The sequence below is a fragment of the Camelus dromedarius genome, chromosome 14, assembly GCF_036321535.1.
Source record: "Camelus dromedarius isolate mCamDro1 chromosome 14, mCamDro1.pat, whole genome shotgun sequence".
NCBI lineage: Eukaryota > Metazoa > Chordata > Mammalia > Artiodactyla > Camelidae > Camelus > Camelus dromedarius.
The window spans coordinates 37,460,672-37,568,700 of NC_087449.1; the positions used below are offsets into that span (position 1 = coordinate 37,460,672).

The window sequence follows — 108,029 nt, forward strand, 5'->3', positions numbered from 1 at the left end:
AAAACCAAACTGATCATCCATCTTCCAAAACCTATTCCAGCCTTTTCCTCCTCTCTGTACATGGCAACTCTCTCCTGCCACCTGTTCAGGCCAAAAAGCTGACAGTCATCCTTGACGCCCTTCATTCTCTCACTCCCACATTTACTCCATCAGCACAACCTTTAGGCTTTGCTTTCAAAACATTCCCAGAATCTGACCACTTTTCCATCATTGCCATTTTAGTCCAAGTACCACCGTCTCTCACTTGGTCTCCCTGTAGAGTGACCAAGCATGCCCGTTTGCCTGGGACTGAGGGGGTTTCCAGGACACAGGACTTTCGATGCTAAAACCAGGAAAGTCCCACATGAACCAGGACAAATTAATCACCCTTGGGAGAATTTCCATCCTTGTTCCCCATGTCCTATCTTCCACCAGCAGTCAGAATGAGTCTTTTTTAAAGTGGCACTTCTCTAAATTGACTATACTTCAACTATATATATACACACACACAGAGTACGCACATACATACATACATACATACATACATACATACATACATAGTGGCACTTCTCTACTCAAAACCTACAGGGACTCCCCATCTCACTCAGATTTAAAACCGAAGTCCTTCATTGTGCTATATACCAGAGATTGACACATTGTAGTTAACTGTACTTCAATTTAAAGTTTTTAAAAATAAAAAGTAAAACCAAAGTCCTTAACCAAAGCTTCCAAAGACGTGAGCCATCTAACTCCCCTCCCCATGCCTTCTTGGCACAATAACTTCCTTCCTGTTCCACAAGCAGGGCAAGCAATATCCCTCTGTCTGGAAGGCTCTTCCCCCAGATATCCATACACACCATTTCCTTCAGGTCTCTACTCAAGTGTCCCCTTCTCTCTGTGTTTCTTAGCTCACTTTATTTTCTGCACAACATGTTATCAAACCTAACATTTTATATGTGTATATATATATATATATATATTTATATATAAATATATATATATTATATAAATATATATATTTCTTTATTTGTGTTTCACCCCACTAGTGTAAGTGCCATGAATTAATGTAAACAAGGAAATAAATATCTAAGAAGTTCAGATAGTCACAGCTGCTATGAAGAAAATAAAATAAGGTAGTTAGATAAAGAATATAGAGGGAGGGGGGCATGCATCAAGAAAAGTACCTTTGGGGAGGGTATAGCTCAGTGGTAGAGTGCATGTTTAGCATGAATGAGGTCCTGGATTTAGTCCCCAACACCTCCATAAGAAAGGAAGAAAAGGGAGGGAGGGAGAGAGAAAGAAAGGAAGAAAGGAGGGAAAGAAGAAAGGGAAGGAAGGAAGGAAGGAAGGAGGGAGGGAGGGAAGGAAGGAAGGAAAGAAGAAAGGAAAAGTCCCTTTGAGGTGCTGACTTGTGAACTGAGCCCTAAATGATGAGCAGACAGTGTGCAAAGGAATCAGCCAGTACAATGATGCTAAGGCAGATACAGGCTGGCATACTTAAAAGACTTACTAGTCTTAGAGCTCACCACACTACTCCCAGCACAGGGCCTAAGGCCATCTCCCTAACTGTAGGTTGGACTGAGCAGAGTTGAAGGCTCTGTCCTTGCCTCTGAGAGGTCCATCATTCAAGAGGAGTTTCTATCAGGTAAGACCCAGATAGGAAGACTTTCATGAAGGCAGACTGATCAGTGCCATCACAGAGAGCCTGCTCCAGGGTGGCCCTGTGCTGGGAGCAGATGAGGTACAGATGTTGACGTCACTGTCCTTGACCCCAGGAGCTCACTCACACCTGGCTCGGAGGGTGAAGAAGATGGTAGCATCGGGTGGAGAGGGAGAGAGAGCATTCCAGGTGCTTTATCCCAAACAAAGACTTGTCAAGGACTAATCCAGGTGTCTCTTTGGAGAGAAGAGTAGTTCAGTTTGGCTGGAATTCAAGGTGGATGTCAGGAAGCAGAGGAAAACAAAGCTTCGAAGACAGCTGGCATCTTGAAAAGAATTCAGCCCTTGGACAAGTCTCTTAATGACTCTCAGCCTCAGTTTCCTCTTCTCTAACATGAGGATAAAAACCGGCCTCACATGGAATGAAGCAGATGCTGTCCTGTACGTAAAAAAGGGTCAGGAAAGAGAAGCTGCTGCTGTAGAGTACAGCTGATGAAGCCTGCTGAAGGACTATTACTTGAGCGAGTGCTTAGAGAATTTAAAAGGAAGCAAACTCGGTGAGGACCAGCAGGACCAGGCAACTTTCAGGAGGAGACCAGGCGCACAGAGGTCGCTGGTCCAGGGCTGGGGAGCGTGAATGCGGGCAGGCTCCGGGAGCAGGCGGGCGGGGGCGCTAGAGCCGCAGAGCACGCGGGGCGGGAGCCGGGGGCGGGGCGGGAGCGGCGAGCCCCTGCTCGGCACCTCGCCCTTCCCCGGAGCCCGGAACCTTGGGCGCACGGAACCTCGCTGCTACAGCGCGGGCGCGGCGGACCCGGAGGGCGATGGAGCGTGCGCGCGAGCCACCGGCCGAGGCCGACTCGCCCGGGGAGGGGGAGGGGGAGGCGGGGGCGGCCATGGCTGCGGTGGTGGCTGCAGCGGGTGGCGCGGGCCCGGCCGTCCTACAGGTGGCCGGCCTCTACCGGGGCCTGTGCGCGGTGCGCAGCCGCGCCCTGGGCCTGGGGCTCGTGTCACCTGCGCAGCTGCGCGTGTTCCCGGTGCGCCGCGGCTCTGGCCGGCCCACGGGGGGCGCCGACGACATTGGGGTTGGGGCCGAGCTCGAGGCCAACCCCTTCTACGACCGCTACCGCGACAAGATTCAGCAGCTGCGCAGGTGCGGGCCCAGCCGGTGGCGGCGGGCGGGGAGGAGGGGCGGTGCGCGGCCCGCGCTTCTGGTGTATCTGCATCTGGCGCTTTCACTCCTTCCAGCAGCCCTCTCAGAGGACCACTGTTTCTGTCCCCATTCTACAGATGGGTATCTAGGCTCAGAGAGGCATGGTCACCTGCCTAAGATCACACAGCTAGTGTGAGAGCCAGGAGTCTCTGCGAAGCTTCAGTTTTTCTTTCTGCTTTAGTTTTCAAAACGCTGAGGTCGACTCTTACGGCAGCCCTTAAGAGGCAGGCAGCTCAGAGAGACCTGTTCTCATTATGGAAATAGGAAAATGAAGCCTTCCAGAGAAAGGACTTGACTTGCTTAAGGTCACATATTGAGTCAGCTGAGGCCTGTCCTGGAACTCGGGTTCCCAGGCTCCTAGGAAAGGAGATTGGGGTGGGAGCAGGGTATCAAAGGTTAATAGTGTCACGGTTGGCTCGCAATTGAACCCTATTATTAAGATGAGGAAACTGAGGATCAGAGAGCATAAGAGACCTGCCAAAGATCACATCGCTGGTTGGGATTTGTCTGACTTGGAATCCAGGATTCCTGACACTACCCTTCACCTTCCAGAGGGAGGGACTTGGAGATTAGAGGGGGTTGAGGTGGGTATTGGGGGCCTTATTTGATCTGAAGAGTTTAAGTGGGAAGAGCTGAAGGAGTTAAAACGGGAAAATTAAAGGGAGAGAATCAGGCAGGGTGGGCAGGCAGTTGTCTTATGAAAGGAAACCTAAGACTGAGGGCTGTAACTTCTTGGGGTTCTATCCCATCTCTACTGCCACAGCCTTAATTTACTCCATCATCTTCACCTAGACTATTGCAATCATTCTCTAACTAGTCTTCCTCACTTCCAGTCTTGGACCTCTCCATCCCCAATCCATCTCACTACTAGTATAGTGATCTTTCTTCGAAAGAATGATAAGCTAAATGAATATTTTTGCTCTCCTTATGACAGCATTCAGTTATACTCAAGTATTTGTCATCTTAAAAACCTTTTCTTGACCTACCTTCTCCAGCCTTTTCTCATTGACCCCTTTCATAGACAAGCATCTCAGAAGAGTGGTCCACTCATACTCTGAATACTTCCCAGCTCCTGTTCATTCTTACTCACGAGCAAATGAAAGACTGGTTTCATTTTCCTCCCCAACTAGATCATTTCTGTCAACGTTTACACATACTCCTTCTCCTGAAAAGTGGCTTTCCAAGGCACCCCAGACCTCTGGGTGATGTCCACATCCTTAGTGTTCCATACAAGGCCCTCATGCTCTAGTCCCTGCCAGTCTCCCTTGCTTTATCTAATATCAAAACTTTCTTTGAGTTCTGTGGTCTAGCATGAAGGAATAAAGGACTGATATTGGAGGATGATGTTCCGGGTAAGAGGAGCAACAGCATAAACAGAGGTACAGAGGCATGAAATCATCTCAGCCATTTGGGAATATTTGAGCAGATTTTCACCATAATACCTGTAGCACTCTAATGTACTTGTTTGCATGTCTTTCTGTCCCACCAGATGATAAGCTCCTTGAAGTAGGGACATTTTTCTGATTTATTTCTGTATCCCCTGAGCCCAGCAAGTTAACCAACAGCTAAGAGATAACAAGTAAATTTTGTTGAATGAGTGAAAAGGACAGAGGAAGGGATAAGTCCTAGAGGAAGCTGAATGAGATGGGAGGGAAAACTGTGTGGCTACAAAAAAGAAAACAGGAGGCAGAAGAAAAGGGAGAGATGAAATGAAAGCAGGACCAAAAAAAAAGGGTCAGTAGAACCTAGGCCAAGTTAAGGGAAGAGGCAAGACAGAGCCTGGCCATGGGGCCCAGGACCAAACAGGACAGGATATCATGAGATGTTTTAAAAGGAATTACAGTCCTGTCTGGTGAGTGATGGGGCACACTCACTGAAACCTGGGCTCTTGGAGCACTAGCCACAAGCTCAGTGTGAGCCAACAGCAGGACAAGGCTGTGTGCCCTGCTGCCCCATTACAGTCCAGTATCTGAGTTTTTGCCTCACACACTGCACTGGTGAGTTGGGAGGATTTGATCTAGCTTTAGGCCCACTGTATCCAGACTGTGCACAAACAAGGTAGTCCACAGTAAGGAAAGATTTACAAATCACATATGTGAAGAAGGACCAAAAAAACTGAGGAAATTTAACCTAGAGAAGAGAAACTCAGGAGGTGACGTAAGTGCAGTTTTCAGATACTCTAATAAAAAGAATTAGACATTTTCTCTTGTTCCTTGAGGGGTGAAAGATACAGATAGAGAGACTTAGACTTGAAACATTTTAATAATAAAAGATGTCCAAGGTGGGAGTACACGGGATTCTGCTGCCTAGGCCACCCTTGCTGTCTGCGTCTGCTCATGTGGCAGGCCCAGGAGCCGTCGTTGCTGCTGGCAGCACTAACCTTGGTCCTGGACTTGGTCCTGGTACTTAGAGCCCTGGCCAAGGAGGCGCTACACCCTGCCAAGTGGGATGCAATTCTTCATCAAGGAGCTGCCCCACAATGGAGGGGAGGAAGATCTGCCCAAGTACGTGGCAGTGAAGTAAGTAGTGTTTGATGTCACCTCTAGAAAGGAGTTGTATGGCAAAGGAGTGCCCTACCCTGCCTTGACCAGGAAGGACTCCATGAGAGGGTTGACCAAGATGGTCTTGGATCCTGCAGAGCTCACCCATGACACTATAGGTCTCATGGCCCAGGAGCTGGAGTCCCTGGATGATGTCTTCACCAAAGTGTAGCAGCCAAATACTGTCAGCTACACAGCCTGGAGCAATCTTAACAGGTGGCAGCCCCAACCTGGACTTCAGGCCTGAAGACCCACCCCCATTTTGACATAAAGGGTAAATTCTGGTGTTGCATCTGCAGGAGCAAGTTCTTTGGAAGGAGGGCCAGGAAGAACTCAGGTGCTAAATCTTCTGCAAAATAGGCTGCCTGAAGCCTCTGAATCGCCCCGATCTGAATGAACAGATTTACCCTGGTCAGGGAGGGAGGGGAGATGTCTTCGAACTAGATGTGTTCCAGTACAAGCTTGACACCCAGGATTCCTGCCTAAGGAGGTGACCCAGCAAGATGACTAGAGTGCCCTTCCCATTTTAAGGATTCAATTTCCAAGTACCCAGAATCGAAGTACCTGAGGAACCAAGCCCTGTGTCATCCTAGGGAATATCCTGCAGGAGAAGAATGTTACACAGGCCCCTTGAAGATTAACAATATTTGAATAAGTGGATTTCTTGTTCTGCTTTCTTGGTTTGTATGCCTGTCCTCAGGCCTAAATGAAGACAAATCCTTCAGCCTCTGAATGCCTGTGTCCTCTCTCTGTGGAAGTAAAACATGGTACTTTGTTATTTCAACATCCAAAATGGCCCTGGTGGCTTAACCTTTGGTTTACGTTTGCTCAGGTCTGATCCAGCTGCTTTTGAGTCCCGACTAGAAAAGCGCAGTGAGTTTCGGAAGCAGCCTGTGGGGCACTCCAAGCAAGGTGATTTTATCAAATGTGTGGAACAGAAGGTAAGACCCCCTTTTTGTGCTGTTGGCTCACCAGTGATGTGCATCTCCACCCCTGACCCTTATCCAGGGAGTAGGCTCATTGAGGGGTCAGCTGGATAAACTGAACATGGACTGTCTCTACTCAGCTCAGTCTCTACCCATAAATGGTATTCTGCTCTTCCTGGCAAGGTACTGTGGTCATGGTGGGGATATAAGGGGATGAAAAGGGTAGTCTCTGCTCCCAGGGGTACAGTCGAGTGGTCAAGGCAAGGCACACATGACAGTGGGCGGTAGAAGCCAGGGAGCAAAAAGTGCTTAATACATATTAGCACTTACTCTCCTTAAGCAAGAATCAGCTGGGGAAAGGCACGTTGCAAACTGTACAGTCAGCCCTCCCTATCTGCAGAATCCGCATCCACAGATTCTGCATCTGGATTCAGCCAACCTCGGATAGAAAATTTTCAGGGAATAAAAACTCTAGAAATTTCCAAAAAGCAAAATTTGAGTTTGCCACTGGCAGGCACCTATTTACATAGCATTTATTGTACTTACAACTATTTACATAGCATTTACATCATATTAGGTATCATAAATAATCTAGAAATGATTTAAAGTGTCTGGAAAGATGTACATAGGTTATATGCAAACACCACACCATTTTATATAAGGGACTTAAGCATCCAGATTCTGGTATAGTCAGGGGTCCTAGAACCAATCCCTCACTGATACCAAGGGACAACTGTATAGGAAAATTAATCTAATGCAGTGCCTCTCAAACTGTTTGACCATGACCCACATTAAGAAATATCTTTTATATTATAATTCATTACACACATTCGTATATGATTATAACTGAAACAAAATTTTTACAGAACAATGCTTACTTTTACTACATGCAGTGCAGTCTTATTATTTTCATTTTTTAAAAGACTTTGGTCACAATCCACTAAATTGATTTCACAACCTGTGAGTTCACCTATATGTGAAATCACGATAATTACATAAGCAGCAAATGCTAACTGGTACAGGGATGTTGTGTTGGTAATTATAAAAACTCCCAAACTGTAAGCGGTGTTGTTGTCCTGGACCCTCATGAGATTACACAATGTACAGCCTCCTCTCAAGTTATATAGTAGTTGTATTTCTGAAAAATTTAGTATTTATTAAAACTGTTTTTAAAAGGAGGAAGAAAGAAAGCAAGGCAAAACAGAGTTGGATTCTAGGCCCAATTATAATGAGCTTTTTCCCCTACAAGGATGTCTAGCTAGACATTAAAAAGTTGTACAGGATGAGGGAAAATTCTTCACTGTGTAGAATTCATCTACAAAATTTCAGCTCATTTGGTACCACTGGCCCTCCCATAACTTCTAGTGTAACCATCCAGTCAATTGTTGTGATAACAAAAAACAAACAAGTCCCCACAGATTTCCACAGCATCTGTACTAGAGCAGTAAAGTATCCATTTAAATATTTTATTAATTACTCTTGAGACTTTTGGCACATAGTTTCAACTATAATTTTAAATATTTTTCAGTTGTTCTAAAAGCCCACTTTTTTTTTTACATTTCAACATCTCTGAAGTTGTTTTCAAATTGATGTGATATCAAAGTATTGTGTTATCATTTAATTGGCATCACCTTCCAATACATAAAATAATGGTGCTTCTTAAGATCGTGATATCTTAGGTAAAATGCAATAAAGCTTATACTTGAAGCTTAAATTTTTTTATTTCTGTAAGTAAAAACGGAAATGAAGAATGGATAGGAGAGACATTGTGGAAAAAGAATACACTGGGCTTAGTGACTGACATGTTGAAGGCAGTGCAAATGGAGGGCTTTGCTTGTTTTGTTCTTTTTTCACATATCACCTGAAGGTGAATGTATAAAAATGAAGTCAGTTCTTTTGAGGGGCCGTTTTCTTATGAAACGAAGACTGCATTAGGATTTTGCCAATGTATAGGAATGTAACCAAAAAGACCAGGGTATATCCAGTAGGTTTTTCTATACCAGGCTTTTGTCTAATTTGTGGGTACTGGTTCTATGGACATCATTTATGAAAGGTTTGGATTCATTAAAGCATAGAGTAATGAAAAACAGAGCTTTATGCAGAAAGTGTTTTTCAGCTTCAGAATCCCAGCTATAGATTGTTGTCTCTGCAAGGCATAGTTGTGAGCTGAGAAACTGAAAATGGAAGACTCAGAACAGCCCATCCCTACTGTCAGAAATAACTTAAAATAAGACTTCCTGGCCATGGCCTTTATCTGAGAGTGGGCTAGGAGAGAAAATATTCACTTTTAGTTGTTCTTGGCCTGTTCTGAGAGGGAGTCTAATTTGAGGGAGGGAATATCAAGACTGAGTACTAGAAAAGACCCAATAGTCTGTTGAGGATGCCTGCCTTCAGAAGTGCTGCCACAGATAAGAAGCAGCTTGGGAAATACATCCTTCCATTTCTTACCTCCTCTGTGGCTCACTGGGGAGCAAAGCACAGAAATCTAAGCAGGCTCATTCTGGGAAGGAACCCATCCACAGTGACAGGGATGGAAAGGACTCTCGGTACTAGTAGATGGTGGTTACTCATAAGGAACTCCTTTCTCATCTCTGTATTTCAGAACCAGTCAAAGAAAAGTTGTCTCACAAACAATAACTTGTAAAACAGTGTGTACATTTGCTGTATTGAGTGGAGAGAATTGAGTTTTTAGGTGCAGCATCACTAAATGAGATATTGAGCATTTCACCTAGCTGGGTGGTCTTTTGCTTAAGAATTCAAGTAGAGATTAATATCCTGTGCCATCATGTATTTCAGACAGACACATTGGGGAAACAGCCTATGAGCAGAGGATTCACTAAGGACAAGGTAGGTTTCTAATTAAATATCCAAGTCTGAAGTCATATGGAACAAGAGGCTGCAAATTTGAACATATTTACTGTGACTCAGTGATTTTGTGACTGTGGAAATGGGAAATAGTTCTATGAATTTTTGTTATGACTTTGTTTTGTTTTTGTTATGACTTTGATATGACTCCTAGCATGTGTGAGTCCTGGGGGTGCTAGAGAAGATGTGCAGGAAAGGTAGTGATACCCTTCCTTTCTGTAGGACATAATTTTAAAAAATCAAATAAAAACATGTTTACTCTGTCATTTAATTTGCAAATGAGCCACTCACTCCTGGTAGAATAGCAGTTAAAGGTAACAACCAGACTGTCTCCTCTTACCAGCTACAAAGTGTTGCAGTGCTCATTTCTGAGCCTGAAGCATTTGGAATGTACCTGTAGGTACTCCCTGGAAAAAGAACTGTGAAAACCTGCCTGGGCTTGAGGGCTGCCTTCTCTGCGCATGCGGGTTTTCTTGTACTCATTCTCCATTTATTGAAGATCTGCTTTACTGTCCTGCAGGTTGCCTCCAGCAACACTTACAGATAGAGTTAAGCTGTTTTATTTTTTTTAATTACGGTTGTTAATTGCCTTTTATTTTCTCTTTCAGACTCTCAGTTCAATCTTTAACATTGAGATGGTAAAAGACAAAACTGCAGAAGAAATAAAACAGGTAGTGAATGAAAATGAGTTGGTATACTTTATGAAAATAATGTATGCTCCGTGAACCAAATCTGAGAGTAGAAAGAAGCATACATTTCCTGACATCTCTTTCTAGCCAAAATGAAAGGCAGTCATTGAAAGCAAAAGTGGTGTATTACATGAAAGATAGTGCATAAGAAAACTTGTTCTTCGGGGACTCACTCCTGTATATCTGATCAACTTAATTTCCCCTTTCTTTGTCATTCCTCTTGTCCACATCTTTATTTAAAATTATCACTACTCTATACCTGGATGACTGTACTACCTTTCTAAATAGGTTTCCTTGCTCTCATTTCCCCCCTCCCAATCTCCCTATCATATTCTACCCAGTTGAATCTTCCTAAAGTTCTGCTTCGCATAGTGTGTTTGTTAGGAACACAGAGTCTAGTACCAAACTGCCAGTTTTAAGTCCTAGCTCTGTCTCCTTAGCTGAATGACTTTGATAAGTTAGTTGACCTCTCTGGGCCTCAGTTTCCCTATCTGTAAAGTGGATATAACAGTAGTACTTACCTCATGGAGTTATTTGGGGGAATTGAACAAGTTCATATTTGTTAAGTACTTGTAACAGTGCCTGGCACAGAGTAAGTGCTATATTTATGTTTTTAAATAAATGAATAAAAATAAATACTTCGTTAGTAGCATGCTGTTAAATGTTTTGTGACTTCCATATTCCTTTGCCTGACATTCAGAGTCTTCCATTATTATAGGACATTCTGTAGGAAGCTTCCTGGACACCTTCCTTCCAAGCACTTATGATCTTGTTTGGTTATTCTGTATATCTTGATTTACATTGCCATTTACATTTTCACATCTGATCCTTTTCTCTCTAATTAGACTATAATAAGCTATTTATTGATATTCCTTATAGTTCCATGAATTGTATTTTTGTTATATTGAGAGAATCAAAATAACAATAAAGATAGTGTACTGTGTGTCAGGTACTGTGCTTAATGCTTTATGTGCATTATTTCATTATATTCTCATAACCCCCTTGTAAAGTTGGTGCTATTATTCCCAATTTACACTGAGGAAACTGTAACCTAGAGGTTAAGTAACTCAGTGGTCGAGCTAGGACTCAAAACCATGTTTGTTTGACTCTGCATCACATTCCCTTACATGAAGTTGTGCCAATTGCTGTGGGTTTCCTTTGGGTACTGTGTCATTCATTTCACATTTATTGAATTTATTTATTACATTTGTTGAACACCTATTAAATGTCAGCCTCTGTGCCAGACATAGAAATAAATGAGAGAATCTCTTACTCTCAGGGAGTTTTAGCCTAGTGGAAAGACAGACACAAATCAAAAAGAGAATAGCGCAGAGGTCTAACTTCTGTTAATAGAGGCTTAATGCAAAGTCTCAAGGAGACCTCAAACTACATTTGGGAAGAAATGCCAATAGACAGTGGACACCAAGTATGTGCTTTAGGGGAAAGAGAAGTTAGGCCTAGGAGACTTGATCATCATATGACAAATGTCATTTAGACCTATATTTTTATACACAAATTTGTGTTCATTAAATAGTTTTGAAACAAATATATGTATGTTTATGTGTGACTGAAGCATTATGCTGTACACCAGAAATTAACACAGCATTGTAAACTGACTATACTTCAATAAAAAATATATATATATAAAATAGTTTTGTGTAACCAAGGTCAGCTATGTTAGAAAAAAAATCTATCAGTCTCATAAATTTCAGTATTGATATACTAATATAAATTGAATAAAAACAAGCAGGGTGTGCTCTCCTTAAAATGAGGAGAGTATTTGACATGTTAAAAAAAAAAGGGCAGAGCAACCTTAGGCTGCATTGATAAAGTGATTTGCCCAGGTCCTAGGAAGTAATAGTCATTTTGTGCTTTGTGTTGGTGAGATCCCACTTTGATTAGTATCTTCCCATTTTAACGGGAATGTTGACAGTAGAGCAGCTCTAAAGGAGGGTGACCCATTCTTCAACACCAGCTCACTCAGGTGTCACCTTGGCAATGATGCCTTCCCCACCTTCTGTGCCTCTGCTAATGCTGTCATTCTCTGCTTAGAGTGTGTCTCTTCTCTTCTGTCCTACCTGTTTATCTTCCCAGACTCCCCGTTCACCTGGCTAACTCCTCATCATTCTTTAGGATACAGCTTAAAGCTTCCCTTCCTATGGTGCTTGTTCCCTAACATGAGTTTAGTGCCTCTTTGTTGCCCTCAGAGCACCTTGGCTCTGGTTTGCATTGTAATTCTGTTGTGCTAAGCACAAACATTATTGTAACTAGTTTCCACAATAATCCTATGAGGTTGATATTATTGTTATTTTATTGATGATTATATTGATGTTACTGCACTCTAATTTGCCGAAAGTAGCATAGCCAGCAAAAGATAGGAGCTGGGATTTGCATCCAGATCTGCCTGACTTCAGACCCTGGGTTCTGAGTGACTGATGTCCTGACTGAGAAAGCCCACAGCTGGCTGGGCAGTATGGGTTTTGGGAGAGAAGAGAGAAAATATGAAAAAAAGAGCTTGTCTGTTATACACAAGGCACATCTTAGGAGAAATGATTAACAATTTCCTAAAATCCATTTCTCTGACAGGAATTTGTTATTAAGAGTTACAGTTTAATCATCTAGAAGAGTAGATGATATTAAATCTCTTTTGTAATCATGTACTAGTAATAAAAACATTATGTTGGGTTTTTCTCCTTTTTGTCAAATGGTATATTACTCTGAGCAATGAAAGCTGTCACCACTTCTTGGTGCAGGTTGAAAAGATTACCCACATGTCACGACACCCTCTCTTTTTTGTACAGATCTGGCAGCAGTATTTTGCAGCAAAAGATACAGTCTACGCAGTTATTCCTGTAAGTAGTTTGGAGGGGAAAATCAAAGTGTTATAGCATGAAGGTCAGGGCTCTAACCTTAGCAGGCAGTTGCCTTTACTTTCCCTATGTTTATTGCCTCTCGAGAACTTACATTTATAGCTCTGAGGTTTTTTATTATGCCCTGAGCACCAAAGATTGGAAGCTCCATATGGTATATTTATGGTTCTTGTTTTTCCTCTTTCTGGTTTAGAAATGTCTCTTTGAGTCAAGTCTCTGACAAGGGAGCATGGTACAGGTTTATGTTGCTGAGCAATCCCAAATGTCTTTTATTTCTTTTTGGTGTTTTCCAGCCAGGCTGTTGGAATTGAGGACAGGGCCTCTGGCCTAGCTTTCTTCCCTTTTTGTCTATAAGTGACCTATACCTGAGCTGACTTGGAGCCTTCTCCTAGTCTTTTTCTGGCATTTCCCCTTAGCAAGAGGCATTGTCTTGTTTTTTTCTCTTCTCAAAAGTGCTGTCTTGGAGATAGTCACAGGCCACTGCTTGACCATTAAGATTTGTGACTGGGAAGGAATGCTGCTGACTTCTTCTGGTTTAATGTCCTGCTGACTTCTACCAGAAGAACACATTTGGTGTAATGGGTTATCAGCTGGTTATTTTAATTGTTCTTCTCTGAAGAGGAAATAGCTTAGGTTAAGTTCATATCAAGTACACAAATATATACTGAACTTACATGTGTAAGTTTAAGGAGGAAAACTTATAGATGGAAAAATAAAGCCAGGCCTTTTGGTTGTTGTGAGAGCATTGCTATCTTTTCTTTCCCCCTCCCTCTTATAAATATATACCTTTGCCTTTCATGAGTTCAACAGCCAAACGTATCATGATATTTTAGATCTCTAATGCTGACTCATTGTTTGAACAGGCCTTCTTAGCTCTCCCTTGGACAGACTTAATGACCTGATGTCTCTGACACTTGGCAGAGTCCCCTAAAATGTTTGGAACATTTGGAGTATCCATTCTTCACACGTAATTCTGATATTGAATAGGAAATCCTCTCTGTCATAAGAGAGATTTATAAATGATGGAACTTGAGATTGTTTTAGTTGTATTTTAGTTCAGTCTTTGTGAATTTAAATGTGATTGTGGCCTCTTATGTTTTCTTGTTTTTGAATTTTTTTCTTTTCTAACCTACAGAAAGAGAAGTTTGACTTGATCTGGAACCGGGCTCAGTCTTGTCCAACAGTAAGTTTCTGGTGACCATATGAGGATTGCTTATTAGTAGTGCCAAACAAGGATGTTTTGCAACCACCTTTTCATACTCCATAGTATCTTACCATGTTATAATGCTCTGTTATTTAACAAAGATGCTCACATGTTGATTGTACTAATAAATGAGATTTTCAGCCTTATGAAATTATGTGGGTTTGGCCCATTAAGTCTCTGGCTTTTTTGTTCTCTGAAACATCTCAGCCCTTTCTGATGTTGATCCTAATCTATCAGTATAAGTGAATATTAGAGAGAATACCTGAGACCTTAATCTTTTCAACCTCCTTTAAGTTTCTGTTTAATTGGCAGTTTCTTTTCAGTTTGGGCCCTGCTTTCTGGATTATATATGCCTAAAAGGAGTTACGAAGTTTTTGCTGAAGTAATGGGCTGCCAGAGACCTAAGAGAAAGGGAATAGGTGAGGTGGATCAGCTAACTTGGTGTCTGTAATAATTTCTGGGATTCTCAGAAGTTTTTTTGAAACATTGCTGAGAGAATATTAAAAACATCTAAGTAAATGGAGAGATATACCATGTTCATGGATTAGATGACTCAATATTACTGTCATTTCTCTCTGAATTGATCTCTAGATAAAATGTAATCCCAATCAGGCTTTTGTTTGTTTTGTTTTGTTTTGAGAAATTGACAAACTGAAAAATTTATTTAGATAAAATTTATTTGGACCTAGAATAACAAAACACTTTTTAAAAAGAAAAACAAAGTTAGAGGACTTACATTATATGATGACTATGATTTCATAAAGCTACATTAATGAAGACAGTATGGTAATAGCATAAAGCTAGACAAATAGATCAATGGAACAGAATATAGAATTCAGAAATAAACCAACATATGCCTGGTCAATTGTTTTTCAACAAAGGTGCCAAAGTAATTAAATGGGGAAAGGATAATCTTTTCAACAAATGTTCAACAAATCATGGAAACAGTTTGGATATCCATATACAAAAAAAGAATCTCTACTCTTACCTCACACTGTATCCAAAAATTAACTCATGACAGATCAAAGATGTAAATGTAACTTCTAGAAAAAATGATCTTAGATTGAATCTTAGTGATCTTGGTTTGGCAAAGATTTCTTAAGTATGTCACCAAAAGCACAAACTATAAAAGAAAAAAAAATTAGATTTCATCAAAATTAAAATTTTCTATTTGTATGCCCGTGTTCATAGCAGCAGTAGTCACAGTAGCCAAAAGGTAGAAGCAACCCAAGTGTCTGCTGATAGGTAAGTAGATAAACAAAATGTGCTACTTACATGCAATAGAATATTATTCAGCCATATAAAGGAACGAAGTTCTGACATTCAGCATTCATGAACCTTAAAGACATTATGCTAAGTGAAATAAACCAGTCACAAAAGGACAAATACTGTATAATTCCACTTATATGAGGTATCTAGAGTAGTCAAATTCATAGACAAACTCATAGACAGAAAGTAGAACAGTGGTTGCCAGGGAATGCGGGGAAGGTGGGGTGGGGAGTTACTGTTTAATGATTGTGGAGTTTCAGTTTGGAAAGATGAAAAAAGTTCCAGAGATGAATGGTGTTAATGGTTTCACAACAGTATGAATGTACTTAATGCCACTGAACTGTGCATTAAAAAATGGTTAATTTACTGTAATGTTTTATATATTTTACCACAATAAAAAATTCTTAATTTCTACTTTTCAAAAGACATTGCTATGAAAATGGAAAGATAAGCCACACACTAGGAGAAAATATTTGCAAGACATATATTAACAAGTGACTTGTATCTAGAATATTCTAAAAACTGTTACAACTTATTACGAGGACAAGCAACTAAATTAAAAAATGAAGCAAAAGATTCAAACAGCTCATCAATGAAGTGGAATGGAAGATAAGCACCTGAAAAGATGTTCAACATCTTAGTCATAAATGGGAATACAAATTAAAACTACAGTAAGATACCACTTAAATGACTAAAGTTAAAAAGACTGACCATACCAAGTGTTAGTAAGGGTACAGAGCAACTGGAACTCTCATATACTGCTGGTAATAATGTAAAAGGTACAGCCACTTTAGAAAAGAGTCTAGCAGTTTCTTTAAAAGTTAATCTTAAAAAAAAGAAAAGGTTAATCTACTTCCCATACTGCCCAGCCATTCTACTCCTGGTTATTTTCCCAAGAGAACAGAAAGCATATATTCGTACAGTAACTGGTACACAAATGTTCATAGTAGCTTTTTTTGTAATAACCAAATACTGAAAAAATCCAAATCTGTCACAGGTGGATAAATAAATAAATTGTGTGTGTGTGTGTGTGTGTGTGTACATATATATATATAACGGAATAAGATTCAACAATAAGGAGGAATGAACTATTGATATATGCACCAACATAGAAAGATCACAAAACAATTATGCTGAGTGAAAGAAGCCAAACCAAAAAGTATAGATTCTGTGGTTCCCTTTATACAAAACTCTAGAAAATGCAGACTGATCGGTAGTGACAGAAACCAAATCAGTGGTTGCTTAGGAACAACTGGGGAGAGAAAGGTAAGAATTACAAAAGGATTTTTGGAGAAACTTTTGGAGATAATAGATCTGTTCATTATGCTGATTTTGGCAGTGGTTCACAGTATACATAATTAAAACCATTCTAATTATACACTTTAAATAAATGTAGCTTGTTGTTTTTCAAATATACTTCAATAAAGCTTTTTTACATTTTTCCCCATTAGGTTGACACCAAGGTTATCTCATCTAATAATAATAAAACAGAACCTGAGTGGTTGGCAGTAAGGAGACAATTCCATGACTAATGCATATTGGGCTGATTATACTTTGTTTTGTTCTGGCACCATTCTATTCTCCAGCACTGCTCCCCACCTCATCTTGAGCATGAAACTAATTATAAACTAAGAGCCTTGCTTCAGAATCAACCTCAGATGATAAAACATGAATTGATTATAATAATTGTAACAAAAATTAATGTAGCAGCATTAGAAAGTTTAGAAATTGAAAAAGACCCAAAAGTTTATCTATAGAAGAATCAATAAAATTGTGGTAAATTTCTAGAGTCGAATTCCATAGGACAGTGAAAACAATGAATTAAGAGTTATATTTATCAACATGAATAAATCTCAGAAATATGATGTGAAGTTAAAAAAGTGAGTTGCAAAAGTATACATACAGTTTGATAAGATTTAAGTTTTTAAACATGGAAACAGTACTGTTACTTGTTTATGGATATATACCTATACATTATAAAACTCTGAAAGGGAATGACAGACACCAAATGCAGGTTAGCTGTTACTCTGAAATGAATTAGAATGGGTTTACAGAGAGAGTTTCGACTGAATGTCTGATGCTTTATTTCTTAGGTGGTTTGGGAAGTGTATGAGTATTTGTTATCACATATGAATTTCATAATTTAAAAAAGTTTTAAAAACCAAACACTGAAGAAATGGTGTGAATGACACAGGTGATTGGACATAGAGCAAATGATTTTATTTGTTCATCTGTCTCCTTTTGTATTTGTTTCCCACAGTTTCTGTGTGCACTACCAAGAAGGGAAGGTTATGAGTTTTTTGTCGGACAGTGGACAGGTACTGAACTCCACTTCACTGCACTTATAAATATTCAGGTAGGTGGCTTGTGCCCATCCCCTAGATGAAAGAGGCCTACTCCTTTGTGGGACTATGAGCCCTTGCTGAGGCTTGAGGACACAGAATAAGTACTAACTCCCAGCAATATTTGCTGTAGCATTGATTGATTGTCATACTTTGTACATTGGGCTAGCTTTTTAGGCCCTACTCAATACCTAGAAATTAGAAAGACCCCAAAACATGTTCTCTAACTATTTCTGGCTCTCTCCTCACTCTTCTCTAGACATCTATAGCAAAGCATTTGAAGCTTTTAAAATAAAAATATTTTAAATAATGGGGGGTAGGATATAACTTAAGTGGTAGAATGCATGCTGGTCCTGGGTTCAATCCCCAGTACCTCCATTTAAAAAAAAAACCTAATAATAAATAAATAGACCTAATGACCTCCCCCCTCCAAAAAAAATAATTCATTTTAAATGAGGTCATCATTAAGATTGACATACTATATTTGGAGGCCAAATCTGACAAAAGCAGGAATGTATTATAACGGCTTTGAAGTTGGGGTAAAGGGAGCACAAAATAGAATGAGGATTTGCTCATGACTATCCCTTATGATTGCATCCAAAAATTATATGATTCGTTTAAGAAAAAAAAAAGAACAAGAATAAGGGGGTAGCTTTCACTTTACTACTATAATTCAATAACCATTTATTGGGCATATACTATAATAACCAACATTTGATGTACTTACTATGTGCCAAATGTTTTATATACATTATGTCATTTAATCCTCACACATATCTCGAGATAGTTACTAATATTATTTCTGTTTACACACAAGAAGTGGGGTTAGAGAAGTTAGTTCACACTGCTGATAAGTGGTAGAGCTGGGTTTCATTGATTCCAGGTTATTGACTCCGAAGTCTCTGAACTTAACCATTATGCTCTTGTGTTGGAAACTGTGTTAGGGCTTGGGGATCTATGAGACAAGGTCCCTGCCCTCGTGAAGCTCATATACAAGTATAGTAAAAAGATCCAGAAACATAATTATGATCAAAATGATGGTATATTTGAAGTATATTCGGCAGAACTGAGAGGCTGAACTACTAAGAGTACCCTAGCAATAGTTAGGTATTGATAATTAAAAGGACTTCTGCTGAAATTTTAAAGATGAAACCCAGAACTCTGTTGAATGTATAGTTGTTTCCTCGTACACTATGTGAGGGCTTTAGCTTTGAACCCAGTCTCTCTTCCTAGTCTGGACTGAGGTCTAGTAACCACTGCCCTGTCCATTCTTCATGAAATTATGATGTTCCCATTCTTCTTTCCCCACTACCTCCCACTCAGATTATATTTTAAAACTGAACATTACAAATCTGGCCCATGTGCAAACTCTCCAGCTGTTTGCTACAGCTTAAAAGAGCTCAGTCTTCAGAGCCAGCCAAGGGGAGTAGATTTCAACTGTGAAATGCACTAGTCCATAAAAGTGGCAATTACACAGGCATATTGCTTTCTTTAGAACTTGATTTGGTAGCTACTTGTGCCGTTTTGTTTTTAAATATATGGCCGTGATGAAGGATTCACTGCCTACTGTAAACATTTTCTGGGAAAAAAGCCAAACCTTTTTCAATTGAAGACACAAATAACACTGTGCAAACTGTCAGTTTCGCTGTGCCTTGGCAGACCTGACCACCCCCACATACAAGTCCTCCAACTCACTAGCCACCCAAGGGGCTGTTAAGAGGCAGAATTTCTTCCAGACTCTCTATTGCTCTGAAATTGCAGTTTTGTTGTGGTGGTACCTTATTGAGCCTTGATAAGTGTTCCTCCTTTCAGACCCGAGGGGAAGCTGCAGCCAGCCAGCTGGTTTTATATCATTACCCTGAACTTAAGGAAGAAAAGGGCATAGTGCTGATGACAGCAGAAATGGATTCCACATTTCTGGTAAGAATCAACTTTTACCTTTTTGGAATTACCTGATGGCCCTGAAAGTATTATTCTTCTGCCAAAACTCACGAGAGGTGTAATTCCAGAGACCTACATTATTTACCTGTTTCTTATTTAAGCTGATAATAATCTTGCCTTGCTCAAGCTCTTCCAAATTGAAATTAGTACAAGTTCTCATTTATTTATTCACAGTTTGAAAGTCCAAAACTCTGACAGCAAAGTTTTTTCGTAATTCCTTTGGTCACAAAACCTTATCTGATTTGAACTTATTTGATAGCTAAATCTTCACTTAAACTGATGTGAGGCTGTTTATAGTCCTTACTAATCCTCCTTGGTGTGAAATATTGATGTATTTTACTAGAGAAGTATTAATGTATTTGATTATGGGGAGTTATATAATAAGCTTGTATGGTATCTGCACTTACTACCTTTCTAAAATCCAACAAATGACTCCAAGACACATCTGACCCTAGGGGTTTCAGTGAAGAGACCATGGACAAGTAAATGGTTTCTTAGGGAAGAGTTCAAAGTCTAGAATAGTTCTTAATCTTTTATCTTCCACCACACTATTCACATGTACAGCATTCATCATACATAGTGATTTTCATTCTTCCTTTTCCCATTTCCTGGAATAGAGCTTTGACCATATGCCCCCTGGTAATGATGTCCATTGTGTTTGTTCTCTGCTTATGCAGGGCCAGGAGCAGTTTTATGATTACCATTCAGCCCGTTTGTCTAGTTTTCGCTCATTCAGTGTCATTTATCTGGCAGGGTTTAAGTTCAGGATGTCCTCAAGATAGTGGGCACTTTAGTGCCTCTCCCTCCTGAGGTTTTTTTATCACAACACCTACTTATTTTTCCTCTCTCTCTCTTACCAGCTACATACAAAGAAGGGAAAAGTGATGGTACTCAGCTAGTATCTCATACTAGCAGTAAGCCCCCAAACCTAGGACTTGATTGAGACTCTACTTCCCTGTCTATTATTCCTATAAATGTTCAGTCCCATTTCTCGCATTCTTCCTTTTACCCATCACATTCAACTGGAAGTCACCCAAAGTTCTCTCCAGAAGAACGGAGTTGCCATTAACTGAGACAGACAAGACTGCAGGAGGAATAGGTTTGGAAGGAAGATCAGGAGCTCAATTTTGTGCACATTAAATCTGAGATGCCTATTAAATATCCAAGGAAAGTTAGGTTTATGAGCCTGGAGTTCAGGGGAGAGGTCCCAGCTGAAGAGATAAATATGGGAATTGTCAGCATACAGATTGTTATTTAAAGCCATGAGACCGAATGAAATGACCAAGGGAGTTAATAAAGATAGAAAAGAGAAGAGGTCTAAGAACTGAGCCCTGGAGAGATGAGGAATCATTAGCAAAGAAGATTAAAAAGGAAGAGTCAGTGAGGTAGGAGGAAAACTAAGATGTTAGGATGCCCTGGAAGCTAAGATAAAATGTTTCAAGGAATAGGAGTGTTCAACTAACCAAATCTCGCTTGCTGATCGGGTAAATGATATGAGGACTGAGAATTTACTAGAGTTCACAACATGGAAGTCATTTGGGGACCTTTAGGGGAGTTTCAAAGGAGTGGTAGGATAAATGTATGATTGGTGCACATTTAAGAGAGGATGGGAAGAGAAATTAGAAAGAGTAAGCATAAACACATCTTTCAAGGGATGTTTCTGTGAAGGGAAAGAGAATCGGTATAAGAAGTGGGGTTAAGAATGTTTTGTTTTAAATGAGAGAAACAACATGATACTATATCTATGCCAGTGGAAAGATCCAGGAGCAGGAGTTTAGCAGGGTAAAGCAGGGAGGGGAATGTTCCAGACAATGGGAATAGAATGCGTAATTGCCAGGGGGCATAAAATGAATTGGGGTATTACAGTTTGCTGTCACTTGTATATTAAAAAAGAATGTTTGGTGTGTTGTATTTAGAGGATTGGCTTTATCCTGAAAGCACAAAAGGATCATTAGAGGGTTTTGAATGGGGATTGACCCATAAAGAATTGGATTTTGAGACCATTAATCTTAATTATTTGCTTCCTAAATATTTTTTCAGTGCGACCATTTAGAACAGTTTCAACAGTCTGGGCAAGAGGTAGTAAAGACCTAAACTAGAGCAGTGGTAGGAGGGATGGAGGAGAATGACCTCAGAAATACATATGGAATAAAATGGCCAAGACTTGGTAATTTGATTTTAGCTATGAAGATTGAAAAGAGGGAGGAATCAGGTTTGTTAATATACCTCCTTGCTGAGCAACATAGGGAATTATTAATGTTTTTCTTCTTGGGTCTTGAAAGGGAAAGAGATGATGTGTCATGTTGAGAGTTAAGAGAATAAAAGTCAGGAGGCGAATAAGTGGGCGGAAGTGGGGGGTGCAGGGGAGCTTTCCATAACCCTCCATGAGAGACACTGGCACATATCTCCATGTCTTAACTCTCCACCCACCATTCTAGTGCTCTTCAAACCAGTGGTCAGAGCCCTTTATCCAAATAAAATCTTGTTACATAAATCCCTAGGACATAACAGCTGAGAGAAAGGTGAGGGGACCTGCGGCACCTCCACAGAGCCCCTGGGACTCTGCAGTTTGTTCTAGAATGAACACAAGTGAAATTACCCTTACCTCCACCATCCTAAGCCACAAATAAAAGTTGACTGTCAGAGGCTGTATGGTTTAGGGCCTCAGAGAGTGGGGATACCTGCCTCAGATGACACCCTTGCGTTAGAAACAGTTTGTTCTTGAGGAATGTCTGAATATAAGGAAGGTAAAATTGATGAAGTAGAGTTATCAACCTTGATCGATCTTAATTATTTTGCCCCACCAGAAATAGTATAAGGGTGAAGTGGAGGAAGTACCAGCCTGGGAGTCCAGAGTTCGGGTCCTGTCTCCGCCACTTGTTAGTCACGTGACCTTGGGCCCATCCCTGACCCCTCTGCTCTAGTTTTCCTGGTCCAGCAAATGAGGACTGGGTGATCTCTGAGGCCCCTTCCAGCTCTAAAATTCTATTAATTCAAAATATCCAGCATTTTGGAAAATGGCTTTTGATTGATGATCCAGTCTCAGAGGTTAGTCCCTGCTTGTGAGAAATGACCTGAAAGGCCCATGGGAGAGAATGGAGGTGAAGCAGCCTGTGGTATTTATAAACCTGTATTCATCACTCTGTAGCTAGACATAGCACACTTTTTTGACAGTTTTAGTAGGAATTTTCCATTACTTTTTGGGGTTGGGTTTTGGCTGTGTGAACGTCGTAATTGTGAATAAAGTGCCTCTGATCAGCTAGACCTAGAGAAATGTACAGGAAACAAAAGTAAGAGTTTTTGAGGTAATTCTTTTGTAAGGTTTCAAGAGTGTAGCCTGTGTTCTGACCCCACTTCTGTTACGTAGAGTGGTCTGGTCTGCTACTAGGCTTTGGAGACGGTGGCCCCTGGGTCTTTGCTGGTGGATTAGTTAGAAATGACTGTATAGCAGATTACTACTCCAAAACTTAGTGGCTTAAAACAACAAGTATTTATTACTTCACAGTTTCTATGTGTCAGGAGTTCAGGAGCAGCACAGCTGGGTGCTTCTGCCTCAGAGTCTGTCATGAAGTTGCTGTCAAGATGTTAGCTAGGGCTCCCGTTGTTTGAAGATTGATTGGGCTTGACCGTCCACCTCTGGCCCCACTCGCATGGCTGTTGGCAGGAGGCCTCATTCCCTTGCCACACAGGCTTCTCTGTAGGCTGCTTGAATGTCCTCATGACATGGCAGCTGACTTTCCCCACAGCAAGTGAGTCAAGAGAGATAGCAGGACAGAAGCTGCAATGTCTTCTGTGATGAACCAGCAGAAGTCATTTTCATCATTCCACCATAGTCCGTTTGTTAGAAGCAAGTCACTAAGTGTAGCCAACACTTAAGAAAAGAGAGACAAGGCTCCATCCCAGGGAAGAAAGAGTGTCACAGAATTTGTGAACAAATTGTAAAACTACTCGGCTGGCTTTGGCACTAGTTTTCTTACTGAGGTGGTATCAGGAACAGGTGTTTTTGGGGAGTATGTCTGGTTAGTCAAAAACTTAGTCACAAACTGGTTCTTGGAGCTGGGTAACTATTGCTCTTTTTTTCCCCTTGAGATGTACTTAACAGTTACTAAGGAACAGGATGAAGAGGGAAATTTTTAACCTATGCATTAATTTGTTAGCAAACATTCACCAGATTTCACTATGTGCAGGGATGTAAAACAAGCACATACTTTGAGGAATTCATACAAGGGAAGATAGACAGAAAAGAAAAAGAGGGAAAAAAGGATAGATACAATACAGTATGATACATACTATGTTATAGGAAGCATAGGGCAACTTGGGTACGCAGAGAAGGGGCACCTCACCTAGACTTGGGATGTCAGGGAGTCAGAGAATCTCTGGAAGCAGTGACTCCTGGGTGAGGGCTCCCACCCGCCACAGGACTCAGACACAGAGCTTTGTGGCCCTGGGCCGGAAAGGACCTCACTGTTCTTTTTACCTTTCAGAATGTTGTTGAGGCACGGTGCATTGCCAACCAAGTCCAGCTCTTCTATGCCACTGATCGGAAAGAGACCTACGGGTTAGTGGAGACCTTTAACTTCAGACCAAATGAGTTCAAATATATGTCTGTCATCGCGGAATTGGAGCAAAGCGGACTTGGAGCAGAACTGAAATGTGCTCAAAACCAGGATAAGACTTAAGCTGCACAGTTGGCTTACAGAGTCTTCTCAGCCCTGGACAGTCCTGAGCCCACCCACCCCTTGAACTCTCAGGAGCTCAGCATCTATAGTGAGCAGTCTCTAGTGAGCTTCCCTGTGTGCTTATTGCAAGAAGTAACATGGAGTTGAGCCCTATTACTTGATATTCAGGAACGAAGGTACCCAAACATTCTGATAATTATCTCCCAGCATCCTTTTTAGGTGTTTGAGGTCATAAGCAGAGACCACCAAGGATCCGCAAGGTGGTTGACTTGATTTTACACAGTGTGATAGTACATTTGTATTCTGGCCATTTTGACTGCATAGCTCCCAAGTGATTGGTTCCTCATCTTTATAAACTGTGATGGGATAAGAAGCTTAAAGGCCTGCTGTAGTTAGATGTGGGCGTTACATACTCGTTCCATTTGGCTGGCCAAAGTTATAACCCAGATAGCCTGTTTAAACTCTGGAACAACCAGGTATTGCGATCAGGATTAAGGCTTCATCCAGATGCGCCCAGACTTGCCTTCAGTGTAGTTTGGAGCATTAGTAGATTTCGGGTATAGTTAAACACATGTGTACAGTGCCTGCATGTTTTTAAACCATAGTTTGTGGCACCTGCTTCTCTAACTCTGCCTGTTGCAAGCTGTATATCTAGAGGTGCTGAATCAGTGCAGTGTAAATAAATCAACACTTTTGTAAAGAGAGGATCAATCCAGATTTGCATTTTTTTTTAAACTCTAAACCATGCCAGTATTATAGAAAAAGTGGGTGCAAGCAAATGTTCCCATATTGGGTGTGGGGAAAATGTAGCAATAAAATAGTGTCTGGCTTACACTCTTTGTTATACTAAATAGTGAAGTCTAAGCTCTGTGCTGTCCATAGTGTCAGTGCTGTGGGCTGATGTCATCAAAATTCATCTGCAGTTTCTTGAAATGCCAAAAATAAGAACGAAGCTCTCCAGTGCTGGAAACTCAGATTTGGTTTGTCACGTCACTGCGACTCCAGGCTGAGTGATAGAAGAGGGCGGTGGTTACACACCAGCCTTCTGAACTTGAGGCCCAGAGCCCCCCAGTGTTGTTGTAGACCACCTTTACTGTAACGCCTTCCCTTTTCTCCATCTGCTTGCTCCCCTTTGCACTCCTGCCTATGACCTGGCGAATGACACTAAGTACGGTGAGTGGAATCTAACCAGGATTTGTGGTTTGTGTGTGTGTTTTCATTATTACAGGAAACCTTTTATAGATTGGGCTTGGCAGATTCTTTCAACGGCATTGAACTTCCCATTATTTTCTGAGCTGTGTCTGTTTTGTTGTACTTCTGAGTCTGTGTAGAGAGAGACAGATAGTGTTTGTTTAAACTGGAAAAGTTGCTGGTCTTCCACAATTTCTCTAAAGATTGAGCTGTTTCCTAAGGCAGACTCATGCCCCTGGTCCTGATGGCTCATTTTTTTAAGAAACTTGAGTCTGGGTGTTTTGAGGCCCAGGAATCTTTGACATCTGGTAGAGTTACTTTCGTGGATATGTTTGCTTTCCCCTCCAGATGGACCCAGTCTTTAGCCATAGTACATTTCATAACACCTACACCAGCAGATGAGAATATGATGGGTAAGGAAATCAGAACTGGCTCCTCATTTTATTGTTCCTCTCAGGTTTGCTCTAAATCCCCACCAGCCAGAGAAGGATGTGTCCATGAACAGTCACACTGGACGTGATCAGAGTACTATCTGGCTGTTCTTTATATTTACTTAGCAAGATCTGGCAAAGAAAAAAAGAAAATTTAACATCAGTCCCCTGGCGCAACAACGTGTCATAGAAAGTGGACAGGCTGTAGAGATCAGTGAATCTGGGTTCAGTGTTGGAATTCATTAGCTCTATAATGTTAAACAGATTATTTAAACTCTCTAATTCTGTTTCTTCATCTATAAAATGAGGAATGTATCTACCTCATAGGATTGTTGTGAGAATTAAATCAGCTTATATATAGACTATGTTAGAGCTTAGTAAATGTCAGCTCCCTTCCTCTTCTCTACTTCCCCTGCTGCTAACTTAAAGGCCAGCACAGATAAGCATTTCAGATGTGCAGATCATTTTTCCTTCCAGTTTAAGAGCAAACCTTATCTCACAGGTTCTCTAACTTTCAGTTGCAGTAGAATTACCAAGAGCACTTGAAAATGCAGACTCCCAGGTCTCAAACCACAGCCTACTGAATCATAATCTTTGCAGAAGATGCTGGGAACCTACATTTTAATATGTGCTCCAGATGATTCTGATGTAGGTAATTAGCCCGCCACACTTTAAGAACCAATGCCTTATCTATTCTTCACCAAACTTAGCTGCTAGCCAGGTCTCTTCCCTGTGGACATTAACCATAAAGCACCTTCCTGTGCTCTTTGCCTCCCATAGTGGTCCCCTCTACATACTCTACATTCTACTTATTTATTTCTGTATCTTTTGTCCCCACTAAACTGTGAGCTCCTTGAGGGCCAGGGTTTATCTCCATTCCCAGCACCAAGGAACACAGCTAGAATATAGAAGATACTCAGTTTTTTTTGTTGAATAAATAAATGACATGGATTTTAGCCAAAACATTATCTTGTTGTATGTGTGTCTATCTTTAAATAGTTTAAATTTAAGAGACTCTCTTAACACGCACATAGATTGAAAACTTACTGAGTAGGAATATTTGCAAACCAAGATAGCAAGTTAAACACAAATTATCTGTATCTCAGCCAATCTACACTTTCTGGTGGGCTGTCTGCTCAGTGCAATTCAACAGCCACTCACAGAGCACCTGCTCTACAGCTGCCAAGTTAGGTGCTGACATAGGAAGATGAGTAGGATGATCCCTGCACTCAAGCTCTGTTCCAGCCACCACCTGTGTCTCTGGCCACTGGTTCTGTGCCTCACATCTAGCGCCTGCTCATAGTTTGCCTTGCCTTTGCAGTTGGGAAGCAGGAGCCACATGCTGTGTTTTTTGCAGTCTCTGCAGTACTGACCTGTTGTTCAGTCTTGGAGGAGATGTACAAATGCCCACTCCCCCAGTCATCTGACTTAGAATTGATTGAGCATTCATAATATTTATCTAGGTCCTATTATATGCCAAGCACACTTACGGGGAACTGAGGAATACAGCAATGAAGAGGACAAATAAGGCCCCTGTTCTCATGGTACTTTTAGTCTGGTGGAGAAGACAAATAATAAATCAGTAAGATTCTTTCAAATAATGGTAGTTTTATGAAAGTTTTAAAATGTTATTGTGGGGGAGGGGATAGTTCAGTGGTAGAGCACATGCTTAGCATACATGAGGTCCCTGGTTCAATCCCCAGTACCTCCATTAAAATAAATAAATAAACCTAATTATCTCCTCCCCCCACCAAGAAAAAAGCAAAACAACAAAAAAAATTTAATTAAAAAAAATGTGATAGAACATGAAGAGGAGGCAGTGACTTAATGGTCAGGAGCACCACCTCTGCAGAGGTGACAGCTGATGCTTGAGCTGGGGGAAAGTATCAGGTAGAACAGCGAGTGCTGAGGCCTTGAGGCAGAGCCAGGCTTAAGCATGCTCATTTCTGGGCACAGATTTAAAGGCTCAGTCATGTCCTTGAGGAGCTCACAGTTCAGCGAGGCGAGACACTGACTTGACTGCTAATTATAATCCAAGGCCTCTCAGAAGAGGGACAAGGAGGGTTAGAGAACACTACGAGCTGCTGTGGGGAATGCAGATCTTGCCAGAAGCACCTATGGTTTAATAGGGAGTAAAAGGAAGACAACTTGAAAGTCTCAAAGAATATGTGTTCCATGCAAGAGTCAGGCAGCCCTGTGAGTTCATAGTTGGTCTCAAAATATACACACATTAACAACAGCACTAACATTTATTACTGGGGACTTTCCGTGTGCCAGGCACTGTGCTAAGCCCTTGGATTGTCTCAGTCCTTCCAGCAACCCAGTGAGGTAAGCAGGAAGCTGCTGGTTGGAGAGATGTGCGCTGCTCTTGCGCCCCTCCCCTCCCCTCCCCCATCCCCAGCGCAGAATAGAGGGAAACTTGGCAACCACCCCTAACCTCAGCCAACCCAGGCCTTAAGAAGTCATGGGTAGCTCTAGAACCAGCCCTTGCGCTGAGAAACACGTGTGCTAACTTTCCTGCCAACAACTGAAGGACAAAATGCACTCACTATACGTTTCTGATCCCTCCAAACTTTCTTTCAAAAGACATCACGTTCTACCTGAAGGAGGACTTTCTTGTGCTCTGTTGTATACCACATGGAGCGCTTTGGTCTTGGCAGTTCTCTTAATGTGGCAGGTGGGTGGCAGCACTTTTTTCCCTGTCCTGCTAAAGGAGAAACTCGGTGCATGAAAAGGCGGGAGATAACTTGAAGGTCACTGCATCAGGAACTGAGCCAGGAATAGGAGGTGACGGTCCATGCTCCAGACTTAATGGTACTTGTAACATCCACTGAGCAAGCTCATTCCTCACATTCACAGGGCTCCTGCGCTCTCTGGGCCTCAGGAACTGGAAGAGCGAGAAGAAAAATTGGTTCATACCGCTTATGATTCCTCCCAAGCTGCCCAGAGCTTTCAGAACAAAGTCCCTCTGGATCATCTCACAAGAGCTTTAGGAACTGGTTGCTGGTGACTTCTCCAGGCTCATCTCTTGCTAGGGCCCTCCCACTCCCTTAGCACCAATCAACCTGGATGACTGGCAGTTCCCCAAATACACTGAGCTTGCTCTTCTTGCCTCTGTTCTGATCTTTGCCTGCCTCAAATGTGCATTCCCCCTTCATCAAGTTAATTCTTATTTGTCTTTCAAAGTCCCACTGAAGCATCTCTACCAGAACCTTCCCTGACATCCCCATCTATGCCGTCCCCGCCCATCATGTGCCCTGTCTTGTGCCTCCCCAGCATTTTGTGCTCTGCCTCCAAAAGGCTGTCTCTCCCATAGATGGGACACTCCTCAGAGACACAGTTCATATCTCACTGGACGTTGTATCCCCAGCGTCCAGCATGAAGCCCAGCACAAAGATAAGATACCGCTGAATGTTGAATAAATTCCTCCTGGATGACTGCTCAACTCAAACCACCTGTGTCCACAAACATCCCTTGGACAGTGAGACCCAGCCCTGACAAACATGCTGTGATTATGGTCCAGCCCCAGGCAGCAGCCATCTTGCTTGCTTTTATTGCAGAGGCTGCATGTGAAAATAAAGCCAAGGGGCCATCCCCTTGCAAGAGGAGACAGCTGGTCCAGGGTTTGTCAGAAAGAAGTGAGACAGTGAACAGACTTGTGGAGCAAGGCAATTATTTTAAAGTACCAGCCTGGCATATTCAAGCTCCTGTCTTGGCTTACCAAGTTTTAGGGTTAAAAAGAATGGGGGTGGGAGTCAGGGGGAGGTTATAGCTCAGTGGTAGACCACATGCTTAGAATGCATGAGGTCCTGGGTTCAATCCCCAGTACCTCCTCTAAAAAAAGACCAAAAAACAAACAAACAAACAAAAAACCCTAGACACTGTCTAGTCACTAGTTTTCAACTGTGCTTCAAGACATCCCAACAGTTCCTTAGAGGTGGGGAGCCTGGGAGCCTAGTCTTTGTCCCCAGTTCAACCAGAGAAGCAGTGTTTTATTTACTGGGCTTCCCATAATCTGTCATTTGAAGAAGCAGTTTCCAAGAAAGATTGAGAAAACTCTGGTTTAATTTAACCTCCCACCCACCTCAGCAGCCCTGGCCACAGCATCTCCAAGACATTAGGCCACTGTTTGAAAACTTCTGGGAGCCCTCTACCCTGCTGGCTGACCTGTGCCCTGCAGAGACAGCCCTGTGTGATTGCGTGATCCCCACCCTGCACTGAAATCCAACCACCTCTCCCTCCACTTCCTGGGCTTTGCTTGGCCCGTCATAGCTGGAGCCTCCGAAAATAGTTTTGTTCATTTTTCTGCCTCATAGCTTCTCCTGCTGATGTGTGAAGTTAGCTCTCAATTTGCCTTAGAGTCTTTTCAGCAGATAAAACAATCTTCTGTCTTTCTTTATATGAACCAGCACCCCCACCTGCTTCTGGACAAACTCAGCAGTGTCCACCTCATGGTTGGGGTCTGGATTTGAGCCCCAGATGGCCTTGTGGGATGACCAGAGTGGATTTAGGACAGCAGTCCTTTGGGAGTTGGCCTGGCCCACCCAGCAGTCTCCTCTCCACATTGCCACTTATCACTTATCATATTGACTTATCACTCGGTGATAAGGTCACCTTACCGACGCCACCTTGTCCTTTCTTCACCCTTGTTCCCTACTCCCATCCTCAGCTCTCTTCACAATCTGCTGTTAAACATGGCTTTTCCTACTGGAAAAAGTAAGCAACTCTTGACTTTTGGGTCTCTACACATATTTCATTTCATCTGGCTGATCTGAGCCCAGTATTGCCATCACATCTTGACTTGAATCTTGACTCTGTTGCCCAGAACCCATGTCCCTCCCAAAAGATGTGATACTCAGTTTTCCTCAGTCTTTTTCTACATCTGCCATGGCAGTGGTATCCCCTCAAGCATTTCACTTACTCGCTCTGACCTCCACTCCCTCCTCCCACCCAAAATCCTTGCCTTGGTTTGAAACATCACTACAGTGTCGTTTGACTTTTGGTCCACTATGATCCCCAGATCCTTTTTGTTGTGATTGTTATTATTCCTACATTCGTGATTTGGCATGAATCCCCACCCTGCATTTTTATTTCTTCAGCCCACATTTATTTTCCCGTTTTGGCCTTGCCTCCAGTCAGCTGAGATCTTGTATTTTGGCACGGATTTTGCAGGGGAAGGGAGGAAGCAGAGAGGTGTTTTCCTGAGCTCACTTGGTGCTTGACTCCCACCCGACTCAGAGATGTTTGCTTCCACTACCTAAGTCTCTTCTATTTGATCTTTTTCAACGATACTGAGGAACATTACTCCCATTTTACAAATGAGGACACTGGAAGTCAGCATCGTAGATGTTAAGAGTAAGGGCTAAATTAGAATCTTATCTCTGGGGAGAGGGAATAGCTCAGTGGTAGAACACATGTTTAGAATGTATGAGGTCCTGGGTTCAACCCCCAGCACCTGCATTAAAAAAATAAATAAATAAGTAAACCTAATTACCCCCCCCCAAAAGAGTAAATAATGATAGTAATTTTTTAAAAAATAGAATCTCACCTCTGCCTTTGGACAAGTTACTCAATTTCTCTGAGCCTTTGTGTTCTCACCTGTAAATTAAAAAAAAAATAGTCCTAGCTCAAAAGTCTAGAAAAAGATTAAATGATATATATAGAGTACTTAGCACTGGACTTCACATAACAAAAGTGAAGAATAGTAGTGTAAAAGTGTAGATGAAGTGCTTCACCTTTTCAAGGCACACGTCTCCTATATAGAGGAGGTGGGACCTTCTGCTTCTGGAATGTAAATCCTCTAGAACACAAGTTTCTGTGGTGCTATTTTTCCTGCACGATGTTGCCATTGTCAGAAATTCTCTTCCCAAAATTTAAAGAGGCTTGAGCTCTAGTAATCATGCCAGAGAGCATGATGCCAGGAGTTCAAGATTCTCAAGGCTGGATTCACAAGCTGCGGGAGTAGGAGCAAGGAGGGGAAGGCTGGGTTAAGCCCAAACCAGAGTGTACAGGTTGGAGTGACCACCATTTCTCTCTCTTTAGTCACCAGCTGGGTAGACCCAGTGCCCACACCTGGGCAAAGGAAGGGAGGAATGAAGGCAGGACCCAGAGCCTGGGAATTGACGTCCAGGTCAGGAGCCAATAGCGCTTGAAGTTCTAGGCCAAGGTGCAGGGCCTGCCAGATTATCTATGGATGGCTTAGCAGACCAAGTTACTCCTTATTACAAACCTCTACTTTTTAATTCCTTGTCAACTCACTAGACATAACAGTTTAGAGCTTAAATAGATGAAAGCCTGTAATTTACCCACCTGGCTGGGCATCGGAAGCACCTGAAGAACTTGCCAAAGATGTTAATTCTCAGGCCCCACCACTGACATATGGATATTTTTGGTCTGGGTGGAGTCGGGGAAACTTTTTTTTAAATCTCTAAGTAATTCTGAGGCTCAGCCTGGTCTGGGAACCCCTGCAATAAATTAGTGATTTTATAGCCGAGGGAAAAAGGCACCAGACCAGGTGAAGTGACTTCCCCTGCATCATACAGAGTATTGGTAGCTGCATTCCTTCCATCTCTTTGTTCCAAATTTTCTCTGCACTTTGGTCCCAGGCAACACAACTAGAAAATATCTGAAAAATAAGGATTTGATTATTGTCTGCTTCTAGCGAAGATTTCTGGGAAGAGGCTAGCTGTTCCTAGCATGCTTTGGGTGTGGATCTTGAGAGAAAACAGAGGAAAGCAGAGGCCTTCTGAGACTCTTGAAGTCCAGATGGTTTCCTCATTTGATTGTGAGAGCTGAGAATTCCCCAGGAACACGACCCCTGGAGCCAAATGCTGGATTATCTGTTGCACTGGATGATTGTGCCTGGCCCCTGCAGCTGCACTGAGAACTGTGGGCTGCCTGTGGTAGGCTGAAGCTCTCCATCTATCGTGTGTACATTGGCTCTTGCCTGTGATAAGGGAGCAGAGAGGGCTGATGTATGGAGAGCTGGGCAGGCAGCAATGATGGAGAATGGATGGGAACTTGGCTGCAAAGCTCGGCTGGGAGACTCACACCCCATTGGAGCTGGGATTGATTGTCTAGAACTGTCTTGCCCTTCTCAGTTTGTCTCAGAGCCAACAGCCTGCACTGTGTCCTCTGAGTGCCCCCATGGAGATGAAATCGCTATGAAGGTCAGGAGAGCTCTGGGGACCTCAGTGGTGGCCTTCCTCCCAGAGGCAGGCGACCCTCCAATCTAGAAATCAAGTGATCCTCAGGTAGCCTTCTGTTTTCTGAATCCCTTCTCTTTGTTCTTGGTCTCCTTCCATCTCCTTCCCCTTTTCTACTTGCGGCTCACACTAAATCTTTTTTGGGTGCTATCTGTGTAGCCTATGACCTGTCCCAGCAGATTCTGTGAGGGTATCAAAAGAGTACACAAGAAATCTAAGGTGGTATCAAGGTTACCGAGGATGGTGGATAATCTTAATGCTGTTAATTGCTTTAACATGGATCCAGGTACAAATGTCTATGTTCACCTACTTTCCCAGGAGAACATTTTTAGGAAAGTGTCCAGCCCCCTTTCACATTTGTTCTCCTTTCCCTAATTATTGGGTGGGTCATATGAGTGATGACCCAGGTGGGTCATCTGTTAAGCACTCAGGCAGTGTAGGGCAAGCAGGGGACCGTGAGTGGAGCTGGGAGGCCTGGGTTTGAGCCCCAACTCTGCCACTTTCAGGCTGTGCCTCTTGGCCAAGCCGTTTTGCCTTTTGCTGCCAGTACTCACCTCCCAGGGGTGCTGCAGGACTCAAAAATGTCCAGAGTGGTGAATGCACTTTATAAACCAGAAAATTCCTTACAAATGTCCATTGTTGCTATAGTGTTCCATGGGAGAAGGCAAAATATAAGAACCCACTTTCCAGGGTTTACAATCCAAAGCGGAGACAGAATCTCACGGGCTTAACCAAGGAGTCCATCTGCAAAGCACTAAGAACTGTCTGTGCCAAGGGCTCCCCCCGGAGAGTTGGTTCCAGGCAGGCAGCCGGTGTTATGGGGGAAGAATTCCTGGCAGGGAAGAGCACACACCCTTAGTTCCCTTAGCCTTGGGCGATGCTATGCTCCTAGAGCTGCTTCTTGGAAAAGGCCCCAGTGCACCCATGACCAACTGGATAACAACTGAGGGAAGTCACGGGTTGTACGTGCCATGGAATTCAGACTCCACGGTTGCAATATGGGTCTCCACCAAGAAGTAGTTCCCACCCACTGGCTGAATTGCTGCTTCCTGGCTGTGGGGGACACAATTTTCCTACCTCCAGGAAAAGAAGCCAAGATGGCACCTAGGGGTTCTCCCAGACAGAACTGCAGGGAAGAGTTTGGGTGTCATGCTAACAAGTCCAGTGCTTTCTTCCCCCTTAGGGGAATTGTCTTTCTCTCTTTCCTGCCCCTCTATCCCTCCCTCTTGAGGGGAAAGACAACTTAATAGCCACAGAGAGACAAACGTCCCTCCCTTCCAGGGTTGAGGAGGGGAAGAAGTGAGAAAATGCATCTCCGTGCTTCTCAAGGTACAGAGAACCTTCACTGAATGGCTTTTATCATCATTTTTTTATCTTCAGGCTGATACCTTTTGCTCCTTGTGCTTCAGTTCTCCCATGTGCTCTGTGGAAATTAGACTAAGTGATAGCCAAGCACCTCTCCCCTTTAAGAGCCCCTGTCTCTGACCTTCTGCTTGCTAATGATCTTCTGCAGCCTCAGTCTTATGAGCTATGAAGTGGGACACATGGGCCTGGATCTCAGAGGACTGAGGCTTTGTCATCACCCACAAAGAAAGGACAAGGTCTATACCTGGTCCCAATACAGTGCCTGCCACCTAATAAGCCCTCAGTAAGTACTTATTGAATAAATGAAAGAATGAACAAATGAATGAGACAGACGTACTGTTTCTACCCCACCATGCTGTCTCTGTAAGATGTTAAAACTATACTAATTTACCACTATTATTACCAGAATATATCACCCTAGCTCCTCTTGGAGGTCCCCCCTTTTTACCCCACCCCGTAAGTAATACAGGGGACAGGAAGAGCTTATCTTAGTTCACCCAGGCTGCTCTAACAGAATCCCATAGACTGGGTGGCTTATAAACAAGAGACATTTATTCTTCACAGTGCTGTTGGCTGGGACGTCCAAGATGAAAACATCCAGAGATTCAGTGTCTGGTGAGGATCTGCTTCCTGGGTCATAAACAGCTGTCATCTCACTGTGTCCTCACATGGGGGAAGGGGCAAGGGAGGTCTCTGGGGTTTCTTTTACATGGGCACTAATCCCATTCATGAGGGCTCCATCCTCATGACCTTATTACCTTCCAAAGGCCCCATCTCCAAATACCATCACATTGGGGTTAGGTTTCAACATATGAATTTGGGGGGTTGCAAGCATTCAGTCCACAGCAGAGGTTCTCAGACTTTAGTCTTCTGTATAAACATCATTGGGGAGCTTGCTAAGTGGCAGATTCGTGAGACCGCCCCAGAGACACTGAAACAAAATCTCTATGAGAAGAGGCCCAGAAATCTGCCCTTAGTGTGATTCCTTTTTTAAACACTTTATTGTTGAAATGTTCAAACATAGAGCCAAGAGTATAATGAACCCAAGTGCCTATGACTCCACATTAAAAAATTTCAACACATGACAATCTGGTTTCATTTATACCCCCACCCACTTTCCCTCCAAATCCTGGACATCATATTGTTTCATCCATACATACTTCTGTTTATATTTCTAAAAGACAAGTACTTTTTAAAAAATTCCTAAAATAAATAACAGTAATTCCTTAATATTATCAAAAGTGTAGTCATATTCACATTTTCCCAAATGCCTCATAACTTTTCTTTTTACAGTTGGCTTGTTCAAATTAGTATCCAAATAAGATCCATACCTTGCAATTGGGTATGTCTTTTGTACCATTTTTACAACAAAATCCCTGTGTCCCCTTCACTCAGCTTCCTCCAGTGATAACATCTTACACAATCATAGTAGAATTGTCAAAACCAGGAAACTGGCATTAGTACAAGTGTGTTAAAATCACAGACTATTTCAATTTCACCAGTTTTTATATGTACTCATTTTTCATTTTTTTTCCTTTTGTATATAAATCTATGAAATTTTTCACATGTATAGATAGGTGTGTGGAACCCCAGTCAGGATACAGAACTGTCACCCAGAGAAAGTCCTTCATGCTAGATTGTTATGGTCACCCCGACTCTAACTCCTGGAAACTGCTGATCTGTTCTCCATCAATATGTCATTTTGAGAATTTGTATAAATTAAATCATGTAGCATGTTACCTTCTAAGATTGAATGTTTTCACTCAGCATAATGCCCTTGAAATCCTTCCAAGCTGTTACAAGTATCACTAGTTGGTTTGTTTTTATTGCTGAGCAGTATGCCATATTAAGTCACTTTTAATTAATAGGTTTCCCCTCATCTCTTATTTTCTTGCTATTTATTTGAGAATCTGTCCCATAGAATTTTCCTTATTCTAGACTTTGATGATTTCATCCCCATAGTGTCATTTCACCTGTTGCTCTATTCCCAGTCCTTCCTGTAACTGACAGTTAGAATTCTAGGCCTAGTCAGAATCAGATGGTTCTCTGTAAGGAACCCTCATCCCCACTGGCACCTCTGAGGTAGGTGTAACTGAACACATTTGGAGAAAGGATGCTGTGGAGGAAGGAGGAGAGCGCCATGGGGACTAGGGTAGTCTGAGGAAGCTCTCCTGTAGGAGAGGGGCTTTGAGCGGGGATGGTGCTCAAGGCAGGCGGCCAGAGGCTGAATGTGAGGCAGGCACCACAGTGGCAGAGGAAGGGGTAGGGTTGGACAGAACTTCTCTTGCAGGCCTCATGGTGGGTTCCGCAGAAGGCTGAGCCTGGGACATTGATGAGCTGGGAACTAACCCAAGTGGTTGCAGGATGTGCTTGTGGGGGAGCAGACCATGTCGAGGTCAGGCCAGCGGGGCTGTGGAATTGTCCCAGGGCCCTTATGCATCCCAGACCTCCACCACAGCCTCTAGGGGTCTCCTTCCCAAGATGGAGGACCTGAAATCCGGAGAGGTGAGGCCAATGCCTCCAACTCAAGGGGTGGATAAGGAACGGGAGGGAGGAGGACTTCGGAGTTGAGGTTCTTGGGGTCAAGAGGGCCCTCCTGCTCTTCAAAGGGATTAAAACTCCCCTGAAGCCCGCAGCACAGGGGGCTGCGCCACTTTGCTTGCACACTTCCCTCCAGAGAAGTGAGTGTACCACCCAGGCTACAGGGTCAGAGGGTTCTGATGTGCCAAGTGTCTCCCCATGTTGTCCTGGGTCCCTGTCCCTTGCCCTCCAGGGCCACAGAAACAAATATAATCCCTCGTCTACACAAAAGCCTGCAGGGTACTTGAAAGCAGCACCCTAGAAGCCTACTGTTTACGGGGACTGTCACCTCTGATCCCCACAACTCTTTCAGGAGGTGGATATTATTATTGTTGTTGTTGTTGTTCCTATATTCCAGAAGGGGAAATAGATTCAGAGAGGTCACCCAGAATTTTAATGTACATGCTTCTCAACCTTGTCTTCCCGATCACATTCCCTTCAACCCTGTCTTCTTCAAGCTAAATGAAGTCCAACCTCAATTCCTCTTACTGCCATGAGGGTGCTCGTTGCTTCTTCCTCAATGTGCCAGGATGGAATGCCCAAGATGGGCCCTGCCTCTGGGTAGGGAAGGGAAGAAGCTGAAATAGAAACCATTTCTTAGCAGAATGAGAAGGTGGGCCACACAGGGCTACAGGAGCAAGCAGATGCTTGGTGGGGTGAGCTGGGGGTACTGCAGCTCATTCTGGGAGGATTGTGGGAATGGGAGGCCTTTCCTGGCATGGGAGGGGCTGGGGAGTCCCCAGGGAGAGGTCACTCTGTATCAGTGGAGTCACTGAGTACAGACAGACCCACAGAGGCAGGAGCAGGAAGCTGGTCCTGATAAGGCACTTGGAATAACATGGCTGGAAGATGCTTTTGTGGTCCAGATGGAGAAACTTGAGGCAGAGAGGGGCAGAGGCTTTCCCAGAGACACACAGCAGGGCGGGAGCCCAGGTCTAGACAGCACTGTATTGCCATTTGGCTTTCCCATCAAGGAGCCTGGCCTGTGCAGTGAAGCAGGGTACACATCCCCAACTAGGTCCTCAATAACTCCTGCCAAGCTTCAGAGACAGGGCCTTATGTGAGCACTGAACATATTCAGGAAATAGTTTCAGGGAACGGTGCCTGACCCATGTAGATATACAGGGCTGTGGTGTCACAGCATGCCATCAGAGAGGGCAGGACTAACCCAAGGTCACATAGCAAATACATGGTAAAGCCAGGACCTTGTTCTCCAAGTTCTGGGTCTTCTCAGCCTCAGCAGAGCCTCCTGGAAGAACACCGTCTCTCTAGCCCAGACTGAAAGCCACAGGAAGGGGGTACAGGTGTCTGAGGGATCTGGGCTATCTCTGGCTTCTCCCACCCCTTCCACCTGCCTCCCATCCCACATGCCAGCCTGTCGGCTTGTATTGAGGCAGACACCTGGGGGCCCTGTGGATGAGCTAGGAATTTCTTAAGTTCCTTCAAAATGGACCATCTATAGTTCCCACAGTGTAAGATTCTGTGCTTTTCACTCTTCACTCTTCACCAAGCAAATTCCTGCCTGTCTTATAAAACCCAGCTCAGAGGGACAGCAAATGACCATGTACAAAGCCACAGAGGGAGACACATCACATTCCAAAGAATCTTACAGACCATGATCTGTGACCACAATGAAATATAATTAGAAGTCAACAAGAAAAATATAAACCTCCCATACGTTGAGAAACTAAAGAGCACACTTCTAAATCATCCACGAGTTAAAGAGGAAATGACAGTGAACTTATGAAATATTTAGAACTGAATGATAAGGAAAGCACAAGCAGTTTCTATTTCCTTTGTGAAGTCAAAGTCCCTGGGCCCTCGTGCCGAGTATCTTCCATTGCCCTTCAGATACACCCTCTTGCCTCCTCCTCCAGCTCTAGGCCCCAGAGCTGCATCAAGCTCCCTTGTCCTTAGCTTCCATCCAGTAGGATTTGGCCAATGGGAAAACCTGGCCAGAAATCAGAGGGAGGGATTGAGGCCTCTTTTTACCCCTGCCCCATTGCGGTATGATTGCTGTGGGCTGGGTATGCCCCTCCAGGAGCTTAGGCTACAGCTCTGGTCAGGAGTGCCATTTTCAAAGCTCCCACTTTGACCCTTGCCTCCTAGCACCCCTCCAGCCTAGGCCAGACGGCAAAGGGCTGCTATTCCTTTGGTGATGCACTATCCCTGTGGTTTCCCTACACCCCAACTGCTCCTCTAAATACTGCCTTCTTTAAACTCTTCTCAAAGTGCCCACTTTGGGTATTCCATGTGTCTCCTGCAGATAACCCCACTCTTACAAAGTGCTCACTGTCAGCCCATAACCGTGTTCTTACATCCGGATGACTGAGCTCTGACCTTGTGTCATCTCTGTGTGTTGTCCCTCCCCCACTGACCTGTCAGCACCTGAGGTCAGCGACTGGGTCAGCTCCATCACCTGACCCCTGCTCTCAGTGCACAGTCATGCTCAATAAAGGATATTGATCAGGATATCAAACAAATATCTAGAAGGACAAGATTTGAATTCCTTCTGCATACACTAGAGCATGCAAATATTTGCTTATAGAGGATTTAGGGCAGAGTTAAGACTCAGACATCAAAAAAGAGAGAGCTTTAGACTAGGGCAAAAACAGGTGTTCAACAAAAGAATGAATCCTCAGTTTTGTGGACTGGGAGTTTTAAGGACCCAGTGTAGTCTCACATCATCCAGTAAGAGAAGATCCAGACAGGGGAGCCCAGCGGGGCATCTGAGCCACATAAACTCCTGTCTCCTGCCTCCAGCTCTCCCCTACCCTGCCTGCTCACCTCCCATACCCTCCCGGGTGACTTCTGCAGCCCATCTGTCTGCTTCAGTCCTCCTACCCGAGAAGGCCTCCCTCCAGTCTTTCCTCTCATCCCAGGACAGAGCAGCCAACTGATCCCTGGGCTTGGGCCCACCGTGTGCATTGCTGCGAGAATCTGCCTGCCCTCAGAGAGGGACCCAAGTAGAAAAGTAGGGAAAGCAGATCAGGTCTTGAAGTGTTTGGATTTGGTTGGAAGAAAAGAAGTTTTTCCAAACTGGGAACAGCTGGAAAAAAGGTCTGGTGGGGGGAAATGGGGTGGCTTCGGACAGAGTGAGGAGAATCTGCCTGGCCTAAGCCAAGCCCCCAGCCCTGGTCAGGGAGGTGAAAGTCTGCTATTTGAGCAGAACAGTCCTTTGGGGCCAATCTTTTCAGTGCTGGGGTGAAGGGCTCAGCTCAAGATTCCTGATGCATACATGCATTCATTCACTCACTCAGCAATGGGTATTGCCATGCCTGCTATATGCCAGGCATTATGCCAGGAGCTGAGGGTATGGGAGTGGACAGGCCAGATCTGATCCTTACTGCGCTCAGGGACAAGTGAGACACAGATGATTCTAGGAGGGCAAGGAAACTACCATTATCTAGCACCTCCTTTGTTTCGGCTCCAGACAGAAGCAGGGCTTGTCCCCATTTTACAGTCGAGGAAACTGAGGCTGCCTCCTGAGAAGGCCAGCTGCTCAGTTAGTTCCTTTGCCGGCGGAAGCTGGGAGCACTGTATGGACTTTCCGGAAAGGCGGGGGTATTGGGAGGGGGGTCCCCTTTCCACGCCCCTTTCCCCCGCCCCTTTCCCCGCCCCGTGGCTGCAGCGTGGCTGGGCCGGGAGGGCCGGGGCGGAGTTGGCGTCGCCTTAGGGGCGGGAGGGCGACCGAGGGCCCAGCAGGGCAGGCAGGCTGACGGGCGAGAGGGCCGGTAGAAGGAGGCGACCACGCGATGGGGATGTGACCTGCGGCCAGACGAGGACTCGCGCTGACCCACCCGGCGGACCCCGTGAGTGAGCGCCGCGGCCCCCGCGGCCCCTGCGCTCACGGCCCAGGCTCGCTTCCACTTTCATTTCGTCAGCTGTCCTGGCGTGGCACCGTCCGGGGGCGACCTGCGCCCGGAGGCAGGCTGGCCACACTCCTTGGTCTGGGGTCCGGGACTAGGAGCTAGAAAGTCGGGGATGGGTTGGGGGCGCTTTGGTTGAGGAGGGCGTGTCTTCGGAGGCGGAAATTTCAGGCCGCTCCTCTGGGTCCTACGACCGGTCTATCCTGTAAGTTGGGCTGGGAAGAGAGGGGCATCGGGGACCCAGGGGGAGGCCGAGGGGTCGGCGTGGGTGGCTGAGCACCGCTGGGAAAAGCTGAGAGTCCTCGCCTCTACTTTTCTCTTGGTTCTCTGCCCTCAGCCGTCCCGCCCACCCCACCCATCCCACCACGCACACACATCGCACAACTCTAGGCTGGATTCTCCGTTCAAACTGGGGCCAGTCCCTGGCTGAGGTCCTGGGCCAGGCTTAGGGGAGTGGCAGGTGTGACCCTGGCAGGGGGCTGAGGGTCAGAGGCAGGCAGGGCCACTCTGGTCTTCATTTGGGAAATCCAGATGCCCACCCTGGGGGCCAGCCATCAATGGCCACTTCAGGAATAAAAGGACACCCAGATGGAAACAGGAGCTAAGAGAGGGAATGGCCATGGTTCAGGGAGGGGACTGAAATACTGTGAGAGATAGAAACTCAGAGCATGGGAGTGGGAAGTGAAGACACGAGTGGCATGGATAGAAGAGCACCTATCTGTCCCCCACCCCAAGCTTTCATTTTCCTGGGGAAGGACCCAAGCCTTGAAATTCTACAGCAAGAAGGTGGGACTCTGGCTCACTGGTCAGGACAGGCAAGTTGCTGTGGGGTGAGGGGGAGGGTCAGTGTGCAGAGGGAACAGGATTTAGGTCCATCTAGTTGGTGGGAAGATGCTTCCTCTTTCCCTCCATTTCCCTTTTTCCCCTTATCTCCACCAGACCAGCAATCAGCCAGGGCAGGAAAATGGTCCTTTACTCGTTGTCACGCCCCTCCTTATCCCAGTGTCCAGTTCTGCCACTGGAGATCCCCTGCCTATGACTTGCTACGTGAACACAGGCTCCTGAAGTCTCCTTACTGAGCCTCAGTTTCCCCATCTGTACAAGAAATGGGTTGGGCCAGTTGATTTCTCAGAGTTGTTTCAATCCTACGATTCTTGATTCAGAGCTTTCCTTAAAGCCTGAGCATTGACTATGTGCCAGACCCTGACCTAGGCTGGGGGGTGGGGCAGGTGGGGGACAGCAGTGGCCAAAGAGCAGCCTCCACCCAAGGACAAAGAGGTCTGGGTTCAGTAGAGAGGGCTGTGGGAGGAGGTAGCATTCAACCTGATCATGTGTAGTCAGGCCAAGGGCCGGTGTAAGAAAATACACAGGGGCAAGAGAATGAGGGGCGTGTTTAGGGGGTCAGGAAGAAGGCCAGGGTGGTAGGTTTAGGGAAGTGGAGCAGGAAAGCTAGGGTGAGGTGTTGAATACCAGGGTGAGGGTCTGCTGGTAGCTGTTGGTAAGGGGGTCTGTGCAAAGGTAGAGATCCCAGGGACCCTACAGAATTGCAGTGTCAGTGATTCCGGAAGCACCTGCCCCAAGCAGAGTTTAGCATGCAGGAGGTAAGTGAAGTGTGGAACTCTTCTCTTGGATCAGGAAGCTCAGGTCTCACACTGGGGACTTGTTTGGACAAGAAGTCGAGGGGCTGGGGATGTATGAGGTGACCCGCCATATCTTTGAGGCTTTTTTCTCAGGAGGACAAGGTCCTGCTGGGAGGCCTGCCTCTACTCTCCAAACTTCTCTCATTTTGCTTAACTTCACCCTCCTGGCCTGCATGTTATATGTACAAGGAAGAACCCTTGTTCCAGACTTCTCCTCCACTAGCTTGACTTGTTGTCTGACATGACTATCCACATGTGCTGTGCCTTTGGTTACAACACCCAGTTGTCACCTTGTTCCCACCCTCCATTCCCCAAACCTGTCCCAGTGTTACTAGAGATGTGAGAAAGGAAAATACCCCAGTGTCAGCTCTGAGGTCAAGGCCAGGCTTTGTGTCTGTATTTAAGTCTCAGTAAGGGTTAGAGTCCAGGGCTCAAATGGACCAGGGTCATGACCGTGTCAGAGTTCACCCTAGAGCCAAAGCTCAGTGCTCAGTCTGGGGTCAGGGGCAGTACTTGGCTAAATTCCAGTGGGTACCTGGGTCTGTATTTCCCAAGAGCTCACATACTCACAGGGGGAATTAGATGACTACCCTGGAAGTCCCAAAAACTTGGCCTATAAGTGACCCAGGAAGTTGCATGGGCCAAATCCATGCCTGCTCCAGGGGTCACCCAGCGGCCATGGATGAGACTAGAACCCAGGTCTCCTGCCTCTAAGCCTGGGGCTCTTATCACTGTCCCCAAAGTCTGTTCTGAATCTGAGATCCTTCAGTTATGAGAGGCAAAGCAAATTCTTCTGAATTCTGGATGGGCCCAGCTGGGTGATGTGACTGCATTTTCCCATCTCCCAGTGCCAGGCACATAGATGTGTTCTAAGAATATCTACTGAATATCAGGTGCATTGGGAGGGGCCAGTAGCTTGTTCAGGTTTGGTGTTTGGGTTTGGGTTTTAGGCTGGAGGAGGCTGGCTTGGAAGGCAGGATCTCTAGTCATTGCTGGAGGAAGTGGTGCCGTTCTAGACCTGCCATCCTCTCCCTCTCCTCCAGCGCCTGTAGCCACACTCAGAGGTCACCCAGCTGACCATATGAGGGCTCTTTCCCTTTTCAGAGTAATACAAGGAAAGGACATTTTTGGTAGAAAAGTCCCTCCTGCTCCCTGGGAATCCCCTGTGGCCGGATGGACTACGGGATATCCCAGAGGAAGCCACAGGCAGGGGGGCCCTTCCCTTCCCCCAGCACAATGCAGCCAGGCTCTCCCACGCTGCACCAGCTGGCCCATGGGACTCCCCCCAGAGGTCACCTCGTCCAGACCCTAGCCTCCTGGCAGGCCTACAGGAAGTCTCTGCCCCCTCCCTTAATGGTCCACAGCATGTCTGAGGAGCACTTGCTTGGAGCCCAGGCCCAGCCCTCTCTGAGACACAATGAAAGTGGAAAGGAAACAAAACAAGATGGAAGGGCTCTGGAGCTCGGCAGGGGTAGCTATGGCAGCCTGGAAATGGGGCCAGGCACTGGGCAGAGGGGTGAGGAGGGTTTAGCTTCCAGGCGGAGGCTGCAGAGGTTGGCCAAAAGCTGACAGGTGAGAGGGAAAAGATGTGCTGGGAAGTGAGGCTACTTGGTAAGGAGCTGATCACTGTGCTCCCCCATGCCCTTGGCCCTGGCAGGGCATCTGCAGGTCCTGCCCCCAGACATCTGGCGCTGAACCCTGGCTGGCCATGGCGCTATGCCTGAAGCAGGTGTTCGCCAAGGACAAGACGTTCAGGCCGCGGAAGCGCTTCGAGCCGGGCACACAGCGCTTTGAGCTGTACAAGAAGGCGCAGGCTTCGCTCAAGTCGGGCCTGGACCTGCGCAGTGTGGTCAGGCTGCCGCCGGGCGAGAACATTGATGACTGGATCGCCGTGCATGTGGTGGACTTCTTCAACCGCATCAACCTCATCTACGGCACCATGGCCGAGCGCTGCAGCGAGAGCAGCTGCCCGGTCATGGCCGGAGGGCCCCGCTACGAGTACCGCTGGCAGGACGAGCGCCAGTACCGGCGGCCGGCCAAGCTCTCGGCGCCACGCTACATGGCATTGCTCATGGACTGGATTGAGGGCCTCATCAACGACGAGGAGGTCTTTCCCACCCGCGTGGGTGAGTGCCGCCTGGCGGGCAGGGCGGGCCTGGCCGCTGAGGGAGGGGGCCAGCCGAGCCCATTGCACCGGTGAGGCGTTTGGTATGATACAGGAGTGTTGTAGAAGAGGAAACGGAGGCTCAGAGGGATTAAGTGCTCAAAATCAGGCATCTTGAGCAAGCACTGCCTGAATCCCAGTTTGGGACCTCTTTTTGTCTGAAGTTTGAATGTCCCTCTAGAGACCACTCTGGCAAGAGCAGGGTTCTGATTCTCAGAACCTTATAGAACGAGTGCATCAAGGTGCTGCTAGCAGATCACCCTCCTTGGGCTGATCTGACTTGCAGTCTCCTGGGAGTCCCCTCTGACTCCTGGCCCCAGGAAAGGGAAGGGGGTAAGGATTGGGGGGCTGGATGGTATTTCTACCTCAAGCGGCCCAGAAGGCAGAATTTTCCCTTGTCAGGCACAAGCCATGGGCCTTTTCTTACCTCAGCTGGGCAGCCTGGGCAGGTGTGGAAGGGAGGTGAGTGATGTCACCCTGGCCCTGCTTCCCCACCCAAGGGCAGTGAGAAGGGATGTCAGCTCAGGTGCTGAGCTGAGCAGGCTGTTCATCACAGCAGCCTCACCCACCTGGCCTTCTGTTCCTCTGTATTAAGACTATGGGAATCAGAGATGGGTGGGGCAGGGTGGTCAGGCCCAAAGAAGAGAAGTCTGAATGCTGAGGGCTTTGAGTCACAATTCTTTGCCCACACCCCTCCCCAGCTGGTACATTTCCTGCACTCTCATGCCCAACATGGGTATCTTCATTTCACATGGGAGGAAACTGAGGCCAAGAGAGGGACGGTACATTGAATCAGGAGGGACTCAGAACCGCAGCTCAGGTCTCTTGGGGCCCGTAGCCCCAAGTCTAAATGGGCAGGACAAGTCTCAGGGACCCCAGCTGGGCCTGGAAGGGCTCACCAGGAGACAGGTCTCAGCCCCACCCAAGAGCAGTGAGGAAGGAGAAGTGTGCAAGCGTGCAAGCCAATGTGGGCCTGATCTGGGTTCTTGTTCCCTTCTAGACTTAACCCCCAAGCCGGTGAGGTCCCAGGTGTCTGTGTCTTAATCCTGGTTGGCTCTGCCACAGCAGAGAAGAGGGTGTAGCCACCAAGATCTCCACCGTGAGCGTGGAGGACTATGCAGAAATTGTGCCTTTTTCACAGGTCCTGGACCTTCTCTCTGGCAGGATATGTGGTATTTATCTCTGAGGGGTGCTGCAGTGTGATGCAAAGAGGGTTTGAATCCTGCCTCCAGTCTGCACTAATTAATAGTTATGTGGCCTTGGACAAGTGGTTCTGCCTTTATGCACCTCCATTTTATCATATCTAGACTGGCTGTCCTACCCGTTACCACACCAGGCCAAAGGTGCAAGGGACCCAGCACAGGGCCTGGCTCACAGATGGAACGTTCTTGTAAGTGTTACTGACTCTTTGAAGGACAGAGATACCTGAACTAGTTTTTTTTTTTTTTTTTTTTTTTTATTGAAGTATCATCAGTTACAATGTGTCAGTTTTTGGTGTACAGCACAATGTCCCTGTCATGCATATACATACATATATACGTTTTCATATGAACTAGTTCTTGAAGAGTTAGTAATTCTCAAGATTAGGGTCTGGAGCCTACTGTGTGAATGTTGCGAAGGGGAAGGAGTCAGGCGGGGCTGGAGAGGGAGGTCAGAATTAGGTCCTGAAAGGCCTTGAACAGGTGCCATGATGGGAAGTTAGGATTCAGTCTTGAAGGCCCATATTTTTAAAATGGACCCCAGAGGTTGACAAACTCCCCTTGGAATTGCATCCAAGGGTGTGGTATGAGAGCACCTGCAGATGCACATATTCCTGGGGAGAGTTTTGGTATAACTTCCATTATAGTCTATGAAACAACAAGTTTGCAGAGTCCTGTCCAGGGTGGTGGGAAAATCTGGAAGAGGATTTGTATTTCAGTAGAGGAGAGACACAGTGAGATTTGTGCTTTATTAAAAAGGGAAGTATGGGAGAAAGCGAACTACGATCTCGGGGAAAGTACTAGGGAAGAGGCCATCCTGGGTACAGGCTGCCTGTGTGTGGGAGGCCAGGGTTGGGCAGAATTTCACCACCAGGATGCTGATGCCCCACTTCTGCCCATCCCACCCCCTAGGAGTTCCCTTCCCCAAGAACTTCCAGCAGGTCTGCACCAAGATCCTGACCCGCCTCTTCCGCGTCTTTGTACACGTCTACATCCACCACTTCGACAGCATCCTCAGCATGGGGGCCGAGGCACATGTCAACACCTGCTACAAGCACTTCTACTACTTCATCCGCGAGTTCAGCCTGGTGGACCAGCGGGAGCTGGAACCACTGGTGAGGCCAAGCCCCTACTGCCCTTCCCGAGCAGGGCTAGCCTCTGTGACTTTTCAGATCCAAAGGCTACGTGCTTTAAGAAAATCCAGTACCCAAGAAGATATATTAGGGAGCTGCAATCCATTTAACAATGGATTCTATACTTGAATAGCATATTCATCCAAGTGTCAGTTTACAAACCCAGATCTGCAACCTGGAGTTCAGGTAGGGGACAGGAAAGGACCAAACTCAGGCAGAAGAATAGCCATGTCCTGTGGTTTGGGAAGGGGCTGCCTGGAAGGTTGAGCTCTGACTGACCCCTCCCAACCTTGTGTTTCTGCAGAGGGAGATGACAGAGCGGATCTGTCACTGAGCCCAGGCCTGGACTTGTTGCCCATGAGATGGACCATCTGAACAGAGTGGCCAGGGGAGGAGACCCTCAGGAGTCTGGTAGCAGAGGAACCTGAAGGCGTGGGACCCTTCCACAGACCCAAAGCCCCTGGACTTCTGGTTCTCAGGAGTCTGCCCACACGTCCCCCTGACTGCTTGTGAGTGGGGAAGGGGAGAGTGTAAAGGTGGGCAGACAGGAGGAAAGAAGGAGCTAAACCCCTGGCGTGAAGTCTAGAGGGTTACTGCTCTGATACTTGACCCTTCCACGGTGGTTCCCAAGCCTGTTTGGGGAATGTGGATGTGGCTGAGGTGGTGGCCAGAAAGGTACAAGAGTGTGAGCCACCTGTGTGTGAGTGGACACAGATGACGTGTGTGTATCTGTGGCTATGCGTGTGATTTTGACCATGGGGTGTGTCTGTGAGAGCTAGCTGCCTTAGACCCTTCCTGGCACATACTAGGCCCTCCATAAATCTTAGGTAAGTTGATAGATGGAAGGAAGTAGGGATTAGGGCCATCAGATCATGACCACTGTAGGAGTGATGACAAGTCAGTGTCCCCATTTGGTGTGTCTGACCATGAGTGTAAGTGCACAGAATGTGGTTGTAGATGTAGCTCCATGTTTGAACCTTCCAGGCTACCGTCTTCCATCAGCATGAGTTCTGGGGAGTAGGGGGAGGTAGGAAGGGGGACTCTGCCCTGAGTACCTTAAGCCCTGGCCCATCTCAGGCACAGGTTCTGATTTGCTCAGCCAGAGATGCCCATGAACTGTCATTTCACTCATCCGTCTGCCTCCAGGAAGGCCTGGTTAAAGACAGTCTCCTGGGTATTGGGGGTGATCTCTCATGTCCACAAAGGTCCCCAGTCCTTAAATCAGTAATCATATACTCCAGTCTAGCTCCCTTAATCTCCAGATGTAATTGCGAGAATCTGAAGCCCAGCACAAGATAATCCTCCAACCCATGGAGCTAGTGAACTTGCATTGGGAAACTCTGGAGCCTTGTCTCCCATCTGGGGCATTGAGGACCACATAGCTACTGAATGGACTCTTCCAGGCTTAGAGAGCCCCTGTCCTGCAACTACCTGCCTCCCTCCCAACCATCCCTAAGACATTCCAGCTGGTTGGATCTCAGAGAAGATCTATCCGCAGAGAAACTGGGATGTTGATTCAGGGCTCCATTACTCAGCGCCTCCATGCCCAGCCCTGTGCCCAGACCCATAGGTGGGGAAACTGAGGCAGGGACAGGGCTCTCCCCTCCCAGAGGCTCCATGCTGGGAGATCAGGATGGAGAGCCAGAAGGGACCTGAGGATCATCCAGTCTCACTCACAGAATCATTCATGTGCCTAGAAGGAAAGTGAAGCTAGGAGGAGAGGGAAGAGAGACTGTTCAGCACCTCCCAGCAAGGCTTTTGTGGAGGTGGAGTAGAAACCAAGGGGTTCTGACTCCCACCCACAGCCTGTGGATTACTGCACAGGGAGATGAGATGCACGTGGACAGAGGGGTTGACTGCCCTTCTCCCGGATACAGCTGTTCCTGCTTTCAACAAGGATTTCTAGCTTCATGCCAGAGTGCCCACCACCCCCTCAGGTCTGCTGGGGTTGTCTGCTGAGCCAAGCTTCCAAAATCATGCCCCTCTCCATGGCCCAGCAGCTGCCCGCTCTCTGGGGAAGCAGATGGGGCTCCTGGGGCCAGCCAGCTGGACCTGGGACAGCTGCCTCCAGAGAAGCTCCCAGAAGAAACACTGGCCTGACAGCTTTGCCAGAAGCTCTGACATGAAGGGGGGTCATAGCTTCCCCCAAGGAGGACTGCGGATTGGAAAATGGATTCTAGACTATGGCCAGTGCCGACCATTGAGGTGGGTGGGATGGGGGGTGGGGGTGGGGGGAATCTATTTTTGTGAAACAGAGGGAAATTTTATTGTTGTTATTTTTGGTAAAATAAAGGAGGCAAACTAAAAGCCCTGGTGGGAATCTGTGGTCTGGGTGCCACATGTGTCTTAGGCAGGCTGTGGAAGGAACTGGGCCAAAGTGGGGCAGGGAGGCTTTTGTCTTGAGATCCTGGGCCATGTGGAGGGGCTGGCTGGTGTGGTCATGTCTGGCCCAGCTCTACAGGGTGGAGACACCAAGGTTTTCCCAGGGCTCTAAGAACTCAAGACCCAGAATTCCTGGGCTAGGCTAGGACCCTCGGAGTGGGGAGGGCTGGTGCTGAGTGGGGAAATCAGTCTCTTGGGAGAGTCTTTCCTTGTTCTAGCTCAGGTCACCTGGCACTAGCTATTCTCACCCCACCCCCTTAATCTGGGTGCTTTATTGAGGCTAATGGGTTAAAGTCCAGGGCAGAAATAAGAGTCCTAACCCTAATCATAGCAGAGGAAGCCCTTCTCAAAAGTAGGCCATTTGTTGGGTGCTGGCTAGAGCTCCAAGTTGGGGTGGCAGGACATGGGGCTGTCTCCTGAGCTCATTCCCCAGGAGAAGCTGGTGGCTCCGAGCTCAGGTCTTGCTGTCATTCCACTGCCCCTTACCCTCTAGCTGCCCAGACAAGAGCTGAAAAATAGCTTGATTCTTAAGAGTTAGGAAAGGCCCACCAAGAGCTCTTCCTTCTACCTGGCTTTGTGTAGCTGCTCTTCTGGGAGATAGAGACCAGGGTTCCAGTCCCAGCCCAGCTGCCATGGTACCCTGGCAGGCCCCTTTCCCCTCTAGACCCCCATCTACTTCATGACCAGGTGTGGGAGTGAGGGACTCATTGATCTCTAAGCTCCTTCATTATTCACAGTCTGTGGATCATTCACAATAATAATAATTAATACTCTCTGTTAGGTACAGCTCTAAATGCTTGACATTTAATAGCTTGTTGAATCACATTTGTCTTTGGTGAGCTGCCTGGCTTCCTTCCTGGCACCCAGTCTCCCTCCTTTCACTGCTTTAGGATCTGTAGGACCCTCCACTCTGCTGCCTCTTCTTCTGGCTTATCAGAGGAGGCCCCAGTCCAGAATCCTAAAAGGTGGTTCTACTTGCACATTTCCTATGACAGGTCAGTCACTACCTCCTCAATTACTGGACATCTCAGAAACTGAAGGCTCTGGGTTCATACAGAATATGCCATGTGAGGGTAGATTTATCTCAGAACTGTGTGGCCAAGGCCTGCATCTCACATGGGAATGTGTGAATACATCAGGAAGCCCTCACAAAACTGCTTTGAGAAATTCAGAGAGGGATGCTTGGAGAAGACTAAACAGAGAAAGGAGGAGATAGAAGAGAGAGCCGAGGCCTCAGTGACACAGAGAAAAGAGACCTCCACAGGGCAAAACTTGGCAGGAGAGGATTCTGGGAGAGGCAATGTATTGAGGGTAGAGGGATAATTTCGTTGAGCAGCCAGGATGCAAAAGGCTTTGTTTTCCTGCTGGTTCAAGATCCATAAAAATATTTGGAGCAGGGAACAGGGAAGCAAGCCATTCTCCCCACCTTGGGACAGAGCATTCACCTGAGTAAAGGATGCCCCACTACCCTCGGCCCCCATGAACACTGCAGCCTCTTTGAGGTTTCCCGCTGCCACTCCCTAGGAGCTGTGGGAAGTGTGTGCTGAAGGGAGTCACAGGGATGGTTAAAGCTCCATCTGATCTGGGGAGACTTTCCTTAAGCCCTTCCTCCTCTGAGATCCCCCAGAGCTTTCATCTCTGGTTGCCATGTGGGGGAAATAGCCATGTTGAGAACCTAGGTTGGAACATAGGCCTGAGTGACTCAGAATCATCTGGCTATTGGACATTCAGGGAACAGAGATGAGAACAGGCCAGCATGGCCTCTGAGCTGAAGCTTGGATGGACCTGAAAGGTGATGGTGGGAGAGGTCAACATGTACAGGGGCCTTCAAGTTAGAATGAAGAGATTCTGGAATGACTGAATACAGACGCTTGGGAGAAGCTTCCCCCTTCCCCCCCCCCCCCACGCTCTTCAGCTTTCATCCAGATTGGGAAATCTAGCAAATCCCTGAAATGTCCCCCAATGTTCCAAACCTCCTTCCATCATACAGATGAGAAAACTGAGCCCAGAAGGGAAAGGGAACAAACGTTTGTCAGGTGCCTGATGCGAAGGGAGTTCAAGAGGCTCTTTAATTAGCATTGCTCACCAGACCCTCACAGCAACCCTGACACAGGCAGGGAAGGGATGTTTACTTCCATTTCACAACGGAGGAAGCACACTCAGAGTCAGGACCTGTCTTAACCCCAAGTCAGCACTCTCATTCCCTCATCATACTTGCAGCCTGGGGGAGGGACTGGCGGCTGGTTGAAACGTTAATTTATTTGCAGTTGATTTTCTCCAAGAAATGAACTTTTACGTTTTTTATTTTGAACTACTGGGGGTAATGCTTTACTCAGGAAGAAATTCTCATGGTGAAAGTACAGCTAAATCTTTTAAGAAGTTTTACAGAATTAGTTCTCGTTTTAAAAGAGACTGGCGGCATTTCCCCATACAGAAAGGGGATTTTTAAAAAATTCCTTCCTGGGATGGACTCTCGGTAAATAAAATTACACCTGCCCTGCTCGGCCTCCCCTACCCGGCGCTTCCCGACCGGCATTCCTAAAATACAGCGTCGGAAGGCGCTGAGCCCCGCCCCCTACTCCGGCAACCGCCCCTCCCCCTCTCCTACCACGCCTGCGCAAAATTTAGCTCGTCTCCACCCTCTCCCTGGGTTATCCATAGGACGCAGGCGCAGCCCCGCCCCCTCACGCCCCTCTTAGGTCGGGCCCGCCCCTCGAGCCTAGTACCGCCTCTTCCGCGTTCTCGGTGGAGCGATCTGCAGGTAGGGGTGCGCGCGACCAGCCCCGCGGGGAGTCAACTGAGGAAAAGACCGGACAGCGAGGTACCCCTGCCAGTGAAATGGGGCGGGGGGACCTGTGAATGAATCGCGTGCCCGGGACAAAGCAGTTAGGGCCTTCAGAACGGCCCGAGGTCACGACCCGTTTCTGCTGCGGGGGGTGGACAGCCAAAGCGGACGCTTCTTTAGGGCTCTTCTTAGGGCTCGGTCTGAGACCTAGCAGGGCGCCGTCTGTGATGAGCTGTGGGCGCAGCATGCGTGTCCGGTCCGGGCTTAGCCAGTGCCTGGGGTCGGGGCTTGGTTTGTGACAGGTGTCGGAGGTCGGAACTCAGCCTGGGGCCAATTTTCGAGACTCAGTCTCTATCAGGCTGTATGGCTGGACTCAGGCAGTCCAACATCATGAATAGTTTTTCATGTGAGGAATATATCATTTCTGTATACTACCCTGTTTTAAAGTTAACTATTTTCACTGAAAAGTTCCTGACATATGCGGGTTGCTGTACAGTGGGGAGAGAAAATTGTATCAGGTGTGGTCTCTCTCCTTAGGGAGTTTCCAGGCTGCCTGTCAGATGGGCAGTAGCAGATCAGAGGCCAGCAAGGGGAACAGGATAGAAGTGTTGGAAGTGCTTGACTTTGGGTCAGGCAGTCTTGGGTTCAGATCTCACCTCTGCCACGTCCTAGCTGTGTGTCCTTGGGCAAGTCATTTCTCCTCTCATAGCTTCAATTTCTCCTATATAAAAAGGGCATAGGATGGTCATTGTGAAGGTTGAATAGGATTACATGAGTCACCTAGTATGGCACCTGTCATGAAATGGGTGCTGAATACTTGATGTGTGAAACAGGTGTGATTTCTAAGAATTAAGTCATTTTGGATTGCGGTACTTTAGAGAGGCCCTGGGAGAAGAGCTAAGGTGACCTAGGTCTTGAAGCTTCAGTGGGATTTATAGGTGGAACTGACCTTGCAGGCTGGGTCAGTGCTTATTGACCATTGCCCATGTGCCCAGCATGGTTCGTGCATATCGGTTCACGGGATCCTCAGCCATTGACCAAGTGCTTTCAGCCCCTCTAAATAGGGCTTGGCTGGAAGTGATGTAAAGAGGAGGATCTAGGGTTGGTTTTTTATGTGGAGCTGGGCCAGCTGGTGCCCCTCCCCAACTTCTCCCACATCAGCTCTTCCCTTTCTGTGATCCGTAGGGTTAATTGTGTTCTCGACTTTGGGAAGCCTGTTATGCTAGCTGATTTTGATGGTTAGAGGGCCTGGCAAAGGAACACCTCTTAAACTCAGATTGCATGAAAGTGAACCATGGCAGAGAGAAGCACTGTGAACAGGAGCTGTTGGATTCCAGCACATGCTTATAAAACACGTGTAGTCTCCTGTTACATGATCCCATAGTAATCTAGTAATTTGATTTCTCTTGCATCCTTTTCATGGGTGCCCATGTGATCTTCCTGAGATGTATTGTATTATCTCTGCTCAGAAGCCTTGGTGGGCCTCATTGTCTATTACATAGAGTTTGAACTCCTCAACCTCATGGGCCGGTCCCTCTATAATCTAGTCTTCTGCCCTGTTTCCCTTTGTTCTCCCAAACCTGCACCCTGTGCCCCAGGCAAAATAACCTAGCTTTTTTTCCCTTCAGACACTCCCTTTGTTCCCCATGTTCCTTTGCCTATATTCCCTCTTCCTAGAGTTCCGCCTCCTCATCTTTCAAGGCCTATGTCTCATGTGACCTGTTAGTGAAACTTCTCTGATTGCCCTGCTGGATTAATTGCCCCCCTTCCATCTTCTGTAACAGAGGCTGCACCTCGAATGTAGCTCTGATCACAGTCTGCCTTGGGATATGTCACCCCATGTGTACTCTTGAGTACATTGGTGGAAAGGGACCGTGTTGTTTCATCCCTCCTCTGCCTGGCACATAGTAGGCCTCTGCAGTGTTTGTGGTTGAATGAGTCAGTCTCATTTTTTATTTACTCGCTTTAGTCTTTGTTTTATGAGCTTTCAGGTTCAGAGTGGGCCTGTGTGTTCTTCCTTTTCTTTGTGCCTAAGGAGAACCCTAGTTTAGATCTGCGATGCTCTAATTACAGACATCAAAGGCAAGAAAGTGCAGGAATTCTGCACAAGGCAGGATTCTTTGTTGCTGCTATTGTTTTCAGACTCTTGTCTTGCCTTTGCTGTGAGTTTTGTTGGAAGGAGGTAGTGCTCTGTTCAGGAACCTGCACTGAATGTGATATAGTTCACAGGGGAAAGTGCACAGGTGGTTTACTAATCAGTTGTCCTGCCCTTGGCCTTGGCCTTGGCCTCTCTCCTCTGGGAACCAGCAGCTACAATTTTTCCTTGCCAATAGCTTCAGCATCTGGAACAGAAGACTCTGTTGATCATAGAAAAATATACCCAGTTGAAGGTAAAAGGGGCTTGGGAACCATCTGGTTCTACTTCTTCAATTTTACAGATGGGGGAAGGCCTGCAGAGGGGAAAGGACTTGATCAAGATTGGACAAGACATCAGTCAGTGGTGGAGATAGTACTAGAAGTGAAAAGTCTTGATTCTTTTTCCAGGCTAGTACATTGTTAATATAATATCTAACATGTATTGAGCACTTACTTTGTGGCAGATACTGTTTTAAGTGCTTTGTATGTAACATCTCAAAACTCTATTTTGTAGACTTGGGAACTGAGGCAGCTAGAAATCATTCAGATCTACTTTTGGATTCCACAACTCTGCTTTTTTATATGATTTTAATGGCTGTCATCTCCTAGCCAGTGGAGTGGAACAATTCTCCAAAGAGCTTACTTCCAGATAACCCTACCTCTATGAATGAGAGATGTCCTGCCGGCCATGTCTGCCTGCATCCTGAAGAGATACCTCGAGAGGAATCAGAGTGTGTTGAAAGAATGGATGAAGGAATGAAGCAAACCAATCTATTAGTGGCCCTTAGTTTAGGAATACTAGTATACTTTAAAAATTGCATATTTATCAAGTCAGGCAATAAAAGCAGAGTTTTAGAATAAACTCAGTCCAGGATCTTTCTGTAAAGATCCCCAGTCAATGGTGGCAAAGATTCAATTCAATACACACATATTGAGCTCTTGCTATGTACAAGACCCTGGTATTGAGAAATACACACAGAGGAGAACAGCACATTTCCTGCCCACCTATAAGTAATTGTCTTCTCAGAGCCTTCTCCCTCCAGTGTAGTTGGGAAGATAGATAAGTACATAAATAACTGAAATCAGACTGACTATAGTAAATGTAGTAAAGAATGTAAACAAAGTGGGAGTTTGGGAAGAGGAGAAATCAATCCCAACATGACCAAAGAGGGTCTAGGAAGGATTCCTGAAGGTGGAAGATTTATGCTGGGCCTTGGAGGAAGTGAGAAGGAGCCATTTGAGCGAGGGTCTGGAGAGAGATAAAGAGAGAGAGAGAGAGAGGGAGGGAGAGAGAGAGAGAGAGAGGGAGTGTGTGTGTGTGTTGCAGGAGAGGAATGGAGATGGTGAGGAAGGGAAATAAGCTGAAATGGTGGATTGTGGCCAAAATGGAGAGAGGGGTATGGGAAGAAAAACACTGACATTTATCCAGTCTCTACTCTGCTTTGTGGCTAACAGTATGTTAGATGCATTACACACTAATTTATTTAATCCTCACAATCCTGTAATATGGAGATATTTAGACCCAATTTAAAGATGAAGAAACCAGACCTCAGAATGATTAAAGTGATTTACCCAAGATCAGGTAACTAGTGAGTGACAGAGCTTGGTCCAGACCTGTGAGTGTTAGATTCAGAGACCCATGTTCTTTTCCTTATGCTGCAAGGCTCCAAAGGCCAGCATTAGGGATATATTTACTCTGGCTACAGAATGGAGGCTAGTCTGGAGCAAAGAGTGTCTGAGAATGGGGTCATCAACGAGGAAGCTGTTGGAATAGTACAGTCCAGGCTTAAACTGTGGACTACTGATCTTGTATGGAAGCTACCTGGTCTAAGACTGCTTGATTGGTTTAATATATGAGCATTTTGGCAGCTCCTGTAGTACCATTAAACAGTGCGTTGCCATCTTAAGTAACAGAATCTTAGAATCAGTCTACAGAGGCTGCTGGCACCCTGATAGTTCAGGCACAGACTCTGATGTGAGATTAGCAATTCATTATAACAGTATCTGGGGAGGGAGCCTATTTGGCACATACTGTTCCTTCATTTTCTCACCCTCACATTCAACAAGAATCTATAATGGAGGAAAGAGGACTACACTTGCAGTCAAGAGGCTGGCATTCAAGTCCTTGTTCTGTTCGTCATCATCCATGAGTCTTTGACCTTAGCTTCATTCTTTGGAATATGGGAGTGTTTTTGGTTCACGTCTGAGGTCTCTTCTCTTGCTAATGTCTTGTGTTGCTTTACTCTTCCTGGCTGGGGGCAGTATAAGGAAGTAGCTGAGAATATGAACCTGGACTCAGAAAGTATAGGGTTTAAATTGCAGCCTCTCATCCTTCTTAAAAGGAGACAGTAGTTAGGTGTAGACTCTAGAGTTGAACTGCGTGGTTTTGAGTCCTGGCTCTGTCACTTGCTAGCTGTGTGACTTGGGCAAATTATTTTACCTTCCTGGGTCTTAATTTCTTCACCTGTGAAACAGGGATACAGATATTACCTACCTTTTGAGATTGTTATAAGGATTAAGATAGCTTATGTTAAACACTTAGCACAGTGCTTAGCACATAGTAAGTGCTCAATGAATGGTAGCTTTAATAGTAATAATATGAACAATTATTATCAATATCCAGTTAGGTATTGTTTTTGTGGAATGTATATTTCTTAGGGCCATTTTCCCTACTGTCTTATTCTAACATTGTTGCCTTCTTTTTCTTTCCACTGTCCCATCAGGAAAATTTGAAATACAGCCATACCTCGTTTTATTGCACTTTCCAGATGTTGTGTTTCTTACACATTAAAAATTTGTGGCAACCCAGTGTTGTCAGACGATGGCTAGCATTTTTTAGCAATAAAAAATTTTTAAATAAAGTATGTACTTTTTTTTAGACATAATGCTATTGCATACGTGCCAGACTACTGTATAGTGTAGGCATAACTTTTATATGCACTGAGAAACCAAAAAATTTGTGTGACTTGCTTTATTACGATATTCACTTTATTGCCATAATCTGGAACTGAACCCGCAATATCGCCAAAGTATGCCTGTACTAGATTGTTCCATCACTGGATTGCTAAGTGTGATATGACAGAGTGTGCCCGCAGGAAGAGGGGGCAATGAAAAGTCAGTGGCTCATTAGAAAATCTTACCCAACTTGTATTTTCACCCACCTGTTCTCCACAACAAACAGGAACAGGGCAGCATATTCATTTCCTTTTGCACAGCCTTCGACAAAAGTGCTCAGCAAAACCCTTCCAATTCACTTGCCAAAAAGTACAGTAACAGTATCTCTGGAAAAGTGGTGCCTAACTTGGTTCTTCTTTCTCTCCAGCTTAAGCCGCTCTGGCCTTAACGTAAGCCACTTTTTCTTGTTCCATTTTCCATGAATATGGAAAAGTTCCTTCTGATTATAAAGGGAGGGTGAGATCAAGACTTTCTCATGAAACCTTTTGTATACCTAAAGCCAGAATTGAGTTAGGTCTCCTCTTCTCTTCTCCAGGCTAAACAGCCTTGGTTTCTTTTACTTCGCTCTTAAAACCTATTTTCCGTTGCTTGGATCACATTGGTCGTGCTTCTTTTCTTTCTCTTAGGTCTTTCTACTTCTTGGCAGTGACCCAGACTGTGCTTAGTCAGCTAATAAAGAGTCCAACTAAAACAGTTTAAGGGCAGAATAACTTCAGCTATTTCCATTCACTCATGAATATTTATTAAGTGTTTGGCCCATGTCAGACACTGTGCTAGGTGTAGGGGACCCAGAGGTAGATCAGACAGAGTCTCTGCCCTGTCCCTAGCTCACAGTCTAGGGGGAGATATATAATAAAATGTTTCAGGTGCTGGGATTGAATTATGCACACATGTGGGAAGCTGGAGATTGTTCAGGGCAGTTATGTAGAAACTATCCATTTCACCTTGGTTGTAGGTCAGGACTTCTGTAGAGGAGGGTAAGATATAATGCAGGAGGGGTGCCCTGGGCAGGAGTGCAGAAGCCCTGAGTGACAGCATATGAGCTTGGTTATTCCAGAGACAGTGGATATCCAGCAGAGGTGTTGGAGCAAGGAAGTGCCAGGCTCAAATCTGGCCTTTTGGACCAAAGAGAGAGGTGTCACAAGCTTCTCTCTCCCCCACTGATGGCTTCTGTCTTAAAAGTGGTATGATGGACCCCTTCTTTTTATACTTGGTTTTTTGCTCTAAAACTTCTGTAGAGAGACTAATTCTTGAGCTCTGGAAAAATTCCATTTCCTATACAGCAGGAAATTCATGAATAATTGTGAGGGAGTTGGGTGCCTGGGTGATATAAGACCTAAGTGACAGGCTAGTCTGTGTAGACTTGGTCTGGCCACATTCACCCTTTCCCATTCCTCTACCAGGAGGTGGTATACGAATGAGGAGAACATTCCAGGGCTCATCTGGGTATTAGGTAAGGAATGCTGAGAAGATACAGGCAGTGTGAGAGTCAGAAGTTCTTTCTGAGGAGGAGGAGGAGGAGAGGCCCAGCGGAATTTGGAATGGCGTTGGAAGGAATCAGGGCCAACCAGGCACTTAGAATTCTGGGGCCTGTCTGAAAACCTCCAAATTCTATCTCTCTGCCTTTGTTCTTTGCTCTCAGTCTTTTCCCTCCTGTTGCTCAGTTGTGGTTTACAGAGTAGCTGGATTGCTTTCCAGGGCCACAGCTGATCTGGGGAAGCCATATCCCAAGCTAGAATAATAATTACAATTTATTGAGTGCCTACTTATCTAAGCCAGACATTGTATTATGAACTTGGTTTGCATTAGCTCATCTAGTTCTCACAAAATCCCTGTGATGTAGGTGTTATTGCTCCCATTTTATAGATCATGACAGTGAAGCACAGAGAGGTTAAGTATTATGTCCAGTGCTACCCCATTGGTACATGGTAAGGCCAGACTCTGAATCTAGGCCCTAATGGCTCAAAAGCTCATGTACTTTCTACCTCTCCAGCCCTGGAGTGGCCCCAAGCAGCAGAATAACACAGAGTCCATAGAGGAATTCTGAAGGTTGTTTTTTGCTGTAGGCCTCCTAGAGGTAGAAATGAACAGAGAGGGTGTGTATGTGTTTGTGCACACGTGCACATGTAGAGGAATGGAGCTGGTGAGGAGAGGAAATAAGCGGGGTTGGCTCTAGGGCCTGCAGGCCATATCTGGCTCACCACCTGTTTTTGTATGGACTGCAAGCCAAGAATACTTTTTACATTTTTAAATGGCTGGGGGAAAAGTTCAATAGAAAATTAATATTTTGTGACATGAAAATTATATGAAATTAAAATTTCAGCCTCCAGGAATTAAGGTTTTTTTTTAAATATAGTCACAATCACTCATTTATGTATCATCTCTGGCTGCTTTCACTCTGCAAAGGCAATATATTGAGTAGTTGTGACAGAGACCATATGACACACAAAAGTCTAAAATATTGACTGTCTGGCCCTTTACAGGAAAAAATTAGCCACCCCCTACTATAGGCAGCAAGAAGGGACCAAGGAGTTTCAACCTGCAGCAAGACTGAAGACAAGGAGTTAAAAGTCAGGGTGTTCAGGGTTGTCCCTGGAAGCACCATGGCCATAGGAGAAGGAGTGTAACCGGAGCTTCTTTGGGCCCTGGAGATGGTTCCACTGGGCCATAAAGGTTTGTTTGAGAATGAAAAGCACAATAGGAAGGATTATTCTATGTGTTAACATTCTCTGTTGAACAATAAAGAAATATTTTGTGGGTGAGTAATTCATTCACATATTTACTGGAGCCCCCTCTTTTTGGTGCTGGAAGTGCAAAGTTGAATAAGATTTGTCCTTGCCCTTGAGGAGTGTATGGCCTCATAGGAGAGCCACATGTGCATGTGTACTGCCAGCTCTGAGTATTATAATGGTAGATGTGGTTTCAATTAAAATGCTGGACAAAGGAGAAAAAAGAGTCAGGGACTATTCCTGTAATTTGTGGGACTGCTTTCAGTAATTTATGATGGGCCTGGAAGGATGAATAGGTGTTATTTTTCAAGGAGCTACATACCAGGCTGAGGGAAAAGCCTGACAGTGGGAATATTTGGAGCTTATGGGGTTGGAGGAAAAAGAGACATTAGAAATGATTTAAAGATTCTGTGGCTGGGTGACTGGCAGGATGATATAATCTGATGGAGAAGAAGAGAAAGGAGAAAGAAGGGGGTAGATAGGGATTGGGGCAAGTCCAGTTTGGGACATGTGATTTGAGGAAATGGTGAAACACATCCGGCTTCCAGTCAGAAAGCCATTTTAGAAATTTTGGCACGAGAGCCCAGAATTCAGATTTAAACTGCATTTTCAGAGCTTTTCCATTGGGATAAAGGGAAGTACATATTCATTTCGTAGAGACATTGGCGAATCAACTTTGACATGTGATAACTAGAACCATGAGATTAAAAATAGCAGTAAACATACAGAAAATGAAGCCATCAAGCGAAAAACTAGCAGTAGTTAAGCATTTGGCATAAAACCTTGTTCCTGTTCATGCCACCTGCTGCTCTCAGCATCTGCTTTACCTTTCTGACTCTGCTGCCTCCTGCCTGTGAGACTTGGAACGCACCACTAAGAGATGGAGCCAGAGCTCATTAATCTCTAAAAAACACGGACAACAGAGAAGTGGCAGCTTTTACCTTCCACGTGAGGCTCTTCAGTGAACAGAGGTGTCCATATCTGTCATCCAGGTCCAGTTATGCCTTTTTGGGTCTGGAATCCCACAACAGAAGCATAGTCTGAAACCTTTTACTCAGACCCTTGTTAAATCTTCAAATGGTTTGTGTCAGCATTTGAAATGCTCCAATGTCTGAATTTAAAGACTGGGGAAACCTGTGATTGCCTCTACTTACTGGTGTGACATGTAGATTTGAGAAACATAGGTTGATCTTTATCTTCTCTGGTCATTTTTTTTTTTTTTGAGTCAGCATTTTTACATCCTTTCTCTTTCTGCTTTCCCAAGGTTTTCATGCCAGGTATGATGAAGCAGAGGCCATTGGAGAGCTGAAAAATGTCTGCTATGTACAGAGGCCGCTGAAGCACTTCCTGTAGCTGAAGACCGCAGCCCCCTGGCAGGAGCATTATTGCATTTGGAATTTCAGGTTTACAGAGGATTCACTTTGCAAAGTTGGGCAGACCTATAGGTACGACTGGCTGCACATTTCACTGAACCTTTTAGATTGCGTCAGGTTGAAATTGCAGGTTCCCACGCTATCCGAAAATAGAAAGCCTTCTTAAGCTGAAGTGGTGTAAAGCAATTACCTTAGGACCCATCTTACTAATGGATGCACAAAGTAAGTGGAGATCAAGCACAGATGCTCACAGTCACAGTTCAAAGCCCTGGCAGCTTGACGCTGAGTGTAGTTCCTCTCACTGCTCGGGCGTGGCTGCCTCTAGAATGTTTGCTGCAAAGCAAATGCTGCACCCTATTTCACTGCCGCCCTTTTTCATAAAAATGAAAATCTTCATATTTCTTGAAAACAGGTTCATACTAACATAGGTCTTTTGTAAAAGCAAAGTCGTATAAAATGAACTTTCCAAAAATGAGGGAGACCTGTATCTGATATTTCCAGAGGAAGGGGCAGGTGGGAGAATCTAATATTCAGTTGGGCAGCTAGGATTAGCTGGGCTGCCTGGCAGTTACTGGGTAGGAAGGAGCACATTTCTACCAGAATAAATGGCAGAGAGGGTCGTAAGGAACACCATGCAGTAAGTAAAACATACTTACTCCCTTTTATTTAAAATATAAAGGTAAAACTATATCATAACAAAACAAAATCAAATACAGGGAAAGTATAAGAAGTGAAATTCTGTACCCACCCCAATTTCGTTCTCCCAAAGTAACTGTTGTTAATAGTGGCTTGAGATGTATCTTTTCAAGTTTTTCGTTTGTTTTTTTGTTTTTGTTTAGTATATGTGACATATATGAGGACATCTTGGAGTGTTCTGTATGACACACTAACCTGAGGTTTCATCACGCCTGGCAGGGTATAAACAATGCCTCGTTTGTAGATTGCTTCGGATGAGGACTGGGTGGGAATGATCTGTGATTTTTCATACCTTGCTGCTTTATCACCTTCCTTCATCTGACGCTTCCCAGTGGCACAGACTTTCCCTGCTCTCCAACCCAACCAGCTTCCCTTCCTGAATTCTCCCCCTTCTTTGATGGTACTGCTGCTCTTCTGGTTACCTGACTTTGGTTAATAAACATACAGTGAGATCCCTCTCTGTGCCTGGCTCCATACGAGGCAGTTGGGATAGAGAGAAACTAGACCTCGTGCCTTCCTTCCACGAGGATAGTGGTCTTTGGCTCCTCCATCATCTCCAGTCATTTCGCAAGACCAGGACCAGCTTTACCTCTGTGGCTTCATTCCTTCTCTCCGTAACACCCCTCGCCTCTTTCTGTTCCTTTCTATCCCTGCCTCAGTGACACGCCTTCCTTTCTTCCTCCCCATTGTTGCCACAGCCTCACTTCCCTCCAGTCCCTCTCCTGCCTCCAGTTTGTTCTGTCATCACAGCTAGTTTGATGGCCCTAAAGCACAGCTCCAGTCCTGCCCAGTCCCTCCCCATTGCCTGGCACAGTGGTTCTCTGCAGACCCTGGGAGCCCTTGAAACCCTTTCAGGGTATCTTCAAGGTCAAAACTATTTTCATAATAGTGCCAAGATGCTGTTTGTCATTGCAAAGCAACAGTGGGCAAAACTGCTGGTGCCTTCACGTGAATCCAGGGAGTGGCACTAAACTGGGCTAGTCGTTGTGTTCTTCATCATGTGATTGCAGTTTTTTTTTTTTTTAAATGCCATTTTCACTTAAAAGTATCCTGGATGAAGCAATAAAAATTACTAATTTAATCTCAACCCTTGAGTACGTATTGTTTTAATATTCTGCATGGCACTGTGGAAATGTTTGTAAAGCCCTTCTGCTGCACACAAAGGACCACGCTTGTCGCGAGGAAAAGCACCTGTGAGATTGTTTAACATGAATGCTGAACTAGCCACTATTTTCATTTTTCCCTGAAAAAGTGACTGACTGACGGTGAGCTGGAAAGTAGACAGGCACCAAATGTTGGAGGGCCTTGTAGGCCATAATAATAAGCTTGGGTGAACTAACTTCAGCCTGCCTTTTTCAGCTGTTTATACTATCCTGCTCACACAAATCCTGTCCTTTACTCCTGCCTGCTATTTCTTTCTTTTTCTTTTTCTTTTTAATTGAGGTACAGTTGACATACAATATTATATTAGTTTCAGATGTACAACATAATGATTTGATGTTTGTGAGATGATCATCACAGTAAGTCTCCTTAACATCCATCACCATACATAGTTACAGAATTTGTGTGCGTGATGAGAACTTTTAAGATCTACCCTCTTAGCAACTTTCAAATATACAACACAGTAGTATTAACTCCAGTTGCCATGCCGTACACTACATCCCATGACTTATTTTATAACTTTTGACCCCTTTCACCCCCTATTTCTCCCACCCCAGCACCTGCCACCACTGGCAATCACCAGTCTGTTCTCTATCTATGAGCTTTTTTTTCCCTTAAGATTCTACATGTAAGTGAAATCCTGTGGATCATACAATATTTGTCTTTCTCTGACTTATTTCACTGATCCTAATACCCTCAGGGACCATTCATGTTGTTGCAAATGGCAAGATGTAATTCTTTTTTATGTCTGATTAATATTCCATTTGTGTGTGTGTGTGTGTGTGTGTGTGTGTGTGTATCTCACATTCTTTATCTGCTCATCCATCAGTGGATACTTGGATTATTTCTGTATCTTTGCTATTATAAATAATGTTGCAGTGGACATGGGAGAGCAGATATCTTTTGGGGTTAATGTTTTCATTTTCTTCAGAAAAATACCCAGATGTAGAATTACTGGATCAGATGGTAATTCTGTTTTCATGCTTGCTGTTTCTTAAGCACACACTTCCTTTACCCGCTCCACCTTTCCTCTTCTCATTCCTTCCACCAGGAGATGCAGCGGCAACTCTGAAGGCTGCTTATGGTCCCAGGATCATAAAAGGGGAAAAAGATGGGCCTGAATCTAGAACTTTTGCCTCTGGAAATATTACCATCCCAGCCCTGTTTGAGGCCTGTTGTGAATCACCACCCCGCTGGCACCTTAGCAGGCCTCATACTGCTTTCACTGTGGCTGAGTGAGACACTGCAATCTATAGAATGCCGCCCAGCCCCACTACACACTAGACTCTGGGGCAGACCTGTGAAATACGTTAGCCCCTTGGAGTCACACTCACAGACTGTCCGTTGATCAGGACGAGCTGATTTCACAGGTGGCTCCTTTCATCCATCATGCATTAAATTTGACTAGCTTCTGTCCTTTCCTTGACCTTGTCACCTCCATAGTAATGATGCCATCAGAAACAAAATCAGCCATCTCATAGGTCAGGCTACTAATGTAGCCTTGTACCTGATACGAAAACTGCCATGAAATAACGTGGTTGGCCTGGCAGGTAGCTCATCCTACGTAACAGTCCAGAACACAAAATACAGAGCCATCTCAGAGCCAGGAGGAGAAACTTCTGATAAATTAGATTTTGGATTAGTATAATAATGGTAATGTGGTAGTAATTCCCTTGTATTTACATACGCTGGAGCAGTGCTGCTCAGTCCTTCTGACATCATAGCACACAGAGAAAATGACATTGTTCAGCCTGATGAGAGGATTGGTATCTCACAGAACATCAGTGGGGAAGCTCTGTGCTAGGGTTTCCAAATTAAAAAGCATTCTTACAGGTGCCTGGCTAACTCTGACTGGCTGTCCCCTTCTGCCTATCAGCATGAATGTTTAAATATACTGTGATGGTTAAAAGCTTGAATTCTGAGCCAGACTGTCTAGATTTAAATCCCAGCTCTGCCACTAAACTAGCTATGTGATCATGGGCAAATTACTTAATCTCCTTGTACCCAATTTCTTCATCTGTAAAATGTGGACAGTAATTATACTTACCTCATACAGTTGTGAAGATTAAATAAGTTAGGCTATGTAAAATGTGGCATTTGCAAAATGCTTAGAACATTGCCTGGCATGCGGTCAGCACCGTGTAAGTGAGTATGTACCAGAACCCCTAGGACTACTGCTTCAGGGAAGTGAATGTCCTGGGCCAGTCTCCCCAGGTCCCTCCTCACTTTCTCCTCCTCTGCCTCAGATTTCTTAGTCTTGGTCTCTTCCTTAGGAGTGTCCATCCCCCTCTCTTTCATTTCCTCAGTCTCCTTTCATTTTCTCGGTTCTCCATTTGTTGGGTTGCTCAGTCAGCTGCTGACTGAGAAGGCAGCTGAACTGGTAACTATCCTCATCAGCTTACCATCACTACTCTTCCTTCTCTAGAAAGCACTAGTGACCGAGGGAACAAACTCTCACGGGCTGGAAAGTGAATCACCAACCTTGAAAAGAACTCGAGGATGGTTGGGAGAGGAGCATGAACTAAGTTTGCCAAGCTGAGTTAGCCAGCAAAGTCATGTTCCTGGGGAAGAATGATCATCATTGATATCACATACCAGACGTAGGAGCTGGTACATTCTCTATAGGCTTTACTGAAAGAAGGAGAACAGACCTGGTGCCTCTGAGGGTAATGTGGCTCATGCGACTTCATGGGGAAATGGCCTAGTTCTTTGAGAAGGCAGGCTTTGGGGTCACCTTGTGGGATAAACAGTGGATCAGTACTTGCATGTCAGGAATACCTGTGGCTGTTGTAGTCCCACCAGGAGAGGCCCCTCGGCCCCGCCTCATCTTCTCTGCAAGTCCTCCGGGCCCTCTCCCCGGGCAGCAGCCAGGTCGTGGCTGGATCTGTGTCTTTAACTCCTACTGCACTTCCAGCACAATCAATACCTGTTGACTAACAGGTTTTACAAAGAAAGGAGAACATGCTTCCCTACCCTTATTTGAATGGAGGAAACAGGATAAACTTATGCCTAGGAATGGAAACACATGTATTGATGATGATGATGACACTGTGGTGAGGAGACTGCACAGATCTGCCCCTGCTCACTCCTTCACTGAGTGAGACACTGTGATCTGTGTAATGCCGCCCAGCCCCACTACACACTGGACTCTGGGGCAGACCTGTGAAATGCATTCACTTATGCCAAGCCTACAAACCTTCCCCGTCAGCCGTGAGCTTCCTCTCCGGGTCCACCTCTGCTGATACACAAGTGGCAGGCCCCCAAGCCTTGCCCAAGAGGCAGGCAAGAGCTGGAGGCAGTGGAAGTGCTGGGAGTCTCCATGCCAGCTGGGGTCTATCTGAAAACATGAAAGAAGTGCCCTCCTCCCTCCTCAATAGCAGACACATGGCCCAGTCCTGTGTCAAAGACCTGGCTTCTTGCTAAAAAGTTAAGAACCTTTTGGGTCCTAGGGCTTTTTTGAGAGGGAGTTTATCAGGAAATTTATAGGCTGAATAGTTTTACTGTACGTTGCCTGCAGGGCAAAAGTGTCCACATTTCTTTCAGTGTGTGCACTTGGTATTTAGAGGGCCTGGGTGACAGGCCTGCAGCTAACACCGAGCATGCGCGTCCTTTCATAGCATTTTGTTTCAGTGCATGTTTTCTGATGCCTGATACATGCCTGACACGCGCCATAACTTACAGGAGATGCAGAGGTGGCTGGACAACAGTCCTGGCCTTTAGGACACTGGGGAGAGCTCAAGGCCAAATGAAACCAGTGCTCTAGTACAGCTGCTGGCAGGGCGCTTGGAGCACCAGCTTCTAGTTCTGTACAGCAACACCACATAGATTTGCATAGATTCCCGAAGTGTTTGCACAAACCTTAACTCATTCTAAGGCGAGAGGTCTGGGGTACTTTTGAGCTGGACCCTGATGCCTGAAAGCAGTTCTTAGGCTGAGGGAAGGAGGTGAGCCAAGGACAAGCTTGACTGTGGAGCCTTGCTCCCTGAGGAAGCCTTTATCAAATGATTGCACGTCTAATAAGCAAAGGTCTCACAGACCCTGCTAGTGGACAGTCGGTGATGAAATAGAGTGTAAGGACAGGCTACAGACAGAGAGCTCTCAACCCGCTGGTAAGATTATTACACATCTCCATCCCCCTACCCCATGTAAACAAGGATGTTAAGCATGTTTTTTTCACGTCACTGTCTTCCTACATTTTTTCTTCCTAGTTTCAAAAACAACTCTCCTACAACAAGTTTGATTTCCAAGGAAAGTGCTAACCATTTGTCCCTTCTGGCGCGCCCTCTTCCCTTGAAATCCATGCAGAATAGACCAGGTACTCCATCTTTTTGTGTGCGAAGCCATAAAATCTAATGCTGTGTGTGTAGCAGTGCTCAGAGGTCTGCCGCTTCCACAAGAGGCTCCCTCGGCCTTGTTGCGGTGAAGACCGAGTATAAATTGCAGCTAACAGGGCTTTTGAGCTCAAGTCGTAAGTGTGTCTGAGCATCCCCCGTGAACGGTACGCTGCCGGCTCTCCTGCTGCTCCTCTCCGTTGCTGCCTTTGGGCTGTTTTGCTTGTCCTTTGGCCCTCCTTCAGAGTGTGGGCAGGGGAAGGGAAAAGAGAAGTGAATCCCAAATCCATCCACTCTGCACTTGGCCCGCAGTGCCCACGAGAAGACAGATGTGGCAGGGTTGCCACTGAACTGCACACAAGGGCAGAGCTAGAGGGAAAGTGGTCCCTCCTTCTCAGCCTGCTGTCCCAATGGCCAGTACCCTCTTCCTGGGCTCCTGAAGATGAGTGGCCCTGTGTTTTATCTCTGTAGAATTTCTTACTGTGTGGGGCGGCTTTTTTCCTTTTAATTTCCCTTGGTGAAGTTGGACCCTTGGGTGTTGATGTTGAAGTTCAATCTTTGAATTCATAGTGTGTTGCAGTCCCCAGATATGTCTTGTGCTTGAAGCTGTTGGCTACAGTAATATCTTGAGATCCTCTGTGTTTTCCTTTTATCCACGTGTTTATCTGTTTTCTGAAGTGTAAATGAAAGTCTGCTGTCATCAGATCCTAAAAATGGAAGGAAGCAGGCACCTCAATTGAGCTGTCAGACACTTGGCTGTTTAGCCAGGCTTTCTGGACTGTGGTGTCGAAACGTGCCATTGTTCTGTGTGCTTTCTCCTAATGGCTGTGTGTACTTGCTTCTGAGAACAGCGTACAGTAGACACACCAGCTCTAATCAATCTTCCTGAGCAGACTTGCCATTTCTCTGATCGTGTTCAGCCAAGGTCCTTGGAGAAGAGAGAGGGCCTTTCCCCTCAGCGGGCAAAGAGCCAGCTTCCATTTCCAAATCTCTCAGAAAAAAAAAATCCAGCAACCTGGAGCCAGTGTTTATTGAAGGTTGGTCTAAAAGTATCTCACATCGTATGCCCCATCAGCGCTCGAGCGCCTCTATTTTAGAAGGATGTAAAGGTTTAATCACCCTGGTGGGGATTTAGACCCAGAGACTTCAGAGAAATCTTATTATTTCTAACTGCAGGCAAAGAGTATTAAGGCTCCTCTCTGGATCAAGGGCATGACATGTTCTGTGAGTAATTTATCTTTAACAGGGGAAGGCCCTTACCAGAGTGTCTTAGAAACAGGACTATGATTGGGTGCTGGTTCATTATTCCTCCTTTTCTCTTTCCCCCTCTCAGTCTCCTGCTTATTATTTCTGTCCCTACCCTTCCTGCCCAATCTGCTCAATGTCTGAATGTCTGCCTCACAAATCCTCCCTTTAACATGGGGAGCCAGGTGCTTGCCAGCGAGAGATAATAATGTTTTTGCAGTAAATGACCACAGCCGGCAGCCTGGGGTAGGCCCGTTAACTACAGGCTTCCGAATAGACCCTACCTGCATCCTCTCAAACAAGGAGCTGCAGAAGGAAAGTATGCTCTGGGACTCACAGGCACTTAAGTCTGTGCCCTTGGACATGAAGTAATTTAGGACCATCCTCTTTAGGACCAAACCCACTTCCTGCCCTGTTGTACCTTCACAGAGGCAATCTCCACTAAAGGCCTTTTGAATCACTATGAACGCCCACAGGGACGTTACTGAGCATGTGATCTCATTTGCATGGACATCCCCACCACCACCATGTCCCAGATCCCCCACCACCACTGCTGTACCAGACCCACCTCCCATCTTGCTTAGCTCCCTGGGTCCAGCCTTTCTGGTGCTGAGGCTGGAGGATGTCACAGGTGGGATTCTGTGAATGGATTCATTCTTCTGTTTGGGGACTACAGTTTGATGGCAGATCTAAATCCATGTGCTAATGAGCTTGGTTACAGCAGGCTTCTGCTATCCTCTTTTAATCTAGCCCGTCTGTCTGAGTTCCTTTCCACAGTTAATGACCTCCTATAATGGTTTTGCCTTTAGTTTTGCCTCCTGGGTCAGAACAGATCAATAGTCCTCACAGATATTTAAAAACCATCAGTATAAAACTCCTGGGTATCCCCCCACCTTTTTTCCTTCTGGGTGAGCTTATAGCTTGATCCGTACAGTGATATTTCCCTCACGTCTCCTCTTTTCTCCCAGAGATGGGCAGCAGTGAACCCGTTACCATTGCAGAAAGTGACAAGCGGAAGAAGAAGAAGCGGAGGGCCCGGGCCACTGACTCCCTACCAGGGAAGTTTGAAGGTTGGTACCCTCTTAGGTCTCTTAGCTCCAGTCTGTGGCTCCCCAGGCATGGGAGGAGCATCCTGGTGGCCCATGGGTGTAGGTCATATGATGCATCATCTTAGAACCACCTTCCTAGTTATCTGTGTGACAGACATGAGAAATAGGGGTGAGAGAATTTATAGAAGAGAGAGAGCATGCAGAGATGGGAAAACCCTCAGATGTTGCACAGGCCTCCTCTGAATGGTCTGAGCACTTCATCAGGGGACAGAAAGACCAACCTTCAGAGTCGCACACGAAGCAAGATCACCTGGTGTGTTTCAGCCCCTTTTCAGTTGTGATCTTTCCCTCAGCTGTTCCTGGAGGGGCTACTGAGGGATAGAACAACCATGTAAGAGGAAGAGAGAATACCAAGGGCCATGGCTGCAAATGAAACTTAAATCTTCTGTAGGCAGAGAACTGACTCCTGGAGACTGCAGCGACTTACGCTGTATGAGTTTGGCTCCACCTTAAGACTGCATGTTGTGTTCAGGGGTTATGATGTTGGGTTATCAAACATTTTGAACCCTCTGTGTGAGGCACCAGCTCAGTGCTGGTCCTGTTATCACTGGGCACGTGATGGGATGAAGTGACTCCCTGGACACTTCTGTGAAGGACTGCAAGGATCAGTAGCTACTCCTAGGAGTGACTGAGCCTCCATCTTTTTGTTTCTTTCACTGTGAGACCTGAAATAGCTTCCGCTTACTGCCCCCCTTTCCAACATTGCAGGCACACTAGTGAATTGACTATTTTGTAGAGTGGTCCTAATAAAAAGCCCTTTGTGAGTCAGGGATATTGAACCTCCAGCCACCAACCTGTCCTGACATGTGCAAAGGCCAATACCTAAGTGTTCATTGTGAAAGAAGCATGTCATTTAAAATACTTAAAAACAACAGCATGCTTTCTAAAAAGCAACTGTGAGACCAAACTATGATGGAACCAAGAAGTTGCTTAGTGTAGGGTTTTGTCTGTTTGTCTGTCTTTAACTCAAATAGTAGATGTGTGTGTATGGCAGCAGGGGTCGGGAGAAGGGGAAGGGACAAAAGTCCCAAGGTTTTTAGAATAGTTTCCAAGTCAGCAAGTCTTTCTCTTTCAATGAACATGAGAGTATTTCCTGTTATTGAAGGATGGCTTGTGAAATTATAGGACATCTCATTACTAAAAGTGATAAAGTCTAATTTCATGGTTAAAAAGTGTTCTGTTCAGTCTGTGGGTTTAAACACTAGGCTGCCTTGAGAGGGAAAAACCGAAGGCCAAGGGAGGCAGCAGCCATGGTGGAGCAGTGGCTTCCTCTGGAAGCGAGTTACAGAGTTTGTGCTGTTTGTGAGCTTGGGGATGTCACATAAATGATCTTTCAACCCAGGCCCTGTTGCTATGTTAGAACCCCTCTGACTCAGCACCCCAAAAACCTCAAGGCATCCATTTGCATCCTACTTCTGTGTCCTGTTTCCTGTGGGTGACTTCTAGAAACCTCTCAGAATCCTCCAGTGACTTCTACTGTGTGACTTCCACTGTGTGTGGTATAAAATAAAACAATGCGTATTCCCCTTTGTATCATCAGTGCCTGGCACACAGCTGGGCACATAGTAGGGGCTCGACAAATGAGTAAACGAATGAATGGTGTTCATTCATATCACACCCCTTCTGTGAGGATTCCCCAGATTCCCTGAATAGATTTAACCTTTCTCTCCCCCCGGCTCCTTTTCACTTGTCCCTCTCTGATAGTACTTACCATTCCCTGGTTTATTCTGGGGTCACTTGTGTACAAGTTTGTCTTCCCCACTGGATTGTGACTCTCAAAGTGTGGGGACTATGCTTTATTCCTTACTGTGTCCCTACTATGAGTCTAATATGCCACCTGGCACATAGTAGGTGCTTGGGAAGAATGCGTCAAATTGAACCCTTTCACCAACCTCATCTCTAAAAAGGAACAGGATCCTTCAGCGTGGCTTGGTTGTTGTGAAGCTGGGTCCCAGGCAGCTGGAAGCACTAACAGCTTCCCTCTCGTCACTGAGTGCCTTGGAGTGGTCATGCACCCATACCGCCAGGCCGGGGAAGCCAAGTGACAGGGCTCTTTTTTCCATCTTAGCTTACAAAGGGGTGACATCTCATTTTTCCTCTAACCTATTTCACCTCCAGATATGTACAAGCTGACCTCTGAACTGCTTGGAGAGGGAGCCTATGCCAAAGTTCAAGGTGCTGTGAGCCTGCAGAGCGGCAAGGAGTATGCTGTCAAAGTGAGTGTCTCCCCTGGATGCCAGGCTTTACTTTGCAGATAGTCAGTCCTCGCTTGTCCTAAACCAGGTAAATTGTATATTCCGCAGTATGGTGGCTCAATAAGAATGGAAGCTGTAGTCACTGGATTTTAGTTTATGTTTCTCTACTTACGTGCTGTGTAACATTGGACAAATTACTTAACCTCTCTCTCCTTCAGTTTCCTCATCTATATAATGAGTGTAATAATAGAACCTATATAATATTGTTGTGAGGATTAAGTAAGTTAATATATGTAAAGTGCTTAAAACAATGTCTCTAATGAGTGAAGTTAACTTCGGGGAACAGTCAGATCTGGAATTAGAAGGCCTATCTGAGTCTCCGTTTTGACAAACTACTACTGTTTGACTTGGGACAAGTGACTGAACCTCTTTGAACCTCAGTTCCCACATCTCTAGAATGAAGATAATAACCCCTGCCCTTCCTGTCTCATGGAATCGTTATGAAGATGAAGATAAAAGTGAACTGGTAGAAGCAGAAGCACTTTACAGATGACAAAGTGCTACGCAAGTGATGTACAGTAGCTGGAAATGAGGATGGGCACTCAGCTTTGGGGCAGGAGAGGTGGCTTCCAGCTGCATGACCTTGGAGTGGTTCACTTCGCCCCTCTGTGCTTCCATTTGCTGACTCTTCATGGAAGAAGAGATGGATCTAGAGCAGTGCTTCTCAAAGTATGGTCCCTGCCCCAGCAGTGCTGATGCAGGCCTAGGACCTTGTTAGAGGTACAGATCACCCGGCCCTATCTCAGAGCTGCTGAATCAGAAACTAGAGGTCAGCACTTGCAACATAAAGAAGACTTGCCCGCAGGCTCTACTCTGTAAATTTTAACAAGCTGTCCAGGTGATTCTGGTACCCACCAAAGTTTTCAAATCATCTACCTGAGCCACCAGGTCTAAGCACTGCCTCATCTGAGCAAACCCAGCCAAACTGGCTCCTGAAAGAATTGTTTCTTCTTTTAACTACCTGGTCATAGTCCCAGCTGGATTTATAAAGGAGAACACTTCTGCTAAGCCACGTTCCTTTTTGCTGGGGTGCTGCTTCATATGGTAGCAAGAGCACCAGCTTGATTCCTTTTTGGAAACAGGTCAATAAAAATTATAAGTAATTTTTTAAAATAATGCCTCAGTGTGGTAAAAACCACAAATGTAAATCAACATTCAAAGGTTTGAATGCATTTATGGATGACAGACATATTTCTTCAAAGTTGCCTCTCCTCCAGGCTCTGTTATCTTTGGTCAAACTCTGGACCCTGGCTTGGCAATTCTTTGGTTTCAGCAGCTCTGCCCATGTCTCTTGTCGCTCTTGTCTCTCCTGTTCTTTGAAAACTCCCTAGAGATGGGCTACTTCCCTAGACTGGCCCCACAATACTTGGTTTTATTAGGACTTTCTCTACAAGCAACCGATTGATGAATCCTAGAGTCTCAGGGTGGGTTTGGAGTTTCAGGGTGATCTGGTCCTGAACCTCCTCTGTAACTCCTTACTTAGTTTTCCATGTTCTGCCCCACCCCCAATCTCTGGTAGCAGGAGCTCATTTCCTCCTCTGAGAAAAATTTGCCATTGCTGGATAGTTGCCAGCTAGAAAGTTCTGCCTGACTTTGATCTGACCTACTTGGTGAATGAACAAGTTGAATAACTTCTGTGCCCCAGCATCGCACTTCTCTGCTCAGAAAATAGGTCCAGTGGTTACTAATAGATGTGGACTTATTTGGAAAGTTACACTTGGTTGTGGATGTTTGTGCTGCTGGATATTGGAGAAGTCTGAAATGTTCTTCGCAGCAGTCCTGGAATGGAGGAACCAGATGTCTTCCCACTCTGCACATGGGACTGTAAGGCAGAGACAGCTCTGCAGGAGACGTGCTCACAGGCTCTGCTTGCAACAGTCTGGGCTCTGGATGGGTCTATAGAGATGTTCAGAGTCAGCCAGTCCCTGCACAAACCACCTGCTCATCAGTTGGCTCACCATTCCTTCAGTCAGTACTCACCAGCATCTCCAGCGATAGGAAGCAGCCCACAGCATCATAAGAGAGACAAAGCCTCTAGGTTCTCCAAGAAAAGCTGCGTAGGCTATAAGCAGGTAGAGGATAGTGAGGGCTTTGGAGGCAGCTCTGGGCTTGAATTTCAGCCCTGCCACTTATCAGAGCTGTGGGCAAAATGTTTTACTTCTGCCTGTCTTTCAGAATTGTGTTGTAAGGATTGACTGAGATTATGTAACTCAGTGACTTAATACAGTGCCCGCCAGAGGGTAAGTTCTCAGGAGAATTGCAGAAGTGGCATCTGAGCTGGGCCTGGGAGCTTTGGCTCCTCTTCACTGTACCCTTTATTGCCCTTGCTCTTCTGCCAACACTAGAAGATCCATCAGTAGAGCTGGTAAATTCTTACCCTTAAGGCAAAGAGAGATGCCTTCAGGTAGGAGCTGGGTAGAGCTAGCTCTTTGTCTTGCTGGCTGCCTCAGTTTCCTCAGGGCAGCCGGGCAGCAGCCTCATGGGCTCTGGTGGTAATGTACTTGGCCAGAGCCCATCTGGCTGGAAAGCCCTTGGGCCAGTCTGTTGCTTTGCTGACTGACGGAGCCACAGTCCCTGTGTCCCCAAGGCCTGCTCCACCCTGTGCTTGAAACTGGATTTGGTCTGATTTTGGCCTTGTGCTCTCCCAGAGGGCACCTGCTGAGGAGTGTTTTGACCAGGTAGGTGTATATGACAGATTTTATTTTTCAAACAGATCATCGAAAAACAAGCAGGGCACAGTCGAAGTAGGGTATTTCGAGAGGTGGAGACGCTCTATCAGTGTCAAGGAAACAAGTGAGTATGGTGTTGGGTTACTCACTGCTTCTCTGGGGGGATGCTTGGCCACAGAAAAGGTTATTTCGTACCATCTCCTGACCCCAGCAGTCAGATCGCACTCGGCTACCCCAACGGCATACAATTCCTTATATCTTTCAATGTTGAAGAGAGAGAGAGAGAGACGAGAAGCAGCTGCAGAAGCAAGGAAGCTAGCTTCGGTTTAGGCTGAAATACTGAAATATCAGGAATTCAGGCAAGTGAGCAATCTGAATCAGGGGCTGCTTGGGAAAAAGTGGGGGTTTAGTTCTTTCAAGTGCCTGTGGAAAGCAGGCTGACTGAGTGTTGCCTAGTAGAAATCTGTAGGACCTGCTCTAGTTAATAGAGGAGGATGATGAGAACTATTAAGACTGCACCCTTTTCTGTCCCTGGCATCATTATGTACGTGCAGCTACTGCTAAGGGTCCTGAAACCTTGTTTAACACTCTTTGCTTGATAACTGGGCCAAGGTGGTCTCTAGCCTGGTCTTAGTCTGCTCACCACCAGCTCCAAATGAGTGGCTCTCCCAATGTGGCTTTAAATCAGGGTCACCTCTAAGACTTCGCTTCCCCCACCCTCCCTCCACAGCAGGGTCAGCAGGGAGCCAGTGGCTGATATTGATGGCTTTGTCATTAAGCTTGGAGGATGGGGGCTGCTGTTGATTTAACTCCAGGCACTGCCTCTACAATCTTCTCTCAAATTAGGCCATTTTGACCATCTTATTTGGACGCCTTCTCGATAGTAAAAGCCTAGTGTCTCCCAAAGTGGTCAGCATTTTTTTATGAGGGACAGATTTTTATTTTCAGCCCTGCAGGTTCTGAGTTCAGCATTACAGACTCTACTTGGTTTATTTCGTTCTTTAAAAGAAAAAAAGCCCCCAACTCCTCCAATATCCAGGCTGGTGGCTTCCCTACTGAGTTACAAGACGACCTTGTTGGCAGAGCACAGTAATGCTCAGGCAGACAGAGAGTGCTCACCGGGGAAGGCCACAAGTGCTATGGTGGCCGGGAACGCGGCCGTTTCATTAAGCAGCGCTTAGCAGTTAGGGTCTAGTGGTGCCCACGTTAGGCCCCAAGTCTATTTGACAGATGTTTCCATTTTCTCCAGGCAATGTAAATACTGCCCCGTGATTTATGGGCAAGAGGGAGGGCAAGTAATTATTTGCTGCTTGCCTCCAGGACACACACCTACTATTCAGTGTTATTAGCCGCAATTGCTTCCAGTCGGCTGCAGATTTTATTCAGTTTAATGTGACCGGGACCTTTTTTTATAACTCTACCTAGCGGGTTTTAGGGATGGGGTTTGACAGCACAGACTTGGTGAAAACACCAGAGACTAAACATTATGGAAAGATAAGGTGACCTGAATCTTGCTAACACCTTTGGCTGCTTCTCAAACATGGGTCTTTAATAAGCATTCCGATTTCAAGTTGATTTCTGCCCTTTTACAGGGCATTGGGTTTTTGTTTTTTTTTCTCATTGTATATTTGTAAGTAGGCTTCAATATATAATATCATTTTCCCTTTCTTCCTATTTTTCCCTATTTAAGGAACATTTTGGAGCTGATTGAGTTCTTTGAAGATGACACAAGATTTTACCTGGTCTTTGAGAAACTACAAGGAGGTACTTACTGTTGAGTATGTGTTTGGACTTCCGATTATGACCCAGGGTGGTGATCATCCATCATGAATCCCAGAGACTTCTAAAATGAGTCAAGCTAATAAAAAGGATGAAGGACTTAAAACTGCCCTTGATTTGGGAGAAGGAAGGCCGCAGGGAAGGATGATAATTAGCATTTTGCAGAGCTTAGAATGTCACCTGTGTGGGCATTCTATAAATGCCTTCTCATTATAATAGGACTCATATACAGATACATTTAGTCATCAATTTATCAATCCATTGTTTTGACACATTCGCTGTTTAATGAAATTAATTATGAGATGGAAGTTCTTGCATACATTGTGAAGTCCAGAAAGGCTCAGCAGAGGAGAGGAGGGTCCCATTGCTTAGGACACAGACCAGGATAGAGAGGAGGGATACAAGGGGCCATCCTTCAGATGGAAGATGCCGTTCTTGACCATCTCCACTACTGCCATTACCCACACACAACCACCGGTATAAGTATTTAAGTTGCTTTTCTGACACGCAGAAGCCTTTTCCCTCCCCATCACTCACCCAATCCTAGGACACATTTGCAAGGTGAAGGTTAGGGATGATGTCTGGAGCTGAGTGGAGGGCTACACGGAGGGGCTTGGGATTTAAAGGAGCTCCATCACTTACCAGCTGTGAGACCTTGAGCAAGCCACATAACCTTTCCAAACAGTATTCTCATCTGTAAATAGGGATAATGACAGCACCCACCTCATTGGAACGCTGTGCAAGATTAAATGAGATAATTCATATTGAAATGCTCAGCTCAGTGCCCAGTAGGCACTAGGGGTTCAATAGATGTCAGCTGTTAATGTTATTAAAACAAGTGGGTGTGCTGGGGGCTGTCTTAGAAGTGTCTCAGAAGTGCTTAGAATGTTATTCTCCACCTTCCCTTTTAACAAGTTTGGAAACAAGAGACTCGCTATAGTAGAGCAAGCCTGAGACCAAGCCAGGAGCCAGTTTTCTCAGAATGTTCCACAGCACGTTGGGATCCTTTGATTGTTTAATCTGGCAAGTGAAGTATTTTTCATCCCCTCCCCATGCCAAAAACCAGAGATAATAAGCAAACGTGCCATTTTTAGGACACAGAGATGACACCTTTGGCTCAGAAATACTGGCTTCCAATGGTGAGCACAGACCACATGGAGCCAAGCCATATGTTCATGCCTGTGTCTGCCCTGCCCCACCCAATGACACCAGCGCTGTGAGTTATATGTCTAAGATGCTTGATGCAGCTGAAATTATCTGTAACCACATCGCTCAGAGTGCAGGCCAGATTCAGCAGGTGAAGGGAGTGTTTAGTTGGCTCAAGGCAACCCATCCCGCCAGCAGTCGGACCACAAGTCCTGCTGAGGGGACGCCTGCACAGGCTCTGAGGCCAGGCTTACGGGGTTGAACTCCTGATGATACCACCACATACTACTGGTATGTGATCTTGACTTAACCATTCTTGGCTTCAGGTTCCCCATCTATAACTACACAATGGGGATAACTATATTTGGTACATTTTGTACAGCTGCAGTGAGGATAAAATAGTCTGTTTAAAGAGTATCACATAATGCTTGGTATGTAGTAACTGCTCAATAAATGTTAACCATTGCCAACAAAATGTTGATAATAATAACAACAGTAACAATAATAAACGGGAAAGTTCAGGGGGGAAAGCAGTTTTTTCCCTTTTTCTAGACCTTTCCATATCCAGTGAAGGTGTGGCATTTCCATTTGAAAGCATGTGCTCTTGTTTGGATCTGAGATCAGAGGCAGAGGAAGAAAAGTTTCTACAGAGAGGCCCCCATTCCATGTGGACTCACTTTTAGTTCTTTTTGATTTCAGAAGCTAAATCTGCCTCAGTGGCATTTATATTTTTCGGTCACTTAAATAGTTGTTCTCTCTCCATTCTGTGCTCATCACAGACAGGGATAGAAGATAGCCATCCAATGTTGTTTAGTCCAGTTTTGTGCTGGTACCTGCTCTGTGCCAGGTACCACACTTGGTGCTGGACATTTAGTGAGGAATAAGCCTATGTTCCCATCCCAAACTTGTGAAAACTTGGCCTGTGAAAAGTTATACTTACTAGAGCCTGAAAAGGCATCCCTCTGTATCCCCTCCCACCAGGCTCCATCCTGGCTCACATCCAGAAGCAGAAGCACTTCAACGAGCGAGAAGCCAGCCGAGTGGTGCGGGATGTTGCCGCCGCCCTTGATTTTCTGCACACCAAAGGTGAGCTGGGCCCTTGCCTTGGTGGGTGGGTTGGGCTGGTCGCCTCTGAGGACAAGGGAGATGGGCAGGCCAGGTAGAAGGCTGGTCCAGGAGCTGGTGCAGCTGGCAGGCCACCTAGGAGGGTGAGGCGGCAGGCCAGGATGGCTCCTAAGCTTCTCAGATGGACGGTGGGTAGATGTGGGGTTATTAAGCAGGATAGGGAGACGAGAAAGAACAAGGTGGAAAAATAAATAAATTTCATGTTGAACAAGGTATGTGTGAGTGGTGTGTATGTGGATGTTCTTTTCCTTTCCTGATGATTCCAAAATTCATGCATAGTATGACCTAGATTTTAGAGTAAATATTTGGGTGTTATTCAGACTAATTTTTAAAAATATATTACCTGTATCTCTCTTTTTCAAATCTGGCATATATGTACTTTGGGGGGAGAGTATAGCTCAGTGGTAGATTACGTGCTTAGCATGCACGAGGTCCTGAGTTCAATCCCCAACACCTCCATTAAATAAACAAACAAACCTAATTACCTCCCCCCCAAAATAGTATATATGTAGGTTTATAACTTGTTCACAATAAATGGAAAATGCATTTTTCTATTACCATGGTAAGTTTGAGGTATCTGTTGAACATCATGATGGTAAATAGCTATTGTTTGAATTACACCTCAGTTTACAATCCCTTACCTAGAACTTTTGTAGTAAATTAAATCTTTTTGCAAATTAAATGTTTTTGCATTTCTATAATTATGTTTGACTATTACACACATTTTAAAAATTTGCCTAACAGCATTGCCATGGCAAAAATAAATTCTGGCTTCAACTTTTTACCAACTATGTGCTCCCTCAGTAGTAACACCTGCCTCCTAGAGCTACGGTGAGAATGAAGAGAGACGAATAACATCATGCAGGGGCTAACACTTATATAGCACCTGTTATGTGCCAGGCACTGTTCCAGGCCTTTTGCATGTATTAATTCGCTTACATAATTGCATGTCTCTTATGTATGTGTTGTATACATATAACACAGTGGGGCATAGTGCCTGGCACAGTTCTCCAGTAATGTTATTTTCTCCACGCTCCTCCCCGACCAGGCAGAAGGCATTTTTACTCCTCATATTAATCCCCTTTAAGTAAAGCATCCTGCCTGGTGGGGTGGAGGCGGAGCTCATGCTTTGAGGCTTACCTCTGCTCCCTTCAGTTTTGTGGACGTTGGCCGGCCAGGCATGCTGCTCACGCATCCCACTCTGTGCCAGGGATCCCATGCAGACTGGTGAGGTGTGCACGGGAGGGGACGTTCACCGAACTGCTGGCTTCCTCCTGTGGCTGAGGAGAGCGCTCCATGCTGACGGCGCCCACGCTGGGGACATGACTTGCACATGGGATGAAAATTCCTAGAAGGAGGTGTCTGTACCTTGCACAGCATGATGAATAGCAGTAGTTCTGTTTCTGAAAGCTGGGATGCATGTAGGTAACACCTGCCTGACAGAGATTTACAACTGTTCCCCAAGCTGCCTCTGTAGAGTGCAAAACTGGGTCATGTTTTTTACAAGATGCATACCTTGGAGTGGGGTAAAGGTGGTTTTATTTTTTATTTATTTAATTTTTTTTTTACAAGAACGCACTACAGGGAACAGAGGCTGGAGGTGTCTTAGGAGTTCTGAAGTGCTGGTTAACATCTCGCTGGCCAGCTGCCCATGTGACTAGAAGTTGGAGGGGATGAAAAACGATTTGCAGCTGAACTTGGCTGTTTTCTAAATAACTTCACACTGGAAAGATGAATTGAGCAAGAATGGGTCAGCCTGAAACAAGTTCCATACTTTTAAATACTGGACACACTGCCGCTCAGCCTCTGGGAAATGACCTGGAGCAGCTCACAATGGCTGGTTGTGCTCACCGAGGCAGGCCCATTATTATGGCCCAGCTCTCAGCTCTCAGACCGGGGCACAACGGGGCCATCGGCACCTATTTGGAGAGTGAGGCTCCACGTGTGGCTCGTGATCCTTCAGTGGGAGCACTTGCTGTAATGGAAAATATCTTTCACTTTTAGTGCAGCAAGCTGCAGCCTGGCTCAATTTGTGCAGCCCGGACCAAGCCGCTCTGGGTTCTCATTCAATTAGGTGACTGATGAAGTTGCTCAGCCTGCTGGCTCTCAGGTTCTTCCTCCCTCATGAATAGCCTCCAGCGGGCCGGCCTCTGCCTCCTGCCAGGGAGTTGGAGGACTGTCCAAGAAGCTGAAGCCAATCAGCCAGCAAGCGATAGTGAAGCAGATTCTGCTTTTCCCTGTTAGCCCGCGAATCCCCTGCTGCTTTCCGGTCCTTCCAAACAGTGGCTGTTTAGCTTTTGCTCAGCCTTCCAGCCCTTCTGTCTCTGCGCCGCCGTACACTCTGCAGGAGGATAGAGGAAAGGGACGTTCCTGTGTCCGCTGCTTGAGCACCGTGGTCGAGTTGGTTCTTCGTCCCTGTTTGAAGGTGGTTTGCCCCCAGGTGCCTTCTTGGCCAGGTCAGCAGCTTTTAATGCCCCACAGAGTAAGGTGCTGTCTGCAGTCTCCTTCAAGGAGGTCTGGCCAAAATCCAGGAGAGGTTTCTTTTGAGAACAGCACCCTAGGGCCACGGCAGTCCTTGCTGTGCTTCTGGCAGGACTGTCTTGGACACAGAGCACAGGTGAGAAGGGAGTTGGACAAGCTTTGGGAGATTTGTTAACTAACACTTGACCCTCTGAACATTCAGGGAGTCCCACTGAAGGAGTCCTTTTTTTCTTTTCTTTTTTTTAATTGACCACACAAGAAGAAATGAGGTAGAGCAGTCTTAGCCCCCTGAGATGCTCTTAAACAAGGCACTGATTATTTCTGCATTGCTGTTCCAAGCACAGCCATTTGCAGAGCTCTTTGCTCTGCTTCATATCAGGCTTATTCCTAGTTGTCAGTGCAGTGCTGAAAGGGAGGCTGGCTGGGATGCATTTGGCCCTGCTTATCCCAACCAGACTTCTACAGCTCCTGCTTCAAAAGGACTTGCAGAATCAACTGTGCTTTTGGTTTGTGTCTCTGGTTACTTCTGCCTCCTGCAGCTCGTTGATTTTTTAATGTACCATAATTGGGAATTAATCTGTGAACAACAGCATTTGGAAAAAATTAATTGTGTATGGAATGTTTGGTAATTATGTGCATATGTTAACCATTACTTTGCTCTTTGTCATTTCAGGCATCGCTCACCGTGATCTGAAGCCAGAAAATATATTGTGTGAATCTCCAGAAAAGGTATGTGGGGCCTGATTTGGGATGTCACAGTTGAAGCCACCCTTAGACTTTCTCTGTAGATCATTAGCAGCTCTCTCAGCCTCAGGTACCAAGTTGAACTGATTATTATAGACACGTGGGTATGTTATACCTAATGTGTAGTGTTTTTACATCCCAAGTAGGGCTTAATCCTGGGCCCTTTCTTGTTCTTTATCAGCAGTGTGATTGGCTTAAGCCTGAGAGTTTGTAAAATATATGAAACCTACACAAAAGCAGTGTTTTTTAGTCCGGTGCACCTACCTTTAGAGCAGTAGATGTGCGTCAGAAACAATAACTCAGTCTTATGTGAAGCAGATCTCTGCCTATAAAAGATGTTTGTGTTGTGGTATATATGCCAGTTGGCACCCACCACTAGAAGTACCAATTAGGAAGCAAGTTCTTGGAAAGGGTTTCTGCTTCCATTTTTATTTCCAAAGGCGCCCATTAAAAAGAAAACGTTTATACTTGGTGTTGAACATATACAACCTATTTTAAACTTTATTCTAACTCAGTCTACTAGTAAGTGGAAGTGTTTGCATTTCCATAAGCATGTGTGAATTTGACAGACTCTTTGTTAGGCGAGGTTTAGGCCCTGGTGGTTTTGATGGCCCACAGTCATAGCTGCATGTGTGTACATGTGCATATGCATGACACACGTGTCTTGGTCTGGATTAGGGGATACGGAGTGGCTGGGAGCGAACATTTGAGTCAGCCTGCTACTTACAGCCCTTTTGTGGGGAATACTAATGTAGTTGCTCAAATAAGACCTTGTGACTTCCTGTCAGTGGCTCTGGCATAGAAGCTTTTAATTTATCATCATCATCATTCTGGTTATTAGTAATCATTATGGTTAACATTTCTTGAGCACTTATTTACTATTTATAAAAGTCTCATGAGGTAGATACTACTATTATCTTCATTTGATGGATGAGGATACTGAAGCTTAGATAAAGAAACTGGCCCAAAGTCACTCAGCTGATAAGTAAGTAGAGATTAAAACCAAGGTAGTCTGACCTCAGAGTCCACTGGTGCAATGAACCACTCTGTCGTAGTGCGTCTGGTTTACAGTGTACTTTCATGTCTTTTGTTTCATTTGATCTTCATGGCACAGGTTTGTTGCCACTTTTTATGGTTGAAAAACTAAAATTAAGAGAGACTGAGCATCAAAGGACATTATCAAGAAAGTGAAGGAAAAAATAAACCCACAGAAATGAGAGAAAATATTTGCAAATCATATCTTATAAGGGTTAATACCCCAAATATATAAAGAACTTCTAAAACTTAAAATCAGAAAGACAACTTAATTAAAAAATGGGAAAAGAACTTGAATAGACATTTCTTCCAAAGAAGTATACAGATGGCCAGTAAGAACATGAAAAGATACTCAACATCCTTCATCATCAGGGGATCAAAACCACAATGAGATACCACGTCACACCAACTAGGATGGTTATAATTTAAAAAATAGAAAATAAAAAGTGTTGATGAGGATGTGGAAAAATTATAACTCTTGCACATCGCTGGTGGGAATATAGAATGGTACAGCCACTATGAAAAATAGTTTGGCAGCGCCTCAAAAAGCTAAACACAGCATCACCATAGCATTCAGCAGTTCCACACCTGTGAATATATGCAAAAGAGTTGAAAATAGAGACTTAATACCAATGTTCATAGCAGCGCTAGTACCAGTAGCCAAAGCTGGAAACAACCCAAGTGTCCATCAACAGATGAATGGGTGAACAAAATGTGATATATCCATACAGTGGAATACTGTTCAGCCATAAAACAGAATGAAGTTCTGACTCGTGCTACGACATGGATGAACCTTGAAACCAGTGTGCTGAATGAAATAAGCCAGACACAAAAGGACAAAGTTTGTGTGATTCCACTTATATAAAATACCTGGAATAGGTAAATCCATAGAGCCAGAAAGTAGATTAGATGTTACTGAGGCTGGGGAGGTGGGAATGGGAAGTTACTGCTTAATGGGTGCTGAGTTTCTGAGATGATGTAACGGTTTTGGAAACAGAAACTAGTAATTGTTGCACAAAAGTGTGTATGTAATCGATGCTACTGAATTGTACACTTAAAAACGGTTAAAACGGCATACTTACATATATTTTACCACCAAAAAATGGGGAGCTAAGTGAAAAAAGAAGGAAGAGTGTAAGGGAGAGAAAAGGGAGGGAGGAAAGAGCTCCCCCAGCAGGTAAGGGCTGAGCGGGGACTCGCCAAACCAGCACTTCGAGTCGCGCTCTGTGCTGCTTCGACCACGTGCGGGTCGTCCCCACGCATGCGCACAGCGGCCCCCTGGCTGGCTCCAGAGGTGGCGCGTGCTGTCTGCGGTCTCAGGTGCAGCATCCAGCTCTTGTGGGCGGGGCAGCTATGTTGATGCCGCCTAGAGTGGCCAGCCATCCCGGTCTGCTCCGGCCTGAGGGGTTTCTGGAAAACAAGACTTTCGGCGCTTAACCCACAAAGGCCCAAACAGGCAAAAACAAGCCAGTCACCCTGAGCCGCCTGAGGTGGCCAAGGGCTTTGCGCAAAACTCCTTTGCGCTCCCCTGAATGGGCTCCAAGGAGTCTTTCGGGAATACATACTAACTTCTCTAACTTCTGAGTTGCAACATCCACCATTGGCAAGAGTTCCATAGGTTTGCTCCTTGTTTTATACCAAGTTCACAACAGTCTGACACCATGTAGCGCACACATTTTCTCCTAGTTGGGAAATAAGGAAAGAGCATGGACAAGAGGACACCTTGGGATGAATCTTCAGGTGACTTCTAGTTGACTCAAAGAGAGGAAACATGACCTCCAGATAAAGCTGGGCTTCGGTGTGGCCACCACTTGACTAGGCATATAGTCACCCTGTCCCCTCATGTGCTTTGGTTGCTCCTGTTTGTAACCTTTGCTTCCTGCTTTCCTTTTCAGGTGTCTCCGGTGAAAATCTGTGACTTTGACTTGGGCAGTGGGGTGAAATTGAACAACTCCTGCTCACCCATAACCACACCAGAGCTGACCACTCCAGTAAGTATGGCTGGGCACCTGTGCCCCCTCCAGACCTCCTGTCTCCAAAGCTCTGGAGACCAGAACAGAGGGCTAAGGAAGGAAAACCGAGTGTATCTACCCCACTTCCTGCTGCCTAAGTTGCTGTATGTCCTCACTTCTTGTCTTGATAACCACACCCCTGCTTAACTGCTAATGAAAACAAATTGTATCTATAAGAACAGGCCAAGCCCTGACTCCTGGCCCAGGTGGAGACAGACACTACTCCCAGGCCCACACTTTCACATATGAGCGTGTGGACAGCGCCCATTACCACTGGGGAGTCAGGGCGCATCCACCTTGTGGTGGAGGATGGACTGTGTGGTCTCTGTGGCAAGAACTAAGAGGTCCAGGCTCTCTACGTGGGAGCGCCTGGCTAAGTTACCCTGTGCTTCTCTCACTTCCCATTTCTTGCCCAGATGGTGCTGCTGGGAGCTATTTCTTCCTAAGACATCTCTTATACATACTGGATATACTATAATTATTATAATTCTTTTGAGATTTACATGCTTCATAAGTGAGTTTTCCTAATAACCTTTTTTTAAGACATGCATTTAAATATGCCCATATCTCATTCTAAGCAATATTATTAGAAATGTTTCTGTATTTCTGTATTAGCTTCTCCTATACTGAGCTACCTTGTTCTCAAAGTCATTAACTCTCATTGCCAAATAACAAAGAAAATGTCCTTTCTCCACTCACCATCTTTCTATGAAGTTAGTTATGTGTGTTGGGGGAGGTTTGTCTCTTGGTGAGCCTGAAATAATGAAGAGGGTAGCAAAAAGAATTTGTTTTGTTTTTATCAGCAGTTTTCTATCCAAGGATGGGAGGAAGGAATCCTGGATTCTTGCCCTGGGTTTGCCCCCGATGTACTTGGACAGATCGCTGTCCCGTTCTCATCCTTGGTTTTCCCAACCATAAAGGGGAGAAGTGGGGAGACTGGCTTTGTTCTAAGAGCTCTCCTAGCTTTGATAGTCTCTTAATTCTAAATTGTTATACTTCCATGCTCTAAGCTAGCAGGGAAGCTTGGCAGGACCTCACTTTGAGAAATCCTTGCTTTATGGAATTAGATCTCCCTCCCAGAGCTGCGTTTCTGGTGCACTGAGTGGCCATTTACAGAGAGCCAAGGCAGGGAGAGATTCCTGGAGTTCTTGACCAAGGGTCTCCACCTACTGGAGAGGGACCTGAGAAGATAAGAAGAGAACCTGGAACTGGTCACGTGGATCACGGGGAATGATAAGACTTGGTTTACAGATGTCCAGTGGCCCAGGTTTTCTAAGTGCGTTGGGGGCATCAGGCGAGCTCCCTGGCTGGCGTTCCTGACAGCTTCTTGCTCTGCAGCTCCATCCTCTTGCTTGTGTCTCATCTGCTCTTTGCCATCCCCATTTCCTGTAACTAAGCCTCTCTCTTCTTTGCTGTTTCCCCCTCCCAACCCTGGCCCCCACAGTGTGGCTCTGCAGAATACATGGCCCCTGAGGTTGTGGAGGTCTTCACGGATGAGGCCACTTTTTATGACAAGCGCTGTGACCTGTGGAGCCTGGGCGTGGTCCTCTACATCATGCTGAGTGGCTACCCACCCTTCGTGGGTCACTGCGGGGCCGACTGTGGCTGGGACCGGGGAGAGGTCTGCACGGTGTGCCAGGTGAGCAGAGGGCCTGCTGAGAGGGGGTCAGAAAGTTGTGGGAGACCACGCAGGACTGGGCTTGGTGATTGAGCCTGATCTGGAAGGTAGTGTAGCATGCCCCTTCCTGCTCTGTCCAAGGGCAGCCACGGGGTGAGATAGTGATGATCAGGCGCTCAGCCCAGCGAGGAGTTCAGGGGAGGATTGTTAGAGAAGATCATCTCTGAGCTGAGTGATCATCCAGGGGAGGAGTCTTGCCCCAGGGGAGGAGAGGCAAGAAATACAAGTAGAAGGAACAGCACAAGCAAAGACAGGGAGGTTAGAAACAGCTGCATCTGATGAGGGAGGAAGAGGACAGATGAGGATGATGGTGGTGGGAGATGAGCCCGGTCATGTTGGGCCCTGGATCCTACTCGTCGCCCACCTGGCCCTCCAAGTAGCAGTGCCGTCCCAACCCGCCCAGGGCCTTCTGTGCGGTTGGATGATTTAGGGGAGAGTAGTGGTTGGGGAAGGGGCACTGGTCTGGGAAATACCTAGGCCACCAGCTGCAGCTGAGGTCGATTGGGCCCAGGTGATTTGAGCATGACAGGCACCCCTGCCCATCCCCTGGCTGGTGTGGCCTCAGGAGGAATCATCTTTACCTAGAACAAGCTCTTTGAGAGCATCCAGGAAGGCAAGTATGAGTTTCCTGACAAGGACTGGGCACACATCTCCAATGAGGCCAAAGACCTCATCTCCAAGCTCCTGGTTCGAGACGCGAAGCAGAGACTGAGTGCCGCCCAAGTTCTGCAGCACCCATGGGTGCAGGGGGTAAGTGCCCGGGGGTGGGGGTGCCCTCTTCAGGCCTGCAGCATGGCCATGAGGAAGCTCTCACACCCTGGTGGCTGACCTCAGCTGGAGGGAGCCATGTAGCAGCTTCAGTCCCCATGCACGTAGAGTGAACTGACTCCTGACCTAACCCCTCACTGAGCCCCTTACCGATACCACTGACGTGGCTCTAACCTTAGCCACAAACCAAGCCCCTAGGTGACGCACACCTCTCTGGAATGGACAGAGGCCTCTGGGAGATTCACACCATGCATCCCACTATTGGCAGAGGCACACAGCCCAGGGAGCAGCCCAGATAGAGGCACCATCCCCTCATATAGAAATGTCATTACTGAGAGCACACAGAAGAAAGGCCTTGCCACCTGCTTGCCGTGTGGCTGCACTGCAGGCACATAGGTCCTGCTCGTAGTGCTGAGGTCTGGGTGCAGCCTGCCTGAAAGGCAAATAGTGATGTTTTCCCCAAAAGAAGGATCCAAGTCTTCACTTGAAAACATTTTTAACTGTCCTCCTCGATTAGTCACAATACCCGACCTCTGTCCCTTCAAGGAGTCTGCCAGACCTCCTGTGATTTACTGTGTCTCCTTAGTCTACTAGGCCCTAGCTAGCCTCAGTGGCCCTGAGTGGAAGGAAGCAAGCATTGCTGGCCCCAGTTATAGGTGGGGACCCAGTCCGAGGGTCTCTGAATGGCTCATTCCCAGCTACCTGAGAGTTGTCTTTACTGAGCACCTACCACATGCCAGACACCAGCAGTAGTGGAAGGAGTGAGACCCAGTCCATCTTTGTGTTCTGATGGGGGAAGGAGACAAAGAAGTAAATGACAGGGTAGTGTAACAAATGCTTCTCAAAAGTGCTCAGGGCACCAAAGGACAAGGACCCACCTCTGCCTGGGACAGGGGCTGGGGGTTGGCAGGGAAGGGGGAATGTCTCACAGAGGACATGACCCTAGAGCTGGGTCTTGGAGGGTGATTAGGACTCCACCAGGAAGGGAGGGCTCTCCATGCAGAGGCAGCTGGGGGGGTGCTGTACCTTGCTTGCTCTCTCCTTGGAAGGTCTGGCCCCACAGGCAGGCGTGGCCTGTCCCTGTGCTGGGCCAGAGCCTGCAGTAACCTGCCCACTCTGTGGCTTGGGTCGGGGCAGCTCTTGGAAGAGGGAGCAGCGCTTACCCACACATCTGTCCTTCCCATTCTAGCAAGCTCCAGAAAGGGGACTCCCCACGCCGCAAGTCCTCCAGAGGTAAATGCTCCTGTCACACCCGATGCCCATCCTTACTTGGCCTTGACTTTCCCCCATTCTCTCAGACACAGCGGGGCTGAGGTGAGGGACAGGGAGCTCACCTCTAGGCTCAGGTGTCCAGTTCCTGAAGGGGCTCCTGGCCTCCTCCCCCTCCCCACTCCTCTTCCTCTCCTCTCTCTATAGTAGGTCTAGCTCCCTCTCCTCTCTTTTTCCACATGGATGGCTTCCCCTGCCCTCCAGCATCTTTAAGATCCCACCTCATACCGTTTGCAGGAGAAAAACCTGTTTTGCGGACCCACATGAATCCTAACTGGAAATCACTACTTACAACCCAAACCAAGGTTTCCTTCTACTACTGGCAGTTGGTGAAAATAGCGGGAATCTGGGGCCCTGTAAGGCAGCAGGACCAAGGGTCATGTACAGTACTAGACAGACAGTAATAATGGCCACTGTATAGGAAGCACGTACCACCCACCAGGTCTGGTGCTAAGGGCTTTACATATGTTATATCCATAAGCTTTATAATAAACTTATAGATGAGAAAACTGAGGAATAGAAAGATCAAGTTAACTTACTCAAGGCTACACAGTAGCCTTGGGAGTTGGACTTGGAACCCAGGTTTGCCTGACTCTTGTGCCTTTTAACACTGAATCATGTTCCTAGTGAGCACTGCCCTATTCCCAAAGGGCCAGGGCTAAAGCCTTGTGGAAAACCCTCTGGAACCCTACCTCCTGGCAAGTTTCTAGGAGTTACACAGTTGAGCCCAGTTTGGGTTCCTCTCTTATTCTCTGGAGCTGCATCCAGATGCCTTGAGGCTCCAAACCTCAGGTCCACCTTCAAAGACTGATTCAGCAAACCCATGGTGCCCGTTGCATGCTGGCCTTGAGCTGGGTCCTGGGGACACAGACATAAAGGCACAGCCCCTGGATCCCCTGCCCTGACCAGGGAGAGGGATGGACATGGGTGAGTTTCAATGTGCCGTGGCCCTTCCTCTGGTAGAGCTGTGTGCGGAGCCCTGGGAGCTCAGAGGAGGGGGCTCTGAATAGAAAGGAGCATTTGTCTCAACTACTAAGTCCAGAGGCTATCCTTGAAGCTCAAAGCCTTTCCAGCCCCAGTAAAGTCATATTCCAAATCCATGCAAGAACTTCTTCAGAGCATCCTGGGCTGGCGCAGAAAAATCCAGTAGGAGCATAGAACCACAGCAACGGGGTAGGGGGGTTGTTGAGCTGGCTGGTAGACCCCACTGAGCCCTGTCTCCCTCTCTTCTGTGCTCCCCACCACCAATCCCTGCAGAAACAGCAGCACAATGGACCTGACACTCTTCGCAGCCGAGGCAATCGCCCTGAACCGCCAGCTGTCTCAGCATGAGGAGAATGAACTGGTCAAGGAGTCGGAGGCGCTGGCTGAGGGCCTCTGCTCTGTGAAGCTTTCCCCTCCCTCCAAGTCACGCCTGGCCCGCCGGAGGGCGCTGACCCAGGCAGACCGCAGTGGAGCCGTGGAATCCTGCCCGACACCCACAGCACTCTGACCGGCTCCAGGCCCCAGGCCTACCCAGGCCTCACCCTGCTAGAAACCTGTGAGGGGCCTGCTCTGCTGCTCCATCCAGGCCTTTTCATCCACAAAGGCTCTAAGGTCCCATCTAGCCCTCCTCCCCATTTCCCCAGAGTCCTCAAGGAAAAAGCTTTTTCCAAAGGGGGTGTCTTTGAAAAGGAAAGCAATCACTTGTCACTTTGCATAATCGCCTGCGGCAGGGACATCTCTTTGCTGGGCTCCTGCCCACCTGCTCACCCGCCTGCCTGCGGATCCAGGATCCAGCCCACTCTCACAGGCAGGCAGCGGTGGCGGCTAGGGCTGTGGCCTTCAGGGAACCAGTCTTGAGAAGCGTCAGATGACAGAGGCTCTTCCCTCTCTGTGCGCTGTCACCCCCGCTGGCAGTGCTTCCACCTTCCTCTGTCCTCCGGATGTCCTCCCCCTTGGCTGAGTGAAGCCATCCCCCTCAATTCAGGGAAGGGCAGGGAGCCTTCTGCATTCAGGAAGCCAGATCAGTCTTCCAGTTGGTAGCACGGAAAAGCACGTAATCTTTCTTTGCCGTGACCAAAATGTGTCCCTCATTTATCATCCTCTTCTTTGTTTGGGATTGCTGCAGAAGTCAGTATTATTTTGTTTTTTAAAATGTTTATTTTTTCAACCATGCTCTTCCAGCAAAGGTGGGACTTTATAAACTCCCACTGGGAGCCGATGGACTTTCCAGAGCTCTTATGGCTCACTCTTCTGAGTATCTATGCATTTTAAAGGTGTTAATCAGCTATTTCCTATTACTCTAACTGGTTTTAAGCTGTTCAGATGATGACTGACTTAGAGACTGGGTGTCTGCCGCTTCCTCTGTCGGGCCTGGTGTGGAGGACGGCACAGATCTGGGGCAGTGAGAAGGAGCTCTGTGCCTGATGTGGAGCTGGACTAGGGGCTGGCCGGCCTCCCTGGTCTGAGCCGTGTGGTGCTTACTGCCGGGGAGCATGAAGGCACATCCAGCATCAGACAAGCTGAGCTGCTTAGTTACCTAAGAAAATCAATTTGCATATGTCAGACGTTTATACAATGTAAGGATGGTATTATACATTGCGCTTATTTTAATAAAACTATTTTAAATTCTAGCGGCCTTCCTGGTGCTCCTTTCTTCACCTGCAGGCCTGAGGAGGAGATGGGCCTTCTGGAGAAGGGCTGAGTCCAGCTTGGAAGGGAAGGGGTGTTGCCTCTTGTCAAGACCTCTAACTATTAGTACCTCATTGGATCTATAACACCAAGTGAAGGAGAGATCATTGCTCCTCTTTTTTAGGTGAGGAAATGAAGTTCATCAAACATTTGTCAATCTCCTCTTCTGTGCCAGGACCTGGAGATAAGTAAGAAAGCCTCTGCCTTCTAGGATCTCCCCATCAAGGGGAAGAGGCCGTGTCCACAACTATCACACGAGGCGGCTTCAAAAGCACTTTAACACGTGTGCCCTGGACCCAGCCCAGTCCTCCCACCCAAGCAGAACAGAGTCCCCTCTGTCTGAAGCAGCACTAAGCCTTTCTTGAGGCTCCGTTGTGTGCCCGGGACTATGCTTTTCCAGCCAGAGTTGGCAACAAAGAAACATAGTGTCTCGCATCCACAGCCCTCGTGTTTCACCAAGCAGAGGGCTTTTGAGAGCTTTGCCCCAGTAATCCTCAGAACCAGATTCAGAGGGCTGCGTGGGGAGGGCCTTTATCAATTCCCAAGGAGGTGGAAGAGGGAGGTCTGAGTGTCAGGGCAGTAGACTGGGTGCTACTGGTTTCTCCTTGGGATATCAGAGAGCCGAGATGGGATCAGGGGCTTTTGGCTGTGGGGGCGGGTCATGGGCCTGGGCCAGCCATCCTGCCCCACGAATCCTCCCTGTTGATGAGGACGTACTTCCTGTTGACAGTCTTCCCTTTGCAGTAACCCTTACCATCCTCACACCCCTTCTTCACCTCCCCAGAGTAGGAGGGGCAGGAAAAACAGGGCTGCAGAATCTGAGCCCTTTGGCCCAAAGTCTCTCTGTCCCTGGGGACTTGGAACCAAGGTGGGAGTTTTGTCTCTGGACTCCAGCCCCACCCTAGTCAGTCCTGCAGGTTGTCCCAGCAGGGATGTGACTTACAGGGGCCTCCTGGACCAAGCACTCCCTCTGCCTACCCCGTCAGGTCCACCTGGCAAGACCTCTCTCATTCTCCACGGCTCTGCTTAAACAATGCTGTGCCTACTTTGGTTTTGCTGGCATTACTGTGCACTTACTAAACTTTCTGAGAAGTTTACAGGCATTATCTCATTTAATTCTCACAGCAGTCAGTTAAGGTAAGGTACTGTTTTACCCCACTTAACATAAAAAAACCAAGCAGAGAAAGTCGGGGGGAAAATAGCTTGCCCACAGCTCTACAGCTAGGAGGACAGAACCGGAGCTCTTCCCAGAGACAGCTGACATCCAGAGCTATGTTGCCTGCGTTCAAATCCCAGCTCTGCCACTTACTGGCCTTGGGCCTTGGGTAAGTTATTTAACCTCTGAGGGTCTCAGTTTCTTATACCAGAAACTAGAGAGACTAGTGCTTACCTCAGGGTGCTGTTGTGAAAGTTACAAATCAATAAATGCGAAGTGTTTAGAGCACTATGTAGTAAGTGCTGACTAAATATTAGCTGTGACGGCTGGGGTTATTTTTATTGTTGTCTCCTGGGGCAGAATTGCTCAACTGGGCCCCCGTGGTGGAGGTGAGGAAACTCCTCCCTTGGCTTGTGTGGGTGGAGATGGGTCTGGGCTTTCTACACGGGCCTGGCCTCTGGCCCTTTGTGGGATCCTCCTGCTGACAGGCGGCTCTGCCCCTCTGGGCTGGGGTCCCTGTCCCCAAGGGAAGGGCCAGGTTGGGGGCCAGGGGCCCCAAGTTCTAGTCCTTCCTCTGCCACTGTTCAGTAGGTGAGCTTGGGAAGTCCCTTGCCCTTTCTGAGGACCAGGCCACGTGCCTGGCTCTACTGGGCAGAGGTGGATATAGCAGACACGCTGGAGGCGGCTCCGGGACCTGGGGCTGTGGCAGTTAGTACCTCAGCTCTAGGGCTCATGCTTGAGCCCTTAGGAGAGGGCTGATCCCAGCCAGCGGGAATGTCCCTGTCAAGGGGACACTGAGGACTGTCTGAGCTCTGTCTGGGGGCCTGGGCACAGGGATTGAGTCTTTCTTCCTCTGGGTGTCCACCTGCCTGAGCTCTGAGGGCTCCTCCTCCCTCCTGGCCAACTGCCCCTCACCGGATCCAGCTCCGCCAACAGCAGTGCCCTGGTCCCATGCCAACTGCTCCAGCTGCTGAGGTCTGGAGGGGAGCAGCGAGAAGCATGGTCCCCCACGGCTGGCACTCTTGTTGCCATGGTAGCAGTTGCCTTGGAAGCCACTTCCCCGACTTCAGCTTCCGAACAGTCTGGGAAAGCTGCCCATCCCTCAGGGGATCAGTGAATTAATCACGCTCTTTTCCAGGGTCCTCACCCCTCAAGGAAAATAAACAGAACTAAACCAAGCTGAGGCCTTTCACCCACTCTTCCTCCCGCACCATGCCACCCTTGGACTTGGTGCTTCCAGGAAGGAAAGAACATAGGCAGGCACCCTCCAGCCCTGGCCCCCACAATGAGACAGAGATTTTGTGACAGAATTCAGTGGTGACCCATGGCCCAGCCACACTGGGTCTAGGGACCTGGAGGACCCAGGCTTCAGCGAGGAAGGCTCTGATGCTTGTGGGGTAGGGAAAGGTGGGGTGGTCGAGCTCTAGAGCCCTGGGTTCCCATCTCATTTACCTGTTAGAGCTGGTGCATCATCCAAGGACAAGCCTGCACTTTATTTTTCAGAGATGACATGACTGATATTGAGGAAAGAATTGGCAAGTCTCCGTAATCAACAGAGGAGCAGGCGTCACAAGTTTCCAGTAGCCTTTAGTGACACTCCTGTCATGAAGGAAAGACACAGGCCTTAATTGATTCTTCAGAACACAGTGTCTCCCCCTGATGGTGGGGTTGCCAGTTCCTCCCACTTCAAGTAAGACTGCTAGAGTACTTCCCAGCTGAGCAGGGACTCTGGACGCTGGGTTCCATTCAGGGCTCTGGGGCAGTCATCCCACTTCCCATGCTCGGTTTCCCCATCTGTTCTGGAAAGGAGCTGGGAAGTTCTGTGGTTCTATGAATTTGTAACTGATCATAGCTTAATGTGTCTCTCCTCCACATTTTCTGCTGTGCCTTTGTGCCCTGAGGGATTTACAATGTCAAAGAAAAACTCTAATTTAGAATTTGTCTCCAATTTTTAGAGGGCAGAGTGTTCTGGAATCTGAAACTCATGATGCACAGGCACCCCTGACTCCAGCCCCAGCCATCCCCATCCCCATTCACCAGGTGAGCGAAGTGAGGCCCACAGTGCGAGGTTCTCACCTCAGAGACGTGGCCGAGAGCCTCCATCTTGCTGATGGGGTGGGAGTGCCCTCAGCCTTACAGCAGGAGAGGAGCAGGCACAGGACCTGCCCAGCCAGAGGATGCAGACACTTACTGGGGGCCAGGGGCACTGAGGAGGGTGTTCCAATTCCCAAAGCTTGCCATCTCAGGAACACGTTTTCATGGACAATTATTTTGATGGCTCCTTCTAAAACTAGTCAGTGGGGGATCAATTATGTGTGACAGTGAGACGGACGGTCATTTGATGCCTAATTAGAGGAATAATCAGACCTCATCCTTCGGAAAGGCACAGAGGATGCTGGCAGTGGTGGCCGTGGCTGGGGATGCCCACCTCAGGGCCTTCCTCTTAGGGGGCCCATCGGTGCTCTGCAGTCATCCCTCCTCTCTCCACACCTTTGAGTTCACACCTGTCCCCACCCAGGCCTCACTCCAGCTTCCTGGCAGTGCCTTCGTCCAGCTGAAGTTCAGTCAGGTGACCCTGGCCTTCCCAGGCCCCCAGCCCCACCCAAGGAAAGCCCCTCATGAGAGACAGAGGTCCCGTGGTACCTACAGCCCTCCTCTTTGCCAACCTGAGGTGGTCATGCAGGCCCTCCCTGAGCTCTGTCTTGTGTGGAACTCACTCCCTGAACCTGACTGAGCAGCTCATCTCCAGGGGAGACAGAACAGGGACAGGCAGCAGCACTCTGGTGTGGGGACATGGCCGCTCAGGTGCCATTAGGAACTGCAGAGTTAGAGCTGCCTGACCAGGGTCCTGCAAGATGAGGGCTCAACAGATGGCCGGGGCCAGGCACACACACCGCAGAAGGGCCGCGGACTAGAAGAGGGGGGCAGGCACAGGGGGCAGCCATGGGGGCAGGTAGAGTCAGAAGGCCTCGGGCCTGGCTGTGTCAGACAGCAGACGTAGAGGGAGAGGCAGGAGATCCGCGGAGAGGCCAGTGGAGCTGGTGATGGGGTGCTGGGAACTGTGCTGACCCATACAAGGCAGAGAAGGCAACGAGTGACAGGGGCTGGGACTGTGGTGCGGGATGGGGCTGTGCTGGGCTGGGCTGGGTTACCACTGCCCAGCCTTGAGTTGGTGGAGCCTGTAAGTAGGTCACATGGGCTGGGCAGAGCTCAGACCGGAGGTCAGGAGGTGCCAGCCATGTCCCAGCCTCCTGGGCCCAGCTGCTGACACCCAGGCCCTGCCAATTCCTCTTCCCAACTCTAGCCCCCTACCTGTAAGTGTTTTCTCCTACCCCTGCCCACCCCCACCACTGCTATTCCCTTTTAGCCTCCCACCAGGGGTCCCAGGGTTGTGAGAAGGGCTCACCTCTCAGTGCACTGGCAGCTAAAAGGGGGGTGGGTACCAAGCCTACCTGAGAAGAAGAGGATCACCTGAGATCATCCTCAAACTAGGACCCCTCGGTCCTGCCTGGGAACCCAGAGGTTGATGGGACAGGGAGAGGGGGAGAGAGAGGCAGGTTAGAGAGGGGACTTGGAAGGACACCTCCCCCCTCCTCCTCCTGTCCCAGTCGCTCTTCCTGTCTCTTGAGCCTCGTCCAAGTCTCCGTCCATGCCTCTGCCTCCGTGTCCTCAAGCAGAGGTCCCAGGTGCACCTCCGACTGAAGGAACAGCAGAGTGGGTCCTGAGCACATGGCCAGGGAGGCTCCTCACACCTCTGGCTGCCAAACCCCATGTGAAGCCACCAGTTCATCCTGCCCACCCCACTGCAGGACCAACAGTGGAACCTGGGCTGACGGCCCTAGTGGGCCTCTGGGACCCAGGCAGCAGCTCACATTGCAACCTCATGAATAACTCAGCACCTCCCGCTGCCTACATCTCTAAGGAAGCTGTGTCCTCTGGACCAACCTCCCCCATTGCTTTAAACTTTAATAGGCTAAGGCTCAGTGGCAGCAGAGCAGGCTCCAAGGAGCTGGGGCAAGATGTCCCGGGCAGGGGAGCTCGGGCTGAGAGGAGGCTGGCAGGGTTGGACCCCAGGAGGGCAGGCCCAGCGCTCCAGAACTCTGGCAGCCAAGGCAGGATGTGGCCAGGCAGGAGTCCCAAGAGTGGCTCCCAGCTTCGGGGGCCTTTAGGGGAGGAAGAGTAAGCTGCGGTGACTTGGCAGGGATCCTAGGTCAAGGTAGGGCAGGGGGCCCCTAAGACAGCTCTGGGATAGGGTTGCAGATAAATCCCAGGGTTACCAGCCTGGGATCTTACTGCCCAGAAACTCCCTCACCGCAGGTGGAGCTCCAACAAGGAGACATCCAAGAGGACAGAGACCTTCAGGGCTTTTCTGGAGACAGGCTCCGCTGGCTGGAGTCAGTGCCTGGGGAGACCTGCATGGACATACCCATCAACAGCAGAGACTTCCGCTGCCTGCAGCTGGCCTGTGTGGCCCTCAGCCTGGTGGCCGGCAGCATCATCATTGGTGTCTCCGTGTCCAAAGCTGCAGCTGCCATGGGTGGTATCTTTATTGGCGCCGCCAGTCTGGGTGAGCAGCTGCTGGGCTTGGAGAGGGAGTCAGGGCCGTGGTCTGGTGAATAAGAAAAAGAGGGAAGAGCTGGGTCAACAGGAATTGATTGAGGGGATGGAAGCTGGAGATGTGAGCAAGGCAGCCATCGGGGTACAGCAAGCAAGAGACAGCTTGTAGTGAGAGTCCTGCACTGACTGCAGGGGTGAGGGGTTGTGGAGGAGGGAGATGGCAACCACTCCTCTTGGGCTACTCCAGCTCTGCCTCTCAGAGGCAGTCCCAAGCCCTGGGCTCTTGGGTTAGTGATGAGACTCATAAGCCTGTTGGGGCCAAATTGATGGGGAGGCAGGTAGAGGAGGACAGAGTTCCCTGTGGGGCCCTCCTTGAACCAAGACAGGATCCAGCTCAGACAAGGGGTTTCCTTTTCTTTCCCTGCATGTCTCAGCAGCAGATCTGTCTAGGCATCTGTCCATCTGTCTTTCAGGGCCAGTCCCACTGATATCCCCACAGTGGTGCTGAGTACCATCCCTCACCCCACTCCACCACCCCGGGCCACAAGCAGAACCAGAAGCACAAGGCTGGTGGGCTCTGGGCATCTACCTGTGAACTGAGGCCAAGGGCCACAGACCCCTGGGAGTGAGCAGGGCAGGACCTGCTCTTCTAGGTGAAAAGGAACATGCTAAGGAGCTCCCTAGACCTGACCTGGGGGCCCTAGGGGATGGTGGGGCAATGGAGAGTTGATTGGGGGTGTCAGTGGGCCTGTTTCCAGCCAGCTGAGAAGGAAGAAAGTCAACCTGCTCATCACCCGGGCAGGGTGGAGCCAGGAGCCTGGGCCTTCACAGCCTATGGCCCCTTCCCCAAAGGCACTGCTCCCGCCCCCTCCTGGGGCTGGGTGTGAGGTAACTGCCCCATGCACACACCCACAGCCCCAACCCTGCCCACTCATGCTCCTCCTGTGCACACCCAGGCTCACGCAGCTGAAACTAAACAGGCCCCCTCCCCATCACAGAACCCCTCTGGGTCTCTCTTCTCAGGGCTCCTCATCTTGGCCTACCCCTTCCTGAAGGCTTGGTTCAACCTGGACCACATCCTACCTACAACAGGTGAGTCCTCTCTCCAGACCCCAGCACATCCCTCTGCCAAGGACTGTGTGAGACACTGTGTTTAAGTCTGAGGCCCACTGTGCAGTGCTGCCCAGCCCACGTCTGTGACTGGTCCTGGCTGTGTGCTAGAGTTGCTGGGTGTTGGGGTGGGGGGGTGCAGGCATTGCCATGACTGCAGTACAGCAGATTCCAGCCTGCCACAAAAGTGCCTGAACCAACTCAGAGCACCTGAACTCCCATCTCCCCTGACAGATTCCCCATCTCCCTCAAAGGTTCCGAGATCTCCAGATAACCCAACTTCATCCCTGAACCCCCATAAAGACCCTCTACTTCCCCTAAGACCTTAGAACCCTTGTATAACTCCCACCTCATCTCAGCTCCCCACATCGATGCTCCGATTTCCATCAATCCTGTGGGGCTACATATCCCTAGTTCTCCCCAAGACCCCCACTTCCTTGAAAAATCTGCCATCTTCTCCTTCATCCCTCCCTCCTCAAATCAGCCCAGATCATACGGGAGACTTAAAGGAACGCACTGGAGCAAAGACAGCATCAGGGATGGAGATTAGACAACAGGAAGGACTTCCTTTCCCAAAGCTGGACTTGATTTGAGAATGACTTGGTAACCAGGGACCTTGGGGTGGTCTCATCCTACAGGGAGCCTGAGAATCCATCCCCAGCCAGGGCCAGACCATGCGGAGGGAATATCCAGCACCAACAGCAATAAAGAGGGTAAGTTCCAGACATTCCCAGGTCCATCTTCCATCTTCCTTCTGGGTGAGCAGCTCTGTGGGACCCAGAAACAGCCTTGGGGGATATGCAGAAGGGACTCCCCCAGTCACAGGGAGGCAGCAGAGCTGGGTAGTTCTTCCATGAGCTTAGTCAAAGCCCTTTGTGCTCCCAGATGAGCTGTTCCTCCTGTCCGCAGGATCCCTCTGCTGGGCCTGGCACAGACACTGGGAGCGCACAGCACTGCCCCTGCCCTCGGTCCTACACTGAGTTCTTTCCTCACTCTCCTCTCCCACTGTGGAATCCACCTCTCAGAGCTGGTGCCTGAAATTGGGCATCTCCCTCCTCCTCCATCCCACACGCTAGAAAATTCCAGAGCAAGAGTTTCTCAAAGATGGTCCCAAGTCCCCGGTGTCTGTGCCAGAGGTAGGATGCCTGATACTCAGCAAAAGATCCCATTATTCCAGACACTGTTCCAAGCACTTTATATGTTAGTTTGTTCCATTCTCAGAACAACCCTGTGAGGCAGGGACTATAATTAGCCCCACTTTATATATGGGACAACTGAGGCACAAGAAGATTAAGTAACACAGCTAGGAAACAGTGGGGCCAGAATCCAGGCCTTCAGCCCGAGCCCTGCCTCTAACCCCACACCACGCTGCTGTCCTCTTGAAGGGCCATTTTGACCAGCCATGCCTCTTTCAACTGGGCTGGAACTGCCCCCCGAGACGCTCTCTCCCATTCTATCCCGCTCTGCCCCCGGGTCCCTCTGAGTGGCTCTTACCCAGGATCTGTCTACTCAGGCAGCCCTGTCCTGGTCTCTCCCCCAGGAGCCCGCAGCAGCCTGTCCACTGTGAGCCGAACCCTGGAGAAGCTGAAACCAGGGAGCCGGGGGGCTGGCGAGGGCTGAGATGGGGCTGAGGGGCTGCCCCCTGCCCTGGCCTCTCTTCCCACCCGCCACTCCAATCTCAGAGCCCTCCTGGGTCCAAACCGGAGATGAACCAGGCCTGGAGATGCCAGACCTGCATTCACCAAGGCCATTGGTAACATATTCCATATGGCGGGGTAGGGCCTGGAACGAGATGTTTCTGGTTTCAGGCCCTTGACCTGGATTTCCTCTCTGGACTGCAGCTCAATTTCCTTCCCTTTTTGATCAACTGACTGGACTCTGGAATTTGGGGCCCAGTGATACTTCAGTACCTTGCTCCAGCTTCACCAGGGAAGTGAACCCCAGGCCCACAGGAACCACACACAGGGTCTGAGCCCCTCAGCCCTCAAGGTCTGGCCCTGGACCTCAAGAGCTCACTGGCTGGACAGAGGGGCTGGGCCAGATCCTTTTCTGAACATCGAAAGCCCCAGGCAACTTCTCACGGACAGGCCATGAACAAGAGCAAATCAGACAGAGGCAGAACCGAGACAAACAAAATGGTCACTGCCACGACAGGAGCCCAGATGAGACTCAGGTCTGAAGGCTTCCAGGAGGAGGTGGCTCTGAGCTGAGCCCTGCACTGAGGCTCGGGGCTTGACTCCACTCTTCAAGGCTTTTCAGGATCTGACTCCAGACAAAAATCTCCAGGCTTCTTCTCCCCACCCCCTCACTGCTCCTGAACAAACTAAACACGTTCCAACCTCCAAGCCTTGGCTTGTGCTCTCCTGGATGCCCCCTCCCCGCTCCTCTCTATCAAAACCCCCACCTTTAAAGGCCCTTTTACCTACAACACCCTCCTCGTCTTCTTCCACCAGCCTCTCTCAACACTCTCCAAGCATGTTGAAGTCTTCTTTTTCCCAAAACAATTATTGATCCTGTTTAAACCTACTGTATATCACCCTTTTCCAGTTACCATCAGGGCACACAATAAGTGCTCAATAAATGTTAATGGCTTAAATTTAATGAAAAAACAATTCCCTAGGCTTTCCCTGGAAAGCCCCTTCAAGGTCCCACATACGTACAGGGTTTGGAGCAAGGCAGCAAGCAGCTGTGGAGGCAGGTGGAGTGTGTGTGGCTGCGCAGGAAACACTGCTCCCCCCTCTACCCTGCTCCTCATACACCTGAGCCCACAGTGAAGCAGAGCTGCTTGACCTCTACGGCAACATCTACTCTATGTGCCCTCTGGCCTGGTTCGGTGAGCAGAAGACAAACTAAGAAGAGTCTCATTCTTCAAAGGTCAGTGCGGAAGACACCTCTTCTTGGAAGCCTCCCCTGACTTCACTGTGTTCCCATAGCCCCAGGGCTTCCCTCCATCACAAATGACATCACTCTTGAGTGGCTTCTGTCTGTTTCCTCCTCGCAAGAAGAGGGCCAGAGGGCTAGGCACACAGAAGGTACTCACTGGATATTGGAAAACCAAACCAAAAGTGGGAGAGTCAATCCCATGGTACAGATAGGAAAGCTGAGGCTCTGCCTCAGCTCAAAGGACTCATTGAGTCTTGCAGTGAGAGGTTGTGGAGCCAGACCTTGCATCCAGGCCTCCTCTCTCTCCCTATCCAAGGCTCTACCCTCTGCCACCCTCCGCACAGGCCACAGGGACCAACTCCCTGACCACAGTGGGACAGACCTCCATGAAGGGACTCAGCTTGACAAATGCCGATGGGTTGGGGAGTCTTTGTTTCCTCCAGCCCTGGGAAAGACAGCTTCCCCCTCCTTGCATTTCCCTCCTCTCCACCTCCCTCCTGCCTGCTCCCTGCCCCTTCTCCTTTCCCTCAACATCACCATCAACAATAACGTGGGACAAGACAGGTCATTGGACCAGCTCCTTCAGCAGTCTGTTCAGTTCTGTACAATAGCCCTGTTCTGACCTCAGCTGCAGTGTGCCTGGCCAGCCTCAGGCTGGGTGGGGAGTGCTTGGTTCAGGCAGCCCCCTGAAAGTCATATCCCCACTGGGCCAACCTGGCAGGCTGACCAGGCTGGAACTGGAGCCTGGGGATAAGACACATCCTGGTTCTTCCCTCCGGGGGCTGGGCAAGAGACTGTGGAGCCTTGAGCCTCAGTTTCTTCATCTGTAGATGGAAGATGAGTGGTCTCTCCCAGGGCCACTGTCAGGATGAAGGTTGCCTGGCACGTGGTTCACATCTGGGCAGGTTTATGAATGGTCAAGTGAATGAATGAAGAAGGAGGTTGGAGGAGATGCTCCTCCAGCTGAACTCCTTCAGGTCCTGGAAAGTCAGCACCTCAGACTCCCACCTGCTCCTCTCCACCACAGTCCAGCCTGGAGGTGAGCCACATGTCCAGCGCTCCCTCCCCACATTCCACCCACAAATAAACCCTTGCAAGTCCCACCAAATCCCACCAGGAGCTGTATAAGGGGCTCATGGCCACACCTCTTTCGAAGGTACAGGATTGGTGAAGGGTGATTGGAGAAAGGGTGCTGGAAACAAGCCCAGTCCCTGGAAAATTTTTCCTGCCCCCACAGCTCTGCCCATCCCTCCAGGGTGGGGAATCCGCTAGAGACTTAAGGCAGAGCCAGTGCGACCTACACCCCGCACACCCCGCCCCAACTCAAGAGCGAGTGGCAATGTATCCATCCCGGACTCACGAAGTCCAGCCTGGAGAGCGTGTGGGCGGCTGGGAGTTCATTGCCAGGTGCTTGAAAAGCGCGAAATCTAGAGGCGCGGAGGGGAGAAGGGCGGTGCGGAGCCAGAACCAGAGAGAAGAGATTTGGAAACGCCTCTCCTCCTGGGGTCAAAGAAGAGCCGAGGGGCCGCAACGACGCTGGGAGTGGCACCCCGAACCGGCGCAGCTAGCCGCAGTCCCCTCCTGGGGGCTGCTCCCTTGCACCCCCGCGCCCCCGCCCACCCGCCAAGCCTGGGATCTCCAAGCCACCACCTGGGTGAGTGAGGGGGACCAGCGGCCGCCCCGCCTCCCCACCCAGCCCCGCCGGCTGCCCTGCCAGGGTCTCGAGGGATCCTGCTCCCACTGGGGGCAGGACAGGCAGAGAAGTGTCCGCTGGACCAGCTCAGGCAAGCGCAAGCTCAGGCAAGCGCAAGCTACAGGAGAGGAGGAGGCTGGAGGAGGGCAAGGGGATGAAACCAGAGGGGAGAGAATGGGGAGGGTAGCTTTAAGATGGGAGGAGATACTCCATCCAGCCCTAAACCCCAGAGGAACGGAGTAGTGCCCAGACAACAGGTCCAGAACCTGTAGCCTTAAGCATAGTTCTCTGAAAAGAGATGAGAACCACAGAGAGGGGACACACAGCATGGAGCACGGAGAGGCTGCCTTGGGCCCCTCTGCTCTACTCTGATCCCTCCCCTTTCTTTAAGTCAGTAAGAATGTGCCCTAGACTCCACCTCCAGTCCCCACCAGCTGCCCATCACACCATCCCAAGGCCCAAGGTGAGGAGGGAATCAGAGAGAAGTGGGCACAGAGCGACTTCAAAACCAAGAGGCAGATGCAGGCAGGAAGGCCAGAGACCCGTCGGCGGCCCCTCTGACCTGAACCATTGGTTTAGCCAATATTCCCTGGGCACCTGGGGAGACTCAGGCAACAAGCAGGGTGGTCCTGGTCCTCAGGGTAGACCAGTGGGGGAATGCAGACCTGGACACAGGAGTTACCAATCACCGAGGGAAAAGGAAGGCTTCCTGAAGGAAGTGACATGCCAGCTGCGCTCTGACGGTTGAGCCAGAAGTAGTTGGGTGAAGGTAACAGGAGCAGCATGGTCACCCGACCACACCTGGTGAGTTCAGCTCCACTCTAGCAAACTGGAGAGCTCAGGAGAGGTTTCAGTAGGGAGAGCTGGAGGAGGGGAGTGGACTGGGGTAGCAGTGAGACTAGAGAAGAGGGGGTGGGTTCTAGAGACAGCAGGAGGGAAGAATCTGCAGGGCCTGGTGACTGGAAATGTGGGGAGGAAAGCCTGAGGGAGGAGGAGGAGCAAGGATGGAGCCCCGGTGTCTGGCTGGAAGTCTGGGCTCTGTGGGAGAAGATGAAGTTTAAGGAGCCTGTTTCTAAGAGGAAGAGAATGTTTCCCGGTGGAGGGTTCAGTGGGGCCAAAGTTGTGGAGAGGTCAGGTTCACTAAGGACTGGACGGTCTTCATGGAATTTAGCAAGAGGAGGCAGCTGGTGGCCTTGGAGCGAGCAGAGGAGCAGAGTCGGAGTGTGGTGCAGAATCCGGATGGGAGTGGATTGACCTTTGAAGAGGAGGTAAAGTAGGGAGTGTAGATAGCGCTCTCAAGAAGTGGGGAGGTTAAATGGACGCAGGTGTGAGGGAGATGAGGGTTTGTTTTGTTGTAAGGAGAGGCTTGAGTGCCTCCAGGAAGAGGTGCAGGCACAGTGATGGGGGTGATGAGCACTGACTAGGAAGGGGGAGGTGGTCCGGGAGCACTGAGCAACCGAGTCACACCAGAGACAGGGATGCACAGATGGCCCGTGCTGCCCAGCTGGTGATTTTCTTTTCACCTACGAGGCTTAGCGGTTTGGGCGCAAACATGGAGGAGGCAGAAAGCTGGACTAATGCAAGGTTGAGGAATTGCTGGGAGCTTTGGCAGAAGAACAAAGGGACAAGTTGCAAGAGGGTAAGTGAAGTAAGGCAGTGCGGGTTCCCAGGTGGAGGCGGTAAGAAGCAAAGGCAAGAGGTTCATGGAGAAAACGTAAAGTTCCAGGATTGCGTTAGGTCAGAGAACAGTTACAGAGAGAGGCACTGTGGAGCTGTGGTGATGGCACAGATTGAGAAGACACACAGCCCAGGTTTGAATCCTAGCTCTACCACCTGTTATCACCATGTCCGTGACCTTGGGCAAGTGATTCAACCTCTCTGAGCCCCCGTGTCCCCATCCAAAAATTAGAGATGGCAATAGTATCTACCTATAGGGTTATAGGGCTTAAGTTTGGGGGGGGGTTGCTTGTTTTTTTTTTGGAGGGGGTAATTAGGTTTATTTTTTTTTTAAATGGAGGTACTAGAGATTGAACTCAGGACCCCGTGCATGCTAAGTATGCACGCTACCACTGAGCTATACCCTCCCCCCTTAAATGAGGTTATAACATAAAGAGCTTAGGACAGTGTTTGGCACATAGCAGGTGCTGTACAAGTGTTTCTCTAGTGGTAGCAATGGGATTTAGTCAAGAGTAGAATGTCTGGGTTTCTCAAAGGTGGAATAGTTCAGGGTGATGACAAGGGTGATGAGGTACTTGGGGTGACGAGGAAGAGAGTATCTGGTGTGGAATGGAGGAATTGGGCACTGGAGGTGAGGAGCCGAGGAGCTAGGAGCGCACAGGGTGGGGCAGTTGTGCAGAGGATGCTGAAGTCTCTCAGGGGACTTGGACTGGAGGAGAAACAGCCCATCCCAAATCCTTGGAAGGAGGCGGGCAGGAAGGGCAGTTCTGCTGCAGCCAGTCTGCAGTCCACCTCCACACTCCCAGGCAAAGAGAGTGTACCTCCAGAGGTACCTCCGCGGAGCAGCAGCTTCTTTCCAACAGATAGGCAGGCAACTGAGAGTGTGTCCGGCTGCCTAGCTGCATGTTAGCCTGTGTCTACAACTCTCAGCATGTAATGCATCTGTGTTTGTGTTTCCGGGTATGTCTGGTCACTGAGTGCACATGGGTGATGTGTTGTGCACATGCACTCAGGGATGAGGGTCATGGGGCCCAGGTGTCAGATGCAGGAGCTGGGAAGCCACAGCTCCAGACTGCATTCTCTTCATTCTCTTGTTACCAGCCTGGGGAATCCATGTGAGCGCGTGTGGGGGTGGGGAGGATTTGTGGGATTGGCTAGGTTTGGGGTATTAGCAGCTCTTTGGGGCTCCCAGGAGGCAGCATTCAGTTGGTAGAGAGCTTCCAGGGTAGTGAATAAGCCAGCAATGAGTAACGGTGATGTGGGAGGTTCCCTGAGGATGGGGGTTTAGCTGGGGGAGGGGGAGGCCAGGAGAGGAGGCTGACTTTCTTGGACTGAAGGGGAATAGAACGGCTGAGGTTCAACAGAGGGGTTCACAGTGGGGTAAAGAGCTCAGACTGAGCAAATGACGCACTCAGTCTCACATGGAGGACACGGAACCAGTGCCTGATGTTTGAAGCGAAGCCCCAGCCCCTCACCCAGAGGCTGTTGGGCCCTTGGAACAAGAACCTGGGGCCAGGTGGCCTGGCAGCAGCCCCTGGTCAAGCAACTGCTCTTGAAAAACACAGACATCCCAGATCCAGGGACTGGGCTAGGGCAGGCTGAACCGAAGGGGCTTCAGACAGAAATCCCCTCTCTAGGAGCTCTGTCTCCACCTACTGAGGGCCACCCTCCTTAGACCCCAAGCGTATTGATGATTAGCTGGATAGTAATAATCAATAACTAATTTTTTAAATAATCAACATCTCTATACCTTCCAGTAAGCAGAAATTCTGGTGTAGCAGAAATAACACAGCTTTTCAATCCAACAGAACTAGTTCAAATCCCAGCTTTACCTGTTATAACTACGTAAACCAGGGCACCATCTTCATCTCTCCAAGACTGTTTGCTCACTGTGAACTGGACTGCAACAGCTCACGGGGTCATAGTAAAGATTAAATGTGTCAGTGCAGGGAAAGTGAGTGCCCCTCCGCCCAAACCAGAACACACACACACACACCAAGCAGCAGGGCAGGGTGGGGGTAATAACTTAATTCCAGCCCACAGCCAAGAACAGCCATATTACAGATAAATGTGCCACTTTTTGAGATCTTTTGATATACTGGCAGTAATTTCTGAAATCGGTTTCCACGTCCACCTTTACAAACCACGGGCAGCAGGATGACAGATTCGGAGATGCTAACCTGGTTAAACCATTCCCTTTACATTCAGACAACTGAGGCCCAGAGAGGGGCCCCTGCCGTTCCAAGTTGCCCAGCCAGACCAACGTCAAGAACCCAGGTCATCTAAGGCCCCGCCCCTAGTGGCCATCTCTGCCCCAAACTGCTTATGGCCTGGACTCCCAAATAGAGACCACAAGATCCCCTGGCCGAGGCAGGGCAGGGGAGAGACTGGCTGCATGACCAGGGTCATGGGCAGCTGAATGGCAGTGGTCAGAGCCCTGGCTGTGTGGGGAAAGGCCTGGTTCTGGTTAGGCTTGGCCACAGACTCCCTCCATGACCTTCCTCACTCCAAGCCTCAGTTTTCCCCATCTGGAGATGAAGAAACTGAACGAGGTGACCTCTAAGGCTCATGGAGTGCTCACTGAAGAGAAAGTGCAAATCCTAAAACACAAGATTCAGAGCAAAGACCTTCCCTCCTGCTCAGGCAATGGGGTTGAGGATCAGGCTTGGATAAAGTAGAAAGTGTTTGAAAAATTTGGGATAGCAATCTCAGAGGGTCCTGCTTCCGAAATTAAATACTCCATCCTGGAAGTGACAAATGTCACAACTCACTGGCCAAAAGTAGTCACACAGCCCCACCTAATGACAAATTGGCTAGCAAGTGCAATCATAACCTGTGTTCAGAAGAGGGGAGCAGCAAAAAGATTTAGTGGACAGCACCAATGGCATCCACTGCGGAGCAAGCCAAAGTACCCACAACAAAACAGCACCCAACAGCCCCAGCTAGGGGGCCACAGTCCTCAGATGGGACTGGTGGTACAGACTGAATTGCAACAGCTGAACGACCTCAACACCTCACCTCTGCACACCCCTCATCCCAATTAACCAGGGTGGAGATAACTTCAGAAATAAGGCATCTGCCCTTAGCCTATTCCCTGCCTAGGGTGGAGACTCCGGGAGTAGTCTGTCTTCCAGAGTCAGCTCTGCCTCCCAGAAGCAGATAAAAATCATTTGTTGGCAATTAGGCCCTTGGAAACTTACCCCTGGAGAGGTATTTGCTTTAGTTGAACTGAGTGTGCCAAGCCAAGGAAGGAGCAAAGTGAGTTTATCTTCCTTAAGAGACACAAAACACACCCTGTCCTCTGCTGTTGATATTTGAGCAGTGTAAGTGCTAATGACAGGAGCTTACCTACAGGGCCTTGGAGGACAGTCTGTGCCCTGGGCTTCAGTCATTCACCAAGCACTTAGCAAACCTAAACTGTACTGGGTTGAGAGCTCAGGGTTTGGGGTCAGCACACGAGGTTTCAA

The 108,029-nt window shown here is 47.3% G+C and overlaps 4 protein-coding genes and 1 non-coding gene across 12 annotated transcripts; all 5 read left to right on the forward strand.

Moving 5' to 3' along the window:
• The first annotated feature begins 2,444 nt into the window (after positions 1-2,444).
• ATPAF1 (ATP synthase mitochondrial F1 complex assembly factor 1) lies at positions 2,445-26,763 on the forward strand. Its single transcript, XM_031465062.2, has 9 exons — positions 2,445-2,788; positions 6,221-6,329; positions 9,111-9,161; positions 9,788-9,850; positions 12,670-12,720; positions 13,874-13,921; positions 17,472-17,567; positions 19,366-19,473; positions 23,979-26,763. Exons 1-9 carry the CDS (start codon positions 2,460-2,462, stop codon positions 24,171-24,173), a joined length of 1,050 nt encoding a protein of 349 aa, XP_031320922.2. The 5' UTR covers positions 2,445-2,459; the 3' UTR covers positions 24,174-26,763.
• A 2,793-nt stretch (positions 26,764-29,556) lies between these two features.
• Positions 29,557-29,629, forward strand: TRNAS-AGA (transfer RNA serine (anticodon AGA)). The gene has a single exon. It is a non-coding gene; the product is annotated as a tRNA-Ser (tRNA).
• A 10,953-nt stretch (positions 29,630-40,582) lies between these two features.
• Positions 40,583-49,164, forward strand: MOB3C (MOB kinase activator 3C). Of its 4 annotated transcripts, none has more exons than XM_010984704.3 (4): positions 40,583-41,019; positions 44,112-44,580; positions 46,730-46,932; positions 47,255-49,164. In XM_010984704.3, exons 2-4 carry the CDS (start codon positions 44,163-44,165, stop codon positions 47,282-47,284), a joined length of 651 nt encoding a protein of 216 aa, XP_010983006.1. In that variant the 5' UTR covers positions 40,583-41,019; positions 44,112-44,162; the 3' UTR covers positions 47,285-49,164. The 4 variants fall into 4 exon arrangements, with proteins under 4 accessions (XP_010983006.1, XP_010983005.1, XP_064349688.1 ...); XM_010984703.3 differs by having other exon boundaries at positions 40,584-40,757; XM_064493618.1 differs by lacking the exons at positions 40,583-41,019; positions 47,255-49,164 and adding exons at positions 41,031-42,415; positions 45,926-46,008 and having other exon boundaries at positions 46,730-46,917.
• A 2,872-nt stretch (positions 49,165-52,036) lies between these two features.
• On the forward strand, positions 52,037-91,428 carry MKNK1 (MAPK interacting serine/threonine kinase 1). 5 transcript variants are annotated; one of them, XM_064493620.1, is made up of 15 exons: positions 52,055-52,153; positions 59,692-59,881; positions 61,202-61,382; positions 67,376-67,482; positions 69,712-69,813; positions 71,971-72,068; positions 74,821-74,900; positions 76,467-76,540; positions 78,683-78,787; positions 81,981-82,036; positions 84,982-85,077; positions 86,543-86,737; positions 87,362-87,526; positions 88,734-88,777; positions 90,071-91,428. In XM_064493620.1, exons 4-15 carry the CDS (start codon positions 67,467-67,469, stop codon positions 90,303-90,305), a joined length of 1,266 nt encoding a protein of 421 aa, XP_064349690.1. In that variant the 5' UTR covers positions 52,055-52,153; positions 59,692-59,881; positions 61,202-61,382; positions 67,376-67,466; the 3' UTR covers positions 90,306-91,428. The 5 variants fall into 5 exon arrangements, with proteins under 5 accessions (XP_031320917.1, XP_031320916.1, XP_010983000.1 ...); XM_031465057.2 differs by lacking the exon at positions 59,692-59,881 and having other exon boundaries at positions 52,037-52,093; XM_031465056.2 differs by lacking the exon at positions 59,692-59,881 and having other exon boundaries at positions 52,043-52,153.
• A 5,630-nt stretch (positions 91,429-97,058) lies between these two features.
• Positions 97,059-99,929, forward strand: KNCN (kinocilin). The gene is made up of 3 exons (XM_010984697.3): positions 97,059-97,209; positions 98,948-99,022; positions 99,850-99,929. Exons 1-3 carry the CDS (start codon positions 97,059-97,061, stop codon positions 99,927-99,929), a joined length of 306 nt encoding a protein of 101 aa, XP_010982999.2.
• Positions 99,930-108,029: the final 8,100 nt, after the last annotated feature.

Bases quoted from the DNA above. Each gene is read 5' to 3' on its own strand.
- ATPAF1 (XM_031465062.2), top strand. From the start codon at position 2,460: ATGGAGCGTGCGCGCGAGCCACCGGCCGAGGCCGACTCGCCCGGGGAG. The intron at 6,330-9,110 runs GTAAGACCCCCT...CATGTATTTCAG, and splicing joins TCAAATGTGTGGAACAGAAG to ACAGACACATTGGGGAAACA. The intron at 13,922-17,471 runs GTAAGTTTCTGG...TGTTTCCCACAG, and splicing joins GGGCTCAGTCTTGTCCAACA to TTTCTGTGTGCACTACCAAG.
- MOB3C (XM_064493617.1), top strand. The intron at 44,581-46,729 runs GTGAGTGCCGCC...CCCACCCCCTAG, and splicing joins GGTCTTTCCCACCCGCGTGG to GAGTTCCCTTCCCCAAGAAC. The intron at 46,933-47,254 runs GTGAGGCCAAGC...GTGTTTCTGCAG, and splicing joins AGCGGGAGCTGGAACCACTG to AGGGAGATGACAGAGCGGAT.
- MKNK1 (XM_031465057.2), top strand. The intron at 78,788-81,980 runs GTGAGCTGGGCC...TTGTCATTTCAG, and splicing joins TGATTTTCTGCACACCAAAG to GCATCGCTCACCGTGATCTG. The intron at 88,778-90,070 runs GTAAATGCTCCT...CAATCCCTGCAG, and splicing joins ACGCCGCAAGTCCTCCAGAG to AAACAGCAGCACAATGGACC.
- KNCN (XM_010984697.3), top strand. From the start codon at position 97,059: ATGGACATACCCATCAACAGCAGAGACTTCCGCTGCCTGCAGCTGGCC. The intron at 97,210-98,947 runs GTGAGCAGCTGC...CTCATCCTACAG, and splicing joins TATTGGCGCCGCCAGTCTGG to GGAGCCTGAGAATCCATCCC. The intron at 99,023-99,849 runs GTAAGTTCCAGA...TCTCTCCCCCAG, and splicing joins CACCAACAGCAATAAAGAGG to GAGCCCGCAGCAGCCTGTCC.